General features: G+C 39.0%; 6 protein-coding genes across 11 annotated transcripts; 2 read left to right on the top strand and 4 right to left on the bottom strand.

The window, feature by feature from the left end:
* Window positions 1-3,045: 3,045 nt before the first annotated feature.
* Window positions 3,046-13,073, bottom strand: ppp1r10 (protein phosphatase 1, regulatory subunit 10). The gene is made up of 18 exons (XM_065294536.2): window positions 12,576-13,073; window positions 8,249-8,364; window positions 8,083-8,169; window positions 7,866-8,001; window positions 7,721-7,772; window positions 7,550-7,636; window positions 7,336-7,467; window positions 7,137-7,242; window positions 6,946-7,049; window positions 6,749-6,852; window positions 6,510-6,669; window positions 6,286-6,429; window positions 5,955-6,201; window positions 5,645-5,720; window positions 5,319-5,537; window positions 5,097-5,232; window positions 4,640-5,011; window positions 3,046-4,548 (listed from the first exon to the last, which is right to left on the bottom strand). The coding sequence occupies exons 2-18, from the start codon at window positions 8,353-8,355 to the stop codon at window positions 4,424-4,426; spliced, it is 2,394 nt and encodes a 797-aa protein (XP_065150608.1). The 5' UTR covers window positions 8,356-8,364; window positions 12,576-13,073; the 3' UTR covers window positions 3,046-4,423.
* An 850-nt stretch (window positions 13,074-13,923) lies between these two features.
* mrps18b (mitochondrial ribosomal protein S18B) lies at window positions 13,924-15,381 on the top strand. The gene is made up of 7 exons (XM_065294542.1): window positions 13,924-14,065; window positions 14,209-14,377; window positions 14,448-14,545; window positions 14,647-14,715; window positions 14,804-14,870; window positions 14,950-15,009; window positions 15,092-15,381. Exons 1-7 carry the CDS (start codon window positions 13,985-13,987, stop codon window positions 15,286-15,288), a joined length of 741 nt encoding a protein of 246 aa, XP_065150614.1. The 5' UTR covers window positions 13,924-13,984; the 3' UTR covers window positions 15,289-15,381.
* Window positions 15,382-15,412: 31 nt separating this feature from the next.
* Window positions 15,413-36,360, bottom strand: abcf1 (ATP-binding cassette, sub-family F (GCN20), member 1). 4 transcript variants are annotated; one of them, XM_065294538.1, is made up of 27 exons: window positions 36,163-36,360; window positions 35,623-35,669; window positions 34,474-34,551; window positions 34,239-34,368; window positions 34,053-34,084; window positions 33,865-33,972; window positions 33,178-33,237; window positions 32,832-32,939; window positions 27,917-27,985; window positions 27,723-27,800; window positions 27,533-27,634; window positions 27,316-27,438; window positions 27,130-27,230; window positions 24,997-25,082; window positions 24,772-24,911; window positions 24,546-24,694; window positions 24,375-24,458; window positions 23,663-23,787; window positions 20,148-20,260; window positions 19,884-20,055; window positions 19,700-19,774; window positions 17,032-17,102; window positions 16,915-16,947; window positions 16,655-16,823; window positions 16,513-16,577; window positions 16,352-16,424; window positions 15,413-16,111 (listed from the first exon to the last, which is right to left on the bottom strand). In XM_065294538.1, the coding sequence occupies exons 1-27, from the start codon at window positions 36,218-36,220 to the stop codon at window positions 15,945-15,947; spliced, it is 2,616 nt and encodes an 871-aa protein (XP_065150610.1). In that variant the 5' UTR covers window positions 36,221-36,360; the 3' UTR covers window positions 15,413-15,944. The 4 variants fall into 4 exon arrangements, with proteins under 4 accessions (XP_065150610.1, XP_065150613.1, XP_065150609.1 ...); XM_065294537.1 differs by having other exon boundaries at window positions 15,414-16,111; window positions 34,053-34,087; XM_065294541.1 differs by lacking the exon at window positions 33,178-33,237.
* Window positions 36,361-37,210: 850 nt separating this feature from the next.
* Window positions 37,211-46,048, top strand: c19h6orf136 (chromosome 19 C6orf136 homolog). The gene is made up of 7 exons (XM_065294543.2): window positions 37,211-37,402; window positions 39,520-39,759; window positions 39,876-40,547; window positions 40,651-40,739; window positions 44,782-44,982; window positions 45,062-45,131; window positions 45,226-46,048. The coding sequence occupies exons 2-7, from the start codon at window positions 39,661-39,663 to the stop codon at window positions 45,367-45,369; spliced, it is 1,275 nt and encodes a 424-aa protein (XP_065150615.1). The 5' UTR covers window positions 37,211-37,402; window positions 39,520-39,660; the 3' UTR covers window positions 45,370-46,048.
* A 3,998-nt stretch (window positions 46,049-50,046) lies between these two features.
* On the bottom strand, window positions 50,047-77,864 carry bag6l (BCL2 associated athanogene 6, like). Of its 3 annotated transcripts, none has more exons than XM_065294544.2 (25): window positions 77,768-77,864; window positions 77,249-77,349; window positions 77,045-77,162; window positions 74,872-75,101; window positions 72,752-72,823; window positions 72,515-72,637; window positions 72,249-72,397; window positions 71,972-72,101; window positions 71,693-71,896; window positions 71,247-71,469; window positions 70,073-70,123; window positions 69,532-69,839; window positions 69,239-69,317; window positions 68,812-69,155; window positions 68,181-68,460; window positions 67,735-67,904; window positions 59,120-59,173; window positions 58,923-59,025; window positions 56,286-56,410; window positions 56,063-56,197; window positions 52,301-52,360; window positions 51,429-51,620; window positions 51,234-51,341; window positions 50,935-51,081; window positions 50,047-50,859 (listed from the first exon to the last, which is right to left on the bottom strand). In XM_065294544.2, the coding sequence occupies exons 2-25, from the start codon at window positions 77,324-77,326 to the stop codon at window positions 50,764-50,766; spliced, it is 3,579 nt and encodes a 1,192-aa protein (XP_065150616.1). In that variant the 5' UTR covers window positions 77,327-77,349; window positions 77,768-77,864; the 3' UTR covers window positions 50,047-50,763. The 3 variants fall into 3 exon arrangements, with proteins under 3 accessions (XP_065150616.1, XP_065150617.1, XP_065150618.1); XM_065294545.2 differs by having other exon boundaries at window positions 50,048-50,859; window positions 70,073-70,120; XM_065294546.2 differs by lacking the exon at window positions 70,073-70,123 and having other exon boundaries at window positions 50,051-50,859.
* Window positions 77,865-78,847: 983 nt separating this feature from the next.
* On the bottom strand, window positions 78,848-116,643 carry hpcal4 (hippocalcin like 4). The gene is made up of 4 exons (XM_065294547.1): window positions 116,506-116,643; window positions 83,966-84,141; window positions 81,882-82,097; window positions 78,848-81,802 (listed from the first exon to the last, which is right to left on the bottom strand). Exons 2-4 carry the CDS (start codon window positions 84,125-84,127, stop codon window positions 81,605-81,607), a joined length of 576 nt encoding a protein of 191 aa, XP_065150619.1. The 5' UTR covers window positions 84,128-84,141; window positions 116,506-116,643; the 3' UTR covers window positions 78,848-81,604.
* Window positions 116,644-144,179: the final 27,536 nt, after the last annotated feature.

Genomic DNA, 144,179 nt, shown 5'->3' on the forward strand with positions numbered 1-144,179 from the left:
AACATGGTTACTATAACTTTATTAAAATAAAACCACATGATTCTTTCACAAGATTGTTTACGTTGCACTCGCTATCTATACGATCTCTCTCATTCATTAGGTTGTAACCTGTACCAGTCATTCAGTTTGTTTAAGAACGCGATCTCTCTATCTCTCTCTCGTTCGTTCAGACTCAAAACAGCGGCTCGGTCAGTGAAGGGCTTATTCATTCAGTAAGTTGAGCCAATCATATGCTCGGCCACAGCTTATACTCGATTGCCATTGGCTCGTAGTTTTGTCACTCTTTGAAGGCGGAAAGAAAGCCGCGCATCATTTGTCCGTGCTCCTCAAGAAGGGAGGGAAATTTCAGTGAACGAGAAATATGAGTCAATGGATGGCGTGAACGAGAACGATTCGTTCACATAAAAGATTCGTTCAAAAAGAACGATTCGTTCACGAACGTAACATCACTAATTCCAAACGAACCTACAGGACGTAATGTGATAGACTATGATCGAGGTCCTTCTAGATTCACAAAAATCTATTACAAGAGTTACAAGAGTCGGCTAGATGGGTGGCAGGGATTTTTTTTATTTAGGCATACTTCATGGCAGAGTCCTGCACGCGGGCGGGTGGGCGGATACGAGTATCCAGCGAGTGAGCTGTTAATATTTATTGTAACGGGTAGAATAATATTAACATTTACTTTGCAGTCTGGGTTAGGGTGGAATGGCACAGGCAGACTGCAGGTCTAAAAGTCAAGTTTTGATTCGATTCCGTACACGCTGATAGGCAGCTGCTTTTATAAACGTCTTCTGCTTGTCTGTGTCCATGCTCAGTCTGGAAACAGTTAAAGATTTTTAATAACAGCGCGATTTTTGAGTGCATTCCGGTCACGGTCTGTATATCAAATGCATCCGATCAAATAGTTCAATTAGTGCTGCTGTCAAATAAGGCTCATGTTTTTTGTTAATTACTGCAAGTTACATCAAATATAGCGGTGCACCCGCTTGCTTCATGGTAGCTGCGGTCACCTTGGCTCCTCCCCTCCATCGAGACTTTTATTCTGAAATGACTTCCTTTTATACTGAAATGACTTCCTTTTATACTGAAAGTTTGTATGTATATGCGAGTGTTTAATAGGTGTATGCGTGCATCAAGTTTATATGTATGTGTGAGTGTTTTTATGTGTATGCATGCATCAAGTTATATGTATGTGCAAGTTTTTAATATGTATGTGCGAGTATTTTTATGTGTATGCGTGCATCAGGTTTACATATATATGCAAGTGTTTAATGGGTGTATATGCATGGACAGAGTTTATATGTATGTGCAAGTTTTTTTATATGTATGTGCGAGTATTTTTATGTGTATGCGTGCATCAAGTTTACATACATATGCAAGTGTTTAATGGGTGTATATGCATGGACAGAGTTTATATGTATGTGCGAATGTTTATATATGTTTGCGTGCATCAAGTTTATATTTATATGTGAGTGTTTATATGTGTATGCGTGTATTAAGTTTATATGTATATTTCAGTTTTTATAGGTGTATGCGTGCATTAAGTTTACATGTATATGCAAGTTATTCACAAGTGTATATGTATGCATTACTAACTTAAAATGTATTGGTATGAATTTCACATTAGTATGCACATGTATTTCATAGGTATTTGCTTAAACATCCAACAGTATGCATGTATATGCGAGTGTTTATATATGTGTATGCATGCTTTTACATATGTATTCATAAGTGAAGTATGTTTTTTTTAGCCGTACGGCCCCTCATAGATTAACATTTGAAGAAACGTGTATCATTAATTTTATTAAGCGACACTCATTCGAATTCTTTTTTAATCAAACTACTTTAGCTCATCAATACACCAACATATGAATACATTTAAATATTTGTAAAGATAGATTGTAACAAAATTTGAGCCGTTAATGTATGTTTTTTTTTCGCCTTTCCCCCCGAAAACATTTATAGCTAGATAATATAGCTAGCTAACCTTAGCTTTTAACCTTGGACTTTTTGTAGACAAGCCATTGTAAAAATGTGATGATGTTTAGGTGATTGTTCAATAAAGTACTGAATTGTTTATTATTGGTGATTTGTCTTTTCTTATTTAAGTTTTGCTTCGCATTCAAAATATCAAAAAACAGGTTTTGTAATGTTAGCATGATGTAATAAGACCATTACATGGAATTTTAATTAAAAAAAAAAACATTGAAGCAATATAATATCACATAATATTTTTCTGAAGATTCAATCTTTGTTTCCCTTCCATCAGTAATTTTCTTTTAATTACACCCACGCTCAAAAAAAAGAACTACTGGGTAATTTGTTGGCAGAGAAAACAATTAGTTTTTTGGCACCTGCATTAAGCCGGGAACGCAAATATTTATTTGGATTACTTTAAATAAAACGAGACCGTAATATTGCATCCTATTGTTTTCAACGCCATTTGGATAAGGGTGTTATACGAACCTCCAAACAGCAGGGGGCGCTGTCTCGTGTATATGTGTATGTATATGGAGCCAAAATATTATTGTGTGGGTTTATGTCGGTATGTATCTATGTAAAAGCTAGATTTTTTCTTAGGGGATTTTGCTTATGAAGAAAATGCATCTTGATTTAATATTTTTTAGAGATTTGTCCTGATAACCAGACAAAAATACTGAGTAATAAAGTCATTTTTGCAGAAAATGTTTTGTCCCCATTTTTTAATTCATAGATAACAACAAATGAGATTTTAATGATATTTTGACCATTGAACTAGGAAATATTCCCGGTTTTCATTAAAAAAATCTGGTCACCTTATTATATAGTACATAATTTACACAGTAACATTAACTCAGTGATACACTTTAGCTATGATTTAAACTAAGGTAAACCACTTGTTTATTTTGCTTGTAATCAGAAATAAACTACTCTAAAAGGACTCTTTGTATTACGAAGGTTTACCGGAAGTTGTGTTTCACGAAAGCTGTTTGTTTATGTTGTACTGCTAAAACGTCTATATAAATATACAAAGAAAAATGTAGGAACCACTTTACATTCTGATGAAATTCATAACTTTTATTAATTTACATGTAGAAAAAAAACTTTCCATATCTGAATAGGCCTGTCGCACTTATGCGGCGCATAGACATCTCTCAAACAATAATGAAACATCCGATAGAAAAAAATATCATCAGACTTGTATCAAAAAAAAAAGCATGAGAAAAGAACAGTGAATTAACCACAAAAGAAAAAAACAAGTCCCAGAAGAGACACAATGGCCACTGTTTTCACAGAAAACACCAGAATAAATTTGGCCTTGATAGTGGTTTGTAGCCCAGGTTAGGCTCAGCTGAACACTGATAGAGCAGGACAAACACGACTCGGAGGTCTCGGACAGCATGAAAGAGCACACAGCAGATCAAATCATAGAAAAAAATAACCCACAGATATTTCTTCCGATTGTCACAAGATGAAGAACAGCTTGATATTTCTTTAGCAGGCTAGGATCTTTTTCCATAAAGATTGGACTGAATTCAAGTATGCAACGAGACTTCAAATGTTTGTATCTTGTGCCCATAAACAGAAGGTATTGTTTGCATGTAGTAGTAACCCTTCAGGCTAAGATTCACATGTACAGTATTCTCATTCAGGAATAGAGAGAACATAATAGCAATTCAGTGCAAGAAAACTCAGTTTGGAAGATTTCTCAAGAAACAAAATCTTGAAAAACATTGAAATGTGTGAAGATGAGGCACAAATGCCTGTTTAGTAAATGTTTACACATTTGGTAGTCTCTATAGAAAAAAAACAAAAAACAAGTCCTCAACATTTGAGGGACCAAATGAATCTTAAAATAACAATGTATAAACATGATACTGTTTTGTAATACGATCAATAACCTTTGTGTGTTAAATTTCATGATGTAAATCTAAGCTGGTATAACGATGAACGTCCAAATGATCATTTGGAAACTTAGACTCAGGATCCTGGGTTTTTTGGGCACCAGGGGAAGCTAGCAAAAAATAACTATTATATTAACCACTGGCAGAAGACAACTATTTACACCTTGTCCTAGTGGTTACAGAGTGAAATGGTACAATCTTAAGCAGTCGAATAAGTGGTACAATAAAAATCTACATATAAATCACCATCAGCAGTATTTACACGAACAACCAAAAGTCAATGGGTTTCGATGTCTTAAGAACTCTGTTTTTCCCGTAGCTTTCCTCTGGAGACCTTTGTTTTAGGAAGGTAGCATCAAATCGAGATTCCGATGTTGATATTAAGATCCTGAAGAAGTAATTGTACAGGAAGCAGATGGGATTGTGCCATCACAGATGCAACCATCCCAGCCCACACATGTCCTCCTGTTACTGTACACGAGGCTCAATTTGAGTCCTGTCGCCCACTAGTGGTATGTTTGAGGAACATTGGCTTTTCAGTGTCCATGCTGAGGGGGAAGAGGTGGTCCGTTTACACCGGGATGGTAAAATGCACAATTATTTTCATAGCGACAGTTTCCTTTCACCATGAAATGCCGACACATGGGCCTCTTCGACATGTCTGAAATGAAAGAAGAAAGTTAAAAAACGTTTTTTTTTTTAGAGGTAGGCACCAGCATCAATCACTCTCTATTGTTGACGATCAAACTTACCACCCATGTTGTTATGTCCTCCTCGTGGTCCTCCACGCCCCCCTCGTCCTCTGAAGCCCGGATCTCCTCCTCTACCTCTCCCCCGAAAGTGTCCTCCTCGGTGTGGACCTCCTCTCATGGAGTCGTCACCCCAATAGTTGCCGTTGTCCGCTCCTCTGCCCTGCGGCCCGGGCGGGCCAGGTGGCCCGGGCGGGGGACCCATCATGCGCGGCCCACCGCCGGGGTTAAAGGGCGGGCCACGGGGAGGAGGCGGGTGGTTAAAATGCGGGGGGCCGGGGGGCTTGTTAGGGGGGAAACCACCGTTCATGGGCATCTGCATGTTCATGTTGTTCATGTTCATGCCAGGGCCATGACCAAGCAAACCTTGGTTAACTAAAAAATGAAGAAAAAGATGACAATTAAATCCATACTTAAATCGTACTTAAAGAAAGCCTTGAAAGGAAGCATAAATACGTACTTGGTGGCGCATTGGGAGGTGGGTTCTGATTCTGGTTCTGATTCTGTTGCAGGGAGCCCAAAAGCTGCTTGATTTTATCTGAAAAATCAGGCTGTTTGATCAGATCCTCTGGTGATTGGTTCGTTCCCTGAGCACCCTGAAAACAGTTTTAAAATCAAAGTTCAACACGCATATTTTTCTAAATCAATAAAACGCTTGCCAACATTGTCACTTCTAACATACCATAATAGAAGTCAGCAGTTCCTGCACATTAACAGCTGGGTTGTTATTGGCTGGCGTCGTGCTGCCTTGTGCCTGGGGGCTGCGGCCACTGTTGCCCAGGCTGCCCATGAGGTTGGCGAGTACAGGAGGCAGTTTGGAGCCTTCAGCAGTTCCAGAAGCAGAGCCGGCAGGGATCGTGGGGTCAGATGTATCCATGAAATTCTCATCCATGGTGGAGTCCTACAAACATTACAGAATGAGATTAAAGTTTGTTCGCCATATGCAGTAGAAATGGGAAGGAGGGTGAATTTGAACTTGAAAAGTAAAAAGGTGATTGGCTGTCTCACCTCATCCAGTGGGATGAGACGGGGAGGCATGGGCTCGTACGGCTCGGGGTCCGGCTCATGAGGAGTGTCCGGAACACTGCAGAGAGAAAATTGCATGTTTATATGTTACAATCAAATATATAATACCCAATACATTTTTCAGTGACATAACCAAGGGCGCCTTTTATGATCCAATCAAACCCATGTTATTATTCTCCCTGAAATGTCACATTACAAATACAAAAACCTAAAAGTCGACTGTAAAGTCAAAACCATGCTGCAAGAAAACAGACATATACTGTAATACCATCAATCGGTTGGGTTGGCTTACCTTTCTTTACTGAGGAAGATCTCCTGCAGAATTCCCATCTCCCGGTCTCTCTGGATCGCCTTCTCTTTGCTGCTGGACCCGGCAATGATCAGGCAGCCCATTATGGTCAGCGGTCGTGGTGGAGTCCAGGGCACCCTCTCCTCCATGGTGTCGTGAGAATGGCGACGGGCCATCTCAAAAGTCTGCCTGTCCATCATCAGCTCCCGTTTGGCTGCCTCACCGAAGTCTTTGATCTTATTGACGTTTACTGAAGGAAAGAGACAGAGATCAAGATCCAGCGAAGCTCACAAATATCACACTTGTTTTGTTTGAGTTAAAAAGTCATTCTTACCTCTCTCAGTCTCATCCAGGTCAAAGTAGAAGTATTCCTTCAGATTATCTTCTTCTGCCCACCGAACGTTCTTCTTCTTTTTGCCCTTCTTAGTCAATGCTTCCTCCTCCCCTCGAGGTTCAGCCAGAGCATTAGGTTTATCGCCTGAAAAAAAAGCACATTTATTGTCAAGTAAGCATTTTTTCTTATGTAGTCACATATATGAAAGCTCTCACTTGACTTACCGGTGTCCATGGCTTCGGGATCTTCGGTGGGCACCGGTGTGCCGGGCTGCTCCAGGTCTTGGTTCTCATGAGGAGGGGATTGAGATGAGGAAGCCTCGGGGGATGAGGGTTTGCCCTGCGTGCCTAGGTATGCCTGTGGCTTGCTGTCGAAGGGACACGGCTGTTGGGGACAAGAGAAAAGTGAGTCTTGGGGAAATAAAATCAATACGATGCAAGTCAAGCTGTGTTATGTGGCAAACCTTATTAGAGGTGGGAGAGACTGCCTTCGTTTTCTTTTTCTTGATCTTGATGCCAGGAACTGGGGCTGAGTTAAGGGCATCCAAAAATCCAGTAGCTTCCATCGCTAAAAGGAGAAAGAAAGCTGTTCACAAACAGTCTAACAATTGAATGCTTTTGTGTCGATTATCATATTGATTCGCTGAATGGGCAAACTTACGCTGTGCTGGTATAAGTTTGACTTTGATCTCTTTGGCTGAGTTGGGGGTGGTGTTGAGGGGCTTGTACTTCTTCTCTACCGGTGGCGCGTCAAACGGTGCCGTGCTAAATGGACAGAAAGTCAAGGTTTAATAGTCCGTCGTTTCAAATCCCCTGAAGCATGACCGAATTTTAAATTCACAAAGTACTAACCTTGGTCTTTTGAGCAAAGCAGGTTTGATGTTGTATTTGTCCCCGAGCTGGGGTGCAGGCGGGGTCTTCTTGACAGGAACCGGAGCTGGGCTCTCCACTTCCAAACCTGTTGCACAGTAAATCAAAATAGTAAGTATCTCAAAAACAAACAAAAAATCATGTATTTTAATCAAAGTCATAAAATGAGTAAAAGACTGACCTGTAGAGCGAATCTTTGCATGACTTGGAGCGTACGCTTTTGGTTTTTCTTTCTTCTTTTCCTCTTCTGCTGCCTTGTCTCGAGGCTTCACCTCCGGGCGCAGTTTCCCCTCTTCCTTTTTCTTCTTCTTGTCTAATGAACAGTAAAGTATTTAATTAATGAAAAATCCCAATACGTTTACCATGTATGTTACAAAGTAAAAGAGAAGACCTACCATTGGGTGAGACTGCGGTGGAGACGCTCTGAGAGCGGATAATGGCCATCCAGCCTTCCACCAGCTCTAATGCCAGCTTCCTCAGCTCTAAAAGAAAGAAATCCAGCGGGTTTATACCTAAACTCAAAAAATGCGTATTTAAAAGCAGACTGGGACAGTATTCGCTCTTACCTGCTGTCTCGGCACTCTTGCTTAGGTGTTTCACCAGTTTGGCCGTGTTGTTCTGAAAGGAGAGAAACGAGCAAAAAAGCATTAAAACACCGGAAGTGTGGTACTAACACATGTGTGATCTTTACGGAGTGGTGTAATGATGTACCTGCTTAAGATGATCAACGGTCAGGGGAAGTTTCTGCAAGATGAGTAGTATGAGCTGAAGCAGCGGGGTATTGGTAGTGGTTTTCGAGTAGGTGAGCCAAGAGTTCAATAGCTTGTATCCTCCGACCCGTATAAATCTACAGAGAGTAAAGCACAACTTCAAAAACAAAGACCTTTCAAATTTGTTTCTTTTGTGTGTGTATATATTTTCCACTTACCGATTGAGTATATCATGTGATTTTGTCTGTAGTAAAATGTTTAGGTACATGCATCTGCTGACCATCTTATGAGATGCCTTCATGAGACTGTATAAAAATAGGACAACATGTTAGGAAAAACATGATTTATGGTATCTGGAATGTGTTCGATGGGGTTTTTCCTCACCTGAAGACTTTAGCAACTCCCTCGAGGCTACGCAGCTCTCCATCCTTCCCCAACAGAGCTTCGACTCCTTTCAGCACCTCTCTAGGGTCCACCGGGCCTACGGCCATAACTGCTTACTGATAGGGAAAGAAAGGAAACTGGTGTTATTCATGCGATTGTGTCACTGGGAGGGATACAGCATTAAATGTTAAAACCGAAAATGAGATGATTTCTAAAGGAGAGCTCACTGGAACAGCACAAGAACCGCAAATCTTATACAAGTCATTCCTATCAATTCAACTTTTGCCTGGTTGACCACAGAGCTAACATGGAAATTATCAACTCAATGATCACACGACTACCATGATATATCATCAGCTCAATGATCAAACGCATGGCCATCTTCAACACTGTATGTATAAATGTGACAACTACCTTGTGGTGGTGTTTATTTTTGGTTCATTTATGTATCTTATTCTGGATATATGTTTGTTATGTTATAATACTCCTTTACACAAATGCACATGGCAAGCAATGTCCTTCATTTCACAATGTCATGTACAAATAAATAGAAGTCTTAACAACAGCATTCATTACTTCATTATACAACTTTTGCCACTAGAATTCACTATTTTATATGATGGTAAAAGTTTGTAATGAAACAAAAAATGAGGGACTTGGATTGTCAAATTAAATGCACTACTGCAGATGACTACAAAGCCAACACTGTTCAAAGTGTTAAAATTAATTTTTAACAACTAAAAATGGGCTATAGTTGAATAGTAGTTGAAATGTAACAAAACCAATTTACTAGATCAGTGCTACATGGACGCTGTAAGATTTAGTATCTATTGAATTAAATGTGAAACAAAAGTAACATGTTTTGGTAGAATTAAATGGATGTTGATAGTCCCCAAAACATCATATTTGTGTGTTATGTCACTGTCATCAACCCACCTGCTTTTCATATATAAACATTACAAAAACAAAAGGTTCACAAGTACAACAAAGTTATTGAACAGAGTATGCTGCTGACTGTGCATTCAACTCGTTTGTTCAAATAATATTTAAAAAGTACAAGAATAGAGATAAGACAAAACAAAAACATAAAAAATAAAGCTTAGAAAATTGAGGAGAATGCACATGAGTTTAACTTTTTTTACATTTTATTCAAAATATTTATAATAAGTATTGAATCACCAAAAGTAAAGTTCTATATTAATACTATTCATAATTTCACATATTTCTGAACACACAAAGAAAAACACACAAGATCATGTGTGCAAATGAATGATCTTTTCATTCTGACGTGATTTGTGAAGTAGTAAATCTGGGACACACACTCGTTCAGCTGTCCTGGTAACAGAAGAGCACTGTCACACTGACAGCTGGAAACCCCATAGAGACGCTGTCGTGTACTTCCTTGTCTATACTGATCGGGTTCATTACATAAATATGAAACAGAAAGCTAGTCAATTGACATTCAGAAATCGAAACTATATATTTTCTTTAAACTGGATATATACTTAAACACACACAGTAAACATAAGGTATCTGTTTTGACATTTAAAAGTTCCAATTTTATATATAAATTATACCAAACTTAATATATTATACAAATACATTTAGCCTTTTGTCTTTGGTACATGGTGTGTGCAATATTTATAAATATATATAAATAAAAAACTGGTTAAAAGTTTTGAAACACTTGACTGAAATGTTATCCATGATCGTTAAAATCCTTTAATTCAAGTTGTATACTTTAAAATATTATATACGTTTGTAGACAAATATAAATATAGTTGTGCAAACATTAAATATATAATTATATATAATTTGAAAACTAAAAATATTAAAATAATAATAATAAGAAGTATTTTGAAACGTTGACATGAAAGAATTATGAAATATTAAAGAAAAAGCTACAAATAAAAGCCCAAAATAGATGATAACAATACTTCAATATTGTTTAAAATGAATCTCAGACGTCAAGAATCTAAATGATAAAATGTCACAAATACGATTTGGCAATTTTTAGGCAAAGGATGACTAAAGTGCAAATAAAAGTTGATCAAATGGTTTGATGCTTTTAGTCACCACATAACATCTATAGTTGCACATTATTATGTAATGGAATAGATATAAATTATTAAGTTTAAGTGTTTCTAAACTTTTGACCAGTAGTGTATATATGTTCACAAAAAAACCATCAGTACATTAGTTTGACCTTTACAAGTTATTTAACTGTATGTCGCCATCATGTGGTTATTTCTAAAAGTACACACATAGTTACAGTGTATTTGCCACGCAGCAATGTAAACACTGTTGTCAAGTTTGATGTATAAATTAAACATTTATAATCCTCATAATTCATACAAATATAAACAGTAATAACTGTAAAATTGACAAATATTAATAATTAAAATATTTTGACGTTAAAGAGTGGGGGAGAGAAAGAGCGAGAGGGATATCACGTGATCTGCCCTGCCCACGGGAGCATCAGGGAATATTTCTGCCTCCAGTTCTTCTCGCCACAGCACAATCGACTGGACACAAACACGAAACGACACTAAAGGACTTCATCAAGTAAACAGCTCGGATGATTTGCGATATTACGATTATAAACAGCGAATGTAACTGTTATATAGATTATGAATATTTTGCATGCAAGTTGTAACGTTGGTGTTGTGAGGAATTAAAAAAATATATGTTTGAATCGTAACAAAATTACTCACTTTTGATCGGATAAATATCGTGTGAGAAATCAGGTTTTGTCTTACCCGTAACACTGTTGTTGAAGAACTTTATATAGTCTCAGAATTCCTTTAACACGGAATATTACTCACAAATCCTGGAAACGTCACAGGTGTCATAACAAACAAGAATGTCAAAGTGAACAAGAATATATTAATTGTACAAAGAAAATGTTAACAGTCAAGATTTTGAGAAAAAAGTTGGGGACACACATTGGCAGTGGAAAAAATTACAGGGAAAGTCTCACTGGTTAACTTAAAAAAAATTATATATATTTAAATAAGTCATTATGTTCCACCCTGTCCTGTAATATCATCTAAATTAAAGTTAAACACAATAAAGATTATTTTAATTTTAAACAAAATCTGTGAACAAATTGTCCAATGTCTTTTTTGCACAACTCTTGTAATGTTCGTCTGGCACTTTACACAAGTCCAGTTGTGTAAACTTAAATATCTAATCCAGTAAAGCACACACGGGGATTTGCCATCTGTCGAAAATTGCTTTCCCTAATATATCAGCTTGTCCTAAAATGACACAACAGAGAGCGCTTCTCCGATTCGCTGAAGCCTAAGCTAAGCCACGCCTTCTATCTTTAACCACTTGTCTCGCGTACCCGGTGTGACGGTGGCACATTTTTACTAACACTCACTGCCATCTTTTGAATGCAAAGTTTTAACACATACAGCTTCTCCTTCCATTTGTCTTCCTCATTCACAAAGTCCTATATTTACCCGCAAGCGACGATGTCGACGCGAAGCCGCTCCGCACTACAACATTTCCCGTACATCCAGTTTGGAAAAACAAAGCCACCATTTTTGAGTGCTCCGAGTAAACGACAACCCATCCGCCATTTTAAAGCAAAACCTACAAGACAAACAACACCCTCTCTGTCGGTTTCGTACACGTATCAAGTATCATCAAGCACAAGAAATGCAATCTTTATAGGGAGACTGCTATATATATTGATATATAATCATTTCACTACATTAGGTTTATTTACAGCACGCTAGCACAAACGCCATCGAGTTCCGACAACTAAACGACATTATAAACACAAAATGTTGCAAATTCACTCTGGGGTTTTCCATTCGGCTAAATCCACAGTCGGCAATCTTTATGTGTAGATTGCGTTGATTGTTCCAGTGAGCTCTCCTTTGGAAAGATGAGTTTATAAAAAGCCCCAAATTAAATTCAGTCACTTCCTGGCTCTGCCTATGGCAATCTTTATGTACAGATTGCTTATGGTCTGCGATGGCTAGCTCATTATTCTATTTATCGTAATTTAATCATTAGGATTAGTCCGTCTCACACACACAAAGAGAAACAGGGCGTTCAAGCCTCTGCTCGGACTTTGCGGTGTGAGCTCATACTCTAGCTAGCTCTGCCTCGCTTTATCTCTGCATGCTAACTGCCTCACACTGTCTGTGGCGCATTTAGGTCGCCACGCTCAAACTAGGATTTTATATGTCTGTGGCGCATTTAGGTCGCCACGCTCAAACTAGGATTTTATATATATATTTTAGGAATTTATCATTTTCAACAAAGACAATTGGTTAATTCGATTCAAATTGGTTTGAAAGTAAACACTTACTATTAATACCTCTCCTCTGCGTCTCGGGTTGCTATTAATATATTGTGCTTAACAGCAACAATTTTCAGCTTTTTAACAGTTTAAGAGAACGTAAACTGTCATGACTTTAGCATTATTGGCTGAAAACTGGCATAATGGGCGGGATTGTGGTGGCTCAAATTTAGCTTTTCCTTCTTGAACAATCTGGAGCAAAAAAGTAGTAAGCAAATGTCCGTTACTCGAGTAGAAAAACTGAGTTATTTGGGCTTTGGTCTTCGCACACAGTTGAAAAATCCTCGACGCCAGATCTTCACTGAGACCGACTTGGACCTGAAACGAAAAACAGCACAAAGAGACGTTAGAGAAAACGCTGCGGCCACGAAGAGAAGTCCGTCAGATGTTGATTGTGTGGTCAAGATTGACTCGTAGACGAACTTTGGGACGGAAAAAGAATCAAAAACAACTTTTAAAACGCAGTAAATTGGGGAGTCTTCCTCCGATATGGTACTTACCTCAGACAAATCCAGGAATGCGCGAGAAGGGTGGGACTCGGCATATATAGTTCTGACGTTTTTTACGTCACACCGCTTGTCGTGAGCGCGCTTTCGGGCGTTCCCCCCGACGCAAAATGGAGTTGATGATCATGCGGTCTTCACGTGCGCACACTCTCGAAACGACCTTTTTTGTTTTCAAGGACGCACCCATCCCCCCACTATTCTTTTGTCTTTTTAAAACACGAACATCCCTTGTAATTTAATCATTATTATATTTCTGCAGAATAAATACAAAAAATAGCCCACGTGCACCTAAAGTACATTAATGTACAGTATCAACATATTTATGTGTACAAGGACATAACATGTACATTCAAGAACTGGTTGTTTGTGAGGATTCAGGAACTATAAGCGTTCCACAGGAATATATATATATATATAATCTTTTGTTTCTAGTGTTTGCTAATTTTAATGTATTCTGATATTAAATATAGCAAGCACATTTTTGATTAACTTTAAAAGAGACAAACCTAAACATTTAACAAAACGTTAAATTTAGGACCTTATGACATTTTACTTTGCTTAGAAAAAACTGTTTTCTGAAAAACAACACTACGTCATCATTATAGTTTCCATGTTTCACATTCACAAAATAAAATAAAACTTCTCACAATCCCTTCAAATATAAAACCACCAAATATGAAGTTAAAACATTCTAAATAAATAAATAAAATGTAACATTTTTTTCTAACTAATCTAACTTATATATGTTATCACTTAGTATTTTTGTTGTTCTTAATCATTAATTCACATATTATTTTGCCGTTTTTTTTAACGTTTTGTGTTTGTTTTGTCATTTTTGCAGCCCGTATATTTCACTTCCGCCTCAATTAACTTTAACCTTTCAACAACTTCCTTATTTTATGGAAAGACAAAATGGCGGCCTCCATGCAGCGCATTGGAATAGTTATCTGTCGCACTTTTCCTGTTATTTTACAGCGAAATCTTCAATCGCAGGTTTGTTGGATAAAATTACTTATATATTGTAGTGAATGTTATTATTACAAAATTAAGATATCCCCCTGCTGTGGTTGTGTATGCGATAGCACACAAACAGCGATAAATGACAAGGTTGACTTCAGAGACAATTTATATTGCAGGGATTTCGTGTCTGGAAAATAACTCCCATCTCTACTGCTTCAGTCCAGTGGGTGAATGCTCGTGCATCGTCTTCATCATCATCATCATCATCTTCTGAAGATGAAACTGAAACCCCTAAAACACTGTCTAGATATGCAGAGAGCCCATGGCAATACTTAGAAAGTGAAGGTACACACAATAATATGATGAAGTGATTGTTGAAACAGTCTTTAGTTTAATCCTCGCTGTCTTTCATTAGAGTACATTGAGCGCTATGGATCAAAACCTATTTGGTCAGACTACAGAAGGAACCATAAAGGAGGAATTCCTCCACAAAAGACAAGGAAGACCTGTATTGTATGTACACGTTTTCTCTGTCCACAAATTTTAGTTATTTTTTATCCTACATTAGTAGTTGATTCATTGAACTTCATGAAATTGGTTTTCTATTGCCATAGAGAGGAGACAAGATTTGTGGGAACCCTTGTCCCATTTGTCGTGATGCAAACGTCATTATCCACTACAAGGTTTGTCATCCCAAATATCAACATTGACAATACTATACACATTACCCTCCAAGTATTATGATTTACTATAAAGTGTGTGTCTCTGCAGAACGTTAACTTGCTGAAGCAGTTTATTAGTCCTCATACAGGAGTAGTTTACGATCCCACTCGAACAGGTATCTTCACGTTATCTTATTTCCGACATTTGATATCCGATAATCACTTTTCCCTAACCCTCATATAATTTTATTTCAGGGGTGTGCATGAAACAACAGAAACAACTTAATAAGGCCATTGACACAGCTAGAGATCATGGTAAATACACATTTTACAACCTAACCTTTATTTGACGCACAGTTTGTGCTAACCACGAACTATTGCCGTTTCCATTTTTAAGGTTTACTTCCAGTCCAGCTGCCACATGTGGACTACTCGAAAGAGGACTACTCAAACACACATTGTGCTGTAGGACAAACACCTGCTCCATCTTCCCTCACCTCGGGAGAGCCGTGGTATCCGTGGTACGGCAGACTTGAACCAGATGAACGAGAACTGGCAAGAGTGAAGAGGATCTACAAAGCCTACCTAAAATAATGAGTATTTAACTACAAAGGGCATGGACATTTCCCTTGATGTGTTACATTTGGCACATGCAGTGTAATATAAGAAATAAAACCTTCAAACAAACTTTGTCGCAAAAATCATTTATTTGGTTTTACATGGCAACATTTGGATGCTTACTTGTTATTCAGATTGAGTTGGTCAATGACTGTGATAACAGATAAACTGCAGATGACCACTCAATCGGATGCTTTTTACTGGTTAAAATGGTACCACAATCCATTTCATATGGATTCTACAGTGATTTAATAGCCAAACTGTCTATTTATAAAGGCAGCTTAAAACTAAATGTATGCAGCTGTTATCAAACCCTTTCCTCTGGTCACATTACATACAGTAGTATGTTGTCTAGCAATGCATCACACAAATGAAAAAAGCTGGCGATGAAATGGCCTAAATATAGTAAAACAAAAATGTCAGACATTAGCCTTAAAGAACAAGTGCTGTATTTTGTAAAAATATTGATCTGGAATGACAAACGCATCCTACATCAAGGCTTTCTACAAATCACCCCAAACAGTTTGTATAGGACTTGGCATGGTATTTTTATGTTTATCGAAACTAAAAAATGTGCATCCAGCCTTTCGGTGATGCAGTTTGACATCCTTGATTTCAATACCAGCCATTGTTCATTCTTTAGGCTTGTTGACCAGCGTTTCTCCAAGGGCTTCCAGCACTTCTCTCTTGTAGTCTTCAAAGTCTCCATCAATCTGGTTGATAGACTGGTCCTCCACCACCCACAAATGGCACTGGGTCTCAGTGATCAGCCTGGCATCATGGCTCACAATTATCACAGCTAGAAAAGACAGTTACATTAAGTTTTGTGCTACTGCACAATCTATTATCATTTCAATTATTTGCACATCTATAAGCTTTGACGTGTTAGCAAGCAAAAAGTTGTGGTGGGGGTTTGATTTACAAGGAAGTTGCTTTGAATAAAATGTAATGGTGTAAAAAATCAGATATGATTAAAAAATACCTGATCAAAGATTTCTAAAATCCTAGCAAAGTAATGAAACAATATATTAGTACATACCCCCTTTGTATTCATTGATGGCTTCTGATAATGCATCGATTGACTCGATGTCCAAGTTGTTAGTGGGCTCATCCTGTTAATTTGCATAAAAAAGTCAATCTCTTCATGCCTTTGTTTTTGTGATTAGATCAATGTAACGCAAACATAACACAGCTCTTTACCAGGATGAGGACATCAGGTTGCCTACAAGAAAGTTCAGCAAAGACCACTCTTGCTTTTTGACCGCCTACAAGAAAAAAAAAAGGTTTGTAAAGACTAGTCTAGTTTGCAAAACATATCCAAATGCATTTCTATGGTGTTTACCAGAGAGTTTGGAGATCTGGATGGTGTGTGCATGGCTCTCTAAACCGAAGCGACCCAGGCATTTCCTGGAATCCTGGTATTGAAGGTTAAAGTTCCTCTGGAGATACTCTGTAGCAGCCTCCTCCATGTTCAACTGATCCGCGTACTGCTGGTTAAAGAAACCTACTTTCTACAAACACAGGCAGAGGAGCAAACTGAATTACCGAAATGAAGGAATGCAAAAAGTAATGGAGGTAAACAAACAAACAAAAAAATCGTACCAATCTGTGGTTCTTTCTCATCTCTCCTCTTGTCTAAAATGAAAAAGGAAATGCCATGAATGTCATAAAGCAAACAAACTAAGAAAAATGGGCTAAAAGAATGAAAGTTTCACTTACAGGAGTTAATTTTCCAGTCAAGAGCAAAAGCAGGGTACTTTTTCCAACTCCATTGGGTCCAACTATGCATACTGAAACAAACCAATTAAACTCATGTTAAATGATGTAAAACAATATAGATTCAAAACCGGCCACTTTAGAAAGTTAAATTAATGAATTTTTTTATTTTTAATATGTGAGCCTGCACTACAAAACCAGGCATAACTAGCACAGGTATATTTCTAGCAATAGCCAAAAATACATTGTGGGATTTTATTAGAATAAAGATCATGCTCCATGAAGATATTTTGGGAATTTCCTACCATAACTATTAAAAAAAATGTATTTATCAGTAGTAATGTTTGTTGCTAAAGACTTCAAAGGCAATTTCTCAATATTTAGATTTTTTTGCACCCTCAGATTCTTATCCTAACAAACAATACATCAATGGAAAGCTTTTTTTATTCAGCTTTCAGATGAAAATTTACCCTTATGAATTTATGTGTGGTCCAGGGTCACAATTAAATTTTTTGCTATATTCATCCGTTAATCTATACAAAAGTTAATCCACACAAATTGATCTGCACACGTTGCGGGTGGGGCAATTCGGCATCTCAAATCCACCTAACCTGCATGTTTTTGGACTGTGGGAGGAAACCAGAAAACCCCAGTACCGTTTACATGTATTCTGAACATTGCAATCTGATTAAAATGTTAAACATACTATTTTAAGTTGAAGCAACACTATGTAGTTTCCATGTAAAAATGACTTACAGCTCCCCCATGTGGTGGAAAAGCGCAACAGTGCCTGGTATCAGACACTCTTCTGCAGGCAGGGGGAGGGGCGGGGCTGTGTTTTCTTACCCTCCACCGCCACTTTCAGAGTGTGCTTGTAAAAGCTAGGAGGCTGCTCAGGTTGCAGCAACAGTACAATTTATCCAGTTAAAAGTTGTTCTATCACTGAAATAATTTTAGAGACATTATTTAAAGGTAAAAAAAACTACATAGTGTTGCTTTAAGAAACTTAAGAAAAAAGTTAAACAATTTCAACTTGATTTAATAAGTTAAAGTAACACAAAATATGAGTTGATTTGAGAAAAATGCTCCACATTTTTTATAGTACATTCTATATAATCCAAACCAAACGTCTGTGCAAGTGCACAGCCAAGGCTGCCAGATTCGCATATCAATACCATCCTAATAGACATTTAAAACTAGCCCAAAAGCATTCCAATGACTATTCACAGGCCAAATGCTAATAACTAATGAAGAAAATCCATTCATCTTTAACGCACAAAAAAATTAACTTGTGAAAACGGTGTAAAAGTTAAAAGTTGCCTAAATCTAAACTCCGCCAAAAAGCAGAGGACTTGGCAACACCACACTGCGTACAGCATCTTTCATCGAGTTCGCGCTTTATCTCTAGATAAAAGTATAAACTCAAATATGTAAATGTATGATTATGACAGACATGAACCCTGCAGAATGTACAGCGTGTGACCCCATTACCTTAATAATGTGTGTTGCCAATGCCTTGCTACTGAATATTTGTGTGACGAGAATCAAGTGGTATGTAAATATAAGACGTGAACTTAAGCACAATTCTTCTGTGCATGTGCACAAGGTATTTTTGCATCCGATAAAGAAAAAACTAGGAATCTCGCTTTTACATGCATACTTTTCTCATGATGATCAGATCACAGATCGGACTAAACCAGCCCTTTTAAAGGACAAGTTCGGTATTTTAGACTTAAAGCCCTGTTTTCAGATTGTTTATGGTCAAATAGAATGGTTTTGACTGAAATTTCGACATTTTCGGCTGCCTTGAGAATTTTCGCGTGTTTGTGTTTCAGCTCAGACCTCTATAATGGCTTTATAGGTGCACTGGAACAATCCTTCCTAAAATGCATTAAACTTTCGTTTACAAAGACGTGAAACTCACCGAGTGGTCACTGATATGCTCACACAAAAATCGCTGCAAAAGACGCATTCCAACAGCTGTTTTAGCATTCGTTGTTAACTTGTGGACCTATTTCCCCAAACGCCTCACACCCGTACATTCTTCCGCTTAGAGCTTGAATAATAAACACTCCAGCCCAGGTGGTGGCGCTAATCCGCCTTTGCCAATTGCAAGAATAGAAACAAAGTTCCCGGCGCGGAGTAATACCGTACCTCACAGGACGTCTAATACAGTCAATGGAGTTGGTAAAAACTACGATAAAACCTGTTGGAATGCGTCTTTTGCAGCGATTTTTGTGTGAGCATACCAGTGAACACCCCTGACCACTCCGTGAGTTTCACGTCTTTGTAAACGAAAGTTTAATGCATTTTAGGAAGGATTGTTCCAGTGCACCTATAGACCCATTGTAGAGGTCTGAGCTGAAACACAAACAAGCGAAAATTCTCAGGGCAGCCGAAAATGTCGAAATTTCAGTCAAAACCATTCTATTTCACCATAAACAATCTGAAAACAGGGCTTTAAGTCTAAAATACCGTACTTGTCCTTTAAAATGATCGAAATTTGCATTCGATAGACCTAAATCATATTGATTAACATGAAGAGTCAAGCCATCAATACAATTACAAACAGATTATTTGGTTCCATGTAAACATAGCTATTGTGTCGCTCCTATCATCCTTTAAACTGGCAGCTTTTTCTAAAACCTTCAGTAGACATTGGATGACTTACTTCTAGACTCCATGTCAATTCCAAAGTCCACATTCTTGAACAGAGGCTTCTGGCCTTCATAACCGAAATCAACACCTGCATGTGTGAAAGAGAGACATGATCACAATCTAATGACCAAATGCTCAATTTACCGACAAGATGCCAAAAAAAGATAAAGTGATATTAGATTGGAAAGATAACTCACTGTGCAGGCCGAGAATGGGTGGCGAGAGCGGAGGAGGATTGGGGAAGGTAAATTTAACGGTGTATTCTTTAGGCCGTCTGAGGAGCTCTGTGGCCTCGTGGCTTTCCTCTTCTTGACCCTTCTTCTTGCTTTTATTCTGTTTCCTCGTCAGAGCTTCTTTTGTCTGTTTCTCCTGAGAACAAATAAATGAATGATGGAGAATCAGAGACTGGACTTGAGACGACTCAAATCATGAAGTGCTCAAGGTAAAAGTCAAGAACTCACAGCTTGTTTTGTTGACTTGCCACCAGCTTTCAGGTCTTTGAGTTTCTTCTCTTGTTTCTCATACTGCTTGAGAAGTTCTTTTTGTTTCTGTACGTACATCTTCTTAAACGTCACTAAAGACATCAAGCACACATAAAATACAATATGCTAGAACTACAAGGTTGTCAACATTTTATACATACAGTAGTTTAGGCCTTGTATAGACCGTTTCAGCAGGAACAACATAGAAAAGCGGCTTTTGTGACCCAAACTTAACTACCGGTAGACTTCTGCAAAGAATCTATTCACTTGTTAAAGGCGGAGTGCACAATGTTTGAAAGCCAATGTTGATATTTGAAATCAACTAAACAAACACGCCCCTACCCCAATAAAATCTGGACCTTCTTTAAAAAGACCCGCCCCACACATACGCAACCCGGCAAGGATGTCGGTCAGTAGACACGCTCCTTACTGCTGATTGGCTACAAGTGTTTTTTGGTAGTCGGCCCGTCTCCTTTTCCAAAGCATTTTTCAAACATTGTGCACTCCGCCTTTAAGTCATGACGTAAGGAATACCGTTTCCATGTCCTGGCCTCCACTCAGTTCAAGAGAGTATATTATATAAACAGCCATTTATGAGCACGTTTTATTCATATCACACATTAAAGCATTTTTTTTAAATTTACAGTGTACACTGCAGTCTTCAGTAATCACTGACAACAATATATTAATAATTGGTAAAAAACTCTGAGTCCATATCTGGTCATCTCGGATTTTTTTTATGGAGATAAATGTTATGGAGATTTGCATCTGGTGTTTTTGGTAGTTTTGCATTATGATATGATTGTATATTAGCATGCTTTTTGTTATTTCCCTATGGCATTATAAATGGGTTGGACCCGGAAGCGGCGCATGACCTCAGACTTAACAAGTGGATGACAACAGTGTCAGCCTAGAGCAGAAGGATCACTTATAATGTGAAATAAACATGTGTAAAAGTCTTGTTTCTTATTAATTCAGTAGATATCCAGTGTTGGGGAGGCTACTTTGAAACTGTAGTTAGATAAGCAACAAGCTAGTAGCTACTCATAGCTACTCAATGTTATTCAATACAAATATGATACACATATACAGTCAGGAAATTTACCGTGAATGCATTTTAAATGAGAGAGAGACTTCTGATACTGTTGTCATTTTCTAGTTTGTTTCATCAAAACCGCATCTCCGATATTTTAATGAGAACTCGGCATGTACTAAAGGATTTTCTTTAAACTCCTCAAAAAGAATGGAGTGGTGACAGCCCTAAATCCAACATAGAGATATATGCAGTACAGTCCTAACCACTGATCTATATAAATGACTGGATTGCGCATAGAACGCTTGACGTAACTGCGTGAGGTGAAGCCAGCGCAGAGTTCGAGCCGCCATCTTGGTATACCCAACCGGCAGAGAGCGTCATTGACTTCCATTCAAAATCATGATCAAAATTTACCCCCTTTACAGCGTATCAGTTACACAAGGTTAATTTTTAGGATATGTGTACGTTAATTATTTGTTAATTCTGGTGTTATTTGCAATGTTTATGTTTTAAAGTTAAAAAACCGCTAAGGTGAGTGTGTCTGTTGCATTTGTTAATGACACGGGTATAAATAAAGTTTTGTTTGACATTCAGCTACACTGTGATGGTCAGCGTTATTTCTCTAAATAAGTTTAGGTAACTTGTAAGTTTAGATAACATAATTACAAAACTAGCAAATTATTGCATGCACATACGGTACAAAGCATGATTATTTATTTAGATTTCAGAATGAGCACGTTTATTGTCATTAATACTAAATATGCTGCGGTCTGTCTGCTGATCTGATACTGTAATAAAGATGAATGTATAATAACTGATTAAAACGCAAAATGTACAACTTTCAGTAAATAACTATTTACATGCTTTGGACGTTTGCGTTGTAATAATGTACAGGGTAACTTCACATATAAAAACGAAGACGAGTAAAGTGATGTTTTATCATTAAAATCTGATAACGTCCATTGATTTAATAGAACGTTTGGGTATACCAACATGGCGGCGCGGTGGCTTCACAAGTGTGACGTCATGCGCAATCCAGTCATTTATATAGATCAGTGGTCCTAACACACATTTAAAGCAACACCAAGTAGTTTTTCAACCTTCATAATATATTTCCAATACCTTTGTGATGGTAGATTGACTTACAATAGGTTGAATGACACGTATGCCATAGCCTGACGGGGTCTGTATCGCTTTTTCTGGAACTGCGGAACTTCGGGGGGCGGGCAGTAACCCGAGCACAAAAATAATTACAAAATCTGACTGCTTTATGGCATACCTCACTTCCGCCCCCACCCCCATTTTGTCAAGTTCGGGCGTGAGAGCCTAACTAGCGGTTGTTTGTGCTGTCACACGGGTGTATGTTGTTATCATGGCCGCTGAAGGAGCAACGAAACCCAAGGCGGCAAAGGTTTTGTCTGAGGAGTCTAGGAAGAGGGTGACAAAATTAAAGGCGAGGATAAACATTGGTACTGACGTGAGCTAAAGGAGGCGGAGGGCTGCCCGACCGATGCTGACTTAGCCGTCATGCTGTTAGACTAGTAAGTATTGAAGTAATTTGTTGTCTGCCTGACTATGTTACGGAAGCTATCTGGTCCTCCATTTCTCTTCATGAATTAAGTAATGCTAGTAGTAATTATTATTATTATTATTAGCCTATGTCTAAATCGCGTGAACAAGTTTTGTAGGGGCTACATTCTTGCAAATAAATAATACATTATTAGACGGACAAATTAATCTTTTAGGCTAACTAGCCTGATGACTGCCGGCTGGACTATTATTCTGGTGAAAGTGTCTTGCCTCAGGCTATAATGCAAATGGATTTTTCATCTTTGCAGATTCATCTACGGTAGCTTGTTATTATAATATTGACGATATATGGCTATTACCTACCACACAAACATTGATTTACAACACAAAAATTGAATTGGCATATCCATTCTGTAAAACAGTAGACAATAGGCTACTATAATAACGCTGGCTTGTAAACGTGAGCTACGTGATCTTTTGGCGTTTAAAAAAAAATAAAACTCATAAAAATTATATTGTATATAGTGTGTATATATTGTATATTGTATAATGATGTAATATAATTTAATATATAATATACTGAAATATATGCAGAGTTCGTGGGTTTCGCACGTGTATCCCCTGGTGTAACCATGACAGATTTTACAACAGTAGTTGAATACAATACTGTTTCCCAACTGTAGGGGGACCCCACGAGCTAGACTTACATGGTATTGCTTTCAAGTGTTATTTAAAAATGTAACAGTTTTTTAGCAGGTAGGTCTTGTCGGCTTTATCATTTTAAAAGTAGATTGCCACACAAAAAAGTCTGGACACCCCTGCACTAAGTATATCTGGATTTCTTTTTCTAGTTAGTAGCATTGCAACTTGCAGTAAACTACTCCCCAACACTGTATCGTTCGCATTGATTTAGAAAAGTGAAACTTACGATAGTTGCCCCTGTAGTAATAGAGTTTCTGATTGTCCAGATGAATGATATCTGTACAGACATCATCTAAGAAACTCTGGTCGTGGGACACAATGAGTAAGGTTTTCTTCCAACTCTGTAAGTAGCTATAACAGAAAACAAAAGATAGGAAGGACAATCGGTTACACTTTATTTTAATAGTCCGCTTTAGACATTCTACTAACTACAAATAACTTTGCAACTGCGCAAAGGGCCCGTGTTATGCAAGTGTGTAAACACATAAACCCTACAATGAAACAAATCTTAATCCCCATTAAACAAGAAGAGTCGCAATAGACATGCTGTTTTGATTCTCTTGTTAAATGTGATGTCGACTTACTGGTTCATTTTCCCAAAAAGCTTTTCTACGTGTTTGTTAGCATGTTGTAGTACTAATGTGACTAAATATACTATTGTCCCAGACTGTATTAGCAGGAATCAGATCTATTTTTTACAGAATAATAGTGCCTAATTTATATTTAAAGGTAGACATGAAAACTGTGTTTTTGCTCCCCCCCATATAGGGGAATTTTGGACATGCTATAATAAATGATCTCTGGGGTATTTTGAGCTGAAACTTCACAGACACATTTGAGGCACACCTGCGACTTACATTACATCTTGTAAAAATGGGCATAATATGTGCCCTTTAATACCAACAGTAAACAGGTATTATGTAAACCGATATGATTACTTGTTAAGCCAGATGACAGCGTTCAGGTCCAGGTGGTTTGTGGGCTCATCCAGCATGAGCAAAGTGGGCTCCATAAACAGTGCTCTGAAGAAAACACAAAGACAACCACGCTCAAGCATCATACCTCACATCTGTTTCCTACAACCGGATTTAAAGTGTTGATCTGCTCACCTTGCCAAGGACACTCTCATCCTCCAACCACCAGAAAACTTCTTGGTTGGTCTGTTCTGCATCTCGGGAGTGAAAGACAGACCAGCCAAGATCCTACGAGCTTTGGCTTCAGCTGCTGCGGCTCCGATCACCCTCAGCTCCTCATAGACCTTAGGGAAGGAAATAGACACTGTAATATTCCTCCCAATGCAATTCAGATCCACGTTTCTAAAGGACTCTCCTTTACCTTCTCAAGTCTCTTTGATACGCTGTCATCTCCTTTCTCCAACCGACTCTGTAGCTGTTTCTCTTCTTCCAGCAGCTTCAGTCTCCGAGTATCTGCCTTAAGCACTGCCTGGACCGCAGGAGTGTCGTCCGCCACCACCTCTGAGGAACGTCAGAGACAGATGTGAGAGGAAAAGATGTCACCAAAGCTGCTGATGACAGAGGATAGCATTGGGCAGGGCTTTACCTTGCTCACAAAGCAGCACGTCGATGTTAGGAGGAATACTGAGAGCTCTGTTGGCAATGTGCTTCAGTAGCGTGGTCTTTCCTTTACTGTGATTCAAACAAAGCAAGGTGAGCAAGTAAACAGAGAAAGGTGTTAGGCCTGTATGTAAAGGCAAGGAGACATCTGAAAAATATGTGCTATACTATATCGCTATAACACACTATACTATTTTAAACACAATTTTGCTAATTATTGTATCATGAATGTTCATTAATGGCTGTAATCGAAATAAATAAATGTCAATGGACACACTGTGCTTTATATACCCAAAATAGTTCACCCAAATATTAAAATCTCATGAGAAAACACGCATATGACAACTAGCCATGAGACACACGAGAACCAATGAGATTAGAAGTTATAGACATGTTTGTACCAGGCGTGCCACACACACACAGCCGAAAAGTAAAGTCAAAACATTTCGACTGCCCTCCTGTTGGCTGGCCGCAGTATAACACTGTGTCCTAACTAGATGCGACACAATATGTTGTAGCGTGTGTAGTTAGGTATGTAAATGAATGGGATGTGAGTCAAACCAAAACATCAAATTGCACTTCAAATACATTTTCCCCAAAAATGGTTTCTGTTATTTTAGTTATTTCTTAATCACACAGATGTATTTTTATTAAATTTTTTGCCAATATGTTTGCTTTTAGTTAGTAATAATATGTTATTCAAAAGTCATGTGACAACACGATTTGTGTCAAACGGGAAAATGTGCAGGACCTTGATACTGCGCAGATCCCGGTTCCAAATGACGTAATTGGTGTGAGATGTCAGTGGCCATTTTTTGGGAAATTTATGGGCTATGGAGACGCATCGTCCATCTTTTTTACAGTCTATTGGGTGAAGTGATCGTGCCGATTTACAATTATATGAGACGTATCGATAACTTAATAAGCTGAAAATATTAATAGTTTTCGTTTACAAACATATTTCGCTTCAGTCAAGATGAATTTTATAATTTGTAACGGTACATTCACACGGGGCGTAAGCGTTAACGCTTAACGGAAGGCTTGTCTGAAGTGTGGCCAACAGCCAATCACTGTGGCCGCAACACAAGCTCCGGTCTTCCATAAACGTGATTGGCTGGCTCTGCCTAGGTTATTTGCATAAGGCGATATGATTGGCTGACGCACGCTTTGCCGCCTGAAAAGTTGAGAAATGTTCAACTTCTGCCGCGAGCAACGGCACTGACGCGCCACCGACAGATCCACAATTCAGTTCTCCAACGCTTGACGTCACCCATTAAAAGTGTATGGGAAGCGTCAACGCTTACGCCCCGTGTGTAAGGGTGTCACGATTTCGATTTTAAATAGAAATCGATCAAAATTAAATCACAACCTCGAACTTCAAATAAAAAATGGAATCGTCGACGCCCCCATGTCACGTCCAATCGGCTTGCCAAGTGAAAAAAAATTTGTTGAGTGCTGCAATTCAACCTCCTCTAACTTAGCTAGCTACAGCCAGTCAAAAGATAGCATGGCAGATGCAGGAGACACCACGCAAACTGCTCTTTACATGGTAAATAAATAAAAAAACAGCAAGCACCTCCCGCCTTCAGCTGAACTCCATCACAGCAGAGCGGAGTCTGTGACAGGAATGGTCGATTCTCTGAACTGAGATCTGTTTAAGTTTCACAATAACTTATTTCAGTTGCTTAAGAGTTATAAAAAAAGCATTTAAACATGACTTATTGGGGTATAGTCTCACAATCTCATCTGACGATAATAAAAGCACGTTTTTAAGGTGCAAAGTACTGACAGGAATGTTCATCTGAAGTTTTGTTTTATCAGGTATGTGCGTGTACCATATTTTTACACTGGCAGCACGACTAACATGGCAGGGCATCTCTGGGTTCAAGGTCAGATATTATATTTCATAAAAGTCACCCAACAAGAGCTGCCGTTTTGGAGATTCTCTAGCTATCACAATTTGGCCCATGTCAAAGTCGCTTAGATTCTTACGCTGGCCCATTTTTCCTGCTTCTAACAACACCAACTTAATTGACAAAATGTTAACTTGCTTTCTAATATGACAGGTACCATGATAGCAAGATGCGATGTGTAAAATGTGTAAAACTATCAAACCCACCCATTCGGTCCAACCAGACCATAGCGTCTCCCAGCAACAATCAGAAGGTCTGCATTCACAAACAGCTCTTTACCGTGGGCTGAAATGCTAAATCTTTCCAACTACACAAACGAACAAACAATACATTAAATAATAAATAGCTGAATTAAATTTGCTGGCTAAAATAAAACCGTGTCAAAGTGGGACCTTGATATCTGAAGCGTTTTCCAGCATGGCCTGTCGCGAGGACAACTCGGCCTGCGAGACGGAGAAATCTCCCTCCATAGCGTTCTGAGCACGAACACTTGCCACCTGACGCTCATACTCCATCTGCACAACACAAGATGAGTAAACTGATCTGTACTATGCGGTCACAGTACAGTATACAGTTTTTTTAAACGTATGAGATAATCAAAGCAACTACCATTTTCTTTTTCTTCTTCTTCTCTTTTTTACTCATGTTAGCAAACGGATCCTCCTCTTGATTTGCATTGGCGTGCTCAGCCGCAATCGCATCCTCTGCACACTGCCAAACATGATGAAATGACATCAGCACAAAAATTGAGAGACAAACGAATATTTAGGATACAAGAAAAGGCAGATTATTATTGTACCATCATTGTGTCATTATCATCGCTCTTCTCCTCCTCTTCCTCATCTTCACTGGGAGGGCGGCGAGCAGGCTTTCCTTTCTGTAACACAATCCACATTTATAAGTGGAACATGGAAAAATACATTCAAGATGACAAATTTGCTGCCTGTGTTTTGATAGTTATCACTAATTTAATAATTTAAAGATTGTCTCGACCTTGGGCTGTTCCTTCTTGCCTTTCTTCTGAGATTTCTCTGGCTCTTTCTTCTCAGTTTCATCTTCCTCCTGCCAATGATAAGATGTCTGTCAGGTTAAAACACACTTAAAGGCTTTTCACACTGCGCTTAATGTGTACATAATATCGGTTTTGTTACTAGCCTGTTGGCTAATCATTAATTTCCAATGTTGTGTGCATGTTTACTTTTTTTTTACAACACTAATATAGTCCTTTAACTCAGTACATATCTCAAATTCGTACAGATTACAAAAAAGCAAGGCATGAATGCGTTAAACCTTTTCTCCTGTCATTTTTTTTAAGCACATTGACCAAAATCAACAGAAGCAGGATTAGTTTCTAACTAAATAACATTTGTACACAACTTTGAGGGTTCATATGATTTACCTCTAACAATACTTGCACAATGAACCATCACGTAAATAGCTTGTTATCAAGTCAATCACGTTAAGTCAATGTTCATGTCTTGAAAAAAACATAACAAAGAAAATACACAGGACATACTTTTATGTTCTATACAAACTAGAGATGTATACTTTGTTTTATTTATAAAATATTGTATTGTTGCACTATATTGGTGTTTTAAAGAAAAGTAAACATGCTTACAACATGAGAAATTAGCGATTAGCCAACAAGCTAATATCCAAAAACAGATATTATGTACACAATGCGCTATTCTTATCTGAAATAAGGTCATATGTCCCTACTAATTTTATCAATTCACATTTTCTGAAATTCTTTTTTCCTGGGGAAATTTGTAAAATGATGTATTTTCTGTTTGTTGTTGGCTGAATGATCAGCATCCTAATACAAAAGGGATAAAAAACAGCCAAGAAGCATGAGACAAGCGGTTATTCACGCTATTTTAATTTAGTCCGTTTGACATCGCTTTTTATCCAATCATGACTTTTGACACCACAAATATGCAAATAGAAACTTTAACCTAGGGTTTAGGAACGTACCGTTTTAAATGTCAGATTATGAATACCCAGTGTTATCTCTTACACTGCAAAAAAATACTTCATTAGTATTTTTGTCTTGTTTTAAGTACAAATATAAAAAAATGTATCTCTTGAAATATTAGGGGTGCAACAATATATCAGCAGATGATGCTTGCTATGCTGCTTAATGAATTACGGTAAAACGCTGCAACATCCAAAACCCAGAGGGCGCTCTCGTGCAGAAACTCAATATGCGCTGTAGACGAAGAACCATACACATGTAACCATAGATATATATAAAGGCTAGATGTCTTACAGCTGAGTCTCTAACGTCATCACCTGGCGGCCATCTTACATCAGACAGCTCGCTCACTCGTAGCATTGTGTTTAATGGTGCAGATACTTTTAAATGACCATAACTTGCTCTATTCTCTACCGATTTTCAAACGGTTTGGTTTCTTACAAACGTTATTAACGTGGCTATAACATGAGTCATAAAAATTATTCAATAAGTATGCAGTGTCATACATCTCTGACGTTTATAACAAACCAAACCATTTGAAAATTGGTAGAAAATTGAGCAAGTTATGGTCATTTAACTTTTTCACCGCCATTGACGAGATATCTCGTCAATTAAGAGAAAACGCTTCCCTGCCAATGACGAGATTTTCCGTCTTTCCGCAATACCGCTTCCACAACTTTTTAAACCCGGAAGTATTGCCCTATGGCAAGCGGCTGCATGTCCGTGTCTGTTTTAAAGATCACTCTGAATGGGATCTCTATGAAAAGTCCGTCACAAAAATTGAATTATCTCTGCTTTTTGCTCAAAATGTGGTGTTTTTGCAGAAACCAACCCATATTCAAAAGCTGATTACAAAAGAACCACTAAAGGTAGGATGAAACGTTTTTTTTTTTTTTGTTTGAAAGCAGAGGGTCTGTTCTTTTATTTGGTGTATATATATATATATATTAGGGATGCACCGAATCCAGGATTCGGATTCGGCCGAATACTGGGCTTTTTGACGGGGTTCGGTTTCGGCCGAATCCTAGATTTTTTTTCCACCGAACCGAACCCTAGGCTTGCGCTACGCAGGTCGACGTCACGCGGCCGTAGATTACACACATCGGGTGCTGACGTGGAGATGAGCTTTTTCTTTCGGTGAGCCTTAGGGGCTGGACACACCAAAACTTTTAAACACGGCTGAAAACGCCTTGAGGACGCCAAATTCCAGCTGTTTTTCAGCCGAGCGCTTGGTAGCTGTGATGCTTCAGCTGTGAGCCGGTTGGTTGCTGTGGTAATGTCCCGCCCCTCCTCCATTGTAATTGGACGGCCATGTGAAAACTGACATTGACGAGCGGAGCTTCTCACTCAAAGTTAAATATAGTTTTCAGCGCGGAGCTGCTTGCTTATTGTAAAAACGAGCGTGTCGCAACGCATCGCTTTCATTATGCATAGGCTTATAGTATTTGTCAAAATAGTTTTTCCAACTTGTCATTCTGGCATAATGTACAGTTAAAATTAAATAAAATGAAAAATACACTATTGTGGATGTTGTTTAATTCATTAATGTGTTTTACTGTGTTAATGGAATAAGGATGCGAGTAGGATTCGGTATTCGGTTTCGGATTCGGCCGAATCTTAAACGGTGGATTCGGGATTCGGCCGAACCTAAAAAATCTGGATTCGGTGCATCCCTAATATATATATATATATATATATATATATATATATATATATATATATATATATATATATATATGTTTATATATTTAAAGAAGAACATTTTCTGGAAGGCATTAAACTTTGGTAAAAATCATGAAAAACGCTGGCGCTGGCTGGCAACTTTTTTTTAAAAAACGCTGGCGGTGAAAGAGTTAAAGGTGACATAGAATGATTGAATGGGGTATTTATCCTTGTTCTGTGATGTGACAAGTAGACACATTTTTTTGGGGGGGGTCTGTAATGCCTTAAGGGCAATTTATAGTCGTGCGTAGGTCCTCCGTAGCCTGTGCGTAGCTCTGCGTAGCCTGACGCGCACCTCACAAAATTTCTAACAGCGCGTCGGCTCTACGCGGACCGCAAGCGCTGTGATTGGTCCACCAGAACCCCTCCCGTCAGGTAAAAAGACTGCGTCATAGGTATTTCCGTTTGAGACGGTGAAAACAAAGATGAGCCAAGTTGAGGAGTGATTTAACTCAAACTGCAACATAAGTCGCTGTTTATTTACTTCCACCATTGCTGGTCTTCTCAAATTATACACAACAAGTTGCTATTTCTTCTTCGTTTGTGGGTTAACTTGCTTAGCTGCTTCTTCTGTGACGACTTCTGCTGCTACTGTGGTAACACGCGTGATTACTGCCGACTAGGGATGCACCGATACCACTTTTTTGGAATACGAGTACGAGTACTTGCATTTCAGTACTTGCCGATACTGAGTACTTAATAAAAAAACATGATTTAAATTTACAGGTTACAGCTTTAGTAATATAATTTAACCAAAAAAACAAAGGACTAGTTTTCCAGTTTGTTGTAAACTCTGCCTCTTTGGACAACACAAGAGGCATTAACCCCTTACACGCCGCTCAATCATAGACATTTCTCAGGCCGTGGTATCGATTCCAGGTATTGGAGGACTTTTAACGAGTACTTTAGAAAATGTGGTATCGAGGCCGATACCAGTATCGGTATCGGTGCATCCCTACTGCCGACCAGCGGTTTCGGGTGTGTTTACACGTCGACGCGGACGGTGATGCAAAAGTATAAATGAAAACCGACGCGGAACCTACGCCGTCGCGGCTATGCCGTAGGACCTACGCACAACTATAAATCGCCCTTTAGAAGCTTCCTAAAAACCTCTCTCAGATAGCTCTATTTTGCTGGGGGATTTTAAACAAGTGGTTTTGCACCTATTTGGCTCCCCCTACTGGCTTAACTTGCAATCTCATTACTGATTTGCTGACTTTGCTGCCACTCAAAAAATTTAGCCAATTATTTTAAAGTGGAGGGGCAGTGAGATGCCTGTGATGTCATAAGCATCAGTTTTTCAGATTGGGCCGTTTTCTGGCTGACATTTCTAAAAGAGGAATTTCTATGAGACTGAGATGTTTAGCATGTCTAGCACTTTTTGTACGTTCATGAATGCTGGTAGACTACCATTATTCAACAAAGACAAGATAAAAATGGTTTTTCATTCTCTGTCCCCGTTAAAAGTTAAAATTTTATAAACGACTCAAACTAACAGTGATTTCAGATTGATAGGGACTTACTGATCAAAAGCCGTAGTACATAAAAAAGCTGTGAATATTATCGTCTGTGCGATTCAGAATAGTTATCGGCCACGTATTATTAGTGTATATCGGCATTTATCGGTGCACCCCTATCGAAAATCCGACTTTTTCCATTTTTAAGTGCTATAATTGGATACCCTTGTGATGTCAGAAGGGGAACTTTTATAATAATACCGCCCTTTAATCTGCATTATACAACCACAGCACTGCCATTTAGTACAGAGATCAGCTCATTTGCATTTTAAAGGGACACACCCAAAAACGGCATATTTTTGCTCACACCTACAAAGTGGCGATTTTAACATGCTATAATAAATTATCTATATGATATTTTGAGCTAAAACTTCATATATGTACTCTGGGGACACCAAAGATTTATTTAACATCTTAATAAGTCTTGTGAAAGGTCCCCTTTAAATGAAGATGCATTTTCTCGATGAGCAAAATGACCCAAGAAAATAAGTCTAGTTTTTATATAAAAATAAAACATTAAGCTTAAGTGAATTTGTGCTTAAAAAACTGCCAATGGGGACTTATTTCAATCCCTGGTTAAGTACGAACAGTGTGAAACAGATAACCCATGATTCCTTAAACCTGGGGTTAACTGTTAAGTGTGAAAAGCCCTTTACTGTATTTACTTAAGAGTGAAGATTAAAACTAAACCTACCTTCACTTTATTTGCTTCAGGAGTGGCTTTCTTGACATTTTTTACTCCTTTCTTTTCATTCACATCTTTTTTCTCCATCTCTTCGTCTTGTTCATCCTCAGAGGCCTCCTGTGTTTGAGTGAACAGAGTTAAAGATCCAGAGACAGTGAAGGTGTTTGGGAACATCGCCCACCATGTGATATAAGCTTACTTTTTGTTAAACAGAAATGATTAGTTTTACATTATGTGCAGATCTGACATCAAGTGGCAAAAAAGTTGAAACCGCAAAGACAGAATGAAAAAGTAGAAATTGAAAGTAAAGAAAACGGTGGATAAAAAAGCGTAAGAAACATTCCCAAGCACCCACCTTCATAGCCTTAGGTTTAGCCTTATCTTTTTTCTTGCCCTTGGTTACCCTCTCAACATCCTAAATCACATACATACATATACAGACACAGGCACATCCTTATAAATGTAAAAAAAATTATTATTCAGCATTTCTCTTTTGTATCCATCACAAACAATGTGACTCCATGCAATCGTTAACATCATACAAACTGGATGAGTCTCATTGGTTAAGGTAAAACTTAAATGATGTGACTGGGCCTCAACCTAAAGGTAAAAAGACACATGACACCAGCACCCATGTCGCATGACGCCAAGAAACAACCTTTAAAATGACTGTAAGAACGAGAGCACATCAAAACACTTGGCACTTTACATGCAAAATTAAATGAATCCACAGGGAATGCTAGAGAAGAGAAGAAGATGAGTTTTGTGGAGTGTGATATTTAGGTAAAATCAAACATCTGGGAAAATGCAATGGTAAAATCATTAGGGATTGTAAATACTGCCTCTATTAAATATTTAGGTGACCCGTAAAGTAATTGTAAGGGGTTTCATACAACTTCTTATAATACTATAGAAGAAGAGATATGCAGTTCAAATCTGAATATTCATTAACATTGCTATAAAAGTGTTTTTATGTTTTAGCATTTACATTTAAGGTATAATGTACATTACAATGATTAAAAGTTATACTGAACACACTCACCTTAGAGCCATTCTTTTTCTTAGGTTTATCATCATCATCTCCACCTGCTTCCTTCTCTTCATCATCATCATCATCACTCTGCCCTAGAGCAGCAAATATGTTGCCTCCCTTAAAGTATAAAAACATACATTATACATAAAAATACTTTGATACTATATGAACAGTATATAAATAGAAAAAAAACTCACTTTGTTTCTCTTTCCTCCTTTGACTGGAGCAACTACTGCAATATTAAAATTAAACATAGTCAGTTAAATATGTGACGAGTGTGAAACAGCACAACGTCAACGACATTAAACCTTTGACATAAGAGCAGACTATGGTTTCTTGACAGATCTGTAAACTACAGTTTACAATAAGTTTTCTAATGTTACCCTTTTCCTCTTCTTCATCTTCATCACTAGGCTGGACTGACAGTTTCTTGAGACGCTGCAGGACCTCTTCATCATCATCATCATCATCTCCTGCATTCCCTTTCTGTCTTTTTTTCTTTTTCTTCTGGGCCTGACAGCAAATGACAAAGCAATTCAGAGCTAATACATATACAGACTGTTATTTAATTACTTATGTTTACATACTGGAAGGTATTAAAATGCTTTAATGTCATACCTGTTTCCCTTGTGCCTCTTTTACTGGTGGCTGTTCTTCTTTATCTGGCTTTTCATCTGTTGCCAGTTCCTTAAAAAACTGTGAGGATTGAATCAAATTTATTTAGTTCAGAAATTTGAATGGCAGTTTTTTTAGCACTTATAGATCATGAGTTAATGTGCATTAATACAATTAGGAAACTCATAAAACTAAAAACTTTGCTCACGTGTTGCCATATCTATATTTGATCAGAGATAATCATTGTTAAATAATGTAAAATAAATATTGAAAACAGGACATTCTGAAATTGTAACTTGTGCAATGATGAGAAAATTAACAAAATAATTAGGAAAATGAAGAGAGAAAAAAATCGGTATTCGGTCATTGGCTGAGTTTTTCATTTTATTTGGCTTCAGCCAAAAAATTTTCTTTCGGTGCATTTTAAATTTTGATAAATGATGGTAAGCACCCAGCTGGTGGAAACCACTGACTTTAATAGTAAAAACAAATCCTTTGGTATTCAATGGGAACATAGTTCAAAATATTTTTTATCATCGTTTATCACAATACTTCCACAATATTTGTTTTTCCTTAGGGATGCACCCATACCACTTTTTTGGAATACGAGTACGAGTACTTGCATTTCAGTACTTACCGATACCGAGTACTTAATAAAAAAACATGATTTAAAATTTACAGGTAACAGCTTTAGTCATATAATTTAACAAAAAAACAAAGGACTAGTTTTCCAGTTTGTTGTAAACTCTGCCTCTTTGGACAACACAAGGCATTAACCCCTTATACGCCGCTCAAACATAGACATTTCTCAAACCATGGTATCGATTCCAGGTATCAGGGGACATTTAACGAATATGAGTACTTTAGAAAATGTGGTATCGAGGCCAATACCCGATACCTGTATCGGTGCATCCCTATTTTTCCTACTATGGAAGTCAATGGTTACAATCAGCTGTGTGCTTACCATCATTTATCAAAATATCTTCTGTTGTGTTCATCAGAAAAATAAATTAATCAAGGTAATGTTATAAAACAACATGAGGGTGCGTAAATTAAGACAGAATTGTCATTTTTTTTTTTTTTTTGCGAATTAACCCTTTAAAGGGGTTTTGCATCTTAACTCTTCACAGATATCAGTAACTGAAGACTTACACTCTTCTTTCCGCTCTTATCTTTCTTTCCTTTCTTGACAGGTTTATCTACAAAAAAGCAACACATGCATATAGTTAGGCATTTCTGGGCATTGAAACCCAATACAAACGATTCAGTATGGTTACAATCACCAGACACTTTACATGAACACAATGACAACAGGGGAGAATGCATGATGTATACAAGTAAAAAACAATGACTGTCTTTGTGTTATATCAACTTTTAAAGCTTTGTACGATCATAGGTCTGAAAATAAAATGCGATCGTCCTGACCTATGTTAAGATAAATGATCACATGCTGCTAAAATGATGCAATGACTATGAAAACTTCGCATCAAATACATTCGGAAAACCACATTTTGTGCTAAGCACAGTATATAAATCTAATTACAATCGTTTAATTTCCGTTACACACAATGACATACATAAATATAAATATATATATTTATATATCATATGGCAGAGCTTTTTTCGTGGAAACTTTAATATCATTTAGCTCATTATCAGCTCCAACTCGTTATTATCAGGCTATGTTGTTACCTGTTTCTGGTTCTTCATCACCTTCCCATTCAGCCACTTTAGTTGATTTCTTAGGCATTTTTCTTATAAATCTGAAACAACGGTTTTTAAATCTAACTCAGGGATGTAAGAGATCACAGCTGACAATGCACACGAGCACACTAACTGTATATCACATGCGGCCTGTCCGCACTGCTGCCACACTCAAACGCCGGGAGCGTTGATTGAAACAGCGCCACACCTTAGCGCAGGTGGAAAATGGTATTGCAATTGCGTTGGCAAAAAATATTTTTCAAAGTAAAAGTTTATCTTTTTATGTATGCGTTTGGCGGACGAATGTCTGCAAGTTGAGTAGCAATGGTGCTGAGAACTAATACAAAAATATTTTTAAAGATTTAAATGCACAGCACAGTAAATCATTAAGCAGTCACAATTAAGCGCTATTTTTGTTAATAATGATAATGGATATCTTTCATTTGAATTACAGGATGATGACAGTTTATTTACAATTTCAGTCTGTTGATTCATTCCCCAATTTCTCAAAAAGCCCATCCATCCAAATAGTCTTATTAATAAAATTAATTTTTATCATCATCCTGTAATATATTCTTTATTGGGTTTAAATTAAAATTAAAGTATGCTTTGTTGAGAATGTTATATTTCAGAACTTGGGATTTAATATTATGTATTTACTTATTTATTATTTTTTAATTTTTTTAAGCATTTCCATATAGCAATTGTTAGATTATTGCGTTAGCAGCGCAAAGGTTGGGGGTTTCGATCCTCAACCTGCATACTAATTAAAAATGTCTACATTAAATGCAGTTTAAGCTAGTTACTTATGTTTTTGTTTTTATTTTATTTTTTATCATTTTATTTTATTATTTTATTTTTGATTATTATTATTTTTTGTTTGTTTGTTTGTTTATAAAGTCTGACAAATATAAAACAGACTTTAGTTTTGAAAAGAAAACCGGCCAACTACCATAACCGGCGCAGGTCTCTTGCAAGAGTTTGTATTCGCCGCTAGCTGCCGCTGTAATTGTTCAAAGCCGCTTCTAGAATGTGATGAGCGCATGCGCAGTGGCGCACACTTAGGCTGGGCAAGGACATTGGGAGAAAAGTGACATTTGTGTAACGTGACAGTTCTTATTCTTTATAAATCACACAGACATTTGCGCTAATCGGATTCACACACACTCTCACATCTCTGTCCCGTTATCCGACGCATCACTTCTTTTGATCCGATTCATTAATTCAGGTATGCATTTGATGTTTACAAACAGTACTGCTAACTGCCTCATATTTATGTCCATGTATTAATACTAACAAATTATGATCTGGACAAGACAATTGATGATCCTTTGATCTTCTGATTGATTGTGTTGATTTGTGACTAAACTATGATGTGCATGTGTCAGTCGGGCTGGACATCAACACTGCAAGTTATCTGTTCAGTTGTTAATCTACAAGACTTGACGTAATTTTATAGTGTCTGATATAATTCAGACTTTATTGAGCTGTACTGCACTGCTTTGGCAACACTTTACAATAAGGTCTCATTCATGCATTATTCAACATGAACAGCAACTAGCAACGTCATTTTTTAGCATTTATTAGTATTTGTTAATGTTAGTTAAAGTGATAGTTCACCCCAAAATTACAATTACTCACTCTCATGTTGTTACAAACCTGCATAAATGTCTTTTGTTCTGATGAACACGAAGGAAGATATGTTGAGGAATGCTTTAATCCATCGTGAGCTCCATTCACTTTTATTGTATTCTTTATTCCTACTATGGAAGTGAATGGGGCACATGAACGGTGACACATTCGTATTCATCAGAACAAAGAAATTTATACAGGTTTGTAACAACACATGAGAGTAAGAAAATGTTGACAGAAGTTTCATTTTTTGGGGGAAACTATCCCTTTTAATACAAAAACAAAGGACCAATCAATTATTACGCTTATACTTGTAACCACAGACAATGCTAAGACATTGCTCTGGTGGTTATTTTAAGTTATACCACAAGTCTGTTGAATGCTTTATTCTGATTGGCTGAGAAATGTTCCATGGGTGTTGATTATTTTTCTGTAAACTGCATCTGACCGGTCAAATGTCTTAAAAATAGGCACCAGAGCAATTTTTGGGGTAACACCCATTGCATTATTTTCTTATAATTTAATGGCCCGTTGTAAATTATTCCTTACACATTTGACAGGTTAGTTGTGCGTTTATCGAAAATTAAACCATGGGTCTGTTGAATTATTTATTCTGATTGGTTGAGAAATGTTCCACGGGTATACATTATTTTTCGATAATCGCACACCTAACTTGTCAAATGTCTTAAAAATAGGCACCAGAGCAATGTAAGTAGTAACTGTGGTATAAGAGGAATAATTCAGTCCTTCCAGAAAAACTGTGAGGTTTTTTGTGATTGTTGCGGGCAAAAATCCTTGATCTTGCGGCACGTTTTCTTAATAATTCGATGGAATATGCAGGATATTTATGCAATTTTATGCGATGAAATTGCGTGAACTTGCAGAAAATTGCGTGAACTTGCAAAAATTGCGGGAACTTGCAAGAACTGGAGGAACTTGCAAAAACTGTTTGCAGCTTTTGCAGCTTTTCAATTATTTTTATGTCACATAATCAAGTGACTTCATAACGTTCCCATGGCAACAGAGGACATGGCTGCTCTTGTGTGAATTAAATGCAAAATTTTTCAACTTTCTGCTAACATATATGTGATTTTTGCTACAAAAATGCAGGGATTATGAAATCATGAAAACTCCGCATATTTTGAGCACGGAAATCTGCAATTCATGCTGCGAAAGTGCGGCGTGTTTGAAAAAATGCATCCCCCACATAAATATGCGAACTTTGGCAGATTATGCATGGAATCATTTGTTTTTCTGGAGGTACTAATAATTGACTGCGGTCCTTTGAATTATTTGAAAAAATGCACACCCGCGTTGTAATGGCATTCCGCTTCACGTCGTGCCGCATTACCACCTTGGGTGTGCATTATTTTCTTATAATTCAATGGCCCATTGTCAATTATTCCTTGCATAATGCATACCCGTAGAACATTTCTCAACCAATCAGAATAAAGCATTCAAAAGCCATGGTATAACTAAGATTAATAAATGATAAAAGTATTGTTTTTTTATTTAACTAATGTTGCTATCTAATTAATGTTAACAAATGGGACCTTATTTTAAAGTGTTAGCCCTTATTTTATTAATCTCTGCTAAATCCATTGTTTTCTATTGTTTGCTTCAATACATATGAAAGTTGAAGACTTATGTAGACCTTAATATCTGTTCTTATACTTACAATAAGACAATAAAATATTTTCTGTTTTGATTTAGCCCTTTCTTGCCAGATGTGAGGGGGTGACTTGAGGCCTCGACCGTAAAAGGGAGAATTCCCTTCTTATCCTCATTGAGGTTGTGGATAATAATGCCATTGCACTGAGTCTGCATTGAGGTTGCTAAAGCATCCTGACGTGAATGGCTGTGTGCCGAGGGGGAGTTTCTCTTTGGGTGGGGTGTGTCAAGAACCATGGAGGCAGGCAACCAATGATAAAACAGTGCTGGAATTTATGTCAGGTAAACACGTTTATAACTAATGGGACTGTTGTTATAGAAAAAACTTTCACCCTTTATAAAGGATCCTGATATGTATACATTTGGTAGCAAATATGTATTTTTGATTTGATTTGCAGACAACCGAGTTTCACCTTCATGACAACGGAAGGAACCTGAGCAGTGCATCGTGGGCCTTGGCTCCTCCAACCGGTCTTCGCTACCAGCCTGTCAATCGCCCATCGCTTTCCCATCCATTCCACCATGCCTGTCAGCCAAACAGAGCTCCCAACCTGGAGGATGAGGAGTGGGAGGAACCCATCAGCCTGTGTGATCTTCTCAAACCCGCTGAGACGGATGAGCAGCACGTCATGGTGGAAGTGCCCCTGCTCGGACAAACCAAACTGAGCGAGCTCCTGGCTTTGGGACCCAACGGAACCTTTGACTTGCTTTTTCCTTTAACCACTGTCGATGGGAGGAGAGAGGATGATATTAGCGTTACCGGAAAGGTAGGGACTTTGAACGAGCCGAGGGAGAGAGGATCATTCAGGAGTCTGTTTGAAATGGAGGGATGTCCCGCCCCGTTCATTTTGGGATCTCGTTTCTATTGCTTCCACTGCCCTGAGATGGAGTCTCACTTGGAGATGGGAAACAAACATGGAAACGTAGAGGAAGCGCAGAGGTTACATTCAGCCCTCCGAGTTGTGCGTTGTAGCCCTGCTGATATGCAGGGCGTGGACAAATACTCCAGCCAGGGAGATATGGAGAATGAGGAAAAACTAGCCCAGATGTTTGAGAAACTGAGGGTGGAGGTAAGACACTGGAGACACTTCATAGTGTCAATGTAGATACATTGTTGGTTTGTGTCATTGTGAATCCATGGCTGCTTGTTTATTAAGACATATTGTTTTTCAGTTGCCAAATTTCTTTGTGAAAAATCACGACTACACCATATACTCTGAAGATGTTTTGTTCATCAATGGTCTTCTGGACACCAAGACAAGGTAACTCGCAGTTTCTAGATATAGTGATCTTGTCAATCTTAGGGCTTACTTGGGGCTTATCTGCGCGATCTTAGGGCTTAGACATCTCCCGGAAATCCTGTATAATTCAACCAATCAGAGGACGTAGGGATGGGCAATATAAACGATATGCAATATAAACGATAGAAAATTGGCATACGATAGAGATTTTAAATCTATTGCACTATCGCGATAATGCGTGTTGATGACACAACATGGATGAAAGCGTGAGCGAAACAGAGGAACTCATGAAAAAGACCAGTGCAACATCTATTTTTTGGATTCAAGCCAAAAGTTACATAAGTTAACTGCTGCTCCACGCGCAAAATATATATATATATTGCAGTATAGTCCCCACAAGCATTTAAAGTGTTTAGTGTTATAAAAATAATTAACTGTGTTTTTTAGCAGATAGATCTTGTCGGCTTTATCATTTTAAAAGTAGATCATCACCACACAAAAAAGTCTGGACACCTCTGCTGTAGAGTGTGTCAGGCAAAAGTTCCAGCTAAGAGAGATAACAAGACTAATCTGGCCATAACGGTTTACTTTTACTTACTTTTTAGCAGTTTGGCTTTTGTAAGGGTCTATATAACCTGTTCTGAAACGAGTCTATTGAAATTATTATATCGCAATACATATCGCTATCGCAAGAGGCTGCAATGTATAACGCAATATGGATTTTAGGCCATATCGCCCATCCCTAAGAGGACGACTTTCGTAGCTGCTGAAGTGTTTCCAGATACAGACCTAATTAAGCGTTTTGGGTGTTTTACGCATGTAACACCTGATTTGCGCAAATCCCGCAAGTGGAAAAATCTAAACTTTGGCAGATATTCGCACTACGTTAACCAATCAAGCGCTTGCTCTCGTAGTAATGTAATTACGACGTAGCGGTCAGTGGCAGAAATATGAAACAACAATGGAGGAGTCGGACAAAATTATCGCCACTGATAGTGAGCAACATATGTACGACACATCTTCATACTTTTATAGAAACGGGAATCAAAAGGATCTTGTTTAAAAGAAAGTGAGGAGATCGGACAATCTGGTAAATTGTAAAAAACGCTTTTTTATATATATTGAGACTACAAGCTGTATTTCTGAATTTCATGCGCGAATGAAGTGAGTTAACTTAAATGGCCCTATCTTGCACCCAGCGCAATTGACTTTGTCAGTTACGCATGTATCATTCGTATTTTGCACCGGCACACAGCGGGTTTTTCCCTCCACAGACGCACGTCGGCAAACTAGGGAATGAACTTGCGCTCCCTGGGCGGTTCAGCGCGAAAAAGGAGGCGTGTTGCGGCGCAAACCATACCTGATGCTATTTTCCAGTTTCAAAAAACAATTGCGCCACTGACCAAAGAAAACTAGTCTAAAGTCAGTGGCGCGTTGCGCGTTGTTCATTATGCTATTTTAAGGGCGCATGCTTGACCATAATGTATAGCGTGCACAACGCGCACACACTTTGCTTTTCTAATCTACACAGATGCAACAGTTATTTTTGCAAATCATAAATTGTTACAATAAAAAATATTAACACATGAGATAAGGGGAATCATAGTGGTGAGCATTGTGGTTTTTATTTATTGTGATTAAAATATTTTCATAAGTTTGTTGTGTGGCTGTATTACGTTTATTTTATGTAAATAATAATTAAATTGTTTTCATAAGAAACCTTAATGTATATGAACTTGATTTGTAAGAGTACTTTGGGATTGGACCTTGCTTGCGTTTCTTGGGTCCGATTTCAAAGCCCCCAAACCCTTTCAGCGGTGAGGGTGGACGCAGCGATGTCCTCTGCTGGCGTCAGGTCCTGTATAGAGGCAGATCCACCTCCCGTTACACGGCGTGCCCGATTTATGCTGGCAAGCTTGAGATTCCCCCGTCTCCTGACATCATTGTATGCTTGCGGCGCAACGTCCTGGGGATGCCAGCTGATGAGACAATTGTGGCTATAACCTCTCACGCCTGTTTAACCGACGCTGATTTGGGCTGGTTTCTCCTATCCCCATACAAAACAACTTCTCTGTCTTTGACTGCTCTTACAAGAACGTCGGTCTCCTCGGCTGTGAACCGCTCCTGGCATACTACTGGTAAATCCGTCATAATAATAGCAACCCGCCGTGGAACTTGCGCCCTTGCGTTTAAAGGGAATGTTGGATAGCGTTCTGATTGGTTTATTTGACATTACGCCCAAACCACACCTAAGAATAATGAACCTACTTCAGACCAACCCCTTAGTAATTTGCGCCTGGTGCAAGAGTTATTTCTCCCGCTGGGAAAATAGCAACAGCGCCCAAGATCCGCCCACAAACTCACTTGCGCTTTGCGCTTCATACTTGCGTTTCAGATCGTTAAAATAGGGACCAAAATGTTTAAGCATCCAACTACGTGCGGATAGCATGATTTAGTCGCATCTGGTGTTAACGCACAATAAAAGTTTTGCTTGAAGCAATTAGTGAAATCTAAAAGAGAGATTTTAATGTGTTTTGTCTGGAGACATTTCCACACCCCTAAACATTTGGCGGCACAAAGCGAAGCGTGATTGGTTGCTTTACGTGCCAGTCATATGGCCTCTTGGGCGGTCCTTGGCCATTCAACAATTAACCTAGTTGGTAGGTATAGAGCAATTCTATGCAAATGTCAATTTTACCATGAAATTTTTTGTTTTAACCACAATGATATCTCAGATGTTAATATTTAATAATACCCATGCAAGGTCTTTAAGTTTCAAAAGAAACGTTTTCTTGTCGTGTACCTACATTATCTACATTCAAAATAACGTATACCATTATTCGCTCTGCATAAATTAAAAAAATTTGAATTTGCGAAAATGGTGATGCACATCAAGTTACGTCTTCAGACATTGCCAACTAGTGGCCAGACATGCATACAACAGCATTTTTATTTATTTTCACAAATTTTCAAAAAGTGAACATTCTGTTCATCTGTTTGCAAAACTTTTCTAAAATAAAGCGAAGGAAAACTGCATAGAGAAAAATTCAGTCCAAATGTACATTTTTTGCTTGAAAAAAATGAGTTTTTAACCATAATGATATCTCAGATGTTAATATTTGATGGCCTAAATACCCATGCGAGGTCTCTCTTCAAGTTTTCAAACATTTTTTTGTTCAAACTAGTTTTGATAATTTTACATCCATGATGGAGAAATACCCCATACATAACGTTGTTTCTTCCTTATAAATGCGCACACGATAATTTAAGTAAATATAATTTGTTCTTTAAACAGCCGTCTCTTCTCCATTTGTTTGCCGTTCATTTACATTCAAAATAGCGTATTGGCGCACGCAAAATGTGCCCATAACATTACAACAGCGCTTTTTGGGGCCTGAATACCCACAAAAAAAAAAAAAAAAAATCGAAAACCATTATTGGCTCTGCATAAACTAAAAAAAATACAAATTTGTGAAAATGGTGATGCACATCCGTGTTAAGTCTTCAGACATTGTCAACTAGTGGCCTGAAATGTATACAACAGCATTTTTATTTTGTTTTTCACAAATTTTCGATAAATGTGAACATTTTCGTCTGTTTGCTAAACTTTTCCAAAAAGCGAATGAAAACTGCACACAGAGAAATTCTATGTAAATGTCAATTTTACCATAAAAAATAAAGTTTTTAACCATTATGATACCTCGGATGTCAATATCTGGTGGCCTAAATACCCATGCAAGGTATTGTTAAAAAAAATTCCAACTATTTTCGATAATCGTCACATCCATAACATTGCTTCTTCTTTCAAATAAAATAAATATGATTTTTTCTTTAAAGAGCCGTCCCTTCTCCATTTGTTGGGTATTATTGCTTCTGGTTTGTGCATTTTAATTCACAGAATTCCTACAAAGTATGTTGTCTCTCCAAAACTTGCTCCTGGATATTACAGTAATTTACAGTAACTTTTCATCATCACAAATGGCTCGACCACAACTGGGTTGAACTTATACTATCAATAGGGAGACTGGTATGATCGATAAATCTCTCCTCTGTATCTCCAAAGGGGTCGTGTTGTGTACCAGCTGACTGTGACGCTTTGGCGACTGATGTGTCTGTGCTACTATGCGGAGGCTCAGCTTGAAGTGCTGAAGCTGACCAAGCATCCCGAGGACGGCTCCATCCAGGCTCGCTGGAGAGTCAAAGGCCTCCCCTTCCACTCCCTTCTGGTCTTCTTCTATAAGAAAGACAAGAGCCAACTTTACAAGTAAGAGATGCTTTATCACATCAAACATCTACTTGTGTCCTTCTGTGTAATTAAATACATCAATCTCCTTTTTCTACAGAACATACAATGCATTCTCCACTTTCTATCTTGGCTCCGATGGACGAATACATTGTCATAAAGTTGAAAAGGTGAAGTGCAACTCAGTGGTACAACGCAGTGTTTGCAAATAACCATACTGATCATTTCCAAGATCTAAATGTTTATTTGTCGTCTGGTTGGCAGGTTATGCAGGCTCGTCCCCCGTTGCTGCCCAAAGTCACCTCAGTGCTGGCGGGGGCTTTGGTGGCTCTGGGCATTCAGGAACACCGGCCGGCCCTCAACCTGCTCCCACTCCTCCTGTCCTCCCTCCGACAAGCCCGAGCCTGAGCCGAAAACACGGACGGAGAAGGAACGCTCAGAAGAATGTGTGTGCGGTCACATGATCGAGACTGATAAAGAGCTTAAAGAGAAACTAATGTTATTGTGTGAGTCGAGTGAATGAGACGTTGGTGACGTTTTTCTTTGGAAAAATACCAAAATGAACGAGTTAAAAATGTCAGCTCATAAAACAACAAAACAGCTCATAAAACAAGTTTTGGATTGTAAATGATGGATTGTAAGAGGTCTTTTTAATACACATTGCACTATTTGGAAGGATAACCTGTTAGCCCTCATCATTTGAGCCACTTAAAGTGATAGTTCACCCAAGAATAAAAATCGTGTCATCATTTACTCACCTTCATGTTGTTTTAAACCTGTATAAATATCTTTGTTATGCTGACCAAAAAAGAAGATTAAGCACACAGTTGACTTATACTATGGAAGTCAATGGTATTGTCAACTGTGTGAAACTCATGCAGGTTTTAAACAACACAAGGGTTTATAAATGATGACACAATTTTCATTTGTGGGTGAATTATCACTTTAAAAATATTTATTTTTCTCAATGCACAATTATGGTTGTTTTTTACACGCACACCTACTGTACAGATAAATAAAATGAGCTTGCGACTCATTGCTGAGTTAAGATACGTAGAAGCAGATCTGCTAAGACTGACAGTATGTTATAATTGTTAAGTCAGTGGGTATGGCTTTAATGCATAAAAAATCCAGCTTTTAGGAACAATTACAATAGAAATTGACCATAGCATGCTATATAAGTCTTGATTTATATATATATGATACATATGATTTGCATTGACCGAATGTTCCCAAACTAGACTAGTACCTGATATTTTTTGGCTACTAGTGCTTTCATTGTGTCTACATAATAGAAGGCTGCCTTTGCAAGTACTAGTTATCAATCCGGTTTCTTATTTGCCAGTCATTCAGTATAATGCTCTGAATTATTAAAATGCCAAATACAGCACTGGTCTTAGAAATGGCATGCCGTCCAAGTCAAAAAAAACCACACAAACAAAATGACCACATTAGTTTGAATCGCCTAAACAAAATGAAAGTTAAAGTGTTTTTGCATATGTAAAACATTCTCACCATTGCATTGGAAAATTCAACTAGGTTAATTTTAAAGTTTTGTTATGTTATACTGATCAGTTCAGCGATTGACTTTGTGTCAGTGCTTTAGGTTCCTCATACAATCTGTTAAATCAAGAACATTTCCAATGACTTTCCTTCAAGACAAAGCATTTAAGTGGACTTCCTGTCACAAGATAAACACATCCATCTCAAATTAACAAAGCATGAAATGTTAAACTTTATTCTGGGTTATTTTTGACCCGTGTTGGGTAAATATTGGAAAAAACACATGCTGGGTTAAAAATACCCAATGCTGGGTTGTTGTCATGCACCAATGGGCTAAATATTCAGTCCAATATGAACCCAACATGGGTCAAAAATAACCAAGACATTTTTAGAGTATGCACAACTTAAATATATTCAGTGGGTATAATACAACTATACATGTATAAAAACAATAACAGACTTCATTCTGGTCCAAAAACATGGTGTGATTATGTTGTGTGAAAAATAAAATGCACACTGACGTCAATATATTTAACCTCTGTTTGTCTTGTTAAATTACATTAGTCTGTGTAATATCTACAGGGTTTGATATCCTGTAAAAAAAGGCAACCTGAATGTACAACAAATATACTTAAATATCAGCAAATACATTATTGGTACATTGCTATTGTGTGCTAAATAATAGTGTAAAAGTGATACACTACATATACTTTTTAAAAGTATAGTTCCACTTTAGTAGTGCCTTAGTGCACTTGATAAAAGTATACTAAATACTGATTTTAAGGAAAAAATAGAGTCATATAACATAAAATACAACCCCAAATTAGAAAAAGTTGGGACACTGTAGAAATTGTGAGTAAAAAAGGAATGGAATAATTTACAAATCTCATAAACTTATATTTTATTCACAGTAGAATATAGATAACATATCAAATGTTGAAAGTGAGATATTTTGAAATGTCATGCCAAATATTGGCTCATTTTGGATTTCATGAGAGCTACACATTCCAAAAAAAGTTGGGACAGGTAGCAATAAGAGGCCAGAAAATTTAAATGTATATATAAGGAACAGTTGAAAGACCAATTTGCAACTTATTAGGTCAATTGGCAACATGATTGGGTATAAAAAAGCCTGTCAGAGTGGCAGTGTCTGCCAGAGGTCAAGATGGGCAGAGAATCACCAATTCCCCCAAAGCTGCAGCGAAAAATAGTTTTCTGAGTTTCTTCAGAGTTTGAAGTTATCATCATCTACAGTGCATAATATCATCCAAAGATTCAGAGAATCTGGAACAATCTCTGTGCGTAAGGGTCAAGGCTGGAAAACCATACCGGATGCCTGTGATCTTCGGGCTCTTAGACGGCACTGCATCACATACAGGAATGCTACTGTAATGGAAATCACAACATGGGCTCTGGAATACTTCCAGAACACATTGTCAGTGAACACAATCCACCGTGTCATTCGCTGTTGCCAGCTAAAACTCTATAGGTCAAAAAAGAAGCCATATCTAAACATGATCCAGAAGCACAAGCGTTTTCCCTGGGCAAGGCTCATTTAAAATGGACTTTGGCAAAGTGGAAAACTGTTCTGTGGTCCAACAAATCAAAATTTGAAGTTCTCTTTGGAAAACTGGGACGCCATTTCATCGGGACTAAAGAGGACAATGACAACCCAAGTTGTTATTAGCGCTCAGCTCAGAAACCTGCATCTCTGATGGTTTGGGGTTGCATGAGCGTGTGTGGCATGGGCAGCTTACACATCTGGAAAGGCACCATCAATGCTGAAAGGTTTATCCAAGTTCTAGAACAACAGATGCTCCCATTCAGACGTCGTCTCTTTCAGGGAAGACCTTGCATTTTCCAACATGACAATGCCAGACCACATAGTGCATCAATTACAACATCAAGACTGCATAGAAGAAGGATCTGAGTACTGAAATGGCCAGCCTGCAGTCCAGATCTGTCACCCACAGAAAACATTTGGTGCATAATAAAGAGAAAGATGCGACAAAGAAGACCTAAGACAGTTGAGCAACTAGAAGCCTGTTTTAGACAAGAATGGGACAACATTCCTATTCCTTAACATTGGTCCTCCTCCAGCTGTTCCTTATATGTACATTTAACTTTTCCGGCCTCTTATTGCTACCTGTCCCAACTTTTTTTAGAATGTGTAGCTCTCATGAAATCCAAAATGAGCCAATATTTGGCATGACATTTCAAAATGTCTCACTTTCAACATTTGATATGTTATCTATATTCTACTATGAATAAAATATAAGTTTATGAGATTTATAAATTATTCCATTCTTTTTTAACTCATAATTTCTACAGTGTCCCGACTTTTTCTGATTTGGGGTTGTAAAAAAGACGCTCCCATTTGCCAGAATCTTGCTTAATCTTATATATAATCAGAATTTAGTGTTAAGTTAGTGTCTTGCAAGTATTTTGTGAGCGTGAGCGTCTCTTTTATTATAAACCCTTTTGACGTGTGTGCAGCAGGCACGCATTTTGACTAAATGCACATGACGCACCGAACACATATTTTGGCATGACGAGCCACAAACGACACTACAAACACATGCAATATTTTGAATTTTGCACCACTCAGAAGAGAAGTCACCGGCCGCCACTGGATGTACTTAAGTTTATTAACCCTTGTGGTTGTATTCAAATTTACTACCCTTTCGTGTTGTTCGTGGCCAAAAAAAGCCTTATTAATTTTTTTGCATGACTGTTAATTAACCCCAGTACTGATCAAAACTACCAAATGTTTACAAAATTCCATGATTTTAACTCTTTAATTGCCAAGTTCATAAGTGATGTCACTGATTTTGGGGGAATAAACACACATAATGACTGATTTTCAATTTAAAAAGTAATTGTGAACTGGATTTTTTTACCTTCACACACACGAAATTAAGCTGTTTTTTGTACAGGCCTACTAAAGGGTTAATGGTGCCATATGGTGATAAACAGGAAAAATTACAAAAGGAAAAAACCACCAACAATCAAAAATTCATGATTATATGATGTCATGGCTTTGCAATAAAAATGTTGTTATAATGGAAGTCAATGGGGCAAAAAAGGCCACGAACAACTAATTAGGGAGAAAAAAAATCTAATGCTGCACAAAAACTAAAAATTCACCAAAGCCAATGTTTTACTAATATTTTGACTGATAACCCAAGACTGAAAAAGGTAAAAAAAAATCCAGTCCATTATCACATTTTATATTGAAAATCTGTCATTTTATCAAATCTGTTTTTTCCCCAAATCAGTGACATCACTTTTATACATGGGAATTAAAGAGTTAAAATCATGGAATTTTTGATCAGTGCTGAGGTTGATTAACAGATTTATGCAAAAAAAAAAAAAAATCATCTGATACATTTTTACAGCCATTTAATTTAGTGGCTTTTTTGGCCACGAATAACCCAAAAGAGTAGAAAATTTGCCCATGGTATATTGTTGAGTTTTTGAAAAATTTCAACGCCTTTTCTCAAAATCTATGTCAATATAAGATTTGTCACCAAAAATCATTCCATTTGCTGGAACACAAAAACGTTGTGGCTAAATTAAGACTACAAAAAAGGGTTAAGGACTAAAGACAATTTTGTGTATATTAAGTGGAAATTTAGTTTGTGTACTTTATTTTAGTGCCCTTTTTTTCACTTGGCAGTTTGCACCCTATTTTTGCTAAGTGCAATATTCACTTCATTTTGTTTCACTTTTTTTTTAAATACTTCAAAACTACTAAAAGACAAAAAGACTGGACACAGGTGTTTGTGTAAAAAGTAAATCTACACTCCGACTATTTTATTTCATAACAGCCACATTGTAGATGTGTTCGGCATGCAAGAAAATAACAAATAGCTATGCATCACTATTGCTAAAATACATCCTCCGTAATGAAGTGTGCATTCATGTTGAAAACATTTGGACCAAGTAAACATCTAACTTGGCGTCCCCTTAATCTAAACATTAAGCAGCTCCAGCTGGAATGTACGATGAAATCTTCATGTATGGACCTGTAATCCGACTTCTATTATTGTCAATATTAAAACAACTTATTACAACAATATACAGCTAATTTACAGTAAACGGAGACATACATTAATCTCTTCAGAGCATTAGATGATCTATCCCACGCTATACATTACAGGCTGAAAGTCTACAGAGCTATACAGCTCCAGTTCACCCGCTGTCTATATTTAGCGTCTCTATCCACACATACGAGTTGGAATGTGCTGGTTCTCCGCAGCATGAGATGTTGGATGTGATTGGCCGTTCCCTGCGGGTTCATATGTCCTCAGAGAAAGCTCTATGCGTGTTGGGAAACCGCTGGTGGTTGTAGTCTGGATCCCCACTCAGTCTTTTCTTTATATCAGTCTTGACCTGAAACACAGAAGAGACGGATGAAAATGGGCTGATGACACTTCTAACAAAAAGATTTCACGACCTTAAACGAACCTGTTGCGTGTACGCTTCTTGTAGCTCTGGTGCCTCTAGCTCCCCCTGTAGGTTGTCTGGGGTAGTTACGGGTCGCACCCCTGCAGCCCTGGCAGCTCGGTTTACGGCCTCGGCGAGAGAGAGGTGAGGACCTTCACCCTGTGCTGTCTGTGGGAGACAAGTCATAACTGTGTGACTATAATGGAGTGCATATCTCTATTGTTTTGTTTAGCAAATGAATTATCTGCGTTCCCTTTTGCATGTGACCTAAACAGCACCTATTTCACCAATGTATGCAAGTGCTGGGGTGTAAAGAAAACCTTTCTCCTCTTGGCTGGCATCCCGTGCAGATAGGCGTCAGACATAGGTGGCTGTGTTTTCATCTTTCTCTGTGTCAACATATCATGTCTTATGATGGGCACCCATTCCTGATTTAAACATACATGATGAAACGGCTTTATTCTGACAACTGATAAATAAAAGGATTCTCTTTAAAGGACAAAACAGGCACTTACAGGAGGAACGGTTGCCGCCCATGGTTCCACCTCTCCTGACTCCTCCCTTTCGGTCACTGCCATGGTCGTCGTTCCTCGCGTCTCCTCTGATGATGACCTGTGTGGTGGTTCTTCACGATCAGTAGGATCTCCTAAAGAGACCATGACTTCTTCAGCAGTGGTAGCTGGAGCAGGAAATACGTCTTCCTCCATCTGGAACATGTATTTAAATGTGCTCAGATCAATAGTGCATGTACACCCAGCCCTTAAGGGACAGACATAATGCTAAGACCAACAAGCACTTTTTGCACAGTATAAACTAGGGGTGTGTGCGTTTGTGTGTGTGAGAGAGAGAGAGAGAGACTCAAAATTGTTCACAACCTTCCGATCTCTCAGATGAAGCTAATACGGACTTAAACTGCAATTCATGGACTGGCCGCTAGAGGCAGGCTCCAAAAGGGAGTCAACTCCCATAGACCTCCATGTTAAAATGCTCAAAGTTTACAGCTAGGTACAAAAAGTGTTTTTGGTCTATATAGCTAATTTTGCCCATCATGACAACTGTGAGGGGGGTGAATTTTTTTCTAACTCATCCGTTTAAATTATATTAAAGTCCTGCATAATTAAGGGCGTGGCCAATTGAGTGACGGTTGAACAGCCACTGCTGTAACTAGAGTCGAGCTAGGGGGCGTGGTTTCAGCAACCTGCAACCTCAGCTTCAACCACGTCCCGCTACTTTAACCATTTTCGTTTATCAGCGAGTGATGTGCGGTGACGTGCGGCCAAGATGGCGACGGCAGGCACCGCCTACTATTGGCTTCAAAAAAGCTCTTCATACACTTATGGGTGACGTCACGGACACTACGTCCATATATCTTACAGTCTAGACTCACCTCCACGTTCAAGTTCTGCTGTTGTGCATCTGACTCTGTTCTCTGAGACGACTCGCAGCTCTGCATGTGAAAGACAACATCAAAACATATGATCAAGACAACATTTTGGGGCAGTTGTGGCCTATTGGTTATAGACTCTGGCTTGTGACCCGCAGCCGCCACAGGGTTCCCACTTTAAGCCAGATGTCAAATTCCATGACTTTTTCCTGACTTTTCATGGCACAGTTTGCCTTAGTTAACTTGTACAGGTGACTGCATTTGACTTAAATGACTTAAGCGAGCAGGAAGGGACTAAAATAAGTGCCACAGGGATGAGGGTTTTTTTTGTAGGCAAAGCCTTAAAGCAAGTTAGCATTTAACTCGTCAATAAAGAGAAAACTAGGGATGTCCCGATACCACTCTTCCTTTATGATCCAATTCCGATACCAGAATTCTGTATATCAGCCGATACCTGTCAGATACTTCTGTAATTAAATGTGTATAGTGCTTTCTGCTACATCTAGGACAGTGGTACTACTTTTTCAGAGTGCGGCCCCCCTTGTGTATGGCGCATTCCTTCGCGCCCCCCCCCCAAAGAAAATGTATGACAAAAATACTGTTCTAAAACTCAACTTTTAATTAAACAAAACATGATACAAAGTAGTGCTGTTGGTTAGTAGCCTTATTTTTTCAGGTTTAATTGCAAATAATTCATGATAAGTTAATTTATTTTATAACATTTCATAAAACTGCGGCCCCCCTGGCACCATCTCGCGGCCCCCAGTTTGAGAACCAATGATCTAGGATAATTTTAAATGTTAAAATCAATAATTTAAAATGATTTACAAGTTACAGGTAACATTAGTAAATATTAATCATGAAAGTGTTTAGGAGAACATATAATAGGTTTGTTTGATCAATTAAGTATGCTTAATATTTTTTTCTTAATTGCATGTAAAGCTTTAGTGTGCAGATGGATATTTTGGGAATTTTGCGCTTGACCAGACCTTTTATGCACATTCCGGGTGCAGAATTGATGCGCCTAAATCATCCTGCACCCTACGTTGGACAAATTGCATCCATCCATCGGCTTACTGAGACTTTATAAAATCAGATCTTTAAAATAGCTTACAGTTACTTTGTGTGTGAGAATAATGCGTTTCATCCGTCCGCCTCACCAGTGGATTAACTCAGGTAAGTTACAGTGTTTCTGTGAACTTAAATATCTTTAAAGGAATAGTCTACTCTTTTGCCATATTAAACTATGTTATTACCTCAACCTAGACGAATTAATACATATCTATCTTTTTTCAATGTGTGCACTGTACAGCGTGTTGTGAATGTGTTAGCATTTAGCCTAGCCCCATTCATTCCTATGGTACCAAACAGGGAAGCCACCAAACACTTCTGTGTTTTCCCTATTTAAAGACTGTTACATGAGGAGTTATACCAGTAAGTATGGTGCCACAAAAGAAAACTTTTTTTGGTACCATAGGAATGAATGGGGCTAGGCTAAATGCTAACACATTCACAACGCGATGTACAGTGCACACAATGAAAAAAGATAGGTATGTATTAATTCGTCTAGGTTGAGGTAATAACATAGTTTAATATGGCAAAAGAGTAGACTATTCCTTTAAATGTGCGTTTGTTCCTTGACATGAAGTTATTGAGTGTATTACAAGACTTTGAATATAGTGCATAAACATGTTTATGGTGCTTTTAATAATACGTTGTCCTTTTAATAGCTTGTCAGTAACAACCACGGCTAACGCACAATATCGGAATTGGATCGGTCACGTTGTCGGTCTTCGATCCGATCCAGCCAAAAAGCCCAGATCGGACATCCATAGAGAAAACACTTTTGGCAATTTTTTTGTTTTTCTGGCAATCTGTATTTCCACTATTGTACACAAGATGGCGCTCTTATGCAACTTATTAAACAGGGAAACGCTATCAAAAGTCCTTCACAAAAACACAATTATCAAAATTTGGTATTGGATTTAATGGAGGCGATTTAAAAAAGAACAAATGAAGGTAGAATTAAACTTTTGTTTTTTTTTAAGCAGAGGGTCTGTTCTTTCATTTGATATATTGGGCCAGATTTTCTAACAGCTTGCTATCATTTTGTCGTTAAATAAAGACTGTCAGGATTTCCTAAAGACGCGCAGTGGATCATTAGCGCTGAAAAGGTGTGGTCAAGTTATTTTTGCGACTGATCTTCAGAGAGTTTCCCTTTAATACGCAAAATTTTTGGGAGGAGATTATTTAAATGATTCAGGCAACACAATAACAGACGTTTAGAAACGTCTTGTTAACCTTCATTTTTTTGTCCTCCCTTTTCAGTGTACTTTGGCTTTGTTTTGGCCCAAAATTTCTATTGACATGTCCGTGGTGCTTAACTTAAGATCAGATCTGCTTATTTGCGACCCTGAACTAATTTGCACTGCTCTTAGTAGTGCGTTGGTCATTATGGAAATCAGATGTTGCATGTGTATTATTTAATTTACTTCCTTTTTTAGTAAATAACTTGCAGATATTAACACTCCCACCTGCGCTTTTTGGAATTGCGCTCTTAAGCAAATTTGCAATGTTTAGTAAATCTGGCCCATTGTTTATTTATATATTTAAAGAAGAACATTTTCTGGAAGGCATTAAACTTTTGTCAAAATCAAAAAAATGCTGGCGCTGGCCTTTCAACTTTTTTTAAAATGCTGGTGGGGAAAGAGTTAAAATGAACCTGAACACAGTAATAAATAAAACCTATACCTTTTCTTTAAGAAAATGCAATAAATGGGTTTGTTCTGCATTACCTTATAATAATTTTAATTTTCTCTCTAAAATGGCTTTTTTGAGCGCGATGCTAATGGTCTAATCAGATTCAATGAATTATGCTAAGCTATGCTAAAAGTGGTAGCACCAAACCCAGAGATCGGCTGAATGGATTCCAAAACGGTAAAAATCTAATGTTTAACTCTCAGGGAGCTGGAAAATTTGCATATTTTCAACAAAGTGGAATGTCCCTTTAATTAAATATCTTGACTTTAGAGATGCATCCATCTTTTTTCTTTTGGTAAAAAGTGTGATGGGTGTTTCTACAGCTGATGCTACTAGATTGTTTTCATTTCTTATCATAAGCACTCTGATGAAACATATATTTATACCCGCGTGCGTCTCATAGTGCCTAATGATGAACATAACAGTCATCTGCTGAACTGCTTTCTATATCTCCCAAATTTCCGCCTGTCAAGATTGAATAAGCCATTATGAAAGAATATAACATTAAATGTTTTATTTTTCTTTAGGGTCTTAAATGAGTTGGCTAATACAAACTCGCACCTGACATGAACGCCATTCTTTTATGGCCAACTTTGTTTCTTTTTGTCTTCTTTTTGGCCACTAGCGAGCCAAAATGTTTTTGATAATAAGCAACAGTGATGTGCTGCTGAAAGCATCTGTACTGTCACTGGAATCCTAAATACAGAGGTCACTCAATGTTTAGGGCGCAGCGCGTCCGCAGTCCTTACTGGAACTTGTAGCGCAATGCTGGATCAAGATTAAAAAACGTATATCATTGCGCGAGCCGGTACTCACAATACACAAAGTGTGTGAAACAACGCAATGAAAAAATGGTATAGAAAAAGAAATTCCCCAGAAATTCCATGACCTGTGGGAACCCTGCCGCCAGTTTGAGTCTCACTGCTGGCAGGTTGTGACTGTGGTGCCCTTGAGCAAGACACCTTAACCCCATTTGAAAAAAAAATTGGATTTAAATCAGGGGACCTGTGTGTAGATGATGTAATGCTGAATCTGATCCTCGGTAACTGGATTATGCTCCAGAATCACATGCAGCCTCATGGACATCATACTGGTCAACCAGTTTATCAAACTGGGGTTCACCTCCGCCGACATTCTCCTCTGTTGAACGCAAGAAAGATGCCAGATGTCATATCAGGCTTTCAATACGACCAAACAGACCTAATAAGGGAATTTTAATGGATCTTACGATGCGATGGTTGATGACAGCAGTCAGGGCACTTTGCTCGCCTCTTAAGCAGTAGAGATTGAGGGCCAGACACTCAAACAAACCCTGAGTGCATAGATAAAGCAGACGCTGTCCAAATGTGTTATCTGGAAAGACGGGTGAAAAGAAATGTAAGTGTTTTAAACACTGTCTTTAGATGATGGCAAACAGAGGCTCAATACAGGTGGTATTTAAAGGAACACGCCCACATTTTGGGACTTAAGCTTATTCACCCAACCGTATCCCCCAGAGTTAGATAAGTCCATACATACCTTTCTCATCTCCGAGCGTGCTGTAACTCTGTCTGACGCAGCCCCGATAGCTTAGCTTAGCACAAAGACTGGAAGTGAATGGCTCCAGCTAGCATACTGCTCCCAATAAGTGACAAAATAACGTGAACTTTTTCCTATTTATGTGTCGTGACTTGTATAGTCACTCCGCCTAAGTAGCAGTGCTTCACATTCTGAGAATATAGTTCCCAGTATGTATACTATTAAAAGATGTCTGTGTCTCATATCACCTTGTTATTTGTACACGGTGTGACTATACAAATCACAACATATAAATAGGAAAATGTTTGCGTTATTTTGTCACTTATTGGGAGCAGTATGCTAGCTGGAGCCATTCACTTCCAGTCTTTGTGCTAAGCTAAGCTAGCGGGGGCTGCGTCAGACAGAGTTACAGCACGCACGGAGATGAGAAAGGTATGTATGGACTTATCTAACTCTGGGGGATACAGTATATAAGCTTAATTCCCAAAATGTGGGCTTGTTCCTTTTACACATCAGACATAGCATTTCATTTTTATAATTGCATTGATTTATTCATTGTTTCTAATTAAAAATATATCCTACACTTATAAAATCTTATTTAAATGTTAAGATAAATTATATTAAAGGCTATTTTTGCATTCTAACCTCAGTTTTCATTTGATTGTAATGCTGTCGGTTTTCTTTTGAAGTGTTTCAATTTGCTGCATATTTATTTATTATATATAATTCGTCTGACTTTAATTTATATATCCTAAATTTAACAAAAATATTCACATTTTCGTTTTTAAAGAAAAGACTGCTGTTTTATTATTTTAGAAATGATGTTGCAGCTGACAGTTCCACCTCAGAGATCTCATTTAATAAAAGGTTCTGCACATTATGAATATTAATCATGAAACATGGACAAGGAAAGACTGATTAGACGTTTAAAAGCTGAAAAATATAACGAGCAACAAGTTTGTTATCCCTGCACGAGGAAAACGGAGGGATGCGTCTCTGCATATACTAATCCCGTAATACTAGGTAATACTAATCCCGTTTGAATAATGCGTAAACTGTACATGTAACTCATGTAATACTTTGCATTGAAAACTTTGCATTACATCAAACCATTATAAGATACCCCCTCCACCTTATATATATTTAAATAATAAATTAATATCATAAACGTGTGACTAGTCGAATAATAGCGAAATGAACGACTACCTGGATCATGTATATTGCCAAATAACGTAAGGTGTCAAAAAAGTAATGAATTTTGCACATTTGTTTTACTTAAGAAAACATCATATTTATATAAAACATACTTTATCCAATAAACTTATGAGTTTTGCATTAAATAGATTTTTTTACTCTTGTAATAGACAATAATGACGATTCATAGACAATAGGCTTTATGCCCAGCTGCTCTACTTCCTGAACTTCAGCCAGCTCCTTGTTTCCTGTCTGCCATTATTGGACAAACTGATTAATCCAGGTGTGCCTGACCTCAGTAGTTACAACAACAATAATCAGACCAACCTGGATTTATCAGTTTGTCCAATAATGTCAGACAGGAAACAAGGAGCTGGCTGAAGTTCAGGAAGTAGTGCAGCTGGGCATAAAGCCTATTTATTGTTATTATGACTTAGATTTCAAATAATTAAAATTTTGAGATCCACGGCAAGCACACTCAAATATAGACGCGTCTGAAACAAAACTCATATTCACAGCGAGTGGGACAGATGGAGAGCGCTTTGAAAAACAGACGAAAGTGTCGCTATATGCATTTTCCATGTGTTTTTGGTGTTAATGGACCCTTATACAAGAATTCTTTTAATAAGTGATCGGGACACATTCAACTTGGGCATAAAGCGGTGGCGATCCTGTGAGTGCAGGCAGCCAAGGGACAGCAACCTTCACCCCGGTGGCATGACAATATCGGGCTTCCTTCAATATTCAGTCTACGTCAAATAATATTTTAAAATATATGTTTCTAATAACCGAAATTAATCAGTTTGGCACTGCTATATTTTTGTCTATGAAAGTAATTTCAAGCATTTAACCATTTTATGATTTTTTAGATCATAGTTAACATTTCAGTCAAGTGTTTCAGAACTTTTTACTGGTAGTGTATGTAAGTAGGTTTATTCTGTCCTAGTCTTTTAATATTTTCTTTTACTTTTATTATTATTATTATTATTATTATTATAGTGTCTTGAAATTGTATTTGTTCTTGTATAGTGAAGGTTTCATTTACCATTGAAAATGTATTGATATTACATGACTTGATGTGATTTAAATGTATGATTTTTTGAAGTCAGAGCAGTTTTTATGGCTGTGTGTATGCAGACAGTATGGTTGTCACCTGTGCAGCGCAGAATGTGAGTGGCCATGCGTGTGAACTGCTGTCTCAGGAAGGACGTGTTGGTTTGGATGATATCCACTTCCTCTCGAATAGTCACTGTGGACTGCATCACACACAGCAATCATTCAGAGGATCAAATGCACAAAATGTTATAAGGCGAAAGTGTATGAAGAACAAATCGTCCAAATGAGACTTACAAAACTTTCTGCGATATACTCCTCTAGTTCACTGATCAGATCCTCAGCGGCACTCTAGAAAAGATCAGAAAAACCATTAGTCTTTTCATTCACTGTGCATTCAAAAGCTATGCATTTTATCAGTATGTGTATGCCACAGGAATCAAACCCTTAACGGCACTAATTTTATTAACGTGAGATTAACGCAGCTTGCCCATAGTTGGATAAATTGAGACACAGCGGTAAAAAGAGAGCGACAGCTCGAACTCGCAGCAGTAAAAAAAGATTGACAGCCCGGACTCACAGCGGCAAAAAGAGAGCGACAGCTCGGACTCACAGCGGCAAAGAGAGAGCGACAGCCCGGACTCACAGCGGCAAAGAGAGAGCGACAGCTCGGACTCACAGCGGCAAAGAGAGAGCGACAGCTCGGACTCACAGCGGCAAAGAGAGAGCGACAGCTCGGACTCACAGCGGCAAAAAGAGAGCGACAGCCCGGACTCACAGCGGCAAAGAGAGAGCGACAGCCCGGACTCACAGCGGCAAAGAGAGAGCGACAGCTCGGACTCACAGCGGCAAAGAGAGAGCGACAGCCCGGACTCACAGCGGCAAAGAGAGAGCGACAGCTCGGACTCAAAGCGGCAAAGAGAGAGCGACAGCTCGGACTCACAGCGGCAAAGAGAGAGCGACAGCTCGGACTCACAGCGGCAAAGAGAGAGCGACAGCCCGGACTCACAGCGGCAAAAAGAGAGCGACAGCTCGAACTCGCAGCGGCAAAAAAAGAGCGACAGCCCGGACTCACAGCGGCAAAAAGAGAGCGACAGCTCGGACTCACAGCGGCAAAGAGAGAGCGACAGCTCGGACTCAAAGCGGCAAAGAGAGAGCGACAGCTCGGACTCGCAGCGGCAAAGAGAGAGCGACAGCTCGGACTCGCAGCGGCAAAGAGAGAGCGACAGCCCGGACTCGCAGCGGCAAAGAGAGAGCGACAGCCCGAACTCACAGCGGCAAAGAGAGAGCGACAGCCCGGACTCAAAGCGGCAAAGAGAGAGCGACAGCTCGGACTCACAGCGGCAAAGAGAGAGCGACAGCTCGGACTCACAGCGGCAAAGAGAGAGCGACAGCCCGGACTCACAGCGGCAAAAAGAGAGCGACAGCCCGGACTCACAGCGGCAAAGAGAGAGCGACAGCTCGGACTCACAGCGGCAAAGAGAGAGCGACAGCCCGGACTCACAGCGGCAAAGAGAGAGCGACAGCCCGGACTCAAAGCGGCAAAGAGAGAGCGACAGCTCGGACTCACAGCGGCAAAGAGAGAGCGACAGCTCGGACTCACAGCGGCAAAGAGAGAGCGACAGCCCGGACTCACAGCGGCAAAAAGAGAGCGACAGCTCGAACTCGCAGCGGCAAAAAAAGAGCGACAGCCCGGACTCACAGCGGCAAAAAGAGAGCGACAGCTCGGACTCACAGCGGCAAAGAGAGAGCGACAGCTCGGACTCGCAGCGGCAAAGAGAGAGCGACAGCTCGGACTCGCAGCGGCAAAACGAGAGCGACAGCCCGGACTCACAGCGGCAAAACGAGAGCGACAGCCCGGACTCACAGCGGCAAAACGAGAGCGACAGCCCGGACTCACAGCGGCAAAACGAGAGCGACAGCCCGGACTCACAGCGGCAAAACGAGAGCGACAGCCCGGACTCAAAGCGGCAAAAAAAGAGCGACAGCCCGGACTCACAGCGGCAAAAAGAGAGCGACAGCCCGGACTCACAGCGGTAAAAAGAGAGCGACAGCCTGGACTCACAGCGGCAAAAAAAGAGCGACAGCCCGGACTCACAGCGGTAAAACGAGAGCGACAGCCCGGACTCACAGCGGCAAAACGAGAGCGACAGCCCGCTCAAAAAGAGAGCGACAGCCCGGACTCACAGCGGCATAAAGAGAGCGACAGCTCGGACTCACAGCGGCAAAACGAGAGCGACAGCTCGGACTCACAGCGGCAAAACGAGAGCGACAGCTCGGACTCACAGCGGCAAAGAGAGAGCGACAGCTCGGACTCACAGCGGCAAAGAGAGAGCGACAGCTCGGACTCACAGCGGCAAAGAGAGAGCGACAGCTCGGACTCACAGCGGCAAAGAGAGAGCGACAGCTCGGACTCACAGCGGCAAAGAGAGAGCGACAGCTCGGACTCACAGCGGCAAAACGAGAGCGACAGCTCGGACTCACAGCGGCAAAACGAGAGCGACAGCCCGGACTCACAGCGGCAAAACGAGAGCGACAGCCCGGACTCACAGCGGCAAAACGAGAGCGACAGCCCGGACTCACAGCGGCAAAGAGAGAGCGACAGCTCGGACTCACAGCGGCAAAGAGAGAGCGACAGCTCGGACTCACAGCGGCAAAGAGAGAGCGACAGCTCGGACTCACAGCGGCAAAGAGAGAGCGACAGCTCGGACTCACAGCGGCAAAGAGAGAGCGACAGCTCGGACTCACAGCGGCAAAGAGAGAGCGACAGCTCGGACTCACAGCGGCAAAGAGAGAGCGACAGCTCGGACTCACAGCGGCAAAGAGAGAGCGACAGCTCGGACTCACAGCGGCAAAGAGAGAGTAGCGAAGTAAAACAGTGCCACTGGATTTTGAATTCTAATTCTTAGCACTGAATTTTTTTACATCAAATTTTTAACACTGAATTTTATTTTGCATTTAAATCAGACTTTGAATTTTAAAAGCCATCGAATTTCTAGCACAGTTTTTGTGCCTATGACATTTTTTCGATGTTTTAAAAAAATTCAGTTTAAAAAAAAATTCAATGTCTAAAAAAATTCAATGTGTTTTAAAAGATTCAGTGTAAAAACATTCAATGTTTCAAAAGATTTGGTGTAAAAAATTCAATGTCTCAAAAAATTAATTGCAAAATAATTCAACGTCTCAAAAAATTCAGTGTAAAAATATTCAGAGTCAACATCCGGGGAAGCAAGGAGAAGCAATCGATCCCTGTATCAAATCATTCAACATCCAGCCAATCATTTACGCTCCATTGGTCACTTGACACCGAAACGGGAAGTGGGTGAAGTTCAGGCAAAGGGTTTATTTGCATTACATACGAACACATTTTTCACATCTGGCAGATCGTATCATCAGTATATCAGGACACAGCCGTTTACATTTATCAACATCAAAGTGGCTTCTGTATCTGGATGTGTGATCGATCCCGTCGGGGGGACGCGCTGGATGAATAGCTGTCAATCACAAATGGCTACAACTGGCTTTAACCATATGATTTAGGGTTGTCGCGGTAACTGCACTCCCGTATTGTACAGTTCTACTGAGAAGCAAACAGCAACCCTAATAACCGTGATTCACCTTTTTAGCTTTATATTTTAAGCTTTAAAGGTTTTATTTCTGCTTATAAATATTTGCAGCGTCCGCACCGCGTACTGTACCTGAACTCGACTTTCACCCACATGCTTTTTACCAACAAAATTAATGTGAAACATGAGGATGACCATCCCGACTCCACTGTTTTAGTCTGCAGTAATAACGTGCTTTAGGCTCTGTCTGAACTTATACGTTTTTGTTCTGTAGCCTACTTTGTTCACTCACATATTTATATCAACCATAAACTGTTGTTACCTTTGTTTCCTGATAAGTTTAATATGATTTAAATAAAAGAGCTAACCATTTCCTAAATTTCCTGTTCATGTCTCTCTCTAGTCTAGTGTGTAAGAAGTGAAGTAATGTAATTTACAAACACATTTAGGTATAAGAAAGTTACTTTGCATAAAACCAACACTGAGCAAATGTATTTGGTCAATGTTATTATGGTTTGTACGTGTTTAACCTAAAACGTGTTAAATGAGATAGAAACTGCTGACTGAGCAGCCCAACATTCACGTAATGACCCTTGATATGTCGCCATGGAAACTCAAACATTAAAACGATCCATTAAATTCTGCTACTAAATATTAAATCTCTACATGAATAGTTGGAACGTATTAAACATATGCCTGAATAACTTAAAAATACGAGCAGGAGTGTTAAAATGCGCTCCATTACCTAACCTCCTTTATTTTTGACAGCTGTCAGGGAGAAGATTAATGATAGTAAGCGGTGTTTTGTGTGACGTTGACCTGTAAATGCAGATTCCATGGCTGGATTGAGTGAGATCCGTCCTCGGCTGCGTTTGTGATCGGAATGTTATCCGTTCTTGCGCACACACAACGAAAATTCTTCTGTGTATTTTGTTTAATGATTTGCCTAAAGCGCCATCACATTTAAAGCCCTGTGTTCTTAGTTTCTTAATTATATGTATGAGTTTGAATTAAAAGAAATTCCAAAACATTTTCCCGCAATCTTTTTAACACTTTACGGTCAATTAAATATTTTATGATTAGTTGTTAATAATCTGTTCAATGATTGGTTAAAGCCTACGCGACTGCCGCTCACGAAAAGATAAAGGGCGTATTCCAATAGCATACTATCCCTATGCCATATTCCCTTCGAAGATCAGAACACTTGATGTATAAACTCTAGAGAAAGTTGCACAATTGTCTCATGGTGTGGTCAATTCAAATAGACTTGGCGAATAGAGCAATGAAAAACGCACATCAGTTTCTCTTTATTTGGATCGACTGTGTGACATCCCCTTCCTGAAGTGCTTTTCAAGGGCGCTAAAACGCCATTTGGAATTCACCCCGCTTTCAGCATGAACTTGACTGCCTCGTCCCATCTCAAAGGCCGATAAAACAGCTGGAGTACTAATAAAAACATCAGTAAATTAATAGGTTTCAGCAATTCTTCTGAAGAAATGTTACCATATCTTTCTCTGGAAAAATAAGCTGCCTTCAAAGCAAGTGTAATTGCGGATTCACGTGCTTCTAATCTAATTTTCCAAATTGTTCTTTTAAAGGCGGAGTCCACGATGTTTGAAAAACGCTTTGGAAAAAGGAGACGGGCCGACTACCAAAACACACTTATAGCCAATCAAATCAAATCAAATGCCGGGTTGCGTATGTGTGGGGCGGGTCTATCAACAGAAGGTCCAGATTCTATTGGGGTAGGGGCGTGTTTGTTTAGGTGATTTCAAATATCAACATTGGCTTTCAAACATCATGGACTCCGCCTTTAAGTCATAATGTAAATATAACACGGAGACTTACGTTCTTACATAGATGTGTTGTATTTTTATTATTAGGGAAATACAGGTAAGGATTTTTTAACCCCTTCTGAACTAAACAAACCGCATATTTTTATAGGAAATAGCCTATATTTGGCAAAGACGCTCATCTGTAGATCACTTTTGCTTTTAAAGTCAGATTATTAAATATTTCCATTTCTTGAATTAAAATAGTTTTTTTTAAATGTTTCTTTATTATTATTATGAACGAAAAACTTAAAACCAATAAAATAGTACAATGACAAACTCGCTAAACAGCTTGTTTATTAATAAAACAAATTCGATGGATGGTATGCGTTCTAACACAAATAAATGAAAGACATAATTTTCCATTACTACGAATGCTTAGTGTTTGTTTATTATTATTTTATTATAACAGAACAACAATAAATTACTAAAATGACTCACTTATATAAAGGAGAAGGTTTAACAAAAACGAATAAATGGAAAATATTTAACCTGCCTTAATACATAAATACATCTAAAGATCCTTAGATTTATTTAAAATAAGCAAACCAATCATTTGTTTAATCAATATGAAACTACATGTAAACCATGGACAAACTCGCAAAAGTTAGATAAAGAAATTCAATTTAAATCCTGTCTATTCTATTCATATTTGTGGAGCAATATAAGCTTGAAAGTATCTTGAAATAAATCGATATACAAAAGCATTTTAACAATGCTTGTATTTTTAAGTTATTCAGGCATATGTTTAATACGTTCCAATTATTAATGTAGAGATTTAATATTTAGTAGCAGAATTTAATGGATCGTTTTAATGTTTGAGTTTTCATGGCGACATATCAAGGGTCATTACGTGAATGTTGCGCTGGTCAGTCAGCAGTTTCTATCTCATTTAACACGTTTTAGGTTAAACACGTACAAACCATAATAACATTGACCAAATACATTTGCTCAGTGTTGGTTTTATGCAAAGTAAGTTTCTTATACCTAAATGTGTTTGTAAATTACATTACTTCACTTCTTACGAACTAGACTAGAGGGAGACATGAACAGGAAATTTAGGAAATTGTTAGCTCTTTTATATAAATCATATTAAACTTATCAGGAAACAAAGGTAACAACAGTTTATGGTTGATATAGAAATATGTGAGTGAACAAAGTAGGCTACAGAACAAAAACGTATAAGTTCAGACAGAGCCTAAAGCACGTTATTACTGCAGACTAAAACAGTGGAGTCGGGATGGTCATCCTCATGTTTCACATTAATTTTGTTGGTAAAAAGCATGTGGGTGAAAGTCGAGTTCAGGTACAGTACGCGGTGCGGACGCTGCAAATATTTATAAGCAGAAATAAAACCTTTAAAGCTTAAAATATAAAGCTAAAAAGGTGAATCACGGTTATTAGGGTTGCTGTTTGCTTCTCAGTAGAACTGTACAATACGGGAGTGCAGTTACCGCGACAACCCTAAATCATATGGTTAAAGCCAGTTGTAGCCATTTGTGATTGACAGCTATTCATCCAGCGCGTCCCCCCGACGGGATCGATCACACATCCAGATACAGAAGCTACTTTGATGTTGATAAATGTAAACGGCTGTGTCCTGATATACTGATGATACGATCTGCCAGATGTGAAAAATGTGTTCGTATGTAATGCAAATAAACCCTTTGCCTGAACTTCACCCACTTCCGTTTCGGTGTCACGTGACCAATGGAGCGTAAATGATTGGCTGGATGTTGAATGATTTGATACAGGGATCGATTGCTTCTCCTTGCTTCCCCGGATGTTGACTCGGAATATTTTTACACTGAATTTTTTGAGACGTTGAATTATTTTGCACTGAATTTTTTGAGACATTGAATTTTTTACACCAAATCTTTTGAAACATTGAATGTTTTTACACTGAATCTTTTAAAACACATTGAATTTTTGTTCATTGAATTTTTTTAGACATTGAATTTTTTTACACTTAATTTTTTTAAAACATTGAAAAAAATGTCATAGGCAAAAAAACAGTGCTAGATATTCGATGGCTTTTAAAATTCAAAGTCTGATTTAGATGCAAAATAAAATTCAGGTGTTAAAAATTTGATGTAAAAAAATTCAGTGCTAAGAATTAGAATTCAAAACCCAACAGCACAGATTTACTTCCATAAGAGAGTGACAGCTCGGACTCACAGCGGCAAAGAGAGAGCGACAGCTCGGACTCAAAGCGGCAAAGAGAGAGCGACAGCTCGGACTCAATTGGCAAAGAGAGAGCGACAGCTCGGACTCACAGCGGCAAAGAGAGAGCGACAGCTCGGACTCACAGCGGCAAAGAGAGAGCGACAGCTCGGACTCAAAGCGGCAAAGAGAGAGCGACAGCTCGGACTCAAAGCGGCAAAGAGAGAGCGACAGCTCGGACTCACAGCGGCAAAGAGAGAGCGACAGCTCGGACTCAAAGCGGCAAAGAGAGAGCGACAGCTCGGACTCAAAGCGGCAAAGAGAGAGCGACAGCTCGGACTCAAAGCGGCAAAGAGAGAGCGACAGCTCGGACTCAAAGCGGCAAAGAGAGAGCGACAGCTCGGACTCACAGCGGCAAAGAGAGAGCGACAGCTCGGACTCACAGCGGCAAAGAGAGAGCGACAGCTCGGACTCAAAGCGGCAAAGAGAGAGTGACAGCTCGAACTCACAGTGGTAAAAAGAGTGACAGCTGGACTCACAGCGGCAAAGAGAGAGCGACAGCTCGGACTCACAGCGGCAAAGAGAGAGCGACAGCTCGGACTCAAAGCGACAAAGAGAGAGTGACAGCTCGGACTCACAGTGGTAAAAAGAGTGACAGCTGGACTCACAGCGGCAAAGAGAGAGCGACAGCTCGGACTCACAGCGGCAAAGAGAGAGCGACAGCTCGGACTCACAGCGGCAAAGAGAGAGCGACAGCTCGGACTCACAGCGGCAAAGAGAGAGCGACAGCTCGGACTCACAGCGGCAAAGAGAGAGCGACAGCTCGGACTCACAGCGGCAAAGAGAGAGCGACAGCTCGGACTCACAGCGGCAAAGAGAGAGCGACAGCTCGGACTCACAGCGGCAAAGAGAGAGCGACAGCTCGGACTCACAGCGGCAAAGAGAGAGCGACAGCTCGGACTCACAGCGGCAAAGAGAGAGCGACAGCTCGGACTCACAGCGGCAAAGAGAGAGCGACAGCTCGGACTCACAGCGGCAAAGAGAGAGCGACAGCTCGGACTCACAGCGGCAAAGAGAGAGCGACAGCTCGGACTCACAGCGGCAAAGAGAGAGCGACAGCTCGGACTCACAGCGGCAAAGAGAGAGCGACAGCTCGGACTCACAGCGGCAAAGAGAGAGCGACAGCTCGGACTCACAGCGGCAAAGAGAGAGCGACAGCTCGGACTCACAGCGGCAAAGATAGAGCGACAGCTCGGACTCAAAGCGGCAAAGAGAGAGCGACAGCTCGGACTCACAGTGGTAAAAAGAGTGACAGCTGGACTCACAGTGGTAAAAAGAGTGAAAGACTTACTGCTATGTTAGCATCTGTGGATTCTCTGCCCTGCAGATAGTGCTCGGTGAAGAATGTTGTGAGCTGCGGTTGAATGCGGCTCAGAGGCTGAGGATTACCATGCAGGAGCAGAACCATGTCCACCATAGAGAAGCTGTTACACACCAGAGAAAGCAAATCTCCAAAGAAACCTACCAAGCAAAAAGAAACAAGTGAGTAATATCAAACCAACGAGCACATTAACATTCTTAATACAGCATAACATTTTATATACTGTGATCTCTGAGCTGGTTATTTTTATATTCTTTATTTTTTATTCTATACAGAACATGAACATAATCTAGACAATTGCTATTGTGCTCTATTAATTCAATAAAGCAGGCATTTAGCTCATCAATAACAATTATAGCAAAAGCTAAAGCAAGTTTTGAACTCCTTAAAAATGTTAATGATACTGGTTCACTTACCCACTGCATTTTCAGATCCAGGTGTGAAGAGGTTGCTGGTTTCGGAAAGTCTTTGGATAAACTGGGCAATGCTCTCAGTGTTGCCCTGACCAGTCCCTAGAGAGCCCATCATAGTGGACAGGACTCCCTGCACAATGCCAGTAAAAACCTCCTGGCTGAGTGCCTCTCCGCCTCCACTGGGAGGCTGAGGGGTGGTGGGAGCGGCTCCTAAGGGAGCAGTGGGTGTGGCTTGTGCAGGAGGAGGCTGCTGAGTTGGAGGAGGAAACACACGCTGACCTGACTATTAAAAAAAAAGAGAAAGAGTGAGTCCAGAACTTTCTGGCACAATACTAGGGTGTTGGTATGTAGTTTTAAAGGCTTCTAGTGGTTTTAATATATGTTGCTATATTGTTTCAGGGAAGCCATAGGGGCTTATAAGTAAAAAATGTTCACCCTATGGCTTGGGGTCCTACTTCATTGTGGTCCATTTACAAGTTATGAGACAATAGTAAGGTACTAAAATAAATGTATTAATTAAGTATACTTATAATGTTAGTTTGCTGCCCAAAAAAAATAAACAATGATACCCTAAAGGGTCTGTCAGAGGTTCAAATTCTGAACCCTGTATAGACAGCTTTTGAAAACCTCTAACCTGAATGAACTCGGTCAGGCCCTGAATAAAGGCAGGGACACCTGGAACAGTCACTGTAACGGAGGGAGCACCTCCACCAGAACCAGCTCCTCCACCAGTTCCTGCAACTCCACCCAGGAGAGAGCCCAGCAGTTGGGTGAGGTTATCCCCTAGGCCACCCTCTTGGGACTGACCCACAGACGCGGTGCTGGTAGTGTTGGTGACTGTCTGAGCAGATGTGTTGGCAGACGATGGAGGAGAAGAGGAAGAGGACAAAGATGAGGAAGAGGACAAAGAGGAAGAAGTGGACGAGGACGTAGAGAAGGAGAATGAATTTGATGAGGAGGTTGTAGATGTCTGGTCACCTGGGGGAAGACACATTTAGAAGACATCAGTTGTGGGATTAAGAACATCTAAAACAGGAAGTGCGTAAGACGAAGTGTCTCACCTGTGTTAAGTGGCATCAAAAGCTGCCCAACCAAACCACTGACCATCTGTGTGAGAGGCACTGATGCCATAGGGTTGCCCTTAATAGTGTAGATTAAGCACAGAAACAGAATAAAGTTTTAATTATAAATCACCTTCATTTTTATCATTTTTAAACAATACAATGATATAAATTCTAGTCTTAACATATGCCCACCAGATCAAAACTGCATAGAAAACCGACAGCACACATCTCCTGCAACGACATGATGCACGAAATGTGGTCGGATAAACAACAGTTAAAAATGTTCATACTTGGTTATTCTGTTGTCCTGCAGAAGGGGGCACTGTTGTTTGCAGGTTAATGGTGGACCCCATTGCACCAGCGGGCTGGGTGACACGTGGTGAAAAGGAGGGTCGTGTGATGACCACCCTGGCCTGAGGTGGTGGAGGGGCTGTGCTTTCTCCATTCTGAGCACCTGTGCCCGCAGTGTTCTGCTGCGGCCCGTGATGCCCAGCAGAGGCTGCGGTTGCCATGGCAGCAGCCTGCTGAGAGATCTGATGCATAATAGCCTGCATAAACTCTGGTGGCAACCCTTGAGCGTGGAGGGGTGCAGTGGTACCTTCAGAGGATAAAAAAGAGTTTTGACATCATCATGCATCGGACAATAACTTACTATATCACTGGGATATAAACAGCAGGTAGTATTCAAATGGTTCTTTGAACAAGGAACAGTTCAAAATCCCATCATCATTCACTAACACTCCAACTATTTCTTTATGACGCATGCCGTGTATGTTAATGCTGGCATATCTATTGGCTTGTTATCGACTATAGTGAGAGGTGGAAACTAACCAGTCTCTCCAGCAGTGCTGGGATTCTGTTGCGATCCACTGTCTGAATCTGCTGCACAGAAATGCACAGATCAGTGGGCGGCAAAAATACTCCAGCTGCCCATTTTAACTGTGCGTTCACAACAGACGCGAACAAAGCAAATAAATAGTGCTATTCGGGAGTAGTTGGCCGCTTGAACATTTTGAGTTAACTCGCTTCATTTGAGGTGAAAATTGCGTCATTCTTTCGCGCAATTCATTTGCGCGCGAAATTCGCGCCATTAATTAGTGCGCAAGTGAATGATGCAAAGTTTTCACGTGAATGTATGACGTGAATTTCAACGATATTCGAGCCATTTATTCGCGCACGCGAACCCGGTCGCCCCAGTCATTCGCGCACGCGCCATTCGGCCCAGTCATTCGCGCACGCGCCATTCGGCCCAGACATTCGGGCACGCGCCATTCGGCCCAGACATTCGGGCACGCGCCATTCGCCCCATTCATTCGCGCACGCGCCATTCGCCCCATTCATTCGCGCACGCGACATTCGCCCCATTCATATGCGCACGCGACATTCGCCCCATTCATATATATATATATATATATATATATATATATATATATACATATACATATAGCTCAAATTGAGTAAAGAACTTTTCTTACAACTTACCAGATTGTCCGACCTCCTCACTCACTTTCTTTCAAGCAAGACCGTTTTATTCATGTTTCTATAGGAGTACGAAGAGGTGTCGTACAGCTCCTGGTGTCCACATACAGTAACAACGATTTTGTCCTCAATTGCGGTTTCGTATTTCTGCCTACATCGTAATCACGTCACTACTAGAGAAAGCTCCTGGTTAACACGGCGCAAATATCCACCAAAGTTAAGTTTTTTAAACTTGCCCGAAACGCTCAATTGGTGCCAAATTATTGGCGCTGCCTCATTTGCGCAAATCACGATACAGGATGTCTATCACGTCTTTGCAATGATTTGAAATGTAAATCACTCGTTCTTAACGCTTCATCCGTGTCTGTTGTGAACACACCATGAGTCTATAAGGCCCCTTTCTGAGGCTGAATATTTACCGAATACATTACAAATATTAGAATGACCAGGAATAGACAGCATGGCTTATATAGTGCTAGAAACACTAAGGTTTGACTGGTGCAAGTACAGAGGAAGGAAGACGTACCATCCGGGTTCATCTGCATCATGACCACGGGCTCCACCGTCTGATGAGTAATTCTGATCACCCTAGGTGTCCCCTGACTGTTGCCTGTTTGTTGACTGGCTGCAGTGGGTGGTGAAGCTTGCCCTTGTTGCTCTGATTGGCCAGTGGGATTTGAAGCCTGGGCCTGACCTTCGCTTGCCTGTCTGCTATTGGACGCCATGGTGACTGTGGTTCCAAGATTCATCTGCGAGAAGACGTATTTTGTCATATTGATTATTTGCTTGTATGTGAGGGCACGACTTTTAAACAATGACTAAAAATATTTCTGTTTAGGAGAACTTATGAGTTTTAATTACACATATATTTGTATTTTATATTGAAGTTTTGATCACCTTTTTATGATGTAAAGTGCATTACACATAAAATGTATTATTATTACTAACTCTACAGAAATCCCAGTTTCTCACCGGAATGGGAAGGTGGGGTAGTCCACTCTGAATCACAACAGGAGAGGTGTAATGGGACATCGGCCGTACCACGTGTAAGTGGCGAGGAGGTTGAGCAGATAAATTGCAGCGAAGGTCACTCAGAGCCACCAAGGTGTTGCCAAGGAGATGGAGCGATTCTCCAATCAGATTGAGAGTGCGTTGGTCTTCCTCGCGTTCTTGTGTCTGTGAGAGAAATTACGATCACTTTTCAGCTAACGAAAACAGCAAATATATGATGTTGCTTTGAGCCGGACATACGTTGTTATTGTAGTCAGCAGAACTGGCTGCTCCAAGGATGGAGTGAGTTCTCTCCATGAAAGGACGGAGTCGTTCCTCCACCCTTCGCACCTCTGACAAAACCTCCACCAGCTCCAGCGGGCTTGGGTGACTGGGGTATAACGACAGAAATTAGACTGAACATGGCTTGAGAAACTACTTGGGTAGTTTTAGAGACTAGTTCACCAAGCTAAATTTAGCTCATCCCTAGTTTGACTAACATAACACAGAAAGTGTAATGCTGTATGAAGACTCTTACTTGGGTCTAGAAGGACTCTGTCCTTCTGTTTGTGTAGAAGACGATGAGAAGGAGGGTGGTTGTGATGGGGTGTCTGGCGATGGTCCAGAGAATGATGATGACAGAGGTGGCTGTGTGTCCTGTTGGGGTGATGTTTCACTCGATGAACCCTGAACCAAAAATAATGGAACATTTTTTTTTTAAAATAACCTCGCATCACGTCGCCACTAAACTTTAATAATTTTTGTGCCGTTTGCATCGTGGATGTTAAGGTAAGAGGTAGGCACCTCTAATCTGTGTATTAATGCTTGAGTATCTCGCAGTAAGCTTTCGGCCAACTGGAGTCTCATCCTGGGCTCACTCTGCATTGATTGGTCCACGTTGATATGGACGTCCACAGATCCGCCGCTCTGTAAGACAGGAAACAGAGATAACCTTTAGCAGAGATACTGCTTACATACTGTTATTTATTTTAGGATGTGTGATCATTAGTTTAAATTAGAAAGATGTCTATTTTGACTCACTCCTGTGTTGGTGCTCACTCTGACATTGCGACCCGTTTCTCCAAGACCAGACAGCATCTGCTGCACTTGCATCTAGAGGGAAGACCATTTTATTTAACTTTCATCATAAACATAATGTGACCCTGTCTGTGAAATCCCTCTGATAAAAGAAATATTCCATTTTTATTTAAAAAATCTGATAATTTACTCACCACTATGTCATCCAAGACATTTAGGTCTTTCTTTGTGCAGTTGCGAAGAAATTAAGTTTTTTGAGGAAAACATTCCAGGATTTTTCTCCATATAGTGGACCCCAACAGTTTACAGTTTTAATGCAGCTTCAAAGGGCTTTAAACGATCCCAACCGAGGCATAAGGGTCTTATCTAGCAAAACGATCCTCATTTTCACAAAAAAAAAATAAAAATTAAGTACTTTTTAACAACAACTTCTCGTCTTGCACTAGCCTTGTGATGCACCAGCATGACCTTGCATATTACATAATCACGTCGAAAGGTCACGCATGACGTATGCGAAACTAAAGCTCCAGTGTTTACAAGTGTGGAGAAAGAGGAGCGTTCAGAAGTTGTTGTATGTGGAATTATATTAATTAATGTTTTTGTGTCATTTACTGTTTAAAATGGTCCAGAAATGTGTTTCTCACATATGTAACCCGTGACCTTTTGACGTGATTGCTTAAAATGTCGCGCTGGCGCGTCACACAGCTAGTGCAATACCAGAAGCTGTGGTTTAAAAAAGTACTTTTTGTTTAGCTAGATAATACCCTTATGCCACAGTTGGGATCGTTTAGAGCGCTTTAACGCTGCATTGAAACTTCAAACTGTTGAGGTCCACTAAAGATATTTTGGAATGATTTCCTCAAAAAGCTTAATTTCTTCTCGACTGAACAAAGAAAGACATAAACATCTTGAATGACATATGGGTGAGAAAATAATCTGGATTTTTTATGAAAGTGGAGTATCCTTAAAGGGCCAATTTCCCGGATCGGGTTTAGATTAATCCAGGGTTAGGCCTAATGGTTGGTTCACACCAGACACAGAAGAGGCGGCAAGCGCGAGTGAACTTTGGTGGATTTTCGTGCCGCGTTAGTAAATCAGGAGCTTGCTCTAGCAGTGACGTGATTACAGGAAGCGAGCGGAGGCAGAAAAACAAACAACAATGGAGGACAATAATCAGAATTACAAGAGACATCTTCGTACCTTTACAAGAATTAAAAGGATCTTGTTTGGAAGAGTGAGGAGGTCGAACGATCTGGTAAGTTAACTCAATTTGAGCTATATAAGCCCCTCCCATGACACAAATTTCCACGTGAATGTCTCGATTGAGTAGTAGTTCACGTATGAATGAAGCGCGTAAACTCAAAATGTTCAAGCGTCCAACTACGTGCACATGGCCGCCTCTTCCGCGTCTGATGTGAATGCACAGTTAGTTACTTTAGGACATTTAAAGGCTCTCTAAGCGAATCTGCGAGACGTTAGTTATTGTTGACGTTTGAACTGTTTTCAAACAGACGGAGCGTAGCTAACTCCTCCCCCTCCCCCTCCCCTCCGTGCTTACATGAACGCGCCCAACCCCCACCCCCAAATCCTTTTTGTCGTTTATTGGCTGGAATACTTTGTTTTGTTTTGTGATGCTAGGTTTGGCCACTATGTTGATATTGCCATTTGTGAAGCCTGGGCTGTCTATAGAGATCGCGGTTTTTTACAGTTTGATAGTGAGGAGATGTTTCCGGTATGTAACAAAAAATGTTTAATGGTCTAAAACTGGTGTGTGCATCTTGAGAGACAAAAAATGGCACTGATATATTATAAGATATGTCAGTGCAAGCTGCTTTCAGTTTTGGACTAGAGCGAAGTCCTGTCCGGGTAACCACCCCTATTAGATTTGATTTTAGTCACTGATTTCACATTAATATCAATTATTACCTTACTCCGTCAATATTTAAGATATTACGGCTATATTTTCACAGAATATTCTTTACATTACGTAGGGTGATATTATGTAGAAAACAATCATTCACAAAAAAATGACGCTTTCACATATTCTTTATAGTAGACTGATTTTGCTTACACATTTACAAGCACACAGTCTTGACTCTCTTAATGTCAGCTAGCAGTATAACCTGAATTTGTTGTGGATCCATGATGTTAACAGGCAGGTTGAAAGCGCCAAGCATGACATAGTTGTTGGCATTACGGTCATGTGAAGCTCCTGCAAAGGTGGAGGACTGAGACGAGGAGGATTCTCCATCCACAGCTCCCGAAGATCCTGAAACACCACCTCCTCCACCCCCAGACTGACTGCTCTGAGGAGGCGCTCGCTCCACAAGATGAATGACTTTTCCATCCACGTCTTACAAAGAAAGACAGTAATGAGTAAAAAAAAGATAGGACATAATTTATTATTCATAGTATAGAAATAAAATCCATGTTGACTATTTAAAAAATGTATCTACATTTAAAGTGTCTACATTCTTATCAAATTGACTGGAAAGGACACACTAGATTATCACAACAAATTTACAGGTAGGATTACAAACAGAGACTGACACCAATAGTTTCGTTTTATGCAATAATGTTTTTGTAAGCAACTTTTTATGTTTTAGTAATGGTTAAAGGCACCTATTATGCAAAATCCACTTTTACAAGGTGTTTGGACGTAAATGTGTGTTGGCAGTGTGTAAACACAACCACCCTACAATGATCCTTTGATCCCCATTAAACCAAAGCAGTCTCATCATTAGACATGCCGTTTTGATTCTGTTGTTAATGTGATGTCACACTGATAAAGACCCACTGCCACTGACTGACAGTCCTGCATTATCATCATTATCATCATTATTTTTTTCACCCTCAGCTAGTTGTACACCATCCTCCATACCTCAATAGAGAGATACTATTGTTTCAAACTGTTTTCACAGGAATAAGATCTAATTTAACTGAAAGCGCTCACTGTTTTTTGAGGCGCTGTAGCTCATTTGCACTTAAAGGTACAGACACAAAAACAGCACACAAAAAGAGGCATTTTAGAAATGCTACATGAATGATCTGTGGGTTATTTTGAGCTGAAACTTTAGAGATACATTCTGGGCACTGCTTAGATATACACTCACCTAAAGGATTATTAGGAACACCATACTAATACTGTGTTTGACCCCCTTGCGCCTTCAGAACTGCCTTAATTCTACGTGGCATTGATTCAACAAGGTGCTGAAAGCATTCTTTAGAAATGTTGGCCCATATTGATAGGATAGCATCTTGCAGTTGATGGAGATTTGTGGGATGCAGATCCAGGGCACGTAGCTCCCGTTCCACCACATCCATTTTAGTATATTGAACTCATTGTCATGTTCAAGAAACCAATTTGAAATGATTTGAGCTTTGTGACATGGTGCATTATCCTGCTAGAAGTAGCCATCAGAGGATGGGTACATGGTGGTCATAAAGGGATGGACATGGTCAGAAACAATGCTCAGGTAGGCTGTGGCATTTAAACAATGCCCAATTGGCACTAAGGGGCCTAAAGTGTGCCAAGAAAACATCCCCCACACCATTACACCACCACCACCAGCCTGCACAGTGGTAACAAGGCATGATGGATCCATGTTCTCATTCTATTTACGCCAAATTCTGACTCTACCATCTGAATGTATCAACAGAAATCGAGACTCATCAGACCAGGCAACATTTTTCCAGTCTTCAACTGTCCAATTTTGGTGAGCTTGTGCATATTGTAGCCTCTTTTTTCTATTTGTAGTAGAAATGAGTGGTACCCGGTGGGGTCTTCTGCTGTTGTAGCCCATCCACCTCAAGGTTGTGCGTGTTGTGTCTTCACAAATGCTTTGCCGCATACCTCGGTTCTAATGAGTGATTATTTCAGTCAAAGCTGCTCTTCTATCAGCTCCAATCAGTCGGCCCATTCTCTTCTGACCTCTAGGATCAACAAGGCATTTTTGCTCACTGGATGTTTTTCCCTTTTCACACCATTCTTTGTAAACCCTAGAAATGGTTGTGCGTAAAAAATCCCAGTAACTGAGCAGATTGTGACATACTCAGCTTAAAATTGCTTAAATCACATTTCTTTCCCATTCTGACATTTAGTTTGGAGTTCAGGAGATTGTCTTGACCAGGACCACACCCCTAAATGCATTGAAGCAACTGCCATGTGATTGGTTGATAAGATAATTGCACTAATGAGAAATTGAACAGGTGTTCCTTAAAATCTGTTAGGTAAGTGTATATTACATATTGTAAACATTTTATTTTTGTAGCCTGAAAATATGAAAAAAGACTCACTGTATTCTGCAAGCGTCCTGTCATCTTGCAACACTTTACCCTGATAGATCAACCTCTGTTTATCCACCGGGATTTCAACTGAGGTAGCAATGTGCTCTTTAAACTGCTTCACAGTCCACTGGGAGAGAAAAATGGTATGAGACTGACGATTTGGTACATATCAATAAATTTCTGTAACATAGCACCAGAGTATAATCACCACACCTCTCCCTTGACAGTGAACGTCCTGCTCTGAGAGTCCAAAGTTTTCACAGTCACCTCTATGGCTCCTGGCTCGCCCATGGCCTCTTTATGACTGAGATTGTCTTTAAAACATTACAGTATCCAAAAATCATTACAGGAACTCATTTTACAAACCAACAGCACGTCTACTGACATTAGACAACGGTACTAGCGTCTTATGTTACCATAGAAACGTCGTTTACTCGCAGTGCAGTGTCGTTAATTATAATGGGAGCGTGCTAACTGTGTCACCATAGTAACGCCACACGCCAGCAGTACTGCATTTATAATGAAATACATAATTTAAGCGAATTTATTTTATTGTCATCAAGTTGGCGAGATATATCACTATAAAACATGAGTATTAGTAGCTGCTGTGTTAGTAGTAACGTTAGCTGGCTAACAATATATTTAACAACGTTTACTTAATTCCAGGATAAACCATAATTACAGATAGACGCGGTATGTAATGTTTATGAAAACAAAAGGTTAAAGCCTTACTTTTGCTGTTGCTGTGTGGAAATCGTCTAGTGACCTTCTAGTGTTTATTACTTTATTTTAAGTAGCTAGCTAGCAAATCCCAAACAGTTCGTTCCAGGAAGTGACGTCACGTTCTGTTTCCGAGGTAAGATTTCAAAATAAAGTAGTGCTAAAAACTTATTAGAAAATAAATTAATCGTTGAAATAACTTATCATCATTAAATAATTTGTTTTTTGCATGTCTATTTTGCGCCTCGTTGTATTTACTGAATCTGTAAGTAATGTAAATAATTCTTATTTTACGATATATTTAATTTTAAGGCATTTGTTAATCTTAAACACGTTTAAATGCAGTTCACCCAAATAACAGCTGTAACAACATAAATAAAACTTTATATTTCTTGGTAAATATAAATTCTCTTTTTAGTTGCATTTACATGTTTATTTATATTTTACATTTATATACAACAAACATGTTTATATCTGTCTGTCTGTCTATCCATCCATCTAGATATAATTTGATGTTTAGGTATAACATACTTTCCATGTCCATGCGGGTTTATGCTGCTTAGTATTGATGTTGAACTATGATGTGTTGCAGCAATATACCTGCAAAAAGTGCTTGGCAACCAACATGTCTTTTTAGTAAAACTGGTTGACCAATGAGGTCTTGGTGGTTAAGCTCATTAAGAAACATTTAATTCACAGCAAACTACTGGTTACCAGCAATGCTGCTTTTTAACCCATGCAGTGAGGTGAAGCAGGCAGGACACATATGGTGCAAAGCTAGATTAAGAGTTAAGTGTATCAATTTGACAGGAAATTGCATGTAAAGAAGAGTGTCCCTGTGATGAAGGATCTGCATTTACATCATTCTCCCAGCACACTTCATCATGTGCTGCCCTGCTGCCATGACAACAGCATTTATCATGACATCACCTCCCTATAGAGTGACTCATACTGCGCAGGTCTGCATAAATGTGAACCGTTTCCATGTGTGTGTGTGGTTGTGAGAGAGAGAGAAATGAAAATTAATGAGGGTTTGCATAAGAGCATGTGTCTGATCAGTAACACAGACAAACAGCACACAGCCTGAGACCATTCAGCAGACATCCACATATTTACTTTATTCTCTATGTAACAAAAATAATTGCACATCTTTGTTCGAGGAGCTTTACGATATTGAATAAGTGAACCGAAACAAGACGGAAACAGCACACATACACAAAGCTTTGTATTGCACGACTGAATACAAATCCTCACTTTTAAATATTATGGGACAGACTTTGCAGTGAAATGTTACATGTCTCGTTTTTGACACAGGGGTGTGTTACTTTCACTCAGTAAAATATTTTTTAACAATATCAAGTTTAGATCTGTTGTACATATATGTACTAAATAATCCAATTTTACAATTCATAGTCTTTGGCACAGAAATAACACACAATCAGACCATAACATTGGCATGTTTGTGTATAAACAGTTCTGCAGATCACAGCACAAAACCACAAGGCCTACCGTATTTGGCACCTCCCAAAACTATAACATATAAGTAATGTAATAACAGTGATTATAAGATAGTTACATGGTAAATCGGAAAGATCCATACATTAAGTATTGCTGGCATACATATTATGCAGTACTATTTATATTCAGTGACTTAAAAGGAGCTCCAATTGAATTTGATATTAGCACATTTTGGTTCAATAGAAAGCAACAATTTGATATACAGTAAAAATAATAAAAAACACATTCAGCTCATGATCAGAGGTGTACAAAAGAGGTGTGTGAATGTACAAAGAACTACAAGACAACATTATCAAGGCAGTTGTGACACAATATTAAGGAAATCACTTCGGTTACCAAAAGTAACATCACAAGATATGAACCACAGAATTAAATCATTTCAAGTATTGCTAAACATTTAACTATGAAAAATAACTCCTAAATAAAGATAATCATTGCCATTGATTGGTAGCACAAAGTTTTAAGTAAGTTTTTATCATTGTGATAAGTGTAAATGCAGTTCACCTAGTTAAAGGGATAGTTCGCCCCAAAAATGAAAAATTCTGTCATCCTTCCATCAACCTCATGGTGTTGCAAACCTGCATAAATTTCTTTGTTCTGCTAAACACAAAGGAACATATAACCAAACAGATCTGGGGCACCATTGACTTCCAGTATTCTTATTCTTACTATGGAAGTCATTGGTGCTCCAGCTTCCTGCTTGATTACAAATATCTTCATTCGTGCTCAACAGAACAAAGAAATTTATACAAGGGTTAATAAAGGATAACAGAATTTTATTTTTGGGGGGCAAACTTAGCATCTTTTACCACAGGGAGGCAGTCTAAAACTACAACTGTATCGCCTACTCAACTACTTATAGTGCAACAGTATTTTCATATAAGTAGGTATGGCGGCATAGTAACATTGACGAGTAGTACACATTCTGCGTCTGGTTTACATTTGTGTCCACTTATATTACGAGAGAAAAGAAAGGTACGTGGCCGTCCAACATTGACAATATCCATACGGTTAAAATCGTCTTGTGTTGACACCTGCTAAGCTTGTGAACCATTAAGATGAACTAAGACTGAGCAGGACTAAACAAAAGCTCTCATGACAAACAACAGCTCACCAGCTACACTAGATAACAATGGCTTAAAGGGATAGTTCACCCAAAAATGAAAATTCTGTCATCATTTACTCACCCTCATGTTGATAAAAACCTGTATACATGTTTTTGTTCTGCTGAACACAAAGGAATATATTTGTAATCCACCAGGAAGCAGGAGCACCACTGACGTTCATGGTAAGAAAAAATAATACTATGGAAGTCAATGGTGCCCCAGATCTGTTCATTAAAAACATAGCTCAAAATATATATGTTATACATGTTTGTAACAATTGAGGGCGAGAAAATTCTGACATAATTTTTATTTTTGGGTTACTATCCCATTAATACTTCTAAGACTGGCATGAGCAGGGCACAGTATTTATACAAAGATTGAGGCATTTGTGTTCTCACACACACTGACACATCCTTTCACACCAAACTACAGTAAAGAAAATGTACACGTCAATTTTCCTCTTTCACCCCTTTACAAGCAGACAGACAACCCCATATACATACATAATAGTTTTGTTAGCCCACAAATCATCACAGCCGTGTCAGATTATGAAAGCCTTTCTAAGTTAGAGAAACAGTTACATATTAAGCATAAGCATATATACAAAACGTCATCAATATGTACATATATTGTCTATTTCCTCATAAACAATACCCGCACTTCCTGGTATGACCAAATACAATAAATATCCCTGTTACTCAATTGTGTAGATGTCTATGCTTTTAGATGGTGACAGTAAGGAATTATGATCATGTGGTGTCATTTTCAGCATGGCATGTGTGTTTTGAGTGTATGTAGGATATGTAAGTGAATTTGTACACTTCTGTAGGGGATGAGGGCTGTGTATGAAGGTACCCACAAAGAACTTCCAAAAAATACTTCGGTTTCATAAAGAAATTTCTCCCCAGTTATTCTCTCTTATAGCCACAAGCCATGTTGCTACCAGAATCGGCTTTAAAATTTGCAGGGCTTGGGATAAAAGTTTTATAGGATCAGTGGATCAGTTTACTAGGTGATACAGGATGAAAATCGTATTACTAATCATTCCAAATTCCTAAAAACTTGTATGGTTATCTCATACCAACCATCCCCATGTAAGTCAAATCTATGCATTTCAACTGTATATACATTTTCTCTCATCATGTCTTACCTACGTCTATCTAGAAGTCTGTACACGATTATCTTCCCCTCCCTACACCCCACCCCTTACTCTCGTTCCCCTCCATTACTTCTGCATATCACACTGCAGTAAAAGAACAATAGATGGGTCGCTCTTGGCCGCCTCTTTGAACTCCTCAAGCGTGATCTCGTCGTTGTGGTCCTTGTCCATCTTGCTGAAGATTTTGTCAACGCGCTGCTGTGGGGTTAACCCGTCCTCGTTCATACGCATCATGATCACCGTGCCGACCATCTTGTAGATCGCCTGGAGATTTCCAAAAGGGAGACAGAAACATAAGATATAGATATATAAAAAAGTGCCTGACCACCAAACAAAATCTCACCTCAATGATCTCCAGCATCTCCATCCGTGTTATCTTGCCATCTCCGTCTAGGTCGTACATGTTAAAGGCCCAGTTGAGTTTCTGTTCAAAACTTCCCCTGGACGTGATGGACAGCGCGCAGATGAACTCTCTGAAGTCAATGGTGCCGTCGCCGTTTTTGTCAAATGTCCGGAAAGCATGTTGGGCGAATTTGGAGGCATCACCGTAAGGGAAAAACTGAAAAACACAAACAACTCTCGTGTCAATTCACACATGTATCAAAATTGTCTATTTTTATGACAAAAATCATTATTATTAACAATAATAATGTATGTATTTATCATCATATGTGTAGCTAAGGACTTTTTATTTAGATTTTTTGCATCCTCAGATTCCAGATTTTCAAATAGTTGTCCTATCCTAACAAACCATACATTTATGGAAAGATTATATCCGCTTAAATATTTAGAAAAGTGACCCTTATGACTGGTTTTGTGGTCGGGGGTCACATATATACACTGTAAATATTTGCTGTGCACTGCAAAAAATGATAGTATTTTAGTATTTTTGTCTTATTTTCAGTAAAATATTAATATTAAAATTTATTATATTAAGATGCTTTTTCTTGATGAGCAAAACAACCCAAAAAATAAGTCTAGTTTTTAGACCAAAAATATCACATTTAAGTATTTTTGTGCATAAAACAAGCAAAAAAACTGCCAATGTGGTGAGCAAATTTTTCTTGAATTTTATTTAATTTAGTGGTAAAGAAAAATTTTCAAGATTTTTTTGCTTACCCCATTGGCAGATTTTTTTGCTTGTTTTATGCACAACATCACTTAAATTTGATATTTCTGGTTTAAAAACTAGACTTATTTTCTTGGGTCATTTTGCTCATCAAGAAAAAGCATCTTAATATAGGAATTTGTAGATATTTTTACTGAAAACAAGACAAAAATACTAAGAATGTTTTTCTTGAAAAACATTTTTTGCAGTGTAGTTATGAAGCTGTTTACCAGAAACTTAATGTAGATTTACATTTGTTATTTACTGGCAACAGTTTGTTTAAAGTTTAATCGACATTAAACATTAATAAGTCTTTGTCTTTACAGAATAAAACTATAAACAACAGCCTTATGCAAAGCATTCATCAACCTTTTTCTGATTTTGATTCCAAAAATGCTTTGCATGAGGCTGTTATTTTATAGGGTGTTTACTTCCAAGGCACGCCTATCAAAACAAAGTGGTTCTTGATCCAGCCTCAAAACCAGGGTACAAAATAGCCTATTAATTTCAAAATGTAAAAACCACGCCAACATCATAAGTAGACCTCAGACAACAGTATAAAACAATAAAAACGCCTAATTCGCCCCCCCCCCCTTTAATATTTATCTAGCACATTAAGGGCACCTATTATACAAAATCCACTTTTACAAGGTGTTTGGACAAAAATGGGTGTTGACAGTGTGTTAACACAACCACCATAAAATGAAAAAAATCTGCCCACTACTTCTTTTTTAATCCCCATTAAAACAAAGCAGTCTCATTAGACATGTTGTTTTGATTCTCTTAGCAATGTGATGTCACACTGCTAAAGCCCCGCCCATGGCAGCTTATTGACCGTACTGCATTACCATAGGAAAAGAAATTCATACAGGTTTAGAACAACATGAGAATGAGAAAATGATTTGCAGAATTTAAGATCGAAAACTACAAAGTGTTGCTTTAAAATGCTTTATATCCTTTCATTGAAAATATTCGTTCTTTTGTCTGACTTGGATGAAAAAAAAACATTTTTACATCAAGACAGACAACCACCGTACAATAAAAAATCCACCCACTACTTCTTTTTGAATCCCCATTAAACCAAAGCAGCCTTGTTAGACATGTTGTTTTTATTCTCTTAGCAATGTGATGTCACACTGCTAAAGCCCCGCCCATGTTACATGGATGAAAAACATACATATTTACATGAGTGTGAGCAAATCAAGACAGACCATGAGTGAACTATATTCCTGTAAAGAAACCTCCTAATGGTCTTAAACAAAGTAAATACTTTGGATGTGTACAGTATAGTGTCCTTAAGGTGAATAGACACCCCTTACCTTGACATAGAGTTGTTGGAACTCTTCCAGATTGAGGATGCCAGATGGACAGTCCTTCAGAAATCCTTTATACCACTGCTTCAGCTCGGCTTCATTGAACTCTGTACTCTTGGCCAAGTCATCTAGCACCTCAGGAGCAAGCTTGCTGTTATGTTTCCCCATCTTTCTACGCCTCTCTGTGGATGAAAACAAACAACCCTACTGAAATCCATCCAGGCTTTGTGAATAATAATAGCAATTTAATGTGCAGTGTAGCCAAAACTTTGTTTTAGCTTTCTTGTTGGCTGAGGTATTACACATTATCATGACATTATGTCTTAAATCATGTCAGAACCAAAGATATATTAAACCAAATCCAAATTGGCCTCTGGCTTTGAATGTGGATATATTTGGGTGCTCGAATGACAAATGTGACACTGTGTTAATGACTCATTATCTCCACTCACGCATTATTAAAGTTCATGAAATATTTACCAGGTCTAAATAGTAAAAGAAGCATGATGATGGATTATAGCAGCAGGTCTGCAGAGGATCTTGGGTGAGAAGTTTGGAGACCCGGTTGCCCACAGCCGCTATTTATTCCCCCCGACGGAAGGTCATTTTAGTGAGATCTGGATGACTAATTGGAGGTGAGCGTTCATCTCCTCTCTTTACCTTTTTCTGCCCTGTTTCTCTCTGTCTCTGATCTTTTTTTGGGAAATGTGTGGTCTGGAGGGGCTCTGTTGATCCGGACATCTTTCTGATTAGTTAACTTTAGACAGGGAGGTTTAATTAAAGATCTAAACAGTGGCGGCTGGTCACTAGGGGGCGCTGGGGCGCCGCCCCCTTAAAGCTGGCCAGAGAGGAAAGCTACTTTAACATGTTACCAAAAAGTTAAATATATAGTGCAAATTAATACAAAATAAATTCATTTAGTTGTACTATTTCACTGTTAGTCATGTTAAAATTTATTTAAAACAATTAAAAATCAAAACTGAGTTCGTTGTGTGTGTGTCATGTTTGTGTGTCTGGGGCGCACCCCTAATGAGTGTCTATGTAGGTCAGGAAAAAGGGTAAAAACATGTGACCTGAGGCTGAGCTCTAAGTGGCTGGTTTCGGATCCGCCCTGGGGCGCAGGACTGTGCGTCCCAAACACTCCCACTTATGTTGAAAGCGAATCAATATTGCTTTTAATGTTTTTTACCTCATGTGATTGGATGGTTCGAAGAGTCTCATAACCGCGTTGGAGATTGCTGTGTTAACTGATAGCTACAGTACAGATCAGTGAAAGCAAGTGAAATATCTTGAGATGAAGGAAAATATGCTTTTATCCTTACAAAATCACCCTTTACAAGGTATTTAATTGATGAATAAATAAAGGATTAAGAAGCTTGAATTAGATCGACCAACGGAGTCAATTGATGGCAGTCTGTGTTCTCCACCACTTCTCATGGCAAACGGAGTTGGCTAGCTGGATATTATGTAAGTCTTCTTGAGTTTTATTTTTTCCCTGTTTGCTGTTTTAAAGTCTAAATGCGTGATAGACGTGCACGACATGAACTTTTGTGGCGCGTTTGAGCTTGTGTTGCGTGGACATAATGAGAGCGAGTGCTGCTCATATAATCCGGTATATTTCGTGGCTTGGTCAACTTTGTTGTTAGTTTTGTTGTTGTACAGTGTTGTAGAGTTTAAAAAGCACCCACGAGAAAACCACTGTTTTTAAGGAAACTTCACGAACCGTGCATATTGAGCTGATGGACTGTATGTACTCCCTGTTGTGAGGGGAAAATGTGCTTGTGCTATGGCTATAAAAGCAAAAAGAAACATACGAGCCTGTGATTAGGCAACTTTAGTGTCTCTTTTTGTGTGTATTCGGTCGCGTTAAACGAAAAGTCTTTGACGGAGAAAATTTAAGCAGGATAAAGAAAAATATGAGCGCCATTTTGGCAGATGCCCATACAACTCAACTTGAGAATGTATTTCCTATGTATGTCCAGTTGGTGGCAGTGTGTTGCTCAAATGACGCCCTGGTTTCTAGATATTCTCGCGATATTTTGATGTCATACACTGATTGGTCTGCGCATGGCTGCTGAAGTTAAACACTACAGGTCAGGAGCGCTGCAACAAGACGCCTGTCTAAGGTAAAGATACAAAATCTAATGACAAGAGTCTGCATTAATCTGCCTTCATGCGTTTATTACATAAGATGGTTTCAGATGAGTTTAGTTCAATTCAGATTTTTACATGTTTATTGATATTTTAATCGCAGTAGTATTTTGTTATTTGATTTGTTCATATTTGCCTGTTCAGCATAAAGCTCCGTGTTTTATTGCCTCCGCTGTCACTGTGAGAAAAAAAACATTAATTCATCTGCTTCGTGTGATGGTAAAGTGATGCACGGTCTCCGTTTATCTGTTCTCTAAACAAATGAATAAACACATTTGACTTGTATGCTCGTCTTGTAAGTTTATGATTAGAAATGGACATGTGAACGAAAATGAAAATAATTAAAACATGAAATGACGGATAATAAATGACTGCGAAGGACTCTTTACAACGCTGTTTAAAAAAAAAAAAATGACGGAGATTGAAAATGTCTATCGCAACCTCTCTCTCTCTCTCTCTCTCTCTCTCTCTCTCGTTGCTCTGTGTGTGTGTGTGTGCGTGCGTGCGTGCGTGTGAATGATTACCTTGATATTAGTTAATTACAGATTCATAGTACATTTATTTCGTGCGTTTGATTTCAACTGTAACATTTTCAGCATTAAATGCTAATGATACTCATCACCCGATAAATGGCTATTAAGAGTACTGCATTACTACAGTAAAAGTTTGATTTTTAGTGTGTTTGCGCCCCCCAAAATTTTTTTAGCACCAGCCGCCACTGGATCTAAATGGTTATTACACTGAAAGTGAGCTGACAATCTTATCCTCGAGGATTCGGATGGTTGATTCTGTGAAATAGATAGTGGACACAATCCACCATTGCTTTCAATGGATTAAGTCACAAGTATCAGTGCCCACAGATTGACCTTTGGTAAATCATTTGTAATGAGTTACTGCAAAACAAAATCTGTCAATTCTCTGCAAAGAAACTCATACCGGAAAGCATCAGCAGTGAGAATTCTGAAGGTTAATCTACGCGTATATTGCTTTGGAACCTGTGAGAAAGCCGTGCGGATTTCCTGAGAGATGAGAAAGTTGAAAACAATGTGGATATTTGCAGCAAATGTCATAAAGTCATGCAAGCAAGGATTGGTGTATCATTTTAATTAAAACTGTCAAACACACAGACAGAACAGAGCAGCTACAACCCTGGCTTTGGCTTCAAGTTTTGAAGTTGCTCCTGGAGATCTACTTTCCTGCAGAGTTCACCTCCAACCTCAGTGAAACACACCTGAACCTGTTAATCAAGCTTTTTATAGCTACCAAAAAAATTCGAGGTGTGCTGAAGCAGGGTTGCATCTAAAGTATGCAGGAGAGTAGATCTCCAGGAACAGGGTTGGTGACCACAGGTCTAGGTTAACTATAGTCTCAACTATAGTCTCATTGGAAAGGCCTTCTTCGCTGGCTAATTCCGGAGAAACATACGATGTAAACTTTCGTTCCTACCAAACATCATCCGCGAAAACAGACTTCAGGGCGGCCAAAGCGTCAACAAGCTTTTCCGTACTTTTTGACAAGCGTCCTTGACCGGGCGGCCTGAGCTTCTTTGGAAACTCAAGTCTGCGGCGGTGTGGACGTCCATCTTTTAAGTGCAAATTTGCTTGCTGGGAAATTTCAAAATTTTGCTTTCTATGTTTGACTTTGGTACTTAGTCAGATTGCTAAAAAAAACGTCACACTTCAACAAATAGCACTATTTTAGTTTTTATTCATGCCTGTAACACAAACAAAATGAGTTTCACACCACTAAGTATAATGCTCTATTTACACTAATGCACTTTCGTTTTTAAACGGCAGTAAAGCCGGCTGTCACGTCATATGTACTCATTAGTTGCAAAAATGTTTAACGTAGTATTTATTAGATATGGTGGGGGGTTTTTTGAGCTGATGCCGATACAGATATTAGGAAGTAAAAAAAGTCAGATAACGATATATCAGCCAATATTCTTTATGTGTATATTAGTACAGTACACATATACTACAGTACTATATTCTGTCTACAGTACCGGTCAAAAGTTCAGGCACACAAATGGTAAGTGTGTCCAAATATAAAATACAGTACATATATTAACAGAATATACTGTATATAAATAAACATTTTTTTGCAATGATCACTCAGATTTGCTGAACAAACACTTATATTGACGTCACAGAGATATGTAATGTAGGCAGCGCGTTTATATATATATATATATATGTATATATGTGTATATATGTATATGTATGTGTATATATATATATATATATATATATATATATATATATATATGTATATATGTGTATATATGTATATGTATGTGTATATATATATATATATATATATATATATATATATATATATATATAAACACGCTGCCTACATTACATATCTCTGTCACGTCAATATAAGTGTTTGTATATATATGTATATATATATATGTATATGTATGTATATAGTATGCATATATAACTTGATTTACTGGCAGTTTTAAGGGACGAGAATAAGGTTATATTGGACTTGTATTGAAAAGGGAAACTTTCTTCATATTGCCTGCATATCTGCGACATATATGCCAATACAGATATATCTTTGAAAGGCTTATATTGGCCGATAAAATCGGCAAAATGATAAATCGGTCTGGCTCCAGTGCTTATGTGCTTGTGTTAGGTGTTTGTGTCATAAATAACCACACAACGTGCTTAAATGTAAGAGCGTTTGTTTATACATAAGTCTTTAGGTCTGTCTACACTGCAGCGCAACCCTGGAGTTTTCAAACGTTTTGTAGCGTTTACAAAAGTCTCTGTTAACAAGGATGGAAAACTCTGTGTATGACAGGCATAACTGTAGCAAAGGTAATGGGTTTTAAAATGAAAACGCACTAATATAAACATAGTCTTCGTATGTTCAAATCCTTCAACCCCTATAATAACTGCTTCATCAAGCACCACTTCGGTCTGAAAGGAGATGATAGAAATATTAAAGAAAGGCAGCTCAGATGGTGGTTTGGTGTGTTTTGTGTCCAAGGTGAATGTGATAAAACAACGTCATCCTGAGCCTCAGCCAGGGCCAAATTTAATGCCTGTCAGGGGAGCAAGTGTTGCAGAAAAGTGAATTTTCGAAAAAATAATGAACAATAACATAGTACATTAAAATACTTCTTAATCTTGTGATTGGCTTGTGTTCAAAACTAAAGAATTAAATTGGGTCTTAATTGGAAACAATTGTTTGCGGTGCAATATAATCTCATGAGTTTTCTGTGATTCAGTTCCGGCATTGTTTGCCCAAGAAAAAGGAACCCTGTAGCTTATTAACAAATGGTTGCGTTTTGTGGTTCCTATAGGATTATGATGAATGCTAGGGGATTAGTTTAGCGGTACTGAAGGATAAATGTGGCAAACATTGTGAGGAGGTTTATGTCGCTTTGCATTTCCCTTTCCTTAAGAAGTTTATCAGTGATTTGCAATTGAATGCATCATGTTTTAGTAGCACATGCAACCGCCCCAAAGGTTGCTGGGTAAGAACTATTGAAGGCCAGACAAATAGGGCTATGTTTAGCATTAGGTTTTCAAACAGCTATTTGCTCCGACAGCTGTTTCACAAACCCTAAAACATTCTGGATTTTTTTCAACCCAGCATTTGGTCAAAAAGAGACAAATCCAATACATTGGGTTATAAATGAACCTATCCTGTTTTAACCCAAAATGCTGGGTTGTTTAAACCCATTGTTGGGTCAAATATAAATGTCACAGGTGACGTTTTAAGTGAACGACGGGCGGAACCCGGCTTCCACATTTTAGTTGGACGACGGGCGGAACCCGGCTTCCACATTTCATTTCCGGGGTTTCCCCCGAAGTCAAATTAAGTATGATCGCGCTCAGGTGGGGCAAATTAACACAGCGGTTGCTAATAGGCTGACGAGGAGAAGAGTCAGGGTATAAAGACACCTTTGCAGACATTAAACGGGGTGCTGGTGGTATACTTTGTGTACGCTGTGTTGCTGCTTCGCAGACGGACCACGCTGGTTGGATTGCTCTCCTGGGGAAGAGAGAAAGAGACAATCAGCTGACGAAGGAATATTGTGGAGTTTCAGTGAGAAAGAGTGGACACAGAGCCATCAAGAACGCAGTGAACCGAGGTTATTGGCAACAAAGCGTGAGTAACCGTGGTGGTACTTATCTGTACATAACTTGTATGAAGAGTTGTCCTGGTGTGTGCTTTTTGTGTTTCTTGAGGTCCCTGGCCCCACTGGAGAGGAAAGCGTGGGTGAGCCGCGGGTTGACCGGAAGCACGGACAACGCACCGTTTACCAGTAAGTCAGTGGCCCTGTGGAAAAAGGAAGTGCAGGTGAGCCAGGGGAGTGATAACCAACACACCGGGCCTGTGAATATCACATATCTCTCCCTCAATTGTGACCCAGTTGTTACCCAACCATCCTCTCGAGGTCGTCGTAGTCAGGTGGCAAGGACGATCTAAAATTCACGTGAAATTGTATAAGAGTGCTGTGGGTGAGTTTCACTAATTGATGGTGGTTACGCTTTACTTGCTGTGTATTTGCTGTGCTTGTAGCGTTCAAACTGCCGAGCCTCCGACGAGTCACGAGAGGACGACATCCGTTGTGGTCTGAGTCCTACAGAGAGAGAGAAAAACCAAGCCCTGTGCCCGGGGTATGACAACGAGAGCTTCGTTTGTACACAGAACAGACAGTGGTAGAACACAGTGAGTAGTATCAAGTGTGTACCGTGCGGATTGTGGGTCGTAACGGTGTGTGTACTGACCTCGTCAACAGAAGCTTGTGGTGAACGGAGCCTCGACGAAAGTTCGCCCCAGCTCGGGACCCCGGTCGTGGAGGAAGGAGGGGGAGTTTGGGAAGCGTTCGGCTCCGGTCATCGGACTCGCTAGTCCCTACGACGCCCGGACAGCCATACTGGAAGGGCGAAGGAATACGGTACACTGACATTGTAGCAAAATCCACTGTATGTAGCAACTACCTACCTGAAACCAGAGAAGCTTTGTGTGGGAACGAGGATCCCCCGGCACTGTGAGCAACGTAACCTGTGAAATAAACCTGTTCTGTGCTTATAGCAACTACCTACCTGAAACCAGTGAAGCTTTGTGTGGGAACGAGGATCCCCCGGCACTGTGAATAACGTACCCTGTGAAATAAACCTGTTCTGTGCTTATAGCAACTACCTACCTGAAACCAGCGAAGCTTTGTGTGGGAACGAGGATCCCCCGGTACTGTGAGTAACGTAACCTGTGAAGAAAACCTGTTCTGTGCTTATAGTAACTACCTACCTGAAACCAGTGAAGCTTTGTGTGGGAACGAGGATCCCCCGGCACTGTGAGTAACGTAACCTGTGAAATAAACCTGTTCTGTGCTTATAGCAACTACCTACCTGAAACCAGTGAAGCTTTGTGTGGGAACGAGGATCCCCCGGCACTGTGAGTAATGCAACCTGTGAAAGAAACCTGTGCTGTGCTTATAGCAACTACCTACCTGAACTAGTGGAGCTCTGTGTGGGAACAAGGATCCCCCGGCATTGCGAGTAACGCCACCTATGAACTAAATCTGTACTGTGTTTACAGCAACTACCTACCTGAACCAGTGAAGCTCTGTGTGGGAACGAGGATCCCCCGGCACTGTGAGTAACACAACCTGTGGGATAAACCGGTGCTGTGATTATAGCAACTACCTACCTGCATCAGTGAAGCTCTGTGTGGGAACGAGGATCCCCCAGTACTGTGAGTAGCAAGGGAGTACTTACCCTGGTCTGACTGTGTTTGATTCTGCCTCCAGGAGAAGCGGAGCGCGCCACGGATTGCTGGGCCAGAGCCCCGGTCCCCAGTCTTGTCCCCAAGTGGCCCTGGAGGCAAAGAAGAGCCATATTAGTTTTAAGTTTCCCTTTTTCCCTTCCCCTTTTTCCCTTTTTAAATATTTAATAAAGTTCGTTTTAATAGTAGTATACTCGTCTGTCTGGTCATTGGGGTGGTCTTGGGAAACTCCTCGAGGTGGAAGAGTTAAGAGGGGTGTGACCCTTTCGTCTATTTGGGTCCGCCTCGGGGTGTGACATAAATATATTATAGGTGTATTTACCCCAGCAGCTTGGTTTGTTCAACGCTCTCTCATGGTAATTCATACATATTGTACAAGGTGGCTAATTCAGGTCATGTCAAAAATTGAAATCGATGAGAAATCAAACTTTGATGCTCCTAATCTAATAATTAGATTATGAGTCTTTAACCTGAATTTCAAAAACACTATTGGTTGCATTTCCTCATTCTCTTTCAAGCCATCATACTGTGTTTGTCACTTTTTTAATAACCGACTTGTGTTAAGATAGTCTGACATGTTAAAAATAGCATAATTTCATTACGCTCTATCTAGCTGAGCTGTTTTTGAACGCAAGAATGGGTTTTATGTAAACACCCTTTAAGAAACACATCCAGTGGGACTCAGGTGAACCCAATTAAACAGGGCTTCCTCAGTGCTGATTGGTCTTTATATTTTATTAAACAGTTTGTTTATAAAATTACACCTAACTATAATAATATATAACTATAAAACCACTGACTGATAATGCTTTAGCATTCTTCAGTGATTTTCACAGACAACTGTTACCTTCCAGCCATCAGGGAAACTGAGCGAATGTCTTTTGTGGCCTTGTTTCGTGGCCTCTTGCCATCACTTTCAGCCTTTCATCAGTTCTCTATTGTCACTCGGATAGATCGATGGACAGTGATTGCCTTTGTGGTCACCGCTGATGTCTTTTTTATTCTGGCCACGTCCATCTGTGAGTGTTTCTCTTAAGAGAGCCACCAAATAAGATGAGAACCCAGGAGCTGTAAAGTGCCGGATTCTGGCACACCACCATACCACGCACACACAGACACACATAAGCTTAATTGAATCCTATGTGGGAAAATTATATTTTTTTTAAGGCTTTGACATTGTGCTAGCAACTGTCAGATATTGACCAGGAAAAGGAGAGATGACTCAATTTAAGTCTTGCAGACTTTATTCACCTTTGTGACCTGTGGAACGGCCAGGAGGCTCTAAGAGATAGAGAGGTACCTAAAGAGACTTTTGGACTCAAGGGTGGAAAACAAGTGGTTGACCAACGTGCTGGAACACTTCCATCCGTAAAACAACACTCAGTTCAAGTGAGAAATATTTTGGGGGTTATAATTTTCCAGCCACGCTAAAAACACGTTCTGATGGTGTACTGGTAGTGCAGCTTGATACTTTTTCGCAACATTGAGTGACCAAGAGAGAATATCTTGCCTCATTGTTCTGCCCCCAAGCAGCGGATCATCATAACTGATATCAGATGCCCCCCTTGCAAATAGCAGACTAAAGCCCTATTCGCATGGGATTAATATTACCTGGTGACCTCTAGTGATTTGTAATAATTACGGAGGATGTCTGTGATCTTAATCCCATGCGAATCGGCCATGTCTGTAATTTGTAAAGTGAAAATTCCTCCACAAATGACCTACCATATATCGCCGAACACCGAGGTCCTCTGATAATATTAGTCCTGTGTGAATTGGCATCTCTGTAATTTGGCCAGCATTTGTTACCAGTGCGCCTTTTTTACTTATTTTTTTCTCAGTTTCTGTGCCTCTCGCACTGCAGCTGTGAAGCGCACATACAGCAGTGATGGGAATAACGGCGTTATAAGTAATTGGCGTTAGTAACTGCGTTATTTTTTTCAGTAACGAGTAATCAAATAAATTACTGTTTCCCCCGTTATAACGCCGTTATCGTTACTGACATTAAAATGCTGCGCATTACTAAAATTGATCTTACTGTAGTGATTTTCAGCCGCGTATGCTCACTCTCTCAGCCAAAACACTGTTTTTCTCTTGTGTGTGTTGTGAGAAACATAACGGATGATGATTGGCTTAATTTCCATCGGTAGCCAACCAGAGGCAGAGTTCACAAAAAGGCCCGCCCACACGCGCAGTCCAAGTCCGAGAAGCGAGCAGCAGTGTTAAAAAGTCTGAGCAACTTGGTCACTTTGTCGCTAGATTTAGCAACTTTCTATCACTTTAGTGACTTTATAGGACAAATCTAGCAATCTTTTCTGGCGTGGTTGGAGACTTTTGTATACTGACATGAAAATACGCGTCGTTCTCTCTTCTCAACGAGCAGCGGTGCTGCTGCTGACTGTGCCCCATCTCAAAGCACTGACATGCAGCCCAGTCATCGCGCATCAATCACTCCGAAAACACCGGCGACAGGGCGATGGCAAGTACAACAAGCTCAAAGGTAGCAGTCGCAAACACGAAGTATAAAGCACTACTTTTCCATTGTTGAGGTGAAAGGCAAGAATGTTTGTGTAATGTGCAACTTATGCCCATGAGGAAAAAGTCTCTCCACGTCTGTAGCAAGTAATTCTGATCTAATAAAGCACCTCACATCGTCACATGCTGCCACAAAATTAGTGATTTCTCTTTAGTATCCATTTTAGTCATTTAACATATTTAATTTTGTAAGGGGCATTCAAGTTATTTGAAATATTAATTTTTTTTAAGTAACGCAGTAATTACTTTTCCTGGTAATTAATTACTTTTATAATAATTTAACGCAGTTACTAACTCAGTTACTATTTGTGAGAAGTAATTAGTAACTATAACTAATTACTTTTTTAAAGTAACGTTCCCAACACTGACATACAGAGACACATCCCTCCGATTTTTTGGCTTTCATGGTGAAACTTGAGGGCTTTATCAATCAGTCAGACCTAATCAGTCTCTTTCATCCATCTTGATGATTAATATTAAAAATATGCAGAACTGTCAATATTTGCGATCTCTAAGTTTAGGTGGGGCTGTCGTGGTAAAGGAATTTCATTTGCGGTGATTCCGGTTGGCTCAATAGCGTGGTATACATAACCCAAGTTCAATGCCCCCTGCAAAACAACTGCACAAAGGAAGAGGAAGTAATGGAAGAGATGGTGAGGAGGAGGGATGCTGGAATGCAGAGGCCTGGAGGCTGCCTTATATACGCTCATAATGATGATTGACAGGCCTGAATGTTTAGGCTCCTCCCGAACCTACGTTAAGAACTACATTAAGTCGTGTTTACATTAGGAGTGCACCTCAGCAGATGATGCTTGTTATGATTCTCAATGAATTATGGTGAAATGCCACTACATCCAAAAGCCAGAGGGCGCTCTCGTGCAGAAACTCAATATGCGCTGCAGACAAAAAACCATACACATGCAGTTATGACACGCAGCTCCAGGAAATGGATGTTAATAAATGCAATAAATGCAAATGCATGTTATAAACGACTCAGATTGATAAACGATTTCAGATTGATAAGGACTTACTGATCAAAAGCCGTAGTACATGAAATAGCTGTGAATAATATTGGCTGTGCGATTCAGAAAAATTATCAGCCAGGTATAATTAGTGTCATTGTATGGGCACTTCTCACCAAAAAGTGCCTATCAGAGCGCGAGCAAGAGCACACCAATTAATGTCAGAACCTGCAGGCGGTAAGTAAAACTGCATGACATTTCTGTGTTTTGTTGGCAAATAGGGTGTAAAAGCATATAATGTAAACAACACGAAAGTATAGTTAATCAAAAGCTATCCAGGGATAATGTGAAGACGTATTGTGTATGTAGCGTTCTTGTGACTCACTCCGCTCACGGTATGCCTCTAGCAGCTCAGCTGTTTTCCGAAAAGCAGTACAAGTTCTAGGCTACTAATTAAAATCCTACTAACCTTTCTGCCAACTACCATCTCACTGTCTGTAGGGTCTCTGTCTGAATGTGTTTCTTTCATAGTCCCAGTCTAATCACCTGGTATTGTGTGTGTGAGGAACTGCGAGAAGAGAATAGCTGGGATGTTCCACTCCTTAACAATGATAGAGTCAATGAAATTTCCCTCTGTGCCTAAATCAAGAAGCGCTTTACTTGTGTGTGAGGAACCTTGGTAAGACAGGCAGCATGATAACATAGTCAGCAATGTTCTCTGGCCGGATCTTGGCACAATTTGGACAACCTTTTCCCAATTTTTTCCAATTTGGACAACCTATTCCCCTCCCGCAGCCCCTTTCTGTATGGACTGATGTCGGGCGCCCCTCTCTACTATCACACACATTACACCCCACGTAAGTCTTTTCTTTCCGAGAACCATTGTGAGCGCATTGAGCTGTACTTCCGCATTTATCCCAATACTCCCATCATATTAGGGCATCCTTGGTTGTCACAGCACATTCCTTACGTGGATTGGGTAAATAAATCTGTGTTGGCCTGGAGTCAGTCATTTGTCATTTGTCTTGTCTTGGTGCCGCTCCTTCTCCTTGTCTGTGTCTCAGGTGATGGCCACTGATTTGACAGGGGTTCCGGGTGGAATATCATGACCTCCATATCATAATAATAATAATAATAATTTGTTACATTTATATAGCGCTTTTCTGCAGCACTCAAAGCGCTTTACATATGAAAGGGGATTCTCCTCAACCACCACTAATGTGCAACATCCACCTGGATGATGCGATGGCAGCCATGTTGCGCCAGAACACCCACCACACACCAGCTTATTAGTGGAGAGGAGACAGAGTGATATAGCCAATTAGTACGAGGGGATGATTAGTAGGCCAACTGGTATTTTTAATAACCACAGAGAGTCAGGACCTCGGTTTAACATCTCATCCGCAGGACGGTGCTTTTTTGACAGTATAGTTTCCCCGTCACTATACTGGGGTGTTAGGACCCACACAGAACACAGGGTGGGCACCCCATGCTGGTCTCACTAACAACTGTACCAGCAGCAACCCTGCTTAGCTTCAGTGGGCAAACTGTCTTGGGCTACAGGGCTGCTGGCTATCATGTTTAGTAAGTCATGAGGCACCTCTCTACCTCCGCATCACCCCTATGACTGCACCATCGACCTCCTGCTGGGCACTTCTCTGCTGAAGGGTGGCCTTTTTTCCCTTTCCACTCCTGACAGAGAGGCCATGGATACGTACATACGCGAGTCTTAACAGGCTGTGCTCATCTGTCACTCCTCCTCTCCGGCGGGTGCCGGGTTCTTCTTTGTCCAGATGAAGGATGGCTCCCTTCGCCCTTGTATTGATTATCAAGTTTGAATGACATTACTGTTAAAAATATATACCCCTTACCTCTAATGTCTTCTGCCTTTGAATTGTTACAGGGAGTCCGGGTCTTTCCCAAACTAGACCTGCGCAACGCATATCATCTGGTGTCCATTCGTGAGGGGGATGAGTGGAAGACAACATTTAACACCCCATCGGGGCACTTTGAATATTTGGTTTTACCGTTCGGATTAACGAACGCTCCATATTATATCTCTTCAAGGCATTAAGGCCAACCCTGCTTAGTTCAAAGGCGTCGCCCGTAAAGCCCTGCAGTGTTTCCTGGTTTTCACCAACTTTTATCTGCATTTCAACTGGGGATTTGGTCAGATAGCTGCACCACTTACCCCATTAACCTCCTCTTAAGTGCTATTTAAATGGGATGACCAACCACAGGTAGCCTTTGACACTCTTAAGTCTTGTTTTACCTATGCGCCTGTGCTTTGCTTTCCAGATCCTGATCGGCAATTTATTGTTGAGGTTTATGCATCGGATGTCAATATAGGCGCGGTTTTGTCTCAATGTTCGTGGTGCGTTTAGCTCTGTGTGAGTGGTGACACTGGTTGGAGGGGTCAGCGCTGCCCTTCCTGGTCTAGATGGACCATAAGAACCTGGCTGAGTTCACGCCAGGCCTGCTGGGCACTCTTCTTTGCTCATTTTAAGTTCACCATCTTGTACATGCCTAAGAATACAAAGCCCAATGCGCTTTCTCATCTGTTTGAGACCTCAGAGGGTGAGCTTTTGGCCGAAAACAGGGATATCTCAAAAATACGCCATATACTGTCTACATCTGACGCAGAGAAGCTTATTCATGCTTTTATGACCTCTAGAATAGATTATTGTAACTCGCTACTCGGGGGATGCCATTCAAATCAGGTCAACAAGCTTCAGCTAGTTCAAAACGCTTGTGCAAGGGTACTTACTCGATCTAAGAAGTATGACCACATAAGCCCAATTCTGGCATCTTTACACTGGCTACCAGTTAAATATCGCATCCAATTTAAAATATCACTAATCACCTACAAAGCTTTAAATGGCTTAGCACCCTCATATCTTAGAGAATTACTATCAGAATACAATCCATCACGCACACTACGGTCGCAAAATTCTGGCCTATTGATTATCCCTAGACTATCAAAAGTGTCTAAAAGTGGAAGATCCTTTTCCTACTTAGCCCCTAAGCTCTGGAATGATTTACCAACCGATGTCCGAGAATCAGACACAGTCGATCATTTTAAATCTAGACTTAAAACTTTTCTCTTCAACAAAGCATTCGCATAATTTGTCTAGTAAAGGTTCTTAACTCGCAATAGTTATTTTCACGGAACAAAGCACTCACGGTCATAACACAGACCAACCAAATAAATAAATAAAAACCTTTTCTGCATGAACACTTAAAATGAATTGCATTAAATAGTTTGCCACCGTTTGCCACTGAACCTGCATTAACGACGACAGTGGGGCTTCCGGCCTTAGTCAAACGGTTTGGCACGTATGGTCGGGTTGCGATTTTGGTGCTTTCGTGTGTCTTGTGAATAGTATGCCATACAGACCCGTTTGCCACTGAACCTGCATTAACGACGACAGTGGGGCCTCCAGCCTTAGTCAAACGGGTTGGTATGTATGGTCGGGTTGTGTTTTTCGCGCTTTCGTGTGTCTTGTGAATAGTATGCCATACATACCCGTTTGCCACTGAACCTGCATTAACGACGACAGTGGGGCCTCCAGCCTTAGTCAAACGGGTTGGCACGTATGGTCGGGTTGCGATTTTGGCGCTATCGTAAGTCTTATGAATAGTATGCCATACAGACCCGTTTGCCACTGAACCTGCATTAACGACGACAGTGGGGCCTCCAGCCTTAGTCAAACGGGTTGGTATGTATGGTCGGGTTGCGTTTTTCGCGCATTCGTGTGTCTTGTGAATAGTATGCCATACATACCCGTTTGCCACTGAACCTGCATTAACGACGACAGTGGGGCCTCCAGCCTTAGTCAAACGGGTTGGCACGTATGGTCGGGTTGCGATTTTGGCGCTATCGTAAGTCTTATGAATAGTATGCCATACAGACCCGTTTGCCACTGAACCTGCATTAACGACGACAGTGGGGCCTCCAGCCTTAGTCAAACGGGTTGATATGTATGGTCGGGTTGCGTTTTTCGCGCATTCGTGTGTCTTGTGAATAGTATGCCATACATACCCGTTTGCCACTGAACCTGCATTAACGACGACAGTGGGGCCTCCGGCCTTAGTCAAACGGGTTAGCACGTATGGTCGGGTTGCGATGTTTTTTGGCGTTTTCTCCTGGTCCTGTAAATGGTATACAATATAGACCCGTTTGCCACTGAACCTGCATTAACGACGACAGTGGGGCTTTAGGCCTTAGTCAAACGGGTCGTCAGGTTTCATTTTCTCTTAAAAGATCGGAAGGTGACCCTTATTTACCATATATACCCTCGCATTGGGCCCCCAATTTGCTAAATCCTCAACTGTGGATAACATAATTATGCCGCAATATTTAGTCTGTCTGGAACTAAGCTGAGTTAAACCACATCACTGTGTGACACTTCAATACATATGAACGGCCGCTACGCTAATACGATTTTGTTTTTCTCTCCCTGTCTCGTCCTCGACCCGGTAGATGTGAAAGTCGGCACACCTCTGATCTACTGGCTGTCCTTCAACGTTATGCCCAGCTGATACCTGACCAACGATCACCGGCAGAACCGCTTAATCTCCGCTAAATCTCCATTTCCGTTCTCCCAAGGGTTTTTCCCTCCTAGGACTTATTTTTCCTCGGATAAAAGCCCGGGGTTTTTTTTTTCTCCTAGGGGGTTTTTCACCCCGGGGAGGCAGCCTTTTTGGGCTTTACCTAGCTTCCTCTTCTATACGTTGCTTTAGTAATACGTGCAATTATAATATTGAGTCATAGCCGCAGCAAATTTAACTGCTCATGCTATCATGTATTCTGTTGTGCTATCTGTCGTTTTCTGTGCTTTTCACTGCTTCTATTTATGTAAAGCTGCTTTGAAACAATTGACTTTTGTGAAAAGCGCTATATAAATAAAATTGAATTGAATTGAATTGAATTGCGTGACGAGTAGCGGAGGCCGGTCGCGGGGTGCAAGTGCCCGAGGAGTGGGTTGGTTGTAAGTTCCAGCTGCATTGCACCCTTATGTCCTTCGGTGGTGTCATTCATCTAAGCTCTTTGCCCACCCAGGAATTTCGAAGGAACGCTGGCTACCATTCGTCAACGTTTCTGGTGGCCGTCATTGCCTCCTGACGTCAGAAAGTATGTGTTAGCCTGCACTATTTGCGCTCAAAGCAAGCTTTTTCTAATCGCGCACCCGCCTGTCTGCTTCGTCCTCTGCCCATTCTGTCTCACCCCTGGTCACACATCCCCCTTGATTTCGTCACAGGGCTTCCCCTGTCTAATGGCTACACTGTAAATTTAACTGTGGTGGATCGTTTCTCCAAAGTGGTCTATTTTGTTTCCGTCTCAATGGATTGCCGGTGGATGTGGTCTCTGATAGGGGTCCCCAGTTTTCCTCTCGGTTTTGAGAAGAGTTCTGTACACAGGTCGGGGCCATGGCTCGTATGTCTTCAGGTTTTAACTCTCAGACCAATGGGCAGTGTGAAAGAGCAAACCAGGATCTCGAACACTCGCTCCGCTGTCTGAAGTCTAATAACCTGAGTTCCTGGAGTCAGCAACTCTCATGGATCGAGTTTGTGCATAATTTCCTCCCAGTTTCGGCGTACGGTATTTCCCCATTCGAATGTTCTATCTGTTACCTCCTGCCCTTGTTCCCCTCTCAAGAGCTTGACGCTGTAGTCCCCTCTGTGCTGGCTTTCGTCCAGCACTGCCATCGCACCTGGAGGAAAGTCAGAAAGGTTTTGGCCCAAACCTCTGAGAGGACGAAAGCAGCAGCGGATCGCCGCCGGTCTTCCCCTCCTACCTATGTGGGTGGTCAATAAATGTGGATATCTTTGAGTGCCCTCTTGCAAGCTGGCACCTAGATTCATTGGTCCATACCATATCACCAAGGTGGTTAATCCAGTGGCCGTCCGGCTTATACTCCCTCCCTCCCTCAGTCGAGTTCTCCCTGTTTTTCACGTTTCCAGGGTTGAACCAGTGTTTGGCTCACGCTTCAACTCTGCCAGCAGTCGCCACTCCCCCGCATCTTGTAGATGGCTCTACTGCTTTCCCGGCATGGCAGGGTTTTTTTTCAGTATCAGGTGGACTGGCAGGGCTATGGGCAGAGGAAAGTGTTCCGTCTCATGACATTCTGGGCAGATTGTTGGTCATCGAGTTCCACCGGAGGAGAGGTGAGCCCCTTCCTAGGACGCCCGGTGGCGGCCGTGGGGGGGTATCTAATCACCTGGTGTTGTGTGTGTGCATGTGTTTTGTTGAGCACATGCTGTTTTGTTTTGACAGCTGGCCATGTGCTTAGTGCTTCATCTCTTTTCCCCTCCCCTCTTGTTCTCCTTGTTAGTTGTTCTCATCAGCACTCTTACCTGTCTTGCATTATTTTAGCTAATTGTATCCCTTATACTGTATTTCTGTGTGTAGTCTGCGTCCCTTGTTAGATCATTGAGTTTGTTCACTACACTGACCACGGGTTTGCACTTGTTATCTAGCCTAGTCTTGACTTGTCACAGAAAAGATTTACAATTAGTTTGCTCACCTGTGTTGTTATCCTTGTTTAGACTCCTGTGCCGTGGTCCTGCTCCTGTGCTATCCTGTCACTGCTCTCTCTCCAGATCACCAGTTATCTGCTGGTCACCCTCCTGTCTTTGTTCACTGGATTACTATACCGTACCGGCTACTAGACATTGCTGAGCTGCTCCTTGTGTCCTCAGTTGTCACGGTCGGGCTTTTAGAGCTGCCTGTTCTGCCTTAATGAACTTTTAAGAACTTGAGTTTTATGGAGTGTCAATAAAATTTGTGAACTTTACTCTCCAGCAGTTGAGTCCGTCCTTTGCTCATGACAGTTTCTCTGCAGAGGGATTTCAGACACCATCATCTTGAAATATTAATTTTAACTCCCTCTCTCTATTAACTTGCTTTGACAGCTGATTGAAACAGAGTCCATGAACTTTATTCATCTGGATACTTTTTTATCTGTATAGTCAGACATCATACATCAAATGCGATGAAGTAGCTGTCATTTAAACAAATAGAGTAGTAAAAGAAAGTTCAGGAGGTTCATCTAATCTTGTCAATCGCAACACAATGCCAGATACCTCACATCAACTAACTTTCTTAATTAGTAGTGTCTGTTTAGAGAAAAATCACTATTTCTATTGCTTGTTGTATTTTACTATTAAGCATTAATATAATGCTAGGCAGGCGCGGCTCGTCAGTATGGGCGATATTTCAGGATTTTAAAAAAATGGGACAATGTTAGTACGGCTGATTCTTTAGGATGTGAGCATCTCAAGTGGTACAAATCAACCCGATTGTAATATTGGAGAGTTTTTATTACAGAATTTGTTTGAAAGATGGTCAGTTAAGGAGAAAATGAACATCAAACAACTTCCCTGACTAGAAGCCAGATATGAAAATTGTACAACAGCCAAACGATCAATGGTTAGTAGTTCAATAGGGCATTTAAAGTGGATGAGTTGTAGGATGACATAAAGCTTTGGCTGTCTGGTTGTACTAAATAGAATAAAGTGTTTATTTCCCATGCTTACTTTTTTCCCCCAAATCTTATCTGAATGCTAAAACCAAGTCAGCATTAGAGCACCTCCGCAATGCTGGAATTACACCAGAACAATGCCAGATCTGAATGTAAATATATAGTTGGCTGTGGATGCCCACACCTTTCTTGAAACTGCTCCTACTAGTCACATTTTAAGGTAGGGACACACCAAACCAACGCCAAAAAAGAAGCGCAGACCATAAGGTCGGCTCACGCACAACAACTGTAAATTGCTCTGACACACCAAACAGATGGCGGAAAAGTAGCGGGTCCATTCTGCGGCTGTGTAAGATAAAATAACTTTCTGTACCAGAATGTGGCAGTAGGTGGTGTTCATAATCCAAATGGGAAACTGGCTTTGACTAATGAGATACAAAATATAAATAAAGCAGCGCTTGCTTCCCAGTCTCACACAAATCCCCTTCACCACAGATGGATTTGTGATACATCTGTAATGTCTTATGAGCCAAAAATATTCACATAATTAAATGAGAGATGGAAAAAATGATATTAGCGTTCTGTGCATTCCCTCCTGACTTTCTCATTTGCTTACTTCGTCACTTTCGTTTTTCATCTTGTGCAATGGTTGGCTGATTTCAAACAGCAATAATCAGAATGATTTGACTCCCATTTGAGCGCAAACATGGTGAATCGGCCAAAGGAGGCAACAGTGACTGAGTAGTGGACTGAGCGGGACACACTGAAAAAATTAAGTCTGTCAAAACCTGCCAGACCACAGATCATCAGCTTGTGTGTACTGGGCCTTAAGTGGGCTTAGTGACATAAGCCAGAAAGTTGTAAGTAATTTCATTTTGATAACAAAAACAAATGTTTCTTTGGAATAACATGCATTGATAAATAACTTAAAGGGGACATATCACAGAAATCTGATAATTGGGTCCCCAGTGCCTCATCAACCTAGAAAATGTGAAAAATAACATCCTATTAACTGGTAAACCATTCAAATAGCTGGAATTTGGCTCCCCTTGTGACGTCAGAAGGGGATAATATTGCCCCTTAATCTGCACTATCCAACCACAGCACTGCAGAGATCAGCTCATTTGCATTTTAAAGGACACATACAAAACGGCACACCTACAAAGTGGCAATTTTAACATGCTATAATAAATTATTTATGTGGTATTTTGAGCTAGAACTTAACATACATACTCTGGGGACACCAAAGATTTATTTGGCATTTTAAAAAAGTCTTGTGAAATGTCCCCTTTAATACAAGTGTAGAAAAATACATTGAGTGTTTCTGTGGCTCAACAGTGGAGCGTTGTGAGTAAAAAGGTCATGGGTTTAATGCATTGGATAAAAGTGTCTACCTAATGCATAATGTGAAAATAAATACGTTTATTTTTACTAAATGTCAAATTTGAAAGAAAGAATTTACCTTTGCTCATTTGTTTGTGACACATATTAGGCTTTGCCTTCGACTCCCACTTAACACATACTGTTAAAGGGTATAACTTTACTAGGTATAATTTTACTGTGTGCTGCTTTGGATAAAAGTGTCTGCCAAATGCACTAGGGCTGTCATGATTATGAAATTTGGCTGAAAAATATTAAAAAAATAAAAATGCTAAATAAACTCACTATACCAGAACAGGCCTTAAAGAGTAGCCAATACTGCTAAGGTCATATTTGTACTAGACCACATGTCTGTAGTGGCAAAAATCTATTCCTTACAGATTCTTAAAAATAACATCCTTTACTTCCCTAAATTTGGAATTGCTGTTTGGGAAATGAATGTAATGTTTTACCTGTCAGGTCATACTACTTATCAAAGTTTTGCAGCATTTATTTAAATGCTGTTTTTTCCGTTGTATTGAATGGCTTTGTAATATCTCACGCTACACTGTCAGTTAAGGAGCGCCATCTGATACTGTCTTGTTTTTACAGCTGCTGCAGCTCCCCCTTGTGTTCTTTAGAGAGATGTGCAATCATTGCGGTGATCTGAAATCATCACGATTAGGTCAAACAATCACAATGAGACAATTATAGGGATGCTCATATCAGTTAATTTTCCCGACCGACAACCGTAGCTTCTAAACCGAACATTAACCGTTAAAGGCAGGGTAGGCAGGAATTATCTAAAAAACTTTTTTACAAATTTGTTTAAACTGTCTTTATATACAAATGCATAATTAAAATGTAAGTACTCTGAAAAAGAGAATATAAAAGTCGAGTGTCTGTAGACCTCTCACGACTGTTTTAAACACAGTTAATTATTTCCATTCAGGACGAAACAAATGATTAGCTTGCGCGAATATCCCTCTCTCTCGCGACCATGTCACCACCCGTTGTTATGGGATCTGCCCGGACATGCGCACACCCGATTGATTTGAACGTGCACGAGGCACTCTAGAAAGAGCATTCACAACTCACAGAAAGTGCATTCAGAAGTCACAGTACCTGCATATCCAGTCAGCGAAGGCAAAAAGGGAATAAACGAAGCAATCAAACGCAAGTAAATATCACGTGGCTTTTCCTCGAGTCGATGATGCGGTAACTTAGATGTATTGTCTGCGGAGTGTAGTCCTCATCAGAGTCAACAATGCTTTCATCACGGAAACTCTTCCATGCAAAACACTGGCTTAATAGTGAGTACTAAAAGCCATCCTATCTGTTTATATTCCTAGTCGGGGCGCAATCGGGGCGGCAGTGGCCTAGTGGTTCATGTAGGTTGTCTACAAACCGGAAGGTTGGTGGTTCAATCCCCGGCTCCACTGGACCAAGTGTCGAGGTGTCCTTGAGCAAGACACCTAACCCCAGCTTGCTCCCGACGAGCTGGCTGACGCCTTGCATGGCTGACACCGCCGTCGGTGTATGAATAGGTGAATGTGAGGCTAATTGTAAAGCGCTTTGGATGGCCATAGGTCTGTTAAAAGCGCTATATAAATGCAGTCCGTTTACCATTTACCATTTAGTGATAAAGTTAGGTGTATTATTACATGTGATTGTGACATGATGTTATTACATGCACCGCGCTCCTTCCTCTCCGCTTGTCTGAGGTAAATCCTTCTCCCAGCAGAGCTGTCAGTGTCCCGCGTTCATGTGTTTTGGGGGCGTGGTTTTAGAAGAAACCCAGAAGGGAGGGGGTGGAGTGAATGGAAAATGAGCTGTGTTTAAAACAGTGGTGAGAGGTCTACAGACACTCAATTTTTATACTCTCTTTTTCAGAGTACTTACATTTTACTTATGTATTGATATATAAAGACAGTTTAAACAAATTTGTAAAGAAGTTTTTTTAGATAATTCCTGCCTATCCTGCCTTTAACTTATAAGATTTTAATATGAAATGGTCATTGAGTAAAAATACAGTTGACGGTTGTCTGTGAACTAGTAAAAACAAAACATTTAATTTGAACGTGCAAACAGCAGCGACCGATCAACAACACAACCAGGATTCATACATTATCAGATATTCACCCAACATTACCTCATTAAAAAACACGCGATCGGTCCAGAGGATTAATATCCAAAGGGCAAAATTGTCTCCGTTTCATCTACCACAGTGGTCATTTCTAAAGCAGGACGCTTTTCAGAAGGTTTTGGTTTTGCGTCGTCTTTCTCTGTTTGTGCAAAAAGAGAGATGTTTATGGTTAGTGTCAGAGGCCATCAGCGAACGTCTGTCTGGATGTGCGCGAGACGGACCACGTCATCTTGCACGGACACGCGCGTGTCTCCGTTCAGCTTCCAAACACGCATACAAATGATTTCTCATACAAATGATTACTTTATCAGACCGTCAGGGCAGCAATCATTCGTGTCATTTACAGGACATTCACAAATTAAAGATAGAAAAGTGGTGAAATGTCTGTCGGCTCATGACGACACGCACCATGTATTAACAAATATTTTTTTATTTTAACTGATAATGTTAATCGGTCATAAATTCTTACCTTCGGTTAATGGTTAAACGGTCAATGTGAACATCCCTAGACAATTAATTAATCATTGTGACAGCCCTAAAATGCACAAATGTAAATATTATATAAATACATATTTACTATTTAAATATACGTATTTGTGACTCTATCTGTGAAATCCATGCTAAAGTCTCATAATCTAATGAAGAGTTAGTGAGCAAAATTTGATTTCTATGATCATACTCAGTCAATAAAAATCTAAGTTTATTTTCACAAAATGTTCTTTACGTGAAGAAAACAGTGAATCACAAAAAATGACTTTAGCTGGGTTTTCACCGACTGTTGGACAAGTAATATGGGTAAAAAACACTGAAACTAAACCATCTATAATCTGAAAAGATTTCTGCAGTGTGTTATTTCAATAACAATGAAACCGGATGCGCAAACAAAAATACAAACACACACATCTAATTGAGCGTCACTGAACTGAATGAAGAGAGTGCTTTAAGTACCCTGTAAGTACGCTAGCCTTTTCACAACAATGTTCCAACCTATTCATGGTAGACTAAAGTGGCATGTTACAAGTGTGCTTTATCAAAACCCTGGAATGATACCATTGGTGAATTACTGGTTGTCTTGGTAACAGGCTGGGAAGCTTTCACAACCTCTGTGTCACAAAAATCTGCAAATAACAGCTGGTTAGATGCCACGCCATGGATGTATTTCTTTCTGTGGTTTTCTTTGTTCATTCTTTCAGTAAGTGTTGTTTTTGTACTATTTAGTAAAACCCTATTTATCTTACTGGACAGCACCAATGATTTGGTCTAGTAGTTTGCATGTTGGGTATAATGTAATCAAAGTTATTTCAGTGTATTTACACACTAGATGTTTTTCGCACTTTAAAGATGCAATCACACTAGACTTTAAGCATGCACATTTGGATGTTGCTTCGAAGATGTGCGGGAAGCATTTCGTCCATCTTTGCTTTTCAGTAGAAAAAGGTCATCATACAGATTTTCTACTAGTCACATGTCTTCATGCGATACGAATACGCAGGAGTAAAGTTTACCATGACTTGAACTTTGGTACGCAGCGAAATCTCTGCACAAGGTAGCATTTCCCGTCAGACACATTTAAAGTCAATAGATTGAAAAGTGTAGTGTGACCGGCCCTTAAAGCGATACTCCAGCAAAATGTCAAAATTATCCCATGACTTATTTACGCTCAAGCATTCCGAGACACATATGTCCATCATCTTTCAGATGAACACATAAAGAGCTGTTTTAGTAAATGTCTTTCCTCTTCCAAGCTTATAATAGTAAAAAACAGGGATCAGGAAACAACTTCTGACTTTAAACGCCAAAAAATTCATTAATCTTTCACAGAGGTAATCTACACTATCCCTAAACTCAGTTTTCTACAATTATAAAGCTTGGAAGAGCTAGGAAATCTACTAAAATAGCTCCAAATGTGTTCGTCTGAAAGATGATGGACGTATGTATCTCAGATTGCTTAAGGGTGAGTAAATCATTTGGGTATCCCTTTAAAGGCGGAGTACACGATCTCTGAAAGCCAATGTTGATATTTGAAATCACCTAAAGAAACACGTCCCTACACAGTCAAAAATAAAGGTTCCAAACTGTCACTGGGGCTGTACCCTTTACAAAAGGTCCATTTAGGTACACATATGTATCTTTGAACTGCCAATATATACCTTTAAAGTATTAATATGCACTTTTTGGGTACAAAGGTGTACCTTTTTGAAAGGGTACTGTCCCAGTGACAACTTTTGTACCTTTATTTCTGAGAGTGTACCTCAATAGAATCTAGACCTTCTTTTGATTGACCCGCCCCACACACACACGCAACCCAAGTAATGATGTCGGTTAGTAGACACACCCCTTACTGCTGATTGGCTACAAGTGTGTTTTGGTCCTCAGTCCGACTCCCTTTTCCAAAGCGTTTCTCTAAAATCGTACACCCCGCCTTTAAGTAATTCAATCAATGCTGTAAATCATGCCTATTTTCTCATATCAGTTTAAAAAAGTTTCTATGTACGTCACTCCTGAAGGCTTTAACACCACTTTCTCTTGACTGCAGTTGAATTACAGGTGAGTCATAAAATTCTCCACTGACTCATGTGGTATAACAACCAATAGTGCGCATAAATAATGCAGCTGCTTGGAGATATGCAAGCTTAAGGTCACCCATGCTTATCTGGAGTCACAGGGGCACATCCAAAACTGTCAGTCGCCATCATCGTCAGCTGATGGAGATTTTGTGAACAAAAGATCTAACACAAAAGGCATTCTTCAATTATACATGAACGGATCAGGGTAAAAACTAATCTACTTCATTTCCCCATCACTGACAGCTCCCTTTCTCACTCTCTCTCTTCTTCTCTGCGTGTATATCTGTAACTGTACTTTTCTCATGGACAATAATGCACAATGCTTACAAACATAGAGCACGATGGCAGATGGTACAGGTTAGTAATTTAAGCTAGCTGCAGTAGGCATGGTCCGCTATGGACAAATGCCCCGCCAAAGAGGTTGTTGTGCCCCCACACAGTTTTTTTATTAATTTAATATATATTGAGAATAATTACAATAAATTAAACATTGAATGTTTCATGACTTTTATTGCTATCAACTGAGGAATATATGTTTGAGATATAATTTTTGAAATTAAAATAGACCAATTTCTCTGATTGGTTGCATTGCGGCGTCTCATGCGTCAATACGTCTTTAGCATATTAATGTGACTTGATACTAGTAATGTGTTTTTTGCGGCATTTTATGGTTCGTGTAAAATATGGATATTAGAACATTTAGAACGAACCAGCACCGCCTGCTCCATCTGACTTCATGCAAACACCTCAAACTCAGAGATTAGAGCCAACAAGGTCGAGGCGGAGTTTTTAAATCTACATGACACTGTTTTAAGGAAGTTTAATGTTCGCACACGCCACCTTCAGCTTTTTTTAAAGATAAGTTAGCGTTGTTTTAATTTACATAAGCTTAAATGTGACGTATGGCTATAGACCGTTTACAGCAATTGCGACCTGATTATGGTTATACTGATTAGTTGGTCATCTTCTGCACTTTATACGGGAAATGAGCTGAGAGTCTGAACCAGTTGTATGAGTGTGTGCTTGCACTGTATTTGATATTTTTATGCCTTGTTTTTGCAAGTTATTGTTGCTGATTGCGTGCTGAAAATCTGCCAATGTAATAAGAATTTTTTTCTTGAATTAAGTGTTTATGAAAAAAGTAAACTTATTTCAAGAAAATGTTCTTATTCCATTGGCAGATTTTTTGTTTTAAGCACTAGTTTACTTAAAGTTCATATTTTTTGTCTAAAAACTAGACTTATTTTCCTCTGTCGTTTTGTTCATCAAGAAAATCTGAAAAAATATTTTTACTGAAAGCAAGACAAAAATACTAAGTAAGAAAGTCCATTTTTGCAGGGTAGACACCGAGCGATAGAGCAGTGGCAAATTTCAGAAGGACTTCCGGAGATGAGGCTGCCCTCGCCTGTGTACACGGCGCTGACCTTCCGCTGATTGCCTGGAACTCACATATTCAAATATTTTCATATAGGCACCTATACTTACCATATATTGGAAGTCTATTTCTCTTTTCTCAACTAAACAGCTCTTAAAACGACATTTAATGACACAGAAAGAATAATATTTTGAATATTGTGCAGGTTTTTAGCTCCATTGCTTTTGATGCGAAATGCATTCTGGGAAACTTGGCTGTCATAAGTCCACACAAGTCTCCTCTGATGCATCCTCGATAAAATGGGGGGGATCAAGAACACATCCGGGGATTTTATGTGAACTTGGCATGATGCAAACTTGGAATTGGAACAATACTTGGGCCGCGACTGATGACGTTTCACAAGTCCACAAGAACACAAGTACAGACAAGAACGCATATTGAGAAACGGCCTGAGTTTTGTAACGGCGCGTCCTTTGTAGGCGTAGGTCACGCATGTGTGTATAGAAGAATGTAGTATGTAGCCCAGGAGATGCATTGCATGTTTAGCTGACAGGTTTAAGATTGATCCAGGACTTGGCCTTAGTTATTTTAGAAGATTTAAGTATGTTTTTACAAACAAATCTTAAAAAAAAAAGTTGAGACAAGTTGAGACAAACGAGTGGCACTGATATATGTTAAGATGTGTCAGTACAAGGTGCTTTTAAATTAAGGCAGCTTAAACATGCTGGAACTAGGATAAGCTAGGACTAGTCTGGACCTAGAATAAGCCCTGTCCCAGAAATCGCCCCATAATATATGCATATTAACAATTAGTTCATTTTCATTAATTTATTGCTTTTTTTAGTTAAAGCAATTTAAGAGAAACATCTAAGACAAAAGTGATACCTAAATGAAACATAACAGAGAATTCCGTCCCTTGAGCTATAAATGAGGAACCTCTGAGTAATAAATTATTTCCCTGGGATGAAGCACTAGTCTTGTTTACTAGCTCTAAACAAGTCCCACTGCATCGTGTTAAATTAGACTCTATGTTGTTTCTATAGCGATGTTTTTCTACTCTAGTGCTGAAGAAACATCACTCTCAGGAGGAGAGGCAAACCAATGAAGGTCACTGCACCTGCTTTCCTCATTTCAAAACATACAGGTATTAAGTAATGTTATTTGTAACCGTTCATGTAACACTGTTGCCATCGTAAACTGGAAACACAAAGAAGCATGATGTATATTTTGGGGAACCTTTACAGTTCCACTCCACTGTATTTAAAGTTCTCCAATACTTCCTTAAAAAAAAACAGTTATATTTAATATAGATCTGTATTAAAGATAATGAGCAACTTAAACATGGGTTAGTACTAATACTAACCATTAACTATGGTTGTTCTAAACGTGTACAGTATGAGTTTCTTTATTCTGTATACACAGATTTTAATAAATAATAGTAAGCACACAGTTGACAGTACACATTGACCTCCATATTAGGAAAAACAAATAGGCTACTATGGAAGTCAGTGGGTACCGGCAACTGTGTGTTAACCATCATTTCATCAAAATATCTTCTTTTGTATGCTGTAATAATAAAATTTATGGGAAATCAGTGTTTAGTATTCAGAGCAGCATGACACAGGTGCACAGTCTTTCTGTGGTTGTTTTATTGTGCTGCATTTGATTTACTGTAAGTGGTTTGGGAGGCTTTAAGTGAACTGTGCCCTTTCAAAGATCGTACTTTGGGGGAAAATAAATAGGATTATGAAATGTAGTGACCAGTCTGGACAGTCGACATAACTTACAATTTGACCCCTGAAAAAACTGAATGAACAGTGAACATCCGAATCACATTTTAGTATGAAGCCTCAAAAATGAAAATCAGAATAAATCTGAATCATAATCAAAAGATAATAATATGTCTCATGAGGGGTATGTGTTATATGCTTATTTTAATTTAAAGGTGCCAACGAATGCACTGATACAATGTGTTAAATTATTCTTTGATATCTACACAGAAGGTATATAACTTTGCAAAAATGATCCAGAACAGTTTTACATGTCCATTTACAAGCCTAAACGTTAGCATATAGCATTAACTAGCATTAAGCGCTAACTCAGCAATCACAAGTTTGTTTTTAGCATTGTAAAAACATTGTACATAATTTAATGTGTAATTTAAAGGGGACATCTGACAAGACTTTTTTAAGATGTCAAATAAATCTTTGGTGTCCACAGAGTGCACATGATAATTTATTATAACATGTTAAAATTGCCACTTTGTATGTGTGAACAAAAATGTGATGTTTTGGGTGTGTCCTTTTAAATGCAAATGAGCTGATCTCTGCGCTAAATGGCAGTGTTGTGGTTGGATAGTGCAGATTAAGGGGCAGTATTATCTTCTTCTGACATCACAGGGGCAGCAAATATTTAATCACCTATTTTTTCTCATGCTTTCAGAAAATGATTTACCAAAACAAAGTTACTGGGTTGATCTTTATCACATTTTCTAGGTTGATAGAAGCACTGGGGATTCAACTATAGCACTTAAACATGGAAAAAGTCAGATTTCGTGACATGTCCCCTTTCATGTATGCATATCCCTTCTGTAACATCACTGTTGGTGTTATGTTGAGCTTTTTTCAGTGGTCTTTTGCATGTACAAGGTTTACATAAAAAGAGGAAACAATCATGTTTGATGAAAAGAACCTATATGTGTATATATGTGCATATATGAAACCTATATGCAGCTTATATGCATATATATGCTGCATATATACAGCATATATGCACATATATAAAAATATATATGCGCATATATGAAACCTATATGCAGCTAATATGCACATATATGCTGCACATATACAGCATATATGCCCAAATATGATAATATATATGCTGCATATATGCAAAATTGAGGTGCATATATGTGGATATACAGGCCATATAGGTCTCCTGTATTGCTTCTTTATATCCACATATGAGCCCTATAAGTTATGTCTCCTATAAAGCAGGATCTGGTCATTTTGTAGCTCATATCTCACTTTGGCAAATGTCATACATGCCCAGCTAAAAATGCAAGAACTTATGTATGTGCAAACACATGAAATTTGTGTCACGTGTATTTGGCATTTTATGGAATTTAACTACACTCTATGAAAGGATGTGTTAATTCTATTTAATACATTATGTGTCATTCCATCTTGATTTTGAGTTTAAATAAAGAAAAGCGACAAGATGTTTAAACAACACAAAGTGTGTTGTCACAAAAATAACACAGAGTTGTGTTAAGTTAAGGACAACACATTAGATGTGTTATTTTAACACATTCGTTTTAAGAGTGTATGGCAATTACAGGGAGAAAAGTTATGATGTCTGCATATTCTTTAACAGCGACAGTAGTGCAGATGGTAGAGCAAGTTGTCTAATGATCAAAAGGTTGGGTGTTCAAATCCCAGTTGGCGCATGGGATTGCATTTTTTTTGTGATCGGAAGGTTGGAGGTTTGAATCCTGGCTCCTGCAGGTGCAGACTGTCATTGTTTGGACCTTTATTTATGTTTAATTTATTAGCAGCTACAGATTTTAATTATTTTACCAATATGTAGGTTAACATATATGTGCATATATGTACATATAATATAGGAAAACGGCCAATTTTATATATGTCACATATATGTAAAACCTATATCAAAACCTATATTGAAACATATATGTTTATATATGTTTTTTCCATGTCATTACCATGTACAGGGCTTGCATTTTTCATCTAGGTAAATACAGTTTTTACATTCTACGGCACTTTTAAGAGTTTATGTAAAATCAATTTAACATTATAATCAATAAGCTGGAAATACTCAAAGGATGTGCTGTACGAAACTAACTATGGATTAAGCCTAGATCCACAGTTGGCGTCAGTCTACTATATGTCAACACAGATCTGACACGGATCCGTCAGTCCTACATATCAAAATCAGCTTGATCATGGTTTAAATTTCATATCATGAACTGTAACTTTATGGGCGAGCACATTGAACAATTTGTCTGTAACACCCTGGGGCGTCATTCGATACCTCCAGCTGCTAAATGTATCTGACAACATCCCTCTGTTATAACACTGTGGTTGCTGTCATTCGCATTCAGAACAACGGAAAGAACAACAACAGCAAAAAAGGAACAGTAAGATAACAGGCCGGTGATTCTGTCTGACATAGGCAATACAGACAATATGATTAGGATCCTATCAGATGGAAAAATGAAAGTCTCCACTTTTGTTTTTTCCACGTCAAGCTGCCTGGAAGCTGTTAGATCGGTCCTGCCAAAAAGCCAGCAACTGTCTGTGGCTTTCAGAGCTCAGCCATTTTTAAATCTGCCATCCGTCTCCATTCAAAACAGAGTCTGCCAGCCACGGTGCGGCAGTATGTAGGAGCCGGCGATACTGCCCAGTGCTCTTGTCTGGGGCAGAATAAACAGGGTTGGTTTGATGTGCATGAGTACCACGGCCAACCAATGAACTTCAATGTTCAGTGTCTGGATCAGCATGTATGAGTGTAATTCACCCACAAAAAAAGATTTCTGCCAATATTATTATAATTTTACGCTTTTTATTGGATAGTCTGTAGCAGAAGAAAGTCACATTTACGAAGGCATTATATGCATAAATTATATTACTTTTATGATCCTTATGGGTGTGTGTGTGTGTGTGTGTGTGTGTGTGTGTGTGTGTCTATATTAAAACTTGACAAGCATGGTTTCTGTAAACTATTATTGTGGATATAGAAAAATTATATCCATCACAAGACAACTTTTGATACCTGAAATTAACTAAGAGCCAAATTAATGATTAAAATGACCATACATCTCTCCAGTCGTCTTTTTCATTTTAGACTGATGCGCATATAATCACCTCTGCATTCATTATTTGAGGGTAATGAGCAGTGACCATGAGACATACTGAGCTCATTGAGGCTTTATAACCACTCACAGTCCAGTCCAAATACAAGCACAGACAAAACATTGCCACGGTGTCATCAAACCTACGCTGTCACAACTGCTGGTCATAGTGACAGTTCAATGATGACCAGTGACTTACAACGCGTTGGTGATGGCGCAGTGGATAAGACACACACCTTTGGTCTGAGAGACCCGGGTTCGAATCTGCTGTGACACACCATTGTGTCCCTGACCAAGACACTTAACCCCTAGTTGCTCCAGAGGCGTGCGACCACTGACATACATAGCAATTGTAAGTCGCTTTGGATAAAAGCGTCAGCTAAATGAATAAAAAAAGCGAACATTGCAGACAAAGGTATATTTTTCACATTATTTTGATGTGTTGTTAATGCAAACATTTATAGTTTCACAATCGCAGAAGAAAAGCTGGAATGCACACAGGCCGTGTCTTGAATAGTGTGCACCATAGCTAGACAGCATTTTTGGGCATCAAAGTCCTAATGATGTCTTAAAATGGTCCACAACGTTATAAAAAGCACCTATAATGCCCAAAATTACTGATAATGCCTAAAAAGGTTCATGCACCAGTGATGATCTTCAACCTACTGTATAATGCCCAAAAAATGCTGGAATTCAACATCATGTTGCCCAAATGCTGAGTTAAAATGTTGGTGTCTAAGAAGACTAGGTTTTGAGACAAATTCATGTTTTCCCACTCATACATGCGTGGTGCAGCGCAGACACAACAGTGACTCACATCCACGCAAGCATGAACTTTTCTGGCACTGTGCTAATAGATGCCTCGTGTCAAAAGCTCGAGTTCATAAATACAAATAAATCATTGCTTTAACTTAAATATCTACATAAAGTAAAACATTTTAAACATACTGATTTGAATATACAAGTAAATCAGTATTAAAATAGTCATAAGATCATATTTATGGCTCAAATTATTTTGTTCATATTCATATTCCGTTTAGTTTAATATCCTACGTCTTGGGCATGTATTTTAATGTACGACATATTAAAAAGTATTATTTGTATAAATCGTAGCTAAATAACAGTAAACATGACGTTTACTTTTACATTAAGTTTCAAATGGCACATTCTTGGATTTAAAAAAGATAATTTTTAGTTTTAGTATGTGTTTTAATTATCTAAATGTCACTAATTGAAATATTAATGTTTGTGTTATATTCAGCTTGAAGAGAGGATTCGCACAGATGGAGATATGAAGCGGCAGGAAAAATATCAATTTCCATATAAAAAAAAATATTACTCACCCAGATATCGTGAGAAAACTATCCTGTGTTGTATTTATCGCTCGAGTGACTTGTACTCTTGCGGTTGGATGAGTAAACTGTACTTCAACAGAGAAACGCCACCTATTTGTTTCTTCTCTGTGATGAGGAGGATGAATGGAGCGGCTGCGTTTCCCTTGCCAACACATTTGCATAAGGACCGCCTAATGCGCCCTCTGATTGGCCAATATAAGAGATTAGAACAGCCGTCAAAAATCTTGCGCTTTTCATTGGATAGTCTGGAATGTCCGTCAAACAGCGCTCGTTGCCGCATACATAACGAAGTGGCGCTTTTTGCACTTTGATGCGGGTACAACTGCATGCCAACAGACGAAATATTGTTTATTTTTACTCGAGCAGCTGCTTAGTAAAGGCTGGCAACGGAGCCAGATATTTCCGTTATGCGTATATAAAGAAAGAAAGAAAGAAAGAAAGAAAGAAAGAAAGAAAGAAAGAAAGAAAGAAAGAAAGAAAGAAAGAAAGAAGCAGTTAGGGAAACGGTTTGTCCGTCTATCTCTCCGGTTATGTAGTAAACACATTTTTTATGTCATTGTTTACAGATAAATGACCAGTTTAACTAGTATAAGTAAAGAGTTTATGTACCATTCGTTAGGAGGAAAAGTGTGTTAACTGCTTATTTTTCATTAAAATTACTTACTTACTTCTTGACCGTTATAAGTACGTACTATGTAGAATGAGTGGGTGAAGTATGGATATGTTGCATTGCATTGCCTTCAAGTGCACTTATTCGTTACTACGACATGTAACGAGTTTAAATTCGCAATGAAATTGAAATGAAAAACTATATATATATTTTAATATTGTGGTATTATTAACAAATGACTAATCTGTGAGCTTCATTATTTTTGGTAACACTTTATTTCGATAGTCCACTTTAGACATTTTACTAATTATAAGTAACTTTGCAACTACTTATCAACTACCAATCTTTAGAGAATTAGTAGATTGTCTGCTTAATATCTACTAACACTTTATTGTGATGATATCTCAACAGACTTTCAACTGACTATAAGTATCTTTGCAGGTGCATGTCAACTTATTCCACTAACCCGAACCTCTTCCCTAACCCCAACCATTAGAGTCTACTAATACTCTAATGACAGTTAGTTGACGTATAGTTGCAAATTATTGAAAGTTAGTTGACATGTAGTTGCAAAGTTGTTTATAGTTAGTAGAATGTCTAAAGTGGACTATCAAAATAAAGTGTAACCTTATTTTTTTTAAATTCGTGTGTGCTCATAATCTTTAATCAAAAATGCAAATCTCCTCCCCTCCTCAAAACTCCTCTTCACTTCCGGTCATAAGTATGGCAGGTGGGCGGGGTCCGGGAGAAGATAGCAGCGATTAGCAATTAGCAACACGACCCAACTCAAACGATCCAATCAGATCTCGATAGACAAATTCAAGCCCTGCCTTATTTCATCTCAAAAGCCGTTTCATTTGGATAATACTTCACCACGGGGAAAATAAGGCAATCGCTACTTCCGTTTCATGGCAACTTTAAGCTGAAAAAATTATGCATAATTGTAAAACTATGAACAATGTAACAACAGTTTTATTCTGTAATGAAAAAATGCTGTAATGAAAAATGTTTATTAAAAATGTTTTTATGCCAAGTCAATTTATATACAACTATCAAGTGCCCAGGCAGGATACCAATCCAAAAGTCGTTGGACCAAAAATCATTTGTTAAAGGTACTGTTTTTTCCTAATCACATTTTTCTAATTTTAGTTAGTGTGTAATGTTCCTGTTAGATCATACTTACAAAATTATAAAGCTGAAAGTTCACTGCCAGGCTAACAGAAGTCCCCTTTCAAAGCCTACAGTGAACAGCTGGTTTGGACTACAGCCATCTACTTCCCGGTTGAATGACATCAAAATAAGAGTTTCTGACTAACCTCCACCCACAGGAATACGTCAGTCGCCAGCTAAGCTCAAACGGCTCTGCTAAGCTAAGCTGCTGTTGAATCACAACACGCTAAACAAACTACACAATCAGAGCTCGTTACGTATTGCTGAAGGAGGGACTTCATAGAACAAGGAAGACATCAGCCCGTTTTTAGGACAGTGAAAACAGCGGTATAGAGATAGGTAAATTGTGTGAAAAATTATGTGTTTTTTACACACGAAACAAGAACACATGTTATATTGCACACCATACACACAATCATAGCTTCAAAATCACAGAAAAAAACGGGACCTTTAACATTGACCACAGACTTGCTTTCCATCATGTTGTAAATCGACATGTCTCATACGAATGATAAGGTCTTAATTACTGCAATTACACAATTTCAAAGTGTATAAAGCATTTATGTTCTTGTAGAGCTTGTATGGTGCACTCAGGTCATGTCAGATAGGCTATGTCATATTTACAAGATGAATGCGCATGAACACCACCACAAAGTCGTAAACACCAGTGGAAAGCTCAATGTTTTTTAAGCCAAGAGTTTACAAATGTGAGAAACATGACGGAATAAATGCACGTCATGCAACATCGGTTTTTGGATGTTGAAAGGCTTGTTTATTTACAACAAAATAAGCTGTCTGCACAAAATATGCTAGCATTACAGTGGCTTCATAAATTAAAACACATAAAAAGCAAAACACACTTGATTCACATTGTTCTTCATTTTCTGTGAATAGAGTGAAGGGATAGTTCACCCAAAAATGAAAAATCTATAATTTTCTTACCCTTATGTTAACATAAACCTGTATGAGTTAACTTCTGTTAAACACAAATAAAGATATTTTGATAAATGATTGTAACCACACATTTGACGATACTTCTTTTACAAAATGAAAATTTCATGTAATTCTATTATGAAGCGAAAACAAAATCCAAAACGTTTTGAGCATGAACCGCCTTAGGATAGAGAATTGAGGTCAGGACTTTGACAAGGCCACTCCAAAGCCTTTATTTTGTTTTTCTTCAGCCATTCAGAGGTGGACTTGCTGGTGTGTTTTGGATCATTGTCCTGCTGCAGAACCCAAGTTCGCTTCAGCTTGAGGTTACGAACAGATGGCCAGACTTTATCCTTCAGGATTTTTTGGCAGACAGCAGAATTTATGTTTCCATTTATCACAGCAAGTCTTCCAGGCCCTGAAGCAGCAAAACAACCCCAGACCATCACACTACCATCAACATATTTAACTGTTGGTATGATGTTCTTTTTCTGTAATGCTGAACACCTGAATTATTCCATGCTGGCCATTTTTGCCCAGTCTCTTTTTAATGGTGGAGTCATGGAGTCGAGCTTTAGAATATAAATAATAAAAACTGATAGATCTCAATTACTTTCTTTATCATTTGATCCTGAATTTCTTTGGATCTCATCATGATGTGTAGCTTTTGAATAAGTCTGGGGGTGCGTGTACAGTAAGCATGCACACTTCTGATGATGTAAACTGCGTCATGCGCACTGTCCGCGGATCCTCACGTGCACAAAAAATTGATTACTTCAGTCTTTACAGCTTGTTGGCTAGGAATTTTCTCTTACAGTATGTTGTTATTGTTACCCGACGTGCTTTCTGCATTCTGTAAAATAAATAAAAAACAATTTAATGTTGTAATTATGTATTTTAGAGCTGCCAACAAAATTCTTTCACATGAATTAATTTTGCCATTGTTATGGTTGCTATAGAAAAGCATAATCCATAGCCTGAGATCGTGAAGAGCTTTGTGTAGAATGCCATGTGTTGTAATCACAAAACAATGATAATTACAATGCAGCTCTACAACTCATGTATCTAGAACCACAAGTTTTCCACTCATAAATATGACTTTCTTTGATTGTTTATGTGTTTGGAAATCGACTTGACTCGAAGGCAGCTTTAATTGTCTTGTGACCCATTTGTTTGTTCACTTATGATGTAAAAGCAACTTTAATTTACCTGTATTATTAAACAAGTATCATTTAAGGAATCCATTTATTGGTACATATATCACTTACACCTAGAAGTAATGGAAATAAGCGAATTCAGAAACATGGACAGCGAACAAATTGCTCGTGTTAAACTGCTGCAGATCTGTTGACGACCCTTGGTAATACTGCTGGGGCTTTTGGAGGACAATGTTGTAAACAAGACTATATATAACTGAATTACCTGAGGTGACCTACCTGCATGTGGTAAACATCTGGCAAGTACTTTGTATTTTATATCCCTAAATAACACATTTTCTTCCATGTCATACATTTCTAATTTGACCTTAATTTTCACTTAATACTTTTAAATTATGTTCTGTTTTTCAGCTGCGTCACATCTCCTTTGATTCTCCTCGAATGTTGTATTTGCTACGTTTCACCTTCATGCATATTCTAGGTCAGACTAAAAGATCATCAGTAGACACGTCATGCATGTCCCTCACAGTGTCCTATCACTCCAGACTCTCCTCCAGATATGAGCAAATCACTGTCACAGTCGACTGAAAGTGTGATACTTGCCATCCACCTCACTGCTGCACACACGTTATTCTGGAGATGATCAACGTTAGCAGACCTCATAATGGTACAGTGAACCCTCAAATTGATGCCCTGTCCTTATTTTGTAGATTCTAATTTTAATGCTCGGATTGTTAAAAAAGTATATGTTACAATAGAGAGCGTCATGACAGGATAAAGGGTTCAGTTATGGATTGTTCACCCTTAAAGGACACCTTGACTATTAAGACTTGTATGCGTTTTATGTTGACTTGACAAAATCCTTGATGAGCTCCACCGTCCCAAGGTGTTGCTGGTCTTGGAAATGCAATGTAGACAGTGCAGCATAAACATCTGATTTGACCTCATAATCAAACCTATATCATTTTCCCATCAGGATCCCACTAGGCATTTATCTATTATTTGGCATGATTAAAAATAAACACTATATTGCTTTCTGCCTGCCTTAAAGGACACCCTTCCTCTTTCTCTTCTCTGCCAACAGGCCACTATTGATACGAAAACAAATGAATTAAAGTCATAAGAGCTTGAATCCTGGGAATCGGCTAATCGTCAACAGTAATAATTAGGCATGAATGGGACAGTGCATGCATTTGGAGTAGGGTGATGTGTTTTGCTGGATCAATAAAAAAGATATCAAGAAAACCTAGACTGTGCGATTACACCAGTGTGATGTAATCACAGAATTCCCTCACCTCAATTCTCCTTCCACACACATCATGACCTTTAAAGCAAAGAGACATTTTCTTTCCTTTTACATCAGAGGCCTTTTAATCAAATTAGGACAATTGTTCGCCTGTTGCCCCTTTGTTCAGGTCATGATTCACCATTTTGTTTATCCTTGACAGAAAGGTTAGCTCAGAAGATGAGTCTGCCTAATGTTTGTTGACTGAAATAACTGCCAGGACGTGTTGCGAACATGACCGACTAGTGCTGCGACTTTCCTAAAGAGACTTTGGATGAACATAGCAATGTGCATATAAAGATATTAAATAAAGACCTGCATGTAAACCTTAAAGGGACACTCCACTTTTTGGAAAAAATGCTAATTTTCCAGCTCCCCTAGAGTTTTTACCATTTTGGAATCCATTCATCCGATGTCCGGGTTTGGCGCTACCACTTTTAGCATAGCTTAGCTTAGCACAATCCATTGAATCTGATTAGACAATTAGCAGTGCGCTAAAAATGACCAAAGATTTTCGATATTTTTTTATTTAAAACTTTTTTTTTTACTTTTACTCTTCTGTAGTTACATCTTGTACTAAGACCGACAGAAAATTAAAATTAGCGATTTCTAGGCTGATATTGCTATGAACTATACTCTCATTCTGGCGTAATAATCAAGGACTTTGCTGCTGTACCATGGCTGCAGTAGGCGCAATGATATTACTCAGTGCCCGAAAATAGTCCCATGCTATTGAAAGTTACCATGGGGACTATTTTTGGCCGCTGCATAATATCATAATAACAGCAGCAAAGTCCTTGATTATTACGCCAGAATGAGAGTATAGTTCCTAGCCGTATCGGCCTTGAAAATCGCAACGTTTAATTTTCTGGCGGTCTTAGTACACGATGTAACTACAGAAGAGTCAAGTTTTTAATACAAAAATATCGAAACTCTCTGGTTATTTTTGAGCACAATGCTAATGGTCTAATCAGATTCAATGGATTATGCTAAGCTATGCTAAAAGTGGTATTAAAAGTGTAAGTAGACAATAGATCTTACTCTTTTTTTTATTGTCTACCATATAAAAAATGTATTGGACAGAATCAAATGTAGCCGTAGACCATGCAAACACATCTTTTCTATTATGACTTGAGAAATGCAGCCTTTTAAGCTGTATATCTTGATGATTACAGTATGTGTTACAAGGGTCATATATGCCAAAACCCTCGACCTTCTACACTGTAAAGCACAAGCGCCTTGAATCGGAGGTGACATGCGGTGTTAACAGGGTGAACAAGTCTTTCGGTCCTTTCAAGCATCTCTCAAAGTATTTAAGAAAAGAGCAGTGAGTTAGAAAAAAAAAGTTGGTGAGTCACTTAGGTAAATGATCCAAGCTAAGCCATTTCATTAATCACATTGATTTTTGAGAATGAGCATTAAAACCCCCCATGGTAGAAAAGGTAAGTGGTCCACTAGGTTTGCCTTTTTGTTAAAGGTGAAAATCAGGTTACTGTATGTCTATGTGGTGTTTATGCTTTAAAACAAATTATGTGCAAATTCATCATTAAACACTATTGCTAAGAATTTTATCCATAATATCATTCCCGTGGTTTGAAATCACCTTGATTTGCTATGTCACACACAACTGTAACCAATTACGTCATCACATTTGAACTCACTTGAAGGGTGTAATAACATCAGTGCTAAAAAACAGTTCTCTGTAAAAACCGGACTTGGCAGTTATGTGTCTGAAACTAACGAAATTAGCATCTATGTACACGTATTTTGCATGTTTATAAATCCACGTATACTGCATTCAAGCAATTTCAAAGCATGTAGAAATTAAAGTCACAGGAAAAACTTTTACATATGCTATTATGATTCTCAAAGATGAGTTTTAATTGATAACATTATTGACTACAGGGAAACTTTTATATTTTTCTTGGTGTGAGGTGAATCAGGGACAAGAGATGCGGTTCTTTTATGGCAGACTGGCATGTGGCAGACAGCCTGAGGCAGTGACATTGATGTTTAATGTTTTGGTGGCTGCTGGGTCATTTATCACCTGTTCAGATGAGCCGTCATGTGGCATCTATGTCCTGACACAAACCATATCACAGATGTTGGATTTGATCAAACAGGTCCTGAGCACACACAGATCCATCAGAGTGACATATGTTACACGTTTAATGGCGGATTTCCTCTGCGCGGTTCGACTAGGCTCGGCACGACTCGCTTGCTTTGGCTCGGTTTGCTTTTTCACTGCAGTTTTGTACCGCTTCAGAGTGAGTGGGATTATAAACTTATCTTTATAGACCCTTTTACAGCCCACGTGATTAAATAGCATGTGCGCGCATTTAGGCAACAGAAGTGGTGTTGTTCCCCAGTGGTTCTAACGTGTTAGCAACTCAGAAAGTATATTAAAACAGTTTCCCAGCATCAAAATGTCTGATTGTTGTGTTTGGTTGCACTAATATAAGTATGTATCTGGGCACTTTATATTTGGCCATCTGCTAACGTCTTCTATTCACTTCACCATCCCTGCTGAAAAAAACAGCATACCAGCATATGTTGTGTTTTGGTGCTGGTTTTCTGGTGACCACCAGCTAAACCAGCATCGAAACCAGCACCAGCATCCCATGCTGGTCATACCAGCAAGGCCAGGATATGTTGTGTTTGGATATGTTGTGTGGATTTCCATAATGCTAAGCATTCTTATAATGTGATATGCAGTGCCTCCAAACCACTAGGGGGCCACATTTCCCTTAATTTTATACAGCACTGCACAGAACGATTGGCGAGTGACATTACTGTGCTGCGAGAGCAATTCGAAAGCATAACAAACAGTTTGATATCACTGTACTTTGATGTCATATTGCTCTGTGCACTGCTGCATGCAGTTGAACACCGCTATCGACATGCGTCTTGATATAAAAGCTAGCGTCCGGAAGAAAGAAAAAGCATATGCCTGTGAGATCATATCACCTTATTACTTACTGCCATGCAAGCCACAAATTAAAGCTTGCCAAGCAGTGCAAAAAGTAACACTGCCCTTAATGGACAAACTGTTCTACAAAGCGCATTTTGTCACTACATTGCCACAGTCAACATTTTTGTCCTGTGGCTGCTACCGTAGCTTCTCTAAGGGTTTGGAAGGGAGGGGTGAGCTATGGACTGAGTTGTTGGTTGCAATACGCAATCTCACCACTATATGCTGCTAAAGCCTACATAGCGCTTTAAAGGGTAAGTTCACCCCAAAATGACAATTTTATCATAAATCACTTACTCTTGTGTCATTCTAAACCACCAAGTTCTCTGATAGTCTTCATGTGAGTGGGTCCAATATAATTAAACTGTAAACTAATTTTGACAAGAGATGAGTTGCTTTATTTTTTTGTTTTGTTTTGCTTATTGTTATAACAACTCATCTGTTGTCAAGATAAATTATTTTAAGTTAAAATGTCTTGAGTTGATTAAACTAATAAAATAAGGCAACAAAGATTTTTTTGTCTTAAACTGGTCTTAGGGGCTGATCACACCAAAATTGTTTATGGCAGTTGCCTTTTTTGAATGATATTCTATGGGCAGGGAGCATGTGCGCGCTGTTTATGCTCGCCAAGCGCCTTGCGGTATTTGCCGCCAGCCGCAGCACGCACTTTTGAAGGAGCAGTGAGAGCTGAGAAGCGCCCGACGTCATTCGCGTCTTTTCATTGTCCAATCAATGAGGGGAGAGACGTTGTGGTGAGGGAAGTTTACAGTTGCTTTGAAGAACCGGACTACACTCGTTCACTCTCTCCTGCGTGTTTGTGCACCTCTCATCCTCAAACAAGGTCAGAGCAAGTGCCCTCTTTTTAAAGTTTCTGATAATATGGAAGTTAACAGCAAAAGAGCGCTCAAGCTACAATATTTGATTGACAAGACAGCTGACTCGGTGGTTGCTTAGCAATATAAAAAGCCGCGTTGCGCCTTGCGTTTCCAAGCGTTTAAAGTGCATTTGGTGTTATTAGCCCTTTATAATGGTTCCGACGCTCATGCACAAATCTGTACCATATTAAATTGCATAGCATCATATTTTTTATTGCATCATACTGCACTGAAGGACATTGTGTTGAACCGAATCGAAATCGGACTGCAGTGCATCATAATAAGTTAAATCGCATCGTTAACTGCTTCATATGTATCTTTAATGTATGGCATTGTAAGATAATTTCCTAAATAAGATAGCACCTCCCCAAAGGACACTGCATGGGGGCAAAGTGAGTGCGCGGGAAAAGCCACTCTCCACGATTCACAGTGGACTTCCCACTGAGACACATTTGGGTTTCAAAGACACACCTTTAGGGTGTCATACATTTGTATTCTTTTCTCTAAAAGCAAACTGTATATGAAATGCTACATGCACAAAGAATCTAAAATCTGTATCTTATTTGTTTTCTATTGGAATGTCTCATTGCAAGTGGTTACGATGGTCTCATATAACAACAGAATTCAATGTTAAAGTATATGTGAAACTTCATTCAATGTTGATAGACACCTCCCTTTCTAAGCATAAACCAATCACCCACTGTATACAGATTAAGGACAGCCCTTAGTTTTTACAACAACCAATCATTACCAAATTCCTATATGCTTTGTTCTCTGGTTATTTAAGGAGATGTGTAGAAGATTTAGGCGGGACTTTCAATATCGAGAAATGCACCCCCATGATGCTGTCCTGGCACAGCATCATGTATTGTTATTTTACTTTGAGGAATCTGTAACCAGATCTTCATCTCATTACCAGGTATGCAATGGGTTTTTGTTTGATTTTCGTATTCGAATTGGAATGTAAATTGGCTTCTGAATTATGTTTTCTTACCTGGTTAATAAATTGTTACATTTGAATTCATTCTATCTTCTCTGTTTCATTAACTATTCTAAGTTACTACAGGTATTACGAGATCCTTTATCACCATAAATCTACGACCGGGGTATAAATTCATGCTAATTGTCTATACCGATGAACTTAGAGGTTCAGCCATTACTTTACTATATGTGGACTATCAGATGATAAGTCAGGACCTCTGATCAGTATCTCTACTATAATTATAGTTTTGAGTTCTGTATTAAGTTGGATATAGTTGGCTGGGTTGCATAATATTTTCTAATGATAATTAAGGGCACGCCAGCATGGGGCAGTTGCTTCAACCATTTCCTCTGGTTACACGGATAGACTAATTATTTAACCCTAACTAAGTTGTGGGTAATTGTAATGATTATTCGAGGACTATATAAGTCAGGACCTCTGGTGCGGTTAAGTTTAATTATTTAACCCTAACTAAGTTGAGGGTAATTGTAATGATTATTCGAGGGCTATATAAGTCAGGACCTCTGGTGTGGTTGAGTTTATGGTTCAGAACCCGCACAACGGCCGGTGTGGGCTGATATGATATTGGTAATCGAATGAATGAGTCCAATGTTAACATGAGTAAATAGAATGGTCAAATGTTTATCCAAATTCCAAAATTACATCAATTTGATTCATATTACAATACGTTTTATATCTTTGGAGTCAGATTATAAAGTTGCGTAATGTTAAAACCGGAAGCACCGGAAAAGACCGAATGCGCTATAAACCGGCCATACCGTTTGGATTCCGTCGTTGGGCCAAGCGGATGGATGGGGTCATATTTGGACTCCTTACAAAGTGGTGATTCCCGGGACGTGATATTCAACCAGTGGAAATCTTATCAAAATGTACAAAGTACGACTGATTCGATCCCTGGAGAATAAGAGTCTTTTCATGGAGCTAAAGGTTTGAACTTCTTCTATTTCTTCAGCTGATGTGGTAAGTCAATCTTTTCTTTGCCTTTTAAAAATGTTTGAGGGAATGTTTTAAACATCCCACATTTATGAAATAGGTTGTAAATATACCTAATGTTAGACTGGAAATCAAATCCGGTGGGGCTTTAAGAATGAAATGAAACCACATTATTAGGAAATGCTGTGTGATGTTAAATGAAGAATGAATTGCTTTGCTCTGTTAAGATCTTTTGTTTACGTGCCTACGGAACACAAAAGATCGTCTCACATTGGAGTTAAATCATCCAAAATTTGTTCTGATTCTCAAACAAGGAAAACATCTAGAATCTAAATTTAAATCACCAAATTATACACAATTGTTTATGTTGTGACAGTAAATGCACAACCTGGAAAGAGTGCCAAAATAACTTTTAACAATTAAACAATGATGTTGGATGATTTAAACTGCAATGCAATGAATGTGTTTGCATGTGAAAGGAGGACTTGGACAACTGAGATGTGAAAAGCACACAGATAGTAAGGTTTTTAAATGTTGCAACATCAGTGTACAATCTATATTTCATGAATTAAGGAGATAATGTGATTAAACTGGAGAATGAAGGAAATGCATGAATGATTGAAGGCAGTGTTGTTGGATTTAAAAATCCCCAATGCATAGAGGTGTAATTGAATGCTGGACATTAAGCAAGTAGGGAGCAAGTAGGGAAATGATTTAAATGAGTTGTTGTGAGTGAGCCTTCTAAAAGATCACTCTGGGTTGAATGAGGATAGAATGGAATTAGTAAGTCATATTACAATTATAACTCCTAAATCATGCAGTATTCCTCCATGAATGAGATACAATTAAGCAAAACTTAAAATTGTTGCAAGAAAATGTAATGTTGTTCCAGGCCAATAAAACACAAATGGTCTTATCTCTCACTGTGAGAAACCCAACTGAGATCAAAAGGGGCTTAACCCCCGCTCAGATAGCGGGCTATTCATTGTTCTCAAGAGAGAACATTGTTTTAAAGAGAGACACTTGTATTTAAGAGGAATACATTAGCATGAACCATTGAACATCTGTGCCTCACACCAGTCTGTCCAGGGCTTTGAAACCTTTTCACATTCAAATACATTGATAAAGGAACATCTTGCAAACTAAAAACATCAATCTGGTAATCCTTAAGAGATCAGTAATGAATGTATTTTTAATTAATACTATTTTTAATATAATGTAATCTACATTGTGCTCAAGTTGCAATATACATTATATTATAATGGCCAAACAGGCCTCAGATGGTAAATATTGTGGTGTATTACATGTATGTATACTATATGAAATAACTTACACAGGCCAAACTCACAGAATTGGTTCACTACACAGTGTGTCAAGGAGCGGAGCACGCTGTCACGTGTTGCCATGTTTTAACACTGAAAAATTACATGACACTCGTGATGATAGTGAACCAAATCTCCTTCATTGGAAATCCCTAACCCATTTTTTAATCCAATACAGAGGTCTATTTTAATCATTTGGTAACTAAACCTATGATAAATGCTGAACACATTAAACAAAAGAGTCCTTTTGGGTCAGAGATCTGAAGCAGTCAAAGGTGTGATGAGCTGATGAATTGCCCACAGGTCTGACTGAACTGAGCAACTTAAAATGAAGCCATTTGAGCTTATGGAAAAGTTCTCCAGCAGAAATGGAGTTTGAATGCTCACAGCAGACAGCAAGGGTTTAGATGCTTTCACAGCTTAAAGTAATATGCTGTCGGACTACACTGCAATAGCAGTAGTCAAAAAACAAAACAAAAAAAAAAACAACTCTGACCAAAGGATGTAAAGCTAATTTAATCTCTGAAAATAAATTTGCAAAATAATATGACAATGGTACATCTATTCCCTAATGACTGATCACCAAAAGGAGAAATTGTACCGCATGTCTTAATGCAAATTGCATAAAGGGTTAAAAACTAAATTGCTTCTCTGTTTGTCTTTTTATCAGGTTGAAAGCTGTAAATCCTGGCCAGAGATGTCTGGCCACATCAAAGACAGCGAACCCTGCAGAAAAAACAATCTAGAAAACTGAGGATGGGTGCGAAGACATTCAAAGGCCATTTTACACCTCACTACACTATACCATCATGAATAGACATGGCCTCAAAATTTGCAACACTAATTGTTAGAGATAAAATCCACCCATCTTCCAGACAAACACTGACTGTACAGCACACACATTGACTAAAACAATCTCGTAACACATCTGGTATAGATGTTAAGACTATCCAGACATAAACACTACACACCATACAACATATTCCAAACTTAACACTACATTTAAAATCAACATTCTCCTGTTACACAACAGAAACATCTAACCCAACACAAATTCTAAGTGATATCATTCACACCCATATTAGCAAAACTACAACATTCATAAGAAACTTACATGGCAAAGTCACACTTTGATGATTATGTTTCTAATTGCAATAACAAACTTACTGTCTAAATCTCAAATCAATAATCTGACTGTTGTTGTCATAAGTGGAGGAACAGTGGCGCCCTGATCCTCAACTTATCACTAAACAACAGAACAAACAATTTTCAAGAATCAATCAAACCATTTACATCTCAACTCCTAATATCAAATGTGACTTAGCCGACATATCAGATACACACCTATATAAGTATTCACATATCTCTACACTCATACACCTACTTATACACGCAAACACATTGAAATCTGAGATTCTAAATCTTCAAATGTATGGACTATACACACACATTCACATACAGATACATATACACATAGGCACATACCTGCACACATAGAAATCTAACATGAGATTCTGAATCTTCAATTGTGCTCATGGACTCAACATGTTCTGAACATATTCTAAGTTAATCTTAGGCCTGCAAGGTGCTTATATTAGAAAATTCAGAGTTCCCTCGAAACATTCATTGTAGATGTGTGTATGGAATGATTACAACACTATGTGCCTATTATTATTATTATTATTATAATATATGGTCTACCATGCCCATACCTAAATCTATTGTAGCAATATTTTACTATCACTATTATTGATACACCCTATAATATGCATAACCAGATTTTTACTTTAACATTTTCCGTTTTTTATTTTTTACATGACCCAATATATGCATACCTGAATGTTATTTAACACTTTCTGGTTTTTATTTTCTTTTATTTTCACATGACCCAATATGCATACCTGAAGAAGATTATTTTTACATTTTCTGGGTTTTATTTTCATACAATCTTTAATATGCATACCTGAAGATCATTTTAACCATTCCTGGGTTTTATTTTCATACAATCTGTAACATGCATATCTCAAGGTTATTTTAACATTTTATTTTCTGGGTTTTATTTTATAATATGCATACCTCAATGTTATGCCTTGTTGTTTTAACCTGATCTTTTGCATCTTCTTCTCCAATATCCAGAGACCAAGTACATTTAAATTCAACTAAACTCCAAATACAACAGTGGGAAAGAACATTGGTAATTTTATAGATCAGATATATTTGACCTGGTGAGACCGTACCACTTGCACTTTCCACATCAAGGTATCATGTGCTATGTTTTTTATTTATTTTATTTATGGTTTACCCTATGAATCTCTTGATAATGTTGCTGAGTCTATCAGTATTGATCAATGTTCAATCAATGAATGGTCCTTAAGATGTGCAGGTGTTTCACACAGTGATGTATTGTCAATGACATGATCCCCACCTGACGATGTCTGAAATCAGAGGAGATCACCGTTCAGAGGTGACAACTTTCTTCAAAGGGACAGAACGTCTAAAAACAGGTGGTTTTTTCGCAAAAGAATGGGACATTCATTGAACAAAGCACGCAGGCCTTGGTTGACACACTGAACTTGAACACTACGAACACTACAGAGATTGGACACCACCAAGAGCTAACATCTTACTGTATGTTGATCTCATCGGGACTGTTATGTTCTCCGATATGATCAAGCGGCGGAGCTGTAAGATAATTTCCTAAATAAGATAGCACCTCCCCAAAGGACACTGCATGGGGGCAAAGTGAGTGCGCGGGAAAAGCCACTCTCCACGATTCACAGTGGACTTCCCACTGAGACACATTTGGGTTTCAAAGACACACCTTTAGGGTGTCATACATTTGTATTCTTTTCTCTAAAAGCAAACTGTATATGAAATGCTACATGCACAAAGAATCTAAAATCTGTATCTTATTTGTTTTCTATTGGAATGTCTCATTGCAAGTGGTTACGATGGTCTCATATAACAACAGAATTCAATGTTAAAGTATATGTGAAACTTCATTCAATGTTGATAGACACCTCCCTTTCTAAGCATAAACCAATCACCCACTGTATACAGATTAAGGACAGCCCTTAGTTTTTACAACAACCAATCATTACCAAATTCCTATATGCTTTGTTCTCTGGTTATTTAAGGAGATGTGTAGAAGATTTAGGCGGGACTTTCAATATCGAGAAATGCACCCCCATGATGCTGTCCTGGCACAGCATCATGTATTGTTATTTTACTTTGAGGAATCTGTAACCAGATCTTCATCTCATTACCAGGTATGCAATGGGTTTTTGTTTGATTTTCGTATTCGAATTGGAATGTAAATTGGCTTCTGAATTATGTTTTCTTACCTGGTTAATAAATTGTTACATTTGAATTCATTCTATCTTCTCTGTTTCATTAACTATTCTAAGTTACTACAGGTATTACGAGATCCTTTATCACCATAAATCTACGACCGGGGTATAAATTCATGCTAATTGTCTATACCGATGAACTTAGAGGTTCAGCCATTACTTTACTATATGTGGACTATCAGATGATAAGTCAGGACCTCTGATCAGTATCTCTACTATAATTATAGTTTTGAGTTCTGTATTAAGTTGGATATAGTTGGCTGGGTTGCATAATATTTTCTAATGATAATTAAGGGCACGCCAGCATGGGGCAGTTGCTTCAACCATTTCCTCTGGTTACACGGATAGACTAATTATTTAACCCTAACTAAGTTCTGGGTAATTGTAATGATTATTCGAGGACTATATAAGTCAGGACCTCTGGTGCGGTTAAGTTTAATTATTTAACCCTAACTAAGTTGAGGGTAATTGTAATGATTATTCGAGGGCTATATAAGTCAGGACCTCTGGTGTGGTTGAGTTTATGGTTCAGAACCCGCACAACGGCCGGTGTGGGCTGATATGATATTGGTAATCGAATGAATGAGTCCAATGTTAACATGAGTAAATAGAATGGTCAAATGTTTATCCAAATTCCAAAATTACATCAATTTGATTCATATTACAATACGTTTTATATCTTTGGAGTCAGATTATAAAGTTGCGTAATGTTAAAACCGGAAGCACCGGAAAAGACCGAATGCGCTATAAACCGGCCATACCGTTTGGATTCCGTCGTTGGGCCAAGCGGATGGATGGGGTCATATTTGGACTCCTTACAGCATTGTAGGCTATGCATCGAAATGCATATCGCATCAGACTCAGTTATGAAGATGGACATCCCTGCTTTAAACTAATTTTATTAATTGGACTTCAATTTGCCAGCTTCTAATACAAATCAGCTTTCATTAAAGTAATTAGTCTGTGGGTTCAGTTACATTTTCCTCCAGCACTGTGAATGTTTAATGGGTGTTTTCAAAAAAGACACAAGAATATAGAATTATTTGTGTGTTGTCAGCTTATACACATTGTGTTTGTCTACTGTTGCGACCTAGATGAGGATTAGGTCACATTTTATTCCTAGGGGTTCACATACCTTTTCTTGCCACCACTGTGTGTGTGTGTGTGTATATATATATATATGTATATGTATATATATATATGTGTGTATATATGTGTATATATATATATATATATATATATATATATATATATATATATATATATGTATGTATATATATATATATATATATATATATATATATATATATATATATATATATATATATATATATATATATATATATATATACTGTATATATATATATATATATATATATATATATATGTATATATGTATATATATATATATATATATATATATATATATATATATATAAACCAGAAATTTAAAAAATAATTTTTACCTTAACTTATATTTAGCACACAGATTATTTTTCAGTTATAGTTCACAACTTAAACTCACAACTAAAATACATGTTGTCCATGATATCGGTAACCTGTTCATTTGTTTTTGTTGTCCTCTGTGGCATTTGGGTTCAGTTCAATTCAATATTTTTCTTTTTTAAATCAAAACCAACAGACAGTTTAAACCCAACACATGAACATGCTGTATCATCTCTCATCCTTGTCAATCTTACTTCTGCTTCACCTCGACCCCTCTTCTCCTCATCACCTCTTCATACACCTGTCATACACTCACACATTCAGCCTCCCTGGATGCGGCAGCCCCGATCTATAGCAACCGTATAGGTCCTCCAGGGTAAAGACAAGGCCTGTAACAACTCCCTTGCAAGTTCCACCTCTTCAAAACAGACAGATGAGTGCAGATGAAGGAAAGAGAGGTAATCTATCACTGTGTCGTCTCTTACTTCTTTAATAAATGTCTTTTCTACGTTCTCCATAACCTTGTTTTCTTCACAAACATGCCACTATAAATATCCTATCTCTTTCATTTTTCATTCTTAAGTCTCTCTGCCTCTCTCGCTTGCCCCATCTTTTCTTATGGCAGTTCAATTAGTTTTCAAGCAAGCACATTTACCCTTTACAATCTATTTGACCTCACATCTACTGTAACCAAAGCCAAATAAACCCTAATTCACTTTAAGTATTACAATAATAATACGTGGTATCTAAAGGTCATGAATTGGAACCCAGGGAACACACATAGCGATAAAAATGTATAAGGTGTAATGTAAATCGCTTTTGGATAAAAGCAAATGGTAAATGTAAATAAATGTAAAGATTTCAGTTTTACAGTTTTTTTTATTCGCTTTGGTACTATTTTCACAACTATGTGGTAAAATTTCACAACTGTTAGTACAAAACTCAAGGCAGATCATCAAATAGTCAGTTTTTTCAAACATTTAATCACATGTTCAATTGACTTAGTACAACACACAAAATTATACATTCACTTTTTCACCACACTTAATCATTGTGTCATCAAAGAAATACCTTTCATATGAAGTAATTGTCTTTCACAATGCAATGCTCACAATACTTTTGATATGCTTCTCATCTCATTTGCGTAAATACATTTGACCAGCACTAAATCCAACTGATCTTAATGGTTAATCACTGAACCATTTGGTAAACCTATATATTTTCATTTCAGCATTATACAGTATATGGATTTTGAGAACTACAGAAATAAAACCTCTGTTTGTACGAACATATAAATTATGTGTAACCACACATGATAAAATACTCTTTATTGCAAATTGATTTTACATAGTGGTAACCAAAATTGGTCATTACAGTCCTGTAGAAACAGTTTACTGTAAAAGTGGTGGTGAAACACTGGCCATTTATTTCAACATGGAGCAGGACAGACAGCAAGGAATAAGAAGATCTTGTGGACAAGGGATCCGTCAAAGAGGTGGGCATGGGCACCCACAGAGAGGTCAAAGAGGTGGACGAAAATTTACTGCCAAATGCTCAAGACAGGCTTGATCCAAATTACTGTAATGTAATGTGTGCACTAAATTTTATGTTTTCATCCAGTTACATTATAGAAAGTATAGCTATGTTACAATTATATCTGAAAAATAAAAACTACTGTAATTTGCTCAAATGATTGTAGAGGATGTCTTCATTGATCCTTCACTTGATTACACATAGGATGGATATTTTGGAAATTATAGATTATGTAAGTAATGTAAGTGTATTGCCTAATGTGAAACTGTGTAATATGTATTTTTTTAGTACTGTAGCATATTAATTTCAGCACTTTTAAGGCTGATTTGAAACATGTATCTTGCATTGTTTGCTGTTGGATGAACTGATTGTTAAAAGTACTAAACTGAAAGAAGATCATACCGTTGTGTTTCGGTGATTAAACCAAATGTTCTCATTACCTATTACAATAATCTTGTATTTGAAACAATGATTATGTGGACTGAAAACATGTGCAACTTACTGAAAGCATTACATCAGGTTTTGAAAGAATGACTAGCTGCGTTACAAGTGTGATCAGTTTGGATTTTTGTACTAAGAGTTTTGAAAATGTACACCTTACTTGTGAAAATAGTACCAAAGCGAATAAAAAAAACTGTAATAATACAGTGCAATTTTAATAATCAATTTTTAAGTGGTATGGTGTCACAATATAGTGATGGTACTAGAAGGGACAGTAATAATATTGTAGTTTGATTACCATATTCATTTACAATGGTATTTATATGGTAATCCAAGGGACTTCAAAGTATACTATAATTCTATCATGTCTAGAAAACACTGTGGTACTTTATAACGTTTACAATAGTGATAGCCAATACAGAACGAAAGTTTTATAACTTACAGGCCCTACAGGTGTTCACAGATCTGTGTCTCTAGCATATTGTGCTTGTTTGGCATGGGGCTGTCCTGAACACAGGATGACCGTGGATGTGTGTCCATGTTGTGAGGAGGAAGGGAAGGTGACTCAGATTAACACTTCAAAGGCACAAGAGCCCAGCGTGGAGATTAAAGCCCAGCGTGTATCAAAGCCCATCAGGTGGCCAACAACACACAGGTGTCTCCACACAACACTGTGTGTGTGTGTGTGTGTGTGTGTGTGTGTGTGTGTGTGTGTGTGTGTGTGTGTGTGTGTGTGTGTGTGTGTGTGTGTGTGTGTGTGTGTGTGTGTGTGTGTGTGTGTGTGTGTGTGTGTGTGTGTGTGTGTAAAAATAAAAATAAATACTAATAATAAAGACAGAAAACAAATTTATCTACCACTTTGTGTGTTTCTAAAAAGGACAAAAAATATGTTTGTGCCACAAAACCCAAAGTAGTATATAAATAAATATTAGGCTATTTGTATTATTTCAATAATCAATTAATAAGCAATTGATCACAATGAGTTTTTGAGTTTTCATGATTTTCCTTATCATCATTTATGATTAGTTTTAGATTATCATTACTGTTACAATAAATACAGTAAAAATGCTAAAACAATATTATTTTAATATAATCAGAATGAAAAATATTACCATAACTTATACGCTTCCCCAAACTAAACAATATACTATTATTTAAAGTGATATTCTGTACATAAATAAGGAAATAAAGGATAATGAATTCATGTATTCCACATGGTTTACACCACATAATTTTACTGCATTTGTCAGTAAAAAATGCAGAAAAACTATTTTAAACATTTGTTTTGTATCCTTTTATGCATCATATAATATGTCCAATGTAAAATTTTATTAACCATAGTACATTTTAACTAGGAAGGCCTGTTGAACATTGAAAAAGATAATATTCCTGTATGCTACATGAGGTGAAGCTCACTGTTAAACTGAATGAGGGCATAACTGGAGAGGGAATTTCATAAAGAGCTCTCATCTTTTCATCCGTTCCAGATCCTTAACCTTTAAAGACCATCCTATATGGCCGATCAATGTGAAGTGCATCTTACGTTGAAGAGGAATACGTGTGATATGTGATGTGTCGAGCTGATATCATGATGCAAGACACATCCTCTCACACAAGCCTTTCTGTGAATGTGACTCAACCATCAGCATCTATCATCTATCAAATCAAATGTGAAGAAAAGCAAAATAACACTCTTCAGATTTATATATACTATATTGTTTTCCGAAATCCAATTCTTACTTTTTGGTACGAGAAGAGACATTGTGGTTTTAGTTGTCAGGGTTACCTCACACTTCACAAAGCTGTGATGTGTCAAGGACTGTCCACATGAGAGAATTTTTATCTGATATCCGGATCAATAATATTGCACTATTGAGCCGCAAACCACAGGGGTGGGAGCATAGAGGGATGAAGAGACAGATAAAAATAGAAAAAGAGTAAAATGAAAGGAAGATGTGAAAGAAAGAGAAAAATGAAAGGAAGCAAAAAGAACAAGTGAGGAAAGAAGAAAAATGTCCTGTATTATCATGGCGCACTCAGGGTCCTATTTATAGACAGAACATGAGAGAGAGAGAGAGAGAGAGAGAGAGAGAGAGAGAGAGAGAGAGAGAGAGAGAGAGAGAGAGAGATTGAAGATGTGTAGAAGAGGAAAATAGTACCGCTACCAGAATCACCCACACACACTTGAGTTAACATTGCACAACTCTACTCCACACACACACACACACGCACGCACGCACGCACGCACGCACGCACGCACGCACGCACACACACACACACACACACACACACACACGCACACACACACACACACACACACACACACACGCACAGAAACACAAACCAGAATCAACCACATACACGGCAGTGAACATCACACAACTCCACACACACGCACGCACGCATGTCGCTGGAAAATACTGTAGACCTGCCAGCATCACTACACAAGCACAGTAAAAAGAGAAATACTAAACACGAAGGATATATTGGTTATTTATTAAAAATTATTAAAATTTCAGGTTATTTTGACAAAAATTTAGTCAATTATTCCGCTTATACCACACTTACCACAAACATCGCTCTGGTGCCTATTTTTAAGACATTTGACAGATCAGGTGTGCGGTTTACAGAAAAATAATCAACATCCATGAACCATTTTTCAGCCAGAATAAATCATAATACAGCATTCAACAGGCTGTGGTATAATTAAGCAATATCCCTCGAGTAGGAGTGTGATATACAGTGAGGAAAATAAGTATTTGAACACCCTGCTATTTTGCAAGTTCTCCCACTTAGAAATCATGGAGGGGTCTGAAATTGTCATCGTAGGTGCATGTCCACTGTGAGAGACATAATCTAAAAAAATCCAGAAATCACAACTATTTATTTGGATGATACAGCTGCAAATAAGTATTTGAACACCTGAGAAAGTCAATGTTAATATTTGGTACAGTAGCCTTTGTTTGCAATTACAGAGGTCAAACGTTTCCTGTAGTTTTTCACCAGGTTTGCACACACTGCAGGAGGGATTTTGGCCCACTCCTCCACACAGATCTTCTCTAGATCAGTCAGGTTTCTGGCCTGTCGCTGAGAAACACAGAGTTAAAGCTCCCTCCAAAGATTCCCTATTGGGTTTAGGTCTGGAGACTGGCTAGGCCACACCAGAACCTTGATATGCTTTTTACAGAGCCACTCCTTGGTTATCCTGGCTGTGTGCTTCGGGTCAATGTCATGTTGGAAGAGCCAGCCTCGACCCATCTTCAATGCTCTAACTGAGGGAAGGAGGTTGTTCCCCAAAATCTCACAATACATGGTCCGGTTATCCTCTCCATACAGTGCAGTCGCCCTGTCCCATGTGCAGTAAAACACCCCCAAAGCATGATGCTACCACCCCCATGCTTCACAGTAGGGATGGTGTTCTTGGGATGGTACTCATCATTCTTCTTCCTCCAAACACGTTTAGTGGAATTATGACCAGAAAGTTATATTTTGGTCTCATCTGACCACATGATTTCTCCCATGACTCCTCTGGATCATCCAAATGGTCATTGGCAAACTTAAGACGGGCCTGGACATGTGCTGATTTAAGCAGGGGAACCTTCCGTGCCATGCATGATTTCAAACCATGACGTCTAAGTGTATTACCAAATGTCACCTTGGAAACAGTGGTCCCAGCTCTTTTCAGGTCATTGCCCAGCTCCTCCTGTGTAGTTCTAGGCAGATTTCTCACCTTTCTTAGGATCATTGAGACCCCACGAGGGGAGATCTTGCATGGTGCCCCAGTCCGAGGGAAATTGACAGTCATGTTTAGCTTCTTCCATTTTCTAATGATTGATCCAACAGTGGACCTTTTTTCAGGTTTTTAGATGATGTCTCTCACAGTGGACATGCACCTATGATGACAATTTCAGACCCCTCCATGATTTCTAAGTGGGAGAACTTGCAAAATAGCAGGGTGTTCAAATACTTATTTTCCTCACTGTAGGTCTATATCATCACGGCTGTGATTAGGAGTTTAGGAAGCTTCCCCAGGACTGGACTGGGACAAAAAAATCGGCCCTGGCATTTTTGCCCAGACCGGCCCACTACATGGGATCACAAATACCACCCATCTTTGTGCAATCTTGACTACTAACTCCATATAATGATTAAGTAGAAAAGTATTAGAGCTGACACTTGACATTACAATAAATGCAAGGACTGTAAAAGGCTTTGCAGGTTTAAAAAATCTGCTAATTGTCTTAGCCAGTGAGTGCACAATGTTAAAACTAACGATTCTGACCACCTTATGATAACACAGAGACCTGATAAATGTTACAATGAAGTTGCAGTTTCACGGCAGAGCCAAGAGTCCCATTACAGTGTGTGCAGAATATTTTGATCACTTTTTTCTGAACACCTTTTACCAATTCCAAACCACAGTAATTGTAATAACTAACATTCATTTGTATATCTTTCCATTTCATCCTATTTTTATGACCTTGCTTCCTGAATCAGGATTTCTTGTCTAATGGTCAATTTGGCAATTTCCATGCATGGCATCTGTTTATGGACATTAAATAATGAATTTCCAGTGTGTGTTTAAACTTTTTTTGGCTCCTGTAAAAGAAAATGTGCCTAATAATTCTGCACACCTGAATATAAGGTGCTTTATTCTCCAGCCAGCCATCATTAATAATAATGTATTACTTATAAAATGCTTTATATACAAAATTAATGGTAGTTATTAATATTAGTTTGGTTTGGAATTAGTAAAATATGTTTGATGAAAACTGTGATCAAAAGTTTGATTTTGCAAACAGCCATTGGTCTAGTGTTTTTGACTGACTGATTTCAGGTGCGTTTTCCGGAAGTCGCGTTGCTCGACCGCATACGTCATTGAGGTTCCCACATTTCAGTTAAAATACATTAGAAAATTAAGATTTATTTCTTGTAAGAGATACAATCATTGTAGTTTCATTCTTTTGCTTTTTTGAAATAGAACCTGAAATATTAAACCTTGATGACGGATGCGGTCGACCAACGCAACTTTCGGAGAACACACCCGAAATCCTTGCCGGGACGTATCTGGCAAAACTGGCACGAATGGCCACTCTATGTACGAGTGTTAAGGGCTGGTCAGACACGAATATTGTGAGATGTATCAGCCCAAAAAGTACGTCGGCCCAATCAGGATATTGCCAGATGGCCAGTCTGCCCCTGAAAATACATAACGCACCGGCCCAACCAGACCCCGGTCCACCGCAGGAATCTCCCGGGCCGGTAGTCCCAATGGCCAGTAAATGCCTGCTCCCCTCTCTAATTCTAAAATGACCAGTAGGTGGCGGCAGAATAATACTAAAGGTGAAGCGGTTACTGTGGTGTAATCAGTAGAATATCGCATAGCTGGGAAAAGCTTAGCCAATCAGATTCAAGAACCAGAAAGAACTGTTGTATTAATCAATATAATTAATTAAATTGAATAACATTCTGAATTATAGATCAAGTTCCTACTGCTTGACATTAAAACAGGTCTATATGCATACTACATACAGCATCCCCTGTTTCATTGTCATGTGACCCATTCATCAACCTACAGTCAACAAATGCAAAAATAATTTACTGTACTTGTGCTCATATCACTTGAAAATAGCCATCCGGCACACAGTTTTCTGATATTTTTGCAGCTCCTCAGCTCCTGTGGGCCTCATGGGATAGAAAAGTGTCTATCTCATGCATACTGACAATCTCGCCAGAAGCAGAATACCATCTGGGTATTTTTTTAAATTCTTACATACTGTTTTCTGCATACTGAGGCTTTGGACATTCATCTCATTTACCATAGTAATTTTCACCATTAGTAATTCTCCTCTAGGAAGATCATTCAACCAGCAGGGATCAGTGAAGGAAAGGTGCTGTCCCAAATGGTACACTCCAGGCTTATGGACTTCCTCAGAGTCCACTTTGATGACATCATGTAGTGCAGACCTTAGGGACCCTCAACGCGAGTCTACGAGAGTTCACCGCAGTCGTATTTTGGGACAGACTCGAGCACCATGAGGGAAATCGGAAGAGAAGTGGTGTGACTTCTTCTATTTATCGTCTGATTGCTCTTTCGCCAGGACTTCTGAGTTGATAAAGTGTGTAGAGCCTGCAGCAGTGCGATCTTTGCAGAAGACAACACCAAGGGTGTAAAGGGGGCGCTGATGAGCACCTTTAGAGTGTAAAAATGACAAATGGGACATCCTACGGACTCGTAGACTAAGCGAGCATGCGCAATTTAGAAACCGAAAGTCCATGAGACCGAAGTCCACATGACCGGACTGTTAGTGCCCTTGTGCTTCATTGAAAATGTGATGCTGCAAATGACGTCAACTCAGGTGAAGACCACGTGCGATCACATGAATCTTAGAGGACGACAGCACACTCTGGACTTATGGACTTCCTTAGAGTCCACACTTCGATGACATCATGTAGTGCAAACCTTAGGGACCCTTGACGCAATCCATAAGAGTGCACCGGAGTCGTATTTTGGGACAAATTCCCATCAGTGTGATCTCCTCCCTGCCGTCGTCTGATTGATCTGATTGCTCTTTCGCAAGGACTTCTGGGTTGGTAAAGTGTGTGAAGCCTGCTGCAGTGCGGGCTTCACCAAAGACCGCATCAAGGATGCAAAGGGGGTGCTGATGAGCACACGTCAGGGACATATACAGGCCCTGTCCCAAATGGCGCACTTAAATGGAGTTCACAATGATGGGCAACTTATCTTCCTATTTCTGGTGTGACCCTCGAGTCTGTCCCAAAATACAACTTCGGTGGACCCTCTTGGACTCTTGTCAAGGGTCCGTAAGGTCTGCACTACATGATGTCATCAAAGTGTAGACTCCGAGGAGGTCCACAAGTCCGGAGTGTGGCATTTGGGACAGGGTCACAGACTCGTAGACTACGAAAATTAACCATGGTTTTATTGTGGTAAAAGTGTAGTAACCATGTTTTTTTGGTGTATTGATTACTATCAGCAAAACCATGGTTTTACTACACTAACCATGGTTTAACTATGGTTTTTGAAAACTATGGTTGTCAAAACATGGTAATTTTGTAGTTACTATGATTTTACTACAGCATGGTTTTTTGGTTTTAACTGTAGTAAAACCATGGATAATTTTCGTAAGGGCTAAGCGAGCATTAAGGCCACAAGACCAAAAGTCCACATGAAGTGCGACATTTGGGACAGGGCCATAGTGGAGTAATGTTGAAGTTTTATGTCTTGTTACAGAAATAAAGCTCTACAGTCTTGTATAATATTTTTCTCTGTCCATGTTGCATATCGCAACAGTTTACTTCTTCTGTGGTTTAAGCTATTCCGGGTCAGTATGTCTACCTTGAATTATTATGCTGATATAAGAGCCTCTTTAAAAAGAGGATGTAAGCGGGTCGTAAAAATATCGGACACAAGTAACAAATAAGAATTGGGCATCAAGATTTGCAGTGTAAATCCAGCCTAAGTTATATAGTATGGAAGTAGGTGATTTCGGACGCAACGATGTGAGCCTCTCAACCTCTGAAGGTTGCCATAGCAACAGAAAACTCGCTCCGTGGCTTCATTATGCATCACATAGAGGGGTTGCAAGTTTACAAACATTGCAGGGTGCGCGCGCAACCAAGGGGCAGAAAGACCGATTGGTGAGCTGATCTGCTACTGCAACAACCTTAATTATTGAAGCGTTCTTTAATGTTTGTACATAAATAAGACTTGATTTTAGTTGTATCTGTTTTTCTGTCTTTATTTTTGCAGTGTTACTGTGATACATGTATGAATTATAATTTTATAATTATAATGCTAGTAACGTAATAGTCGCATCTACTGGTATGTTAACATCAGGCACCCAGCACTGACTCTGTTGGTACTATTTTCCACGCAAAAATTCCTTGGCATTTTGACTTACAGACACCGCTACTAGCATACAACACAATGCACGTCTCTTCTTTCTGCCCCTCGGTTGCGCGCGCAACCAGTTAGTGACGTCGCCGTGCAACCCGTCTATAGGCTACTCAGTAAAAAACGATGGGCATACTTAACACTCTCTGTCTCTTTGGTTTAATAAAGTTTTTTTAAATGTTTCACGAGACAAACACTTTAGTACTCTTTAATCTATTTCTGCTAAGAATGAATACAGAGGAAACATGTTGTGTGTATACATTTTGAAATTGCTACTATATAAAACGATATTCAAATCTACCAAAATGTGCCAACAAAAGAGATCGTTTGAAAACACTGCCATCCAGTGGCACAATTACGTCTGAAAATACGAGGATATATCTCTTATAAAAAATCGACAATAATATTGATGCTATAAAAAGTAATGAACGTGCTTCAGACACACGTGAGAAATGTGTGGCAGTGGCACGAATGTAACGTTGGGTTCATTATCAATGATGAGAGAGAATGATGCCATGCTTGGGCCTAAACACTAGAGGGAGCTATTTAACAGTTAATACCACTGATCAGTGGTTAATACACGTGCATTCAACAGTTCAAGCTGGAATCCTTTCATCAAATTTTCATGAAATTTAAATTAAAAATGAACATGTTAGCTTTAAAGATATCTAAAAAACAAACAAACAAAAAACATTGAAAACATTAACCATTAGAA

Source organism: Paramisgurnus dabryanus, chromosome 19, assembly GCF_030506205.2.
Source record: "Paramisgurnus dabryanus chromosome 19, PD_genome_1.1, whole genome shotgun sequence".
Classification (NCBI taxonomy): domain Eukaryota; kingdom Metazoa; phylum Chordata; class Actinopteri; order Cypriniformes; family Cobitidae; genus Paramisgurnus; species Paramisgurnus dabryanus.

Excerpts from the sequence above, each read along its gene's own strand:
- ppp1r10 (XM_065294536.2), bottom strand. The coding sequence starts at position 8,355 with ATGGCCGTAGGCCCGGTGGACCCTAGAGAGGTGCTGAAAGGAGTCGAA. Across the intron at positions 7,773-7,865 it reads CCGTTGATCATCTTAAGCAG|AACAACACGGCCAAACTGGT; the intron begins GTACATCATTAC and ends CTCTCCTTTCAG. Across the intron at positions 7,637-7,720 it reads CAAGAGTGCCGAGACAGCAG|AGCTGAGGAAGCTGGCATTA; the intron begins GTAAGAGCGAAT and ends TCTTTCTTTTAG.
- mrps18b (XM_065294542.1), top strand. The coding sequence starts at position 13,985 with ATGGCGGCCTCCATGCAGCGCATTGGAATAGTTATCTGTCGCACTTTT. Across the intron at positions 14,066-14,208 it reads AGCGAAATCTTCAATCGCAG|GGATTTCGTGTCTGGAAAAT; the intron begins GTTTGTTGGATA and ends TTTATATTGCAG. Across the intron at positions 14,716-14,803 it reads ACGTCATTATCCACTACAAG|AACGTTAACTTGCTGAAGCA; the intron begins GTTTGTCATCCC and ends GTGTCTCTGCAG.
- abcf1 (XM_065294537.1), bottom strand. The coding sequence starts at position 36,220 with ATGCCTAAGAAATCAACTAAAGTGGCTGAATGGGAAGGTGATGAAGAA. Across the intron at positions 20,261-23,662 it reads TTACTACAGGGGCAACTATC|TGACGTTTAAGAAGATGTAC; the intron begins GTAAGTTTCACT and ends TGATGTCTTTAG. Across the intron at positions 16,824-16,914 it reads TGAGAAAGAACCACAGATTG|AAAGTAGGTTTCTTTAACCA; the intron begins GTACGATTTTTT and ends CTGTGTTTGTAG.
- c19h6orf136 (XM_065294543.2), top strand. The coding sequence starts at position 39,661 with ATGGCTGTGTGCCGAGGGGGAGTTTCTCTTTGGGTGGGGTGTGTCAAG. Across the intron at positions 40,740-44,781 it reads CTTCTGGACACCAAGACAAG|GGGTCGTGTTGTGTACCAGC; the intron begins GTAACTCGCAGT and ends GTATCTCCAAAG. Across the intron at positions 44,983-45,061 it reads GACAAGAGCCAACTTTACAA|AACATACAATGCATTCTCCA; the intron begins GTAAGAGATGCT and ends CTTTTTCTACAG.
- bag6l (XM_065294544.2), bottom strand. The coding sequence starts at position 77,326 with ATGGGCGAGCCAGGAGCCATAGAGGTGACTGTGAAAACTTTGGACTCT. Across the intron at positions 69,156-69,238 it reads TTTGATGCCACTTAACACAG|GTGACCAGACATCTACAACC; the intron begins GTGAGACACTTC and ends GTCTTCCCCCAG. Across the intron at positions 51,342-51,428 it reads GGGCGGCAACCGTTCCTCCT|GAATGGGTGCCCATCATAAG; the intron begins GTAAGTGCCTGT and ends TGTTTAAATCAG.
- hpcal4 (XM_065294547.1), bottom strand. The coding sequence starts at position 84,127 with ATGGGGAAACATAACAGCAAGCTTGCTCCTGAGGTGCTAGATGACTTG. Across the intron at positions 82,098-83,965 it reads TCCAACAACTCTATGTCAAG|TTTTTCCCTTACGGTGATGC; the intron begins GTAAGGGGTGTC and ends TGTGTTTTTCAG. Across the intron at positions 81,803-81,881 it reads AGATGCTGGAGATCATTGAG|GCGATCTACAAGATGGTCGG; the intron begins GTGAGATTTTGT and ends GGAAATCTCCAG.